Genomic DNA, 144,179 nt, shown 5'->3' with positions numbered 1-144,179 from the left:
GATGCAAGAATCAAATTAAAGGGCAACTGACATCTGTGGGCAGGTATCGACATACCCTATGAATTACTGCATACTGCTGCTCCTCCTTCCGATTCCCTGGCAACTGAAGCATATCTTGGATACCAGGAAGTATAAAAACCCTCTGCACCATGCCTTCAGTGCTAGGTTATTCTGAGCCTTTGTGCAGAAGATACCCCTGTTCATGCTCCCGGTCCATGGATTCCTGAATTCATGTTAGCCTTTTGGACTCATAGCCCAAACCCTAGAACTTCCTTTTAAAGATGGACATTGAACAGTACTAAGAACAACATTCAGAGCGTCCCCAGAGGCATGGATACTTTATATTTTGTACAATAAATAGCACGTTTCTTTGTACAAGTAAAGTTGAATTTGCCTTGTTCATTGGGACACGCAGCTCATAGCTGAAGTACCTTCTGTTGAAGCAATTTAGTACAAAAATTACATTAAAGTAATATTTTATCCTATAAACAACATTGTCAAGGGTATTACCAGTTATAAGGTAATGATTCATATTTTTTATCTGCATTTCATTAGGCAGAAATTACTTTTTTTTCATTTTGTATTTATCCAAAAACAAGTAATCTTTCTCCGTAATGTTGTTTATAATGAAATTTGCTTTGAAATGTCAAAAATATGCTAAACTCATTTTTGGAAAAATAAAAACCACTGATTTGTTCTATGGCTTTTGATCCTGTTTATAGAAACTATCACTCTAAATTGACATTCAATAGAAAATTATAATAAGCACAGATGAAACAATATGAGATTGAACATTTTGTATAGTATCATTCTGTATCCATTTCCAATTATATTGGCTTACCAATTCTTTTTGTAGATACAATTATTCTAAAATATGTGTAATCAAGGCTTTTTTCTGGTTATACTTCAAAATTCAGCATAATGACTTTTGTTTATTTCTCATGGGCTGGATAAATATTGCAATCATCTTTCTGAAAGTCCCTCAGTTTTGTTAATAAGAACACATAAAAGTTAATAATGAAATGCCATGGTTTGCTAAGATCTTTGAAAAACAATGAACAACATCAGGTGCTCAACAATAAATGTTACCACAAAAAAGTATATCACCCAGTGTTTTACACAACAACATGGCTCATCTTATAGTCAAAACATGTTGGGTTGAATAACTAACTATAAACCCATTCTGGATGAGAGCTCCCTTTGTTGGCTCTGGGCTAAAATAAAATATAATTATAATGCTTAATTGATCTGTAATTGTTGTATGTAGTGATTTATCTTAACTTCTCATCTCTGCCCTGGCTTAATTAAACCATTTCCTGAGACTTTATCTAATCTTTGGGTTTTATTCTGACACTTACATCTTAATAGTTTTTCCTCAGTTCTGTGAGCCATCTCTTAAACAACTGTACATTTAATCCTTCACATTCTTCAAACTTAAATATTACTTTCATTATTATTTTCATTACAATTTATTTATAGAAAAACAGATTCTGTAGCATTACAAGCATGGAGAACACAAAATGAAGAATCACATAAGACAAGAGGAAAAGGCAATTCATTGTCCAATGCCCACATTTACTCAATCTCTCACACTCTCTCATTTATATTTGCTCTCTCATGTTCACTGAATGTCTCCCGACCTTCTCTGCCAACCACTTGCACTCTCTTCTTCTGCATTTTCTTGTTCTCTTTTCTTTCTTTATCCACAAACGTAACAACCAGGTGAACTTCCAGCAAAATGGTGGAGATTCTGCTGCCATCCTCTTCCTAGATTCTCCAATCAGGAGACTTTTGGCAGAAGTTCACACAAGGTTATCTTAGGGCAAAATAATGGAGCTTCCAGTTACATCCTCTCCCTCGATTCTCCAATTGGGGGAGAGGATGTCACCAGAAGCTCCGCAATTTTGGCCTAAGATAAGCTCATGTGAACCTCCAATGGAAAAGGTCCAGTGACATCCTGTTCACATGAGGGTTTCTTATGCTAAATTGATGGAGCTTCCGGTTATCTTTTGGCCTAAAATAACCTAAATAAGGTTTTCTTAGGATAAATTGACAGAGCTTCAGGTGACATCCTCTTCCCCAACCCTCCAATCAGTGGAAAGGACATCATCAGAAGCTCTGCCATTTTTTTTCCAAACAGCCATGTATGGAATTGCCTGTTTGAGTAAAGTGATGATCAACTGGGGTGCAATAGTTGTTTTCTTCATGGTGGCTGATAAAATATCTGTGCAGATTCATCATTCTTCTTCAGTTGCTTGCAGGTTTTCACCAGTGTAACCTATTTCACACTTGGTACATTGTCCCATGTATACCATATTTTGTAAAGTGCAGGAATATAATCCTTAAATGTCATGTTGTGAGTGGCTGTATTGTTTGAACAAATGTGTTGGCAGTGTTTACAGTGAGGTTTGTTACTTGTTTGGTTCCATTATGTGTTTGTGTTGCTTCAGTCAGTGACCTATCCACCAGCTTTTGTTTTAAATCAGGTGGCCAAGATGGGAGGTTCAGGGGAACCTCATTCTGTGCAAGTCATCATGCTTTATGGGGAAATGCCAGTGTTGATTTGCAGTATTTTTAATTTCTCGCCTGCTCCATTATAATTTTAAAATAAGAGGAATATTTTTCGACATCTGTTGGTTTTTACTCATGTGCCTTACTTTGGTAGGTGGGATGGTCAAGACTACTAGAGCATGGATGTATGGTGCTGCTGCTGTATGCAGTTTATGGTTCTGACTCCGAGCAAGAAGGCTTTCACCTTACTACCAGCTCTCCCCTAATATCCTTCTCACAGACATTTCCAAATTTTTTATGCTCACTTGTAAAAATAAAAAAACATGTATAACCCTACTCAGGAATAATATTTCACATAGTCCAATGCCTAATTTTGCGACCAATATTTATAAATGATTTATTGTTTTGTGTTGTCTACAAACGGGTAGCGTCAATATGCAACTGTCTTAACCTCTTCACTGATTTCATTTTTTGTACCCTTTGTGACTATGGCTGTTTTAACATTTATGTGGTGCTCGTGGTTAACTGTAATTTTCTTCTTTCGCATTTACGGTACCTACACAAGTAAAAATGTTTTCAGGACAACAAGAGGTCTGTTTAGATACTATTATTTTGAGCTTATCATATAATTAACTGTATAAAAAAATGGACAACTTCTGACTTCTAATATTTGTCTTGAGTTTAGAATTTTTTTTTTCTTTTTTGCATGTTATAGGGCAATAACATGCCTATATTCGAGGTCGTCTTATAATCAGACCTTAAACAGAGGTCTGGCTATAAGCTTAAGATCCAGATCCCCTGCAGCGCTGCAGAGGACCTGAATCATCCTCTCTGGCAGCTGGTGGACGTCTGTGCCATGCGCGCCTACAACCCCGCTGGTACCCGGCACTTCTGCCTGGATTTTATGACGGAGCACCGGCGTGACATGACCTTCCGGTGCTTAGTCACTCAGGCGGAAGTGCTGGGTAGCAGTGGAGGTTGTCTCCACCAGGAGACACCATGGAGTCTGGAGCACAGGGGACAAGTCTAGGGATGCATCGGTAAGTTGAGGGGGCTATAAGGCATATCAGAGGGGCAGGGGGCAAATCTGAGGGGCAGAGTGACCTATAGGATGTATAAGGCATATCTAGGGGGGCAGAGTGGCATATAGGGGGGTATAAGGCATATCTGGGAGGGCACAGTAGCAAGCCATGGGCTAGATGTAGGGGGCAGGTTGGCAAAAAAAGGAAATAATTTTTCTTAAATATGAAAAAATAGTTTACATGTGACTTACTATTTACTACAAAACCTTTTTTTCCTATAGGGAAATTCAGGCTTATGATCAAAGTCATCTTAAAAACTAGCAAATATGGTAATACATGTAAAATAATGCACTTGGACATGAAAACCCTAAGGCAGAATATATAATTGGTAGCACTGTCCTGTCAGTAACAATGGAAGAGAGGGCTTAAGTAATTATTTCTGATGACTTAAAGGTAAGCAGAACTGCTAAGATCAGTTGATGTACATATATGCTGTGCCACTTTAAAGAACCAGTGGGCAAAGAGCAGATTCTTTTTTTTAATTTATTTTTTATTTTCAATTTTTAGAACCTACCAAAAACAGAAGACAGTTCACTAAAAGTCAATACAATTACCATGGTGAAGAATAAAAAAATAACAAAAACAAGAATAACAAAAATAAATAATGTAAAACAAGAGCAGATTGTTTAAGAATAGATGCACTCTATAGTCTCTATATTTCAAATTTTAAAACGTATTATTCTTATATTGTATAATAGATGAATATATAGCCCATCTTCTGATAAAACACAGAGTTTTCTTGTATTGAAGTTTGATTAACGGTATAACTACCTTTTCTGTGTAGGGCACTAAATGGATTCCAAAATCTAACAGAAATGGTTCTGCTCATAACTGGAACCGTCTAGATTTGCAAAGACAATCGCAATCAGTAAAGGAAAGCTATGATTCTGCTCCTCTCTGTAAGCCAAGTTCCACCATGGAAAAAGAGAAGGAAGGAAGGGTAAGCCCTGAACAGGAAGCAGAGGAAATGGAGAACCAGTATGATGAGGTAGGATATACACTACATGGACAAAAGTATTGGGACACCTGACCATTACACCAACAGGGACCTTTATGAGATTGCATTTTGAATACGTAGACATTCATTTGTAGTTGGTCCCCCCTTTGCAGCTATAACTCTTAACTCTTCTGGAGTGTTCTGTGGGAATTTTTGCCCATTCATCCAGTAGATAATTTGTGATGTCAGGCACTGATGTTGGACGAGAAGGCCTGTCTCGCTATCTTTGTTCCAGTTCAACCCAAACGTGTTCAATGGGGTTGAGGCCAGGCCTGTGTGCCAACCATGTCTTTATGGACCTTGTTTTTGTCTTGCTGTAATAGAAAAGGGCCTTCCTCAAACTGTTCCCATTGGAAGCATAGCATTCGTAATGTCTTGGTATGTACCCTTCAGCATACCAAGACATTTTGGACAATGCTATGGCTCCAAATACCCTGCCCAGGTACCACACACACTCATTGACACTTGTACAGCTTTTATAAAGCCACAAAAAAAACAAAGAAAAAAACCCACTGCTTTCTTTATGATATAAATTATTAATTTAAGTCAGGAAAACATGAAGAGAAAGTCCATGTAATTATCACAAATAAAAAGAGACCTGATATCATGGTATGGCAAAGCCCTTTGAATGGCCATGAAGAAAAACACTATTCCAAAAAACACACCAGGGCAAAAAGGGTGACTAGCACCTTCTAATGTCTCATTAACATAGTCATATCTCTTTCCCGCCTCCTATAAGGTGCAAAAGAGGAAGCATCCTTGGGGGCCGGCCCTAGACCCTATACCCAGGGGTATATAAACAAACACACACATTTCGTAATTTATATGTACTTTTAAAATCATACACATTGGCGCTAACAATTATTTCAAAGAAACACAATCCAAACATCAGATCAATAATACTAATTGTCTAAATTATTGTTCAATGTACACTTTGCATGAGGTTTGTGAATGCTTTTTTGTGCTTTTTCTAGTCATCTGTCTACTGTATATGTCATATCGAGTATGGTTTTTTTTCCGGTATCATTGATTCGCAAGAATAACCAAATCAATACATAATCTATAATATAAAATAAAAATAATTTTACCAAACTTTTCTAAGATCTGTTGTCACTACAGTCAAGTTCACGCTACTCCTCAAGAAGTACTAAGTTGGTCCTAAGAATATAAATGCCCTAATGCATAGTTAAATATATGAAATTACTTTAAAAAAGTCTCTGTACATAATTAAGTATGGACAACACAACTCATCTTGCGGGAGAAACTGAAATAACTTAAGCTAGTATAGTACATTTTGTGTCCCTGTCAGTTTTCAGCAGCTTTTTGTCTTTTCTTGTTCTTTTGTCTTCTTTCTTCATCCGCTTCTCCCCAGTATTAGCTCTGTTAACCAGGCCTCCTGGAGCTCTTCGTTCACACCCTTATCCCCAAGTGGAAGAATAGTGGGGAGGCTGTTTCCTTGGCTCCACCCTTTTACAAAAGAACCCTGATAGGCCAGAATAATTTGGGGAGAGGGACCATTGTCGTTTTAGGAGGTTCATACAAATGAACGAAAGCAAATTTCATTAAAATTCATACGAATCTGAAATGCCAATGTTTGCACAGTATTAACAAAATATATACATGTACGGACAATAATATTGCAATATTTGAATTAACAGAGATAATGCTTCTGTTTACTTATTTAAACTAAATCCAAAGGCATTATATGTTCAGCTTGAGCCTACAGCTATAGCTATTTATGCAGATTTCCCTGAAATAAATGAATGTAAAGTAAATTTGTGCTGTAGATTGCACCAGTTTTGGCATACTTCTATGCTTTATATGGTACAGTAATCAAGCTGCATCTGCAACTACAATGATCTCAGGAAATTAAGATGCTTAGAATAGCTTGTGTCTTGCTATTTGTATTTCAAAAAGTTATCAAGTAACTTTTACTATTGTCAGCAAAATGTCTTAAAGCAGAAATCATTAACAAATAACGTAATGTAAGAAGAGAGAAACTGACTTTTAGTCCATAGAAATTCAAGTCCTCAATCGTAGAATCTAAACAATGTGTGCTAAAAATAATGCCAATAATGAAAACCAAAGGGAACATCTGCACATTAAGTGATTCTATGGGCCCCATAGCAAACTAGCACATCAAACTAATACATTTTAGTCACATTTTCTAGCCTAGAATAGGGATCTCTTATATCTAAGAAAATCTTGGAGTCATTTAATCTACTCTTTATTATGTATACCTGGATTATTTTTTCTGTATAAATGAAAACCCTTTAATAAAATATGTTCTAGAAAAAAAGATAAACTTAATAATCAGCACATACAGAGTCTAAATACAATATAAAATGGACATTTTAAGCAAATATGTTATCTTTATTATCTTTGCAGGAACCAATATTGAAATTTGGTGGAATCATTTATGAATCGCAAAAAGATATCAAAGACGAAGGAAGCCCTAATACAGGTTCTAATGAAAACCCAACAGTTGCAAAACTTAAATTATTGTTTAAAACTAATGGTAATCAACAAAGCTCCCTTGTGCCAAACAGCATGGCATTGGAAACTCTGAGACACTCAGAAGAAAAAGGAGGACTCTCACTGCAGATTCCAGGGTGTACGCAAGTTCCCCTTAAGGTATCATGCTATGCTCACAGTAACCATTTCAGGGAATGCTTGTTATCTGTCTCATAAGGGCTTTATTTGGTACCCAGACAAATAATTACTACAGAAATTTGGTAGACATTTTTTGTAAAAAAAAATTCTGAAATATTGGATACTACATTTTACACTCCACAATTAGGCACTGAGTTCATTGATGCATTATATTTAGTTTTTCTTTTTGTTGTCAGTGAGTGGTTTGTATTGTCCCTGTATATATTTGTAGGATATTATATCCCCTCTAAGATTCCCCTCTAAACAAATTCAATTTCTTTAGCCTCACTTCATGACTAAGGTGTTCCAGTCCATCTATTAATTTTGTAGCCTGCCTTTGCACTTTTTCAAGCTCCATAACATAATTTAGAGGAACAAGTGCCCAAACTTGCACTGCATATTCAAGTTTCGGTCTTACCTTTTTGACTTATACTGAGGAAACATTATATCTTTCCTCACGTGAATCAATACACCTTTTTATTTATGACAATATGATCACAAGCAAATCTGCAAGAACAAGTCTGGGCAATACATTGAAGTTTATTATTGGAGTCACGTTTAATGGAGCATGATGAAAGAAATGTCTATTAGGTCAAGGATCAAAGTAAAACATTTTCTTGCTGGATGACAAAAAAGGGCCTTAGTTAAACTGCAGAACTGAGTAGTAGACTTTTGCACATGGACCAAAAATTGTTCAGTCAATATTTTAGTGTGATTTTTGGTCCATTTGTTTTCGGACACCAAATTTGGTTTCCTGTCCTTTTGGTTCGGCCAAGTTCAGAGGGGTTTTCCTATTCAGCTTTCCTCATTCTCATATGCAGTCTGTCACACATGCTCTCTCACTCTTTCACATGTTCTCACTCACATGTTCTTTGTGAACGTCTCCGTACCTTCTGAGTATCTCCACTTCTTCTCCTTTGCTTTGCTTTTGCTTCTTCTCCTCTGTTTTTTATGTCTTCAGTCTTCTCTGGTGGTCCATTGTCCTGGTTTCTACACTTCTCTTTCTTGGTGGATCTGGCTGCAGTATTCTGGCCTGGTGTAGTACTTCCGCAGCAACCCAGAGCCTTGGCGCATACCACAGGGACAGCTTCTCCTCTATTCATCCAATTAGTCTGAACAACAACGAAGGCATTGGTAAGCTCATCCACACCAAAAGGACTGGATGACCACAGAAGACAAGTGCAGTGGATTTTCACAGAATTATTTCCTTGGTGAAGAAAAAGCTCCCATCTAGCCATGCAGGGAACACTTACCAGGAGGTTGGGGTATCATTGTCAAAGTCTACAATCAAAGGAAGACTTCAGAAAGGAAAACACAAGGTACAAACCACTGATAAGCCTCAAGAATAGGAAAAACTGATTAAACTTTGCCAGAAAAAAAATATAGAAAAATGCCTATCCAGTTCTGGAACAATATTCTTTGGAAAGATGAAACTAAGGTCAACCTTCACAAGAATGCAGGCAGGAGAAGAGTATGGAGAAGGGAAAGAATGGCTCATGATCCGAAGCATGCCACATTGAGGCAGTGTTATGGCATGGGCATGTATGGCTGCCAGTAGAACTGTGTTTATTGATGGTATCAGCCAACTGATGCAAAATCTGACCCTAACCCAATTGAACACACATTTCACTCGCTGAAGACAAAACTAAAAGGTAGAAAGACCCATAAACAAGCCACAATTGAACTGCTGAATTAATGTCGTGGCAAAGCATCGCTAGGGAGGAATCCTCGAACTTAGTGATGTCTATGGTTCCAGCCTTCAGGCAGTCATTCACTGCAAATAATTTTCAACCAAGCATTTACAATGATAATTTTGATTATAATTAAGTTAGTTTGTCCATTTACTTTTGAGCCCCTGGAAATGGAAAGGGAGAATTGATTTTGGTACAATTTTTTTGTTATTTTAATACCTCTTGAATATAATATGAACGTTTAAACATCAATCACAGCTTCAGCTAAAATCTATTGTGGCGGTGTACAGAGCCAAAATTCTGAAAACTCTGTCACTGTCCAAACATTTATGGACTTGACTGCATTTTACAGCAAGCACATAGTCCTAGTAGGAAGCGATTTAATATGTATTATGTGAGATCTAGAATGTTTCAGCTAAATATAAGACATTATTACATTTCTGAATCAGAACTTAGACTATAATAAAAAATATGTTAGGCTGGCTATCACCTCTTATTTTACTACACTATTAAATTATTGTAGCTGTGAAAATAAAGTTTCTGGTACTTTAACTTTAGGTAGTCAGACACTGAAAATTATATTGGATGGCATTCTGCTGATGGATGTTTTTTTACGCTTGATCTACCTGTTTAGGATGAGTAAGAGATATATTTCCATTCACCTTGGGTAAATGATAAATCCATCAATGTAACATTTTCTAAGTAATAGATTATGGATAATGGAGTTTAGACAACGGACTATTGCCCAAAATATTGGAATTGATATTTAAAATCTCAAATAATACATAAATGAAATATGATTAAGAAGGCTAAAAACACAATTGATACAGTTCGGTATTTATAGTTAATCTTTTTGGGCTATAGTAATACCTCAAAGTTAGGCAAGCAACGTTTAAAGATGTATGTTCATATACAGGATGTATGTACGGTAAGAAAAGTGAATCAGTTTTAGTCTGTGTTTAAACTCAAATAACTTTCAAATGAGTAACATATGAGTATAGTAAGGTGTTTTCTATTGAATTCCCTTGTGCAGTGAAGTATCCAGACTTTGTGAGATGAATTTGTAATGACAACTTCTATATATGAGCAAAAGTATACGGACTAGACCTGTGCGTTGAGTCGTATAAATGGGAAATATAACCAAAAAAAGAGGCACCCCTCACAAAACCATAAAAATGAAGCAACAAGCTCTGCATTTTTGTTATAACTTACTCCCACTCTCTCACACTCTTATTCACATTCTCTTACATTTTTATTTTCATTCACTCTTTCACGTTCACTATCTCTCTCTACCTTCTCCGCCAACCGCATCTAGCATCATCTTGTTCTTCTCTCCTCTGTCTTCTGTTGTTCTTCCTTTCTCCGCATTGCCGCAGACATGACCTCCATTGAATTTCCACAAAAATGACAAGGCTTCTCGGGCATCCCCTCCCAGATTGGAGGAATGGGGAAGAGGGTGTGCCCGGAAGCCATTTTGCCTGAAGATAACCTCCAATGAATTTCCAAAAAAATGGGGGAGCTTCTGGTGACATCCTCTCCCCCAGTTGGATGATCGGGGAAGGGGGTGTTCCCAGAAGCACCGCCATTTTGCTCAAAGATAACCTCCTGCAAACATCTGCAAAAATAGCAGACCTTCCACTGATATCCTCTCTCTGCTTGGAAGAACAAGAAGATGCAGAGGATGCAAGAGAAGAAACTGTGAGATAGGGAATCGGTCGGTGGAAGTAGGGAGACATTTAGAGAATGTGAGAGAACCAGAGTGAATAAGAAAAAGTGAGTGATAGTGAATGTATTCATTGGACAACTAATTTTATTTCTGAATTTAAAAAGCTCCTGATTTTTGTACAAAACAAATGGGCAGGAAATGGAATTTGTTGTCCGAAAAAAAATAGGACAAAAACAAATTTTTGTATGAAATGTTTTTGGCCCATTTGCAGATGTTTACTCATTGAGTTTAAGTGTTTTAGCTACACCAATTGCTAACAGGTGTATAAAATGGGCATCCTTATCACCATAGACAAACACGGGCAGTAGATTGGGACATACTGAAAAGCTCAGTGACTTTAAACATGGCACTGTCATAGGATGCCACCTTTGCCAGACAATTCATAAAATTTCTGCTCTGCTAGATCTACCTCGGGACATTGTTAGGGCTATATTGAACAGCTCTGCCACAAATCAGTAGACCATGCAAACTCACAGAGTGGGGACACCCAGTATTGCATAAAAATCGTCTATCCTCTGTAGGATAACTCACTATAGAGTTCCAAACTGCTGCTGGAAGCAATAACAGCACAAGCACTGTACAGGCTGAACACCAAAGCTGAAGGTTACTATGTGCAATGCACAAAGCATCGTCTGGAGTGGTGTAAAGCACAACGCCACTGAATCATGCTTTAGTGTGCGGAAGTCTGATGGACGAATCTGGTTTTGGTGGATGCCAGGAGGAATGCATAGTTCAAATAAAGCATAGTTCAAATAAAGGAGACACAGTACTTATACAGAGCACTAGTCTTCTTAAGGGGAGTTAAGAAAGGCAGAATTAATTAGACTTAATGGTAGCTTTAGTCACTACTTTACATATCACTCATTTTTTTTAACAGATGCAACCGATATTCATCGGTTATTACCTTATTACCCAACAACCAAAAAATTCATTTTTTTTTATCATTGTAGGGTTGAGGGACCATACGTTGTTCTATTACTTGGTCAGAAGTCAATTTATTTTTTAGGTTTTATTCACTAAGGCAGGAGGATTTGCAGGTGAGCAGTGGTTCCAGCTCCTTGAAAAATGCCAGATCTGCTCAGTACAAGGGAAGATTGTTGGACTCTCTAAAAGACTATAAAGATGTTGTTGTTTTAGATGATAAATTGGTGGTAACTTCTCTTTTTGACCTATAATTGCACAGTTTTCATGGAACAAATGCATTAATAAAACATCAGATAAGGTGAAATAGGCATCTTCTAGCTCCTTTCAAAATCTACATTTCTATAAATATGATTATTACCAGGATTGTATGTGCTGTACATCAGGAACTGCTATAATGATGCATCAGGTCAATTGGAAAGATTACATACCTCTGTTACATTGCAAAGGTGATACTATACCACAGTATAACATAACATAATATTTTAATGGGTTATATCGTGGTTGGCATATTAAGCATGATAGTGTATGAAATCTAATAATACATAACACAATGGTACTTATTTCACATAAAGTAGTAAAAAGAACCCTAGCAGATTAAACTGTTCTACTAAATATTATTATTATTATTATTATTTATTGTTTTATATAGCGCCATCAAATTCTGTAGCACTGTAAATATGAAAATTAGAACTAAGCAACTTTTGAATTCAAGAAAAACCCTTACTTTTACTCTTACTCGACAGCCTTATTGAGAAGACAATCCACTCACCTAAATTTGGGATTAAGAAAGCAATTGTGAAAAGAAGAGAAAACATTAACAAACTTGATTTATCATCATTAAATCAGCCGGTTAAAATTTTTAGGTTTTGACAGTGTTGGGATTTTCGACCTTGAAATGAAAGGTCTCAATCACATCTCAGGAAGCTATGTAATATTTTCTCATCAAATATCCTATAAGAAAGCGTTTTCCATATATTGATGTAAAGTAATCTTATTAATTTCCTGATATAATGTAAATACACAGCACTTTATAGTTTTAAGTTACACGTGAGGCAAGGGTGTTCAATGTGAACATGGCCTCATTTTAGTAACCCTTCTCTGCACTTTCTCCAACATATCTATATCCTCCTGGAGATACGGTCTCCAGTACTGTACACAATACTCCAAGTGAGGGCTCACCAGTGCTCTGTACAACTGAATGAGCACTTCCCTCTTTCTACTGCTAATACCTCTCCCTATACAACCAAGAATTCTGCTAGCATTGCCTGCTGCTCTACTGGATTGTCTACCTACCTACCTAATCAGAAATAATTACCCCTAAATCCCTTTCCTCACACGTTGAGGTTAGGACAGTATCAAATATTCTATACTCTGCCCTTGGGTTTTATACACTAGATGCATTACTTTGCATTTATCCACACTAAATGCCAGTTGCCACAGCTCTGACCATTTTTCCAGTTTACCCTAAATTGGGTGGTATCTATGCAAGCACACTTTAAGGGCCAATCTATCATTGATTGGTCCACAATTCTCAACCCAAGGCAAGTGGCCATTTAAAAAAATAACAGTGTATAAAATAAGCCTACTGAAAAAGAAAAACCAGAGGCAAAAAAATGTACTGGATTGAAAAAATGGCTGCTGGCAGCGAGAGAGAGAGTTTATGTATATAGTCATTTGCACCAGCGTCCCCTGGTGTCAGGAACCTGCATTGGCGCCTCAATTGATCTCAATCGAGCCCATTGAATGATTCTCAACCCAATTTTTACAAGTTGGATTTAAACTCTAACTCCACTCTAGTAAATCCACCCTTATGGAAATCAATGAAGGTATGTAAAGCAGAGTTGGAATGTGCACAAGGAAACAAGAGAGAGGAGCATAGAATTGTCCAGTTATGCATAACTTGTCAGTTTTGAAAAAATAAACTGCCTATTTTTAAATATAATCCTTTTTTTCAGGCTGCTAGAATTATCTGTGCTAGGACACCATGAATAAAAATGTAACTCTCATTAAAACTATCATTGCTTTAGCGTACATGAATGTTATAAGTGCATTTGTCCAAGGCTCCATCTGAATATTGTTCTCTGAAAGACATAATACCGTTTTACATATGAAATAGGCATTTGTTGTGTTGTTATTTTGGGAGTAGCAGTATGTAATTCTGGTTGCTCCAAAAAGCAATAGACAGTAAATGTACTATTTAGCGATAGCACTACTCCGCTTAGAGATAGCAGAATGAAAAACCAACAAATCCCCAGATATATGTGCCTCCTATGACAATCAGTGCTAATTTCAGAATTTAAAACACTACAATATAAACCATTTTTTAGATTTAAGCATTAACATTACATTAAGATAACTCATTGCGGTGAAAGGTTCACAATGCACATGCCATATGTAAATAAATAATCTTAATGTATTTGTCCAACATATGCTTTATTATTCTTTATTTATACAGCAAATTAAAGGACTATGACCTTCATTAGGTAAGCAAATTTGATAAAGATGACAGCTTTATTGATTAACTTAATTGTCTTGCATTTCAAGACTACTAAAGACTCTTCTTAAACACGCCTGAATCTAATGCAATTAGGATAGCCTACAAAAATAATAGCATTTTAAACTGATAATGTATACCAAACATGTACAAAACAAAATGTACATACATTATGCAAATAAGGCACACAGTCATAAATAATACAGCTATCACATTTATCATTATTGGCATGAATTGCTTTTGATATTTGGATGCGCTGTTGAAATCTTTATTAAATAGAAGCAAATAGATACATCAAATGAGCCATAAGTAGTTGTTCTCATTATCAGGCAATCAGAACCATATGGCAAAAGTAGATCAGTGAACAGAAGTTTCTATGATAATGGTGTGAACGTAGAAATGTCTGTTCCAAAATATTTATTCAAGTACTGTATGCATAACATTGAATCTATTTCAATAAGATTTTTCTGTTGAACAATATATAACTACAGTAATCATAGAGTAACTACATTTTTTAAAATATCAATAATCACATTTAATCAAAATAAAACATTGACTTTTATGCTTCTGCTAACGCATTTCTTTCAATGATGGCTAATCAGCTTGTATTTCATTAAGTTCAGTAAAATAATACAGTGTTTATGGATATGAAATTGTACGCCTATTAAAAAGACATTTATTTACAACATTGTGTGTTTACGATTCAGTTGCAGGGGACGAGTTAAGCACATATTTTCTTATGTTTAGTAGGGTTATACAGTTTTATTTACTGGTGTGCATGTGAGCATGCATGTCAAATAGGCATTTATTTACAAAATCATTAATTTATGTTGAGTATGCATTTTCATGGGCTGACAATGGAGACTTTCTTCTCCAGGACAGGACCAACCTAGCCATATACAACTGATTTTACAGGACCAGCTTGGCTCTTTCTACATGAGAGTCTAATTTGGATTGGCCCTCAACAACATAAAATAATGGGAATATATTGAAATTGCCCATTCTTCCAGTACAGCATTTGTTAGGTTGGGCATTCATTTTGGATGCAAAGTCCTGGCTCTCAATCTCTTTTCCAGTTCATCCCAAAGGTGTTCGAGGTCAGGGCTCTGTGTGAGTCATTGACAAATTCGAGGGGGGGGGCACAGGGCAGGAACGCTCCAAACTCTTGTGAAAAGCCTTCCCAGAAGACTGGAAGAGTTGCAAATGGGGGGGGGGACTACCTATTAATGTCTATGTATTTACAATGCAATGTCATAAAAGTCTCTGTTGGTGTAATGGCAAGGTGTCCCAATATTTTTGTCCTTATAGTGTACTTAGCCTGCAATGTGTATCACTTGAATGATAAAACTTTAATTTCACGAGACTAAATGAACTCCACTCCACATCTTGCACATCTAAGGGCTGGTAAATTGGGTCACTATGCCTCTATTGCTCCACTGGGAGTTTGTAGTCACTAGATCACTTGTACACTCACAGTACCACACTGTACTCCCCCTTAATGCCTACCTTGAATACACTCTGGTCTGGTACCCCATAATTTTTGTGACTGTTTGCCTCAATTATATTAGGTTCTCTTTTGGAGATCTGTTTGCTCAGGGTGACCCCCTGATAAAATTACTATAATATTTTGCATTCTGCTACAGGATGAGCCCCTTTTATTTGTAAAATCAATATATCACAATCAAGTATAAACCCCCAGGATGCATTTCTGGCCTGGCTGGAAACTAAATTCTCTAGCTCCATGGAGTCTTTCCTCACCAAAGTTTCAACAGGTAGCCCCTGACCTCACGGAGCACACGAAGGATCAGTCAGACTCTCGATCATTCTGAGGGTGAGCCCCGACCTGCTAAGCACCCTTAGAAGGGTAATAACGTCTCTGGCGACTCCCAGAGATTCCACTCTTAATTCAGTGGATGGAGGGTTATCAGAAGGGCCACTGAGGCTTTTGCACGAATGGCCCGCAGGAGGCTCAGGTAAATCAGTCTTATCCAACATACCAGGTTCACCCGACGGCCGCATGTCATGCTTCATGCGAAGTGCATGATGGGTGAGCCCCACCACTCAATGACCTCCATGGCCACTGCTAACTCAGCCCAACCATATGCTCTGGTCTTGGATCCCTCAGGGGCAGCCCTCTTTGACCCTATGGCCATACGCCATCCCAGAGCCACGGAATGGGCCCCTCTGGGCCACATCTGTCAATACTTACAGAATTGGCAGCGCAGACCCCTGGAGAGAGAGGTTCACAACAATCTACGGGCTGAGTGTCCCCGGCCCACTTTATTGGATAAGATTGCGGTTACCCCGGAGTTTCACCCAAACATCCTCCAGCTTCTGTCTCATATTAAGGGCAATTCGTGTAAGTATCTGGAGCAAGGCCTCAAGTCGGCACAGGACAAGTTCCTGGATCTAGTGGGGCTGATTATTCAGATTCTCTCCCTGGCGGACCAGACTGTCAGTATACAAGCTTGGATCCTAGCCTTATACGGGACAGGGCTCTGTGCTCAGTCTGTCTTCTTGGCAATGCCAATGTGGCTATTTCCAAGGAGCGCAGAAAAGTAGCCCTCTGCCGTATGGATGCTCGCAGAGCCGAGCTGAGCTCCAAGGAACTGAGCGCTGCCGCTGAGGGCCTTCTCTTTGGGGACACATTCGTCAAAGAACTTAACCGTCATGTCTCCGTCATGATATTGTGGAGCAAGGCCAAATCCTCCATGAGACGAGTGTTCCAAGAGGTGCCACATTTTTTCTCCATGGCTGGACAACCGTGGGGGCCGGGTCTCCAGCTGTTACCAACCGGCAGGCTTCAGGAACTATGGGCAACCTGTCGCCTACAGAGGTTCCTTTAGTCAACGTTGTCCTTCTTGCATCGCAGAGGAATAGGATCTGCACCATTCCAGAGGGCATGATCCCACAATGGTTAGTACTGCATGTTGCTGGCAGGATCTCCAATTTTTTCCACAACTGGGAGTGGATAACAGCAGACCCCTAGATTATTTAAACAGTAAGAGGTTTCCAGATAGACTTTGTTTATTTCCCCTTTCAGACACGCCCTCCGTGCAGGTTTCAGGCACATTTAATCAGCTCCATTTTCAAGGTAAGTAAGAGGTCCAGGGAATTCTGTCCAGTTATAAACCTCAGACAGTTGAACGCATTCATGGCATATCGCCATTTCAAAATGGAGGGCACCCATCTGCTTCGAGACCTGTTGATGGCTGGGGATTGGTTCACCAGGTTGGACCTGAAAGATGCCTACCTAGCGGTACCCATCCAATGATACCATCGGAGGTTCCTCTGGCAAGGCCACATCTGGCAGTTCAAGGCTCTTCCCTTCAGTCTCAGTTCCGCTCCATGGTGCTTTACCAAGATCCTCAAGCCGGTCATGGCCTTTTTCAGGGATTCACAAGGGATTCGTTAGATTATCTACCTCAACACATCCTCCTGTTCGCACAGCAGAGGGCTACACTTCTGGAACAGACAGACTTCGACGTTCAATCCCTCCACCAACTGGGGTTCCTGGTCAACTCCACCAAATTAGAATGAATCCCTTATCAGAAGATCCAAATTCTGGGATTCGAAATCGATTCTGTGGAAAAAAGAGATCCAGTCTTTACTCCGAAAGGAGGTTTGTCCTCTCAGGAGCCTTACTTGAATGGTGGGCCTCCTCTTGTAGTCCAGGCGATCTTCCCAGGTCCGCTTCATTATCACACCCTGCAACGTCTCAAGGCTCAACACCTCAGGAGGGCTCCAACGTACAATCAGCTGGTACGTCTGACAGAAGAAGTTCGCCAGGAGCTTCGATGGTGGCTTCGCCATATGGAGGCGTGGAACGGTCGGGCTATTTTCGGACCTCAGCCAGACCTTATCTTGGAGTCCGATGCTAGCCTCCTAGGTTGGGGCGCAGCCTCAGCTACCCAAGCCTCAGGGGGTCGATGGTCAACGGAGGAAAAGAACTCTACATATAAACTGCCTCAAGCTCATTGCAGGCTCCTTCGTCATTCGGAGCTTGGCAAAGGACAAGACGGACTTTTTTGGGAGTGAGGTACATCAACCATCTAGGGAGAACATGATCCAAGCAGCTTACGGAGTTGACAAAAGAAAATCTACAAATTCTGTTTTGACCACAACATAGTTCTGTGACCGGAATATCTCCCAGGGGCGGGCAATTAGTTGGCAGATTGGTTCTCCAGACACTGGAGGGATTCAAGCAACTGGAAACTCCACAGAGAAGTCTTCTCACAGCTTCAACTCCTTTGAGGTCCTCTATCTCTGGACCTCTTTGCGTCTCGGACCAATGCTCAGCTGAACCATTTCTTCATCTGGCTCCTGGACCCGGAGCCTTACGGAAACTGAAACTTACCTTAATTCTGTGCCTTCTTTCGTTTCATAGAGTGTCCGATGTTAGGGCTTTCGAGGCGGATGCTTTTTCCTTTTCTCAGGAATCGTCACTTTTTGCAGTGCGTAAATGTATGACGGCCGTCTGCTATCCTTATCTTAAGGAGGACCCTTATGTGTGGCCTTCGTTCTTGCGTGGCGCACACATCCTCTGTAAGTTCGTCCCCTTCTTCACAGCTTTTGCTTTCTTACGTCAAGCCGTTTTCGGCCGGTGTCTACTCCCACCTTAGCACGTTGGATTCGTTGGGTGCTGTGGGTATCGAGAGGTCCTTTGGGGCCCTTTCTTCGGGCAGCAGTCTGGTGGATATTTTGTAGGCGGCGGATTGGTCCTAAGTATCCACGTTCCGTAGCATTAAAAATGCAAATATGAGCCTCCTATCTTGCTGTAAAATTAGAAATTATTCTAGCCTTGGTGTCAGAATAATTGGAATTTTAATAAAGACAAACTCACTGAAGAACTCGCTGAGGCAGCAGTCAAACTTGAAAAGAAAAGAGAGACACAGTGACAGCCAACCATAATAGGTAAAACACGTCGAGCAGAACATAAATTACATGAATTAAAAAATCATAAGGCAAGATATAAAGTGCAGGCCGCAGACAGCCCACATGCAGATGAAATCCACATCCAAAACTGGAAACCAGGGGAGGGAAGGGTGGGAAATACTCACCTCCTGTCTTTATTAAAATTCCAATTATTCTGATAATTTCTAATTTTTGTTACACATTCAACAGTTCCAGAGGCTTGTAGCAGATTGTTACAAAACCATGTTCAGCAATGCTGAATTCCTCTCAATTCATATAAACTTCTCAATGCTTATTTTACTATAGGCATTAAAAACAAAATCCACCTACACACATCATAACAGGAAGGCAAGTGACTCAAATGGCTCCCTTCTAGCTCTAGAATAAAGTATTTAATCAGTACAGTCACACTAGGTGCCAGTGTCTATGTAATGCTACAAATTATTTATAACCCCATTCTCTATCTAGAAAATAAATCTGTAGACCAAAACATTAAGTTTTACATTGCAGCACGGAAACAACTGTAACAGTGCCTTGTTAATTAATATATATATATATAATAAAAAATGCAGTGAATGCAGTGAAACCCCCCTGAATATTTTTCTTCTGGATGAGATCTCCATTCACTGCTTCAAAGATGGGCCAGAACTGTACCTAGAAACTGTACCCAGAAAATGCCCTAGGGTGTACCCCCACTTTAAAATGTAAAATCACCCACAAAAAATGAATGTTTGCAAAAATATTTATTGCACAAATTTGTAAACTGCTTTATTCCAGCATTTCTCCTCCCTTTCTGGACCCCAAGACTTAATTGTTGCCTGGTGATCTAGTTGACACTTCCCAGGATCACAATTTGCGATTCACCAAAAAAGATTGGCTTTTCCTGATGAAGTTTTCCTTTGATGAATGCATCCCAAGTCTTTTTTATTTTTTTTTATATTCATAGCCATTTCAGCTTAGTAACTATGATGTTTAAATCGGATTATTGATAGCTTCTAGCTAGAATTAATAAAAATATAAAAATTGACTTTTCCAGAGATGTCCTTCTAGTGTAAATAGGCAAAGGATTTAATTCCATTCAAGGCAACCTGCAGGAAAAAGGTCTAGATTTTGTGACATTTAGGTAGCGCTCTAGTTCCTGTATTTTAATTCAAAACACAGTTCTCATGAAAACACCTTCCAAAAACGGTAAAGCTGTGTGGAAGATCATTCTCCAGTAGCACAACAATCCTAAATACAAACTGTCCCACGTGCATCTAAAGTCCAAAGAAGAACAAGAAATGCAAATCTACATGTTCCACACAGCAATCACCTGAACACCACTGAACATCTTTGGGATTCTTCAGAAACCTGTACAATCAATGCTAGACAGAGGTAAAGCAGTGATTAAAGCTTAACGTGGTCATACCAAATGTTGTGAATTTTTGTTTTAATTTTATTTACTATTATGAGTAACATGTATGCAAATATATTTGCATATGCAAATACATCAGTAACTTGTTCATGTGGTAATTCCAAAAAAGGATATACTATCGCCAAAAAAAACCCAGCATTTCTAAAAAATATCACAAACTAGTACTCTAACAGTGCATAGATGCTTTTTTTTTTTTTTCCGGGTGAAGATCAAACAAATGTCAGTTTAGTAATGAATGTTATTATTGATCAGAGGCAGTAAAAACTAACAGGTGATTTGTTATGTTATGTTCAGTTATAATTTTAATGTATGATCCTAAGTGTAAGTATAATGTGTATTCAATATTTATTTGTAACTGTATGAATATCACACTTTATTTAATGTACATATTTTTTTAGATGGTACACATAAGCTGTTTGGGGGTTAATATGGCACAGAAAAACTATTTAGGGGCTAAAACAACACAGACATGCTGTTAGGGGCTAATATGGCAGAGACAAGCGTTTTTGGGGGCAGAGGTTGTACTCACAAGGTTACACTGTAGGCAATTTTTGTAGGCAATTTTTGCACTGGGGTCATGTGGTTTCTAATTACACCCCTGGCTATGGTGGACTAGTTTAGAATGTGTCTCTATGTTTATATGCATTCAAATGTGAGTTTGCAATAGTGAATATGCTGTTTTTGTCAACTTGCACCCACTGTATATATATATATATATATATATATATATATATATATATATATATACCAACCATTCTTACATTTCATGAATTGCTACTAACAATACTACATGGGACAAGATATGTGAACAATGCAATAATATGTCAGGAGGAGTATACTAAAAACCTCATTACCTGCTAAGGCACTGGCACACATTCATAGTTCTACTAAGGAGGGGCCTGTGTAAGCACAGACCTCCATAGAATAAATGGGCCATTTGAGGCATATCTTCACACATTACTTCAATGCTGAATTGCTAAAGATGAGATGTATGCCCTGTTAGGTCTTATTCCGCTGGTTCAATAGCAAGCATATGGTAACAGTAACTTATCAAGTTTTTAGTTTCCCTTAAGGATATTGCATAGTTTAAAGAACTAGAGACACCTTGGGAGCTTTTAATGTTACATAATAGAGTAAAACATGTTCCTACATTGGGCTTCAGGAATATAAATTACCTACTTTAAAGATTCCTATAAGAACTTAACTACGGCACACTATCAGTTTTAGAGAACTTTTCAACCTGCATTTAGCATTATATAAGTTCATTTAGTAGAACAATCTAGAGGCAGTACTCGGGAACCATCTTTCACCCTCCCTGACATGCTTGCATTTACATATTGAAAAAATATTACTTAAAAAGGACAGATTTAAATATAACAAAATTTAATCCCTATGCAAATCACCACATAAGATTTTCAATGGTTTTCGATGAGGTCACTTTCAAATATGGTACCTTTATCGATCTAGCTTTTGGACATTGCATGCAACACATTCTTCTGTACATTTTACCCTCCATATCAGATGCAGAGGAAATTCTTGTGCAATATATATATATATATATTTTTTTTTTTTTTTTGCGCAATCAACAATTTTTTTTAAGGATTACCAGCAATATATTTATCTTCTGTCTTAGAAAAATAAATGTTATCCTTTCTGCTGAATGCTGAGATATGACATCATACACAGTGGTCTGCCTATTAAGGATGCACAGCACCTGGGACTAGTATGCCATGGAGGTTGTGCTTTTTCACCATAGTCCTCCAGAGTATACTTGAGCCAACTGGGGAGATCGGAGCTCCCATTTGTAACAGCACACCAGGGAGGGCCTGATCAGCCAATTGGGCAACCCACCCCTGACCAAACTAGTCAGCCTTGGCATGGATACACAGCTAAACATATAAAGTCAAATACCCTGATTGTAAATTGAACTATTGATGGTGGGGTTAATTCACTACTTGAACCCATGAAGCTTTAACTCTAGATAGAGCAGTTAAGAGAAGCCTAAAGGTCTATGGTAATTTAACATACTTGCCAAAGGACCCTACTGGTGAGGATCATTCCCAATAGTGCAGACATGTGTTAAAGACAGGTGCTACAGGTGCATGGTTCCCAGGCACCCTGGTACCTGAGATGTCCAGGGGTGTCATGTAACGTGTGGTTATCTGATGCTAGTATTTGTGACCCCAAGGCAATGGTGGTAGCAATGCGGCAGCTTACGCAGAGAGCGTAAGTGTCATGGCTAGAGGACCAGCAATGCAGGAACTTGGTATCAAAGCTGTACTGAAGACGTAGTCGTTACACGGAGCCAAGGTCAGGGATATGAGAGAACGGAATAGTCGAATTTACAAAGAGTCAAACGCAGGAGACAGACAGGAACGTCAATACAAGCTAGGGTCAAAGCCAAATCACAGGAGATATATTAAAGCACAGCCAAAATACACAAGGGACTATCACAGGCACTGATCTAGCATAACAGCCAGGTTTAAATAGTCAGTCTAAATTGAATCTCCCGCCCAGGATGAAAAGGAGGCTTGGAATGTATAAGTGAGCGGTCCCTTTAAGAGGCTGTACGGATCTAGGAGGATACGCGATTCCGTACAGCCGACTTTGGCCAAACGGAGGTGGGCGCGTCTGACAGAGCCAGAGACCATGCGGTCGGCGTTGGAGAACCCTGCCGGCGGCTGATGGCATCGAGGGACTTCGGAGGAACGGCAGTTCGGGCGGACGGGAGGTAAGTACCTCGTAGTTACAGTGAGCTGCACCCTTAGACTGGCTCCCTGCACAGAAAGAGGAAGGGAAGAGGGGGAGCTGTGGAAGTCATTGTATGTATTAGTATATGATAGATTTTGTGATACTGTATGGTGTTAGCAAGTGTGTGAGTGAGTGTATGTTACTATATGGCAATAGAGAGACAACACAACACAATAAGTTGTTTTGGTTGTTTTTATGTTTTTAAATGTGACATGTTATCTTATTTGCCATTTTTTAGGGTAGATTCCTGCTGCTCTTAGGATTAATGCTGCCTTAGCAGTTGCATTCATGTTTAAACCCAGTGGCATAACCACTAGGTCAGTAACAGGTTAAAACAGTCCATCAGGTATACTTCTACCAAAATGGCGTCGCTTCCGGTAACATCATCTTGCCCAATCATCCAATTGGGGTGAAGACGTCACAGAAAGCACCACAATTTGGAGGAAGTTCACCTTAGGGCAAGATGGTGGAACTTTCGGTGAAGTCCTCTTACCTGATTGGAGGATCGGACATAACCTGCCAGGAAATTCCACCAAAATTGTGGTACTTTTGGTGATGTCCTCTGCTCTGAGGACCAGGTGAGAGTACGTCTCTGGAAGTGCCACCATTTTGACGGAATTTCATGCCAGGTTATATTTGCCTAGATGTGGACGAAGATGGAAGAGAGAAAATAAAAGAGAGAAGATGAAGAACAAGAAGATGCGGAAGTGGCTGGCAGAGAAGGTAGGGAAACATTTAGAGAGCATGAGAGTGAACAAGAATGAAAGTGTGAGTGAAAGGGCACATTTTGGACACAAATTCTAAAGAACACAAATTTTTGTCCTTTTTGTCGGCTTCGTGGGGGAGGATATGGCCTCTCTTTTTGAGACTTTGTATGAATTGTCGACTTTGTCAAAATTCTGTAGAAACCAAATGCACAAGTTTATAACACATAAACCGCAAAAAAAACCACACGACCTAACCATGTTACTTGCATTCTAGTCTGCTAGTCTTATATAGTAACAAAGGAGAGTTTTCTGCTGTGTTAAGTGTTTTACATTGAAACAGTCTGCTGGGGACTGGGGGGGGGCAACTTTGATTTTAATTTACAATCAATAACCATGTCAAAAAATGTATATATATTCGTTTAAGAAAAAAAATGTTCGTTCCTTGAGAGAATCACAATCTTATAGAGTCTGTAAAAATTTGAAAGATTACTGACACTGGAGAATGGAAGGGAATGACCATTAACCACTGGTGGGCTAGTATTCCAATCTTATATTCATTAATGCCTGAGGAAGGGACCGAACAACTTGGTCTCGAAAGCTCGCAATTAAACTGTTAGCCAATAAATGGTATCATTTTAACTATACTTTTCTCCTGTTTTCTCAATGGCTAACACGGTACAAAACCTTTTTTTATCAATCTTATATTACAAAGCTTTTCAGCTTTAGTTCAGATTTTGCGTCAGCAGTTCACAGCGGCATATTGAATTACAATATAACATAGCAGTATTCTTTGGCCCTTTTTACAACCTACATTCTATTTGCCAAGCCTGTATTCTGCTAAGTAGCAACACAAGCCTCATAAAAGACAAAAAATGTAGTGCTAAAAATAGTGCTGCACAAAGAGAGGCTGTTATATAATCTGCCAGCAGCCTTATTAAAGACAGATATTGCTATTTCAATTCCATTTTGTCTTGTAAGCTGTATCAACCTTGACTGCCGTTTTGCTGCTTATTATGGTTATTGCCGTTTTGGCTGCCATACCGTATAAAGTATTTTAAAAAGTTAAGTGGTCAATCTTTTATAACACGGACAGGTGTTCGATGTTTATTTCATGCTGGTGCTTTGTACGCTGCTAAGTGAGGTGGCATCCGTTCCTAGAGCTCTTTTAATAGCCTTTAGTAGCCTGTGTAGGATATTGTTGGTAGTCTTGCATAAAAAGACCAACCAATTCTGTATTTGTAAGTGCTATACAAAAGCTTTGTATACCAAATGTGCTTTTAGAGTCTCACTGTCTTCCTCTGCCAAATTCGACTGGGTTTTGTAGAGACAAAGAAACATAGGCCAAAATAAAAGCAAAGGAAAACGAAACACTACTTTTGCTTTTGTTGCTAAAGAACGCCTTTAGCACTTAGAAAATGTAATTTGGTGCACGGATGCACAATATAAAAACCTTTCTCTCCGAGCTGTTTTTTTGTATGTTATGGTCTCGTGGTCTATGGTACCAATGTACAAACTTACATACATAGATGTGCATGGTCACTTAAAAAAGCTTAAACAATGTATAAAAAAAGATTTCAATCTCATTCTACAATGGTTGCGGTAGAGTCTTTCAACCATTTGTTTTGTTGAAGCCCTGATGTCAGTGCCTCTGCTGTGAAGAAGAAACAAAAAGGTGACTTGTGCCATGAGGCTGCAGTGGACACAAGATCCACTTCTTCATTTTCTTTGCAGGTCACATTGCACTAGGGATATGCAACTCCTTCCCTCCCCGGCAAGGGTTGAGACCACAGGGGGGGGGGGGCGCTCAGAAGAGCTACCTAATTCCCCTCCTCACCAGAAAAAATGTGCCTTTTTAGGGGACCCGACTCCACCTTGGCTTGTCAGTGTCTTCATTAAAAAAAATCTGTGTCCGAATACTGTATCATATTTTTATAAAAATATAAAAAAAAAAACCACACGTGATCTGTGCGTTATTTTCTTGATAAAAAACGTCAGGAAAAAACGCCAGGAAAACTGACACTGCATTTTCCTGCGTTTTGGCGTTTTTTCTGGCGTTTTAGCCTTTCTGTGGAAATTGCTTTTTTGACCTTAGGCAGTTTTGCCAGCCTTTACAAGTTAGACTTTTCACCCAGCTAAAAGGGATTAGGATAAATGGCAAGTATCTGCCCCCTCCTGATGTCATTTCCTTGGTAGAGTTCTACTTAAACACACCCCGGCGGACCCTTTTTTCTCTTTTCTGTGGTTTGTAAGGCATGCTTTATTCCGAATGTCTGCTCCTCTAGGAAGATTGCCCCCAAATGATGGTGCAAATTGCAAGGGATACTCACTAGTTGAATAAGCTTGGACACATCAAAGACAATGCTGGGTGCCAGGCTGCTAATAAATTACACAGAGACAGCACACAGTGGACAAGCAGACAAAAGTTTTGCCACATGTGTCAGCTCTTCCTCTTCCTGGGTCCTGCCCCTTTTTTGTAACTGTGGAAAAAACGCCAAGGCAAAACCCACATGGCTTTTTCATGGCGTTTTTCTCTCCCATAGACTTCTATTAGAGAAAAACGCCAAGATTTCCTTGCAAAAAACGCCAGAGTGTCAACATGCTGCGATTTTGAAAAACTGCCACAGAGCCCAAAAAAGCAGAAAAACGCCAAAGAGGACTGAAAAAACGCCAAACAGAAAATCGCCAAGTGGATATGGCATTGTGCAATTTCCTATTGAAGAACAGCTAACATCTGGCCGCAGCATTTTTCAAAAATAAAACGCCGTGTGGCTGAATTGGCGTTATTATTGTCGTTTTTGCAAAAAAACCCAAGTGGAAACCTAGCCTTTACCAGACAAAGACAGAACCTAATAAAGGAATATTTTTTATGAACAAAAAATTGTCACAGTGCATACAAAAAAAGATGATAAACAGATTATTTACACCAAACAGATAAAATAAAAAATAGAAATCACAGAAAACCTAACTACTCACTTGAATGGTAAAGTAACAGTTTTTCTTTTCTTAGGGCTCCGGCATGGAAAGATGGCGACTTACTCAAAAATATCTTGGCCCCTAGTAAGCACACTGACCAATTTCCTATCATTAAATTTATATCTTTTCCAGTTCATCTCGAGTTTCCAAGCCGGCCCAGAGGTGGTATAAGCGGAGGAAAGGTGTACCTATAGGAACTATAAGTGACCTCCCCCTTGTGGAAACATATCAGTCCAAATAACTTATTTTCATTTTATCGTCCCACCAATAATTCATGCATTTATGAATTTCTTGTAAATTATGAAGTCCATAGATATGTCACACTTGCTACTTATGACTGAATATGACAGACTTCACAATTCCTTCCAAACAGTTCAAGCTGAGCTGCCATATTTGTATTTGTTTTGTAGGGTGCGCTTTCCCTGTTCTAGATATGCACAAAAGGAGGTATGATTATGAATCTATGGGTTATTATTGATGTATGTGTTGGATATGACTTGGATATGAAATGGTCTTCCTGACTGCTAGTGGTCAGCATATCAAACAATCCAGTATCTATGAGGGGATACAGGCATATGGTGGATTACTTCGTCTGTTTACATTTGAACCTAGACATAGCGACACCTCCTCTGTAACATTTCACACCTTGCAGAGGGCCCTGGTTGGAGTCCCAGCTTCAAAAGACAAATTTATCTGATAAGACCTTTTGGCACAACATGCCTATACAATCAAATTAACCCCTCTCATGCTGAAATTGGCCATACCATCTCTACCGGGCGATCAGTGATTTCTGCTGCCATGAGAACATACAATGCTAGTTTTTCCAATTACTTTTGGGAACATATCTAACAAAGCTATCTTTGGGTGTGGTAGCACTATTACTGGGAAAAAATTGTTAATCGAATTTAAAACACTAGACCAAAAGGGATGGATTGTAGATGTGGAACATTAACTCTGGTTTAGAATTGCATCTTCAACAATCAGTTGACACATTTGGGAAGAGGCAACCCAATCTCGCAAAGAAGGTTTTTAGTGCTGGATCTAAGGCTATATGAAATTATTAACCTAGCGATTTCAATATGCATATTACCTTCATTGACATATATTTTAGGAGGAAAAACATCAGTAGTTTAAAAAATCTCAAAGTCAAATCTCAATAAAATGATGAAACTGCACTATTTAGTAATATTAATTTATGAAAATATAATTACATTCAGAACCAAGGACAAGAAGTATGGCATGTTATATGATTTTCTATGTGTCATTCATTATGTATTTATTCCGTTACAAATCCTCAGGGGTAAACCAATCCTTTGATGTGAACATCATTTTAACTCCAAACAGAACAGGGTCGGTGATTAATCTGAAAATCTGCTCCTAGATTTAAGAATTAATGTGATGTTTACTCAAAAGACTTCAGTGGTCTTTCTGTTTTAGGAGATGACAAGGCATTTCTAACTATGTTTTTGATGTCTATAATTTACAGTCCACATAAATCAAATGCTTGCAATATGCAGAATTATTTTTCCTTGGGTATTGTCAAGTTGGGAACACAAGATGATGGATGTGTTTGGCTGAACTAGGAAAAGAATGAATAGAAGAGAGGAGGTAGAATGGATGAGAAAGATGCAAGTGCATAATTAATATGAAGAGCCTGTTTCTTCTAGGACTAAGAGAAGTACCTCATTCGGAATTCAAAAAGCTCAAAGGCCACCTGGAGGGCAGTTCCCTTTTGTGTTTCTGTAACCTGACAAATGAGAGCCCTATTTTTATTTACTTATTTTAACAAGAATGGCTCCTAGGCTACACCTAAAATTATATATATATCCATTTGTATGGTGCATTTTTATTGGTTCCTTTTTGTGTTTCCCTTTTTGCAGCATCTGTTAAGACATAATATATGACTACAGTTGTGTTTTGGTCATTTGGTTGGGCTTGCTTCGATGCTGAAAACTGACAGCCTAACCTTAATGAAAATGTGTGAAATATGTATTGTACAACATGTCAGATGCTGCCCAATATACCCTTCCTGTTGTAACTCTAAATTCTGAACCTCTCCACACATATCCGCTGGATTTGTCACATCTGTTATGCCTAATAAGTTATGTCATTATGATGTATGACTGGATTTTTTTTTAAGGTTGAATGCGTAAGAAATACTTGCTATTCAAAGTAATTCCGAGACATTCTGTGTCATCTCTAAAATATGCAGTTGGATTTAGTTGCGCATTTGTTGTATGCTAAACAATAAGCATATACAGTGTGATTTATTTGATGAGACTTTCTATAATTCTTTCATGCTATTAGGATACAGCATGCAAATTTTATTGTATGCTTAAGAAGATTGAAGTCCCTGGGTTTATTGGGTAGTATTGCTTGTAATGAATAAAAAATACACTGTAAAGCTTTTTTTTTTCTATAGATCACAGATCCTTTAGTGGCTTGAACCAAACATTGCTAGACACAATCACATACATCAGCTTAAATAATTTATCCATCCAGATATATCCCAGTTCTGTTCTTCAGCCTATGTCCGAACCAATGCATAGTTCGACTAAATGATTTATGAGTTATGATTTATACACATGTTGTAATAACAGCTTAATCGGATAAAAGCACTGATGCCACTAGGGGCCAGTGTGATATAATTATTAAGCGTAAAAAAAAGCCAGTTATAAAAATGTCCAAGTTGTATTGGGTGAAAGTCTAATTTGGATTTAGGGAAAAAAGCCTCTGGAATATAGATGAAAGGAGTGAAACCGTAGAATAGTAACTATGGCAGAAGATGAATAACCAAGGATTATGCGTCAATGCATATTTATGTAGTTTAGAGGCTATGGCTAATAATGTAGAAAGTGCAAATACTGACCAAGGTTGTAGAGAAAAACGAAAAATGCTGGCAGGTGTTATTGCAGAGTTTACATTTCAATTAGTAGTGTGCGCACATACAGAGGTAGGGGAAGACTAGGAATTGGATGTTTGTTTCCATTGGATGTGTGTTTCCATTCACCAAATCCTAATATAAATGAATTAACAAAACAGACTGGCAAAAACCATTGTTGGACAATAGAAATGCCCTGGAATGTATATCACTAATAGAAATCAATTCTATATCTATATTCATATACAATATATATGTATATATATATATATTTATATATATAATTCTCATCAGTCGGTTGGTCTAAGGTGTAGTAGGTTTTCTTGTTAGTAATTGTATTGTTTAAATATGCTTTATTTATAGAAAAGCAGGGCATGTTTGCATAAATTAGAATATGGTGAAAGGCAATGTTTGCTTTGTTAAAGGATTAATTCATAGAAGGAAGTTGTAGCTTCTTATTCATCGGTATCATCTGCTCATAGCAGTGAAATATCAGCATTTCACAGAGCAGTTTCACTGTATTCAGATGCTCAACGCATACAGTTTAATTTCCCATGCCACTTTATACTTTTCAGTTAAGCTTTGAGTAGTTTACGATCTTTTGATCTGCCATTCAATGCAAATGTGTTTAAATATATCCAATCCATGCCAACTGAACCTTCGGTCCAAATGATTTGACACTTTTTCCTAATTCTTAATTTTCTGTACACAAAACAAACTCAAGAAATTGCTTTTATATTACAGTAATAGTATGTAACGGGAACAATCATTTGTCATACCAATAGTTTCGCCATCTTAACTTTATGTTGTCAAATTATACATGTTTGTTCCTCTTTATTATGCTCCATCTTTATTCCATCCCTCCTAATCCTCCTGTTTTCCAGGGACAGTCTTGGGTTTTGGGCACTGAAGTATTGTACAGAGCTCAGATCTCTCCTGACCGGCAGTGGAAGCTGGAAAATGGATGAATCTCCATCACAGCTCCCACATGGTCACCCTGCAACGTCCTACCCCCTCGCCATCTATAGCCTCAACCCCTTCCTACCTCCAGCCACAGCCCTCAACAAAGATGTACCACTTTGGACCCATGTAATGTTGTGGGGTATGTTATTCTGATAAAGATGCGTAGTGCCTGGCACTGGAAGGGTTTATATGTGTCAGCAGTCCATGCCATTCGTGGATTGTTAGAAACAGCAGGCAGGTGGTGATCAGACGCTGCAACTACTTTGGTGCCAACCCAGCACTGGAGGTGTCAGCAGCCTCTGTCATTCTTAAGAAATGATGCATGTGTCTAATGTTCTTGTGTACTGCTATGTTTGTGATCATGTGTGCTGGTGAGCCTATATTCAGGTGTATTGCCAGGTTTGTGATGAGGTGTATGCAAATTCATTTAACTTACATTAAATGTGTATGTAATGTGCTTGTGACAAAGTGTTCTGTTGTGCTTGTGTTCAGGTATGAATGTGCATATGTACAGGTTATTGCTGTGTTTGTGGTGACGTGTGATGGTGGACTGTTGCTGCGCTTGTGTTTTAATACAATCTGAGTGACTGCTTTCTGAATAATTTTGGTGTTTCAGGTGCACAAGCATGTGGGCGTGGCTGTAGGCAGTCAGCCCGCTGTAATAGAAAAGGGAAGGGCTTTGAAGAAATGGCAGGATTGTTACTAGGCAACTGTAGTAGTTCAATTAATTTTTTTAATGCAGTTTTTAAGTGTCAGGGAACATTAAGGAGAAAGATAAAATAACAGACAGGTTTCTCTTTCTTCTCTCTACATGATGCAGCACCTATCTGGAGATATTTTAAGAGGCCTCCTATGTGGAAGCTTTTTAACCGCACTAACAAAAATAAATAAGTCTTAGCTTTCAACAGCTATCTTACAACCCACATATAAACAAAAATCAGTAAATTATTGCAGTATATTACCGTGAATTTATATTGTGTGTTATTAAGTCACGTATCACATTAGCAACCTTACCTCATTGTTCAAATTTTCTGCTTAAAAAAGAAAATCCTGTACAAAATATGGACTAATTACAATGATCTCTATCAAACACACACCAAAATGCAAAATATTTTTATAAGGCCTGTGACGAAAGACAACAAAGGAAAAATTGGTATGCTCTCATACGCTCCCAGCCAACAAAAACTGTCCTAAAAACTGTCCACCATAAGCAGTTGCATCCCTTGTTGCATCCACAAGCTCAATTGTTGCCCATTTAGACATTTAGTGTATGAAAATATACATAGTGTAATCTCAATCCAGATTGTGCATAGCATTGTGCATAGATCCATAAAAACATGGTTGGATGGGTTTGGTGTTGAAGAACTTGACTGACCCACACAGAGCCCTGATTGTTATACACCTTTGGGATGAACTGGAACGGAGCTTGTGAGCCAGGACTTCTCATCCAGCATCAGTGCCTGACCTCACAAATGCCCCACAGAAACGCTCCAAAATCCCATGGAAAGTCTTCCCAGAAGAGTGAAGCTGTTATAGCTGCGAAGGGGGGTCGCCAACTTAATATTAATGTGTATTTATTTATTATGCAATGTCATCAAAGTCCCCGTTGGCGTAAAGGTCAGGTGCCCCAATCATTTAGTTTTTTGTCCATATAGTGTATATGTGTCACACTCCTTACCCCCGTCCCTGTTACTGGTCCCTCGGCAGAGGGGGATGAAGTCCTGGCAGCATTTCTCATTGAAGCATGTGTGTGCGCGAAGGCCAGCCTGTGTGGTCAAATCTAACAGACGAGCTAACGTAGCTCAAATTGTTAAAGAAGTTGATGGTGATGGTTGATGGTAATGGGCTCCGTAGCTGCAGACCAGTCAGGGTACCCATGCTGCCCCCTGTCCATGGCTGAAAGCGCCTACAATGGGAATGTGATCATAAGCACTGGACCACAGAGCAATGGAGGAAGGTGGCCTGGTTCAAGGAATCACATTTTCTTTTATTTCACGTGGATGGATGGGTGCGTGTGCATCGCTTACCTGGAGAACACATGGCACCAGGATGCAGCCATGGAGGCTCCACCTCGCAATTTACAGGACTTAAAGGATCTGCCGCTAACATCTTGGTGCCAGATACCACTGTACACCTTCAGAGATCTAGTGGAGTCCATGCCTCGATGGGTCAGGGCTGTTTTTGTGGCAAAAGGGGACCTACACAATATTAGGCAGGTGGTCAAAATGTTATGGCTGATCGGCATATGTTATATAATATGCATACATATTACATTGTAACCATTTTTAAATCAGACCTGATTTCACTGCAGAGACCCACACCTATAAGCTTTTGTTTTTAAAATGCATAAGTCATTCTTGCCTAACATTTAATGCATATAACTTGTTGCTAACAATTTTTAAATAATGGCATTGCATGTGGCCTCCGAGCAATTTTTCAAGGAAAAATAAGGTAAAATACCATATGTCCATCTGTGAGAAATACCTTGGCAACCTGGTGTTTAGTGCTAATAATTTGAAGCTATTTGTAGATCTTTTTGTTATTTGATAAAGGACTACAGTGTAGTATGAAATGTGATGTATTATCAGGGACCTACTGTTAAAAAGTAAACTTTTGATTTGCAACAAGCCCTGTGAGTGTTTTTATTAGACTTTTTATATATGTATATATGTTTATGTATGCGTATGTATAAATATATAATATCTTACAGCATTTTCATCTATATAATGAGGTATAATGTTTGTATTACAAGCAGCCCAAGGGAGATTCAATTTCTTCTTCAATTTCAGACCATCTTCTGGCAGAATTACTCATTAAAAAAGAGATGTTCCTGGGAAAATATTGTCCTTAAGAAAAAATATTTTCTGCATAATTTTACTTATTTTTTTTCCACACGCAATGAACATGTTGTTACTGATTGAAGAAATTCAATTTATTTTATAGGATTATAACTGTGTTGACACAGAGATGTTTTGATTTCTTAAATCTCATTCGGAAAAAAAATCAACTCAAATAAGAAAAAAGTGTTTAATATAAGCAACGGTCGCAAACATTTAGAATCAATGTGCCTTCTACTGCTGCTTTGCATGCAGGAAATGAAAGCAATCTTCATGGAAAAATTATGTGCAAAGCTTTCTTAAATGCCACAAAGGGAGAAAACGTATACAATTTAGAATTATAGATATATAATTAAATATTAGTATACAAAGTAAACTGTAAAAAAATGATAAAGATAGAAAATTGAAATTTAAAAGTAAGATTTTATTTTTTCTTGTTCATTTCTTTTCTATATTGTTTAGCATTTATTTTCTAAAATGTGTTGAGTTGTAGTATATACATACACAAAGCATTTATGTATATAAGATTATGAGTAATATAAATTATTGTTATGTATAATGTGTAAAACACGTTTCCATGTGAAGTATAGCAATATTTACAATTTAACATAGGAAATACAGAAAATAAAATCAAAAGCAAATTTTTAGTATCATCCAAATTCATCCCCTTTCCAATTATTGAGGTCTTGCAGAACCTACCCGTTGACATAACGATCTGGCATGTTAGGCAAAGAAACCTAAATTGATGTGTAATTTTGTTCTTTCCTCAAAAAGGCTAAATCCCATAAAACACAGATTTCTTGTATTTATTTTTTGTTGTTACAACAGCCTTTTAATAAAAAAATAAGGAAGCCATGTGGCTTTTTGTGCCTTCCTCTTTTGTAATTGACATTTTGTGGCATGCATTGATGCAAAGTGTGTGTTTTAATCGTGACTTCTTTACTACTGGATACAAATAAACATTCACTGGGAAAATAAAAATATTTATGTGTTTGGCCACTCATAAATAGTAAGGCTAATGTAGATAATCTTATATTTAATTATGTAAGTATTTTATTCTGTAGAGCAGGTGAGTAGAACCTTTATATAGTGCAAATATTTATTTACCCTCTCTTTAATATTCCATAGATTCCCCGGATCATCTTAACTCGTCCCTCAACTTCAGATGAAGATGCTGACCAACTAACCCATGACCAGGAAGAATATGAACTTGAAGAAGTTGATATAGCAGAAGATCATTTATTTTTGGATTGTTTAAACAATGGCCCAGACACTACTTAATTAACTGCTTTGTGTACAGAACATTATATTTTTAGAAATTTATTTTGTATAACATAGTACTTGAGCCATTATGCCTTATTCATTTATACAGTTTGGGAAGTAAATTACATGATTACATCTTGGCTTCTCAATTTGAATTCTAAAATCAAGCACAATAAGATCAATCTTACTGTATGGACACATGAATACATCTAACCAGATCTAGATTACTGAAGGCAAGAGTAGTAGCTGCCCCGAGTGTTGCAAGATGATAGGGATGCTTGATCTGCCCAGTTTCAATTCCCAGCTCCTTGTGCCTCTGGAGCAGTGTGGGACCTCTGACCTGACATGACTCGCTCAGACTGAAGATATATTCTTTCATCTGCTAAGCCGAACAGGTGTGCATTGTGTGAAAAAGGGGTAAAGGTTAGTTAATACTAAACAAGACTATGATATTCAATGTACTATGTACATTTAATTGGAACTACACCTGTTTCATAAGTATGCATGTACTTACTGGTTCCCTAACTTATAGCAGGTAGAGTCATTGGCATTTATGAAGCCAGCACTTTTCTGTTCTTGTTATATGGCTCCCAGAGAATAAATGCATAAACAAATTCATGAGATTACTTTTTGTCTGCCTTTACATACCTCCTAGACGCCAGGTAGCATACCTTAAGGGGGGGTATGGTATGCCCCGGGTGCCACTCATCAGGGGGCGCCGAACACAAACTTGTTCTCAACTGGCTTGATTAGGGAGGAGGGGTTGTGAAAATCTCCAAAGAGTATTGGAAGAGAACACCACCAATACATTAAGGAAGACATTTACAAAATATTTAGAAGATGGTAAAACTAAGGGGATTTTAACAAAATCCAAATTTCATTATTTAATTATTATTATATTATGTTTTATTTCCTGCCAAAAATTCATAAAAATACCATCTGACCGACCAATTTTAACTGGAGCGCATAGTATGGTGGGAAGAAACATTTATATTGGTAACAAGTTATGTCTTTTTATTATACACCATTATTAACCATGAACAGGGATGCAAAGCTGCGAGGAACCTATTCGATGACAGAGAGCTACAGGGGGAATATCTCTGAGATTATGACAACAGTGAGATTGGAAACAGGAAGTGAGTGGTAAAATAATTATTTAAGACGAGGAAGAACATGAATAGAGTACACCAGATGAAGCCTGCAAGAAGTGAAACGCGTTGTAGCATAGCATTAAGGACATTCTATCTCAAGTTGTAGAACTATGTGCTCTATCCAGAGATGACCTGAAGGACTTGGGAGCGGGAATCTTTGTGACCCGTTGTTTTAAATTGTAAGGTATTTTATGAACTTTATGCAATAAATCCTGTATATTTGACTTCTTCTCCGTTGTTCTATTCAAGAATGAAGAACTGGAGCAACGTGATATCTCATATTTGACTGAGATATCTAATTGAAAGAGCTAAATATAGTCATCAGCATTCTGCTCAAGAAAGAGTGAATGCAATATATATCTATCATCTATATGTGCTTTTTCACCCCTTTTCAGGCCTCATCACCCCTTTGCTCTTGCTGCTGCTGATGGCAGCTGTTGTGGGTTTGCTGTTGGCGCCATGCACTTTCCTAATAAAAAAAATCTTAATTCAGAGAAACGATAACTGATTTTCATTATGATTTTTGAAGAATATAACTAAATCCTAACAATACATAAAACAGAATTAAGTGAAGAGTTCAGAGATCACTTGCAGCTAAAATTCATGCATCATATTCCCTAGTATATATATATTAGCTATATTATATTATATCCATTAGTATTTTATGAAATAACCTTTTAATCTATTTACCAAGAACATTATTGAATCACAATTTGATGAAAAAGAAATCATTATATTGAAGATGCAAGTTTACAAGCTTGGGCTACGCCATTAAATAATGTAATTGGAATCTTTTTCGTCACTTGTGATTAAGTGATTCATTAATTGTGATTAATCAGGGATTAAACATAGAAAATGGACAACCACATGTATAATTCTTCTGTAATACAAATTATTATTGAATTTTACCACCATTAAAGTCAAATTGTTTAGTAGCAAACGTAAACAAGAACTTTTTTTTGCCATGAACAGTCACCAGTTAAGCATTCAATATGATACATAAGGCTATGTTTCCACAGCAATAGACACAACAACAACAAACAACCACCACAACAACAACAGGTAACAGCTTAGAACAAGTAAGAGAAGTTAATACCAAGCCATGCACAGTGACAGAAGTCACACTGAATGATAATTGAAGTTAAATAATGAAGATAGTCTGGTATACCTACAGAGAACAGGGTAGGCAATAGAGTTAAAAGCAGAGACAGGGAGAATTAAGAGAAAACATGATAATAGTGTTGGGGACAGAGTGAGGAAATAAAGGGTTAACAAAACGAAAATAGAACACGAAACAAGATAACATTAAGAGAAAGAAACCGAGATGTGCAATGCCCTTTCTGAGAAGTAAAATGTTGTCACACGGAGACAATACTAATATTGTTTATAATTGTGTTATAATTAGTGACACACCTGACAAGCAGCTGTGATCTATTAGGCTTTATGTTATAAACATAGCACAAGTAATATAACTATAATTTGTAACACTATGAATAAACTACTGTTAAGCAATTATTTTAAAACTGCTAATAGACGTGCAATGCAAATTTGCATTTTTCTGAAAAATAACATACTAAAAGGCACACATATCTGCACACGGTAGCTTTTCTTGGTTAGTAAAAGTATATCACAATATTCAACAGTGTTATTAAATGCGTAAATGTTTGTTTACAAGAGGAGAGTTGTTTGAACAAATAAAACCGGCTCACCCAAGAGTTCAAGAAGGAAATTAAAGCTATTCAATCACTACTTTAGCCTTTCTCCCTGCATTGAGTGACCCACGTAAACCTGAGTAGCGGTTTGTGCAATCAATCTTATAGTTTACTGTGCGGCTGTACAGTACAAGTGCAGCTTGAATCTGTATGTATCCAATATGCACACATCTTACTTATAAGCTGCTGGCCTTAAAAGTGCTGTGCTGAGCATTCTGTCCTATGTGTACCGCCTATGCTTTCTTGCTTCCTTTCTCTGTTGAATTGGGTCGATATACTATATATATATATATATATATATATATATATATATATATATATATATATCTATATATATATATATCTATATATATATGACCAAGTATATGTGGACACCCCTCCTAATTATTGATTTTAGATGTTTCAGTCACACTCATTGCAAACATATATAACATGTATAACATCTAGCACATCCATCTCCATAGGCAAACATTGGCAGTATAATGGGTTGTACTGAAGAGCTCAGTGACTTTAAACATGGCACAGAACATGGAATTTTCAGAGATTGAGTTTTTGGGCCCATGTCCCATTTTGGACAGTTATATGTTGTAGTGTGGTCTCATGTCTCCAACATATAAGGACATAAACACTCACATCTCAGTTGGAGTGCACCAGGTTAAGTGTTAGATAGATCCCAGACCCCAGATCTCTCCAGCAGGTAGAGGGTTAAAAGATACTCAAAAAATTACTTCAAACCAAAATTTTAATCACTAATACATATTACTTTCACCATCCATACTTGGAAACTGTCTGGGTTTGACCGCTTCTTCGGGTCAACACCCAAATCCTCTGGGTCATGGAGTCTTGACAGGCCCCACTCCCTGCCCATTTCTCTTTTAATGTCCTCGGGAATGCCTCCTGCTGTCAGTGGGCAGTCCAGGCAGCATTGCACTAGGGCAGGCTCCGGGTAGTCAGAGTCCAGAAGTTCCCAGGTATGCCTACAAGAAAGTAGCTATGTGTATACATAGGGGATGGTTGAGATAAAAAATAGCTTAGATAAAAGACAATAATAAAAAAAAAAAAGTCACAACTTGCTTCACGCAACGTGCTTCGCCATGTAGAATGAGCTTCCTCCAGGCTTATTCAGTAGTTGCCATGTCCTTTATATTGCAGTTTGATCCCAGCCCAAGTTGCTTTCAATTGCCTAAATTACTTCTGCCTTCAAAGGTTCAGGAGATCAATACCGCCACAATATAATGTTAGCAGGGCAAGGGACCGAAGCATGATTATACCTGTTGTTTATTCATCATATATATAAGTAAAATTTAATTGCCTTAATTATATAATACATTAGATATAATTTAAAAACATATTAAATAAAATAACTATATTAAATATAAATTAAATCTAAACATTTCTCAGTCATTAATATAGAAAAACATATTAAAATATATATATATATATATATATATCAATCACATTATCATAAAATATAATAAATGAATACTACATCATATTTAATTGTGATTTGAAAGTCTGCCAGACTTAAAGTGCATTACATGGACTGAGAAGCAGAGACAAAAAAAATATTCTTCACAAAAAGTGTATTGAGTTTAAAAAGCTTTATTTATTTTTTACCTCTATTTTTTATATTGTCCCCCCCTCTCCAATATTTTTATTTTCTCTACGGCATAGAATTTTAAGCCTTTGAGGTTTTTATTTTGAACTTCCAAAGTTTAGATAATGAATGCTGTGTGACTCCTTTTATTTTGTTCCTTACCTGTTCCTTTATTTGGGGTGAGCATGGCAGGAGGGCAAACTTGGTTCTGTTCTATCAAAGTATTATGACAGGAGATCTGGCTGGGGTCTCTACAAATACTGCTAGTCCCTTTCTAGTTAAAGGGATTTAGCCCTGCAAGTGCAAAAAGGACATTATGCAGGCTATACGTCTTAGGTCCTCAAAGATCAGTTTTCTGTGATGTACCCCCTACCGCAGTTCACAAAGGGTTAAGTGGCTGCAGTATGATTCTAGTGACACTAGTGACCTAGAACTTTTTTGGGGCTCCTGTGTAACAAAGTTTTTCTATGACAGTGGTTGCACAGTGAATGATAGAAGCAGCTGCATTGATAATTAAAATCTACAAGTAGAAAATAAAGCTTTCCTCGCTCTGCTGTCAGATAAACAGTGACTATTTTTAGTATACCTCATGGAGTAAAGAACACAAATATATCAAGATCACATTACAGTATTATTGGCAATGGTCTATATCCTCATAGAGTCCTAATCTATTATGTGGTGTAGTGCCTTAGTAGGGCAGTTTAACAGTTATTTATCTTATATGATATCTTGTGTGAGCAACGTCTCTTGTACCGCCCAGGGGAAACAGGAACCCAGTGGAGTCACATCAATTTATGTCAAGTTACATGACCCTGCTTCCCCTGGGCACCATCCTGTTGCCCCCCCCCATACCTTTGAGTCCACTTCCTCCTTAATGCTTAGCCAGTTTTCTCTATTGACTGAAGGGGACGTTTTTGATCATTTCTCTTGCCCAGCCAACAGTCTCATTGATCACTGATTACATCCCCTCTCCTCTTATCCATAGTAAACATCTCCAATTTTCCCTGTGCACTTGATCCTAACTATGTTCCTTCAAGCATGCAACCATAGCGCCCATGTTGAAAAAGTGCAACTGAACCATTCCAGTCTGTCAAACTATGGCCCCATCTACTTTTTCCTTGCTTGTATGGGTTGTACAGCGTTACAGAGTATAAAAGATAATAAAACCAATAGTTAACTTTCTTGCTTCCAACTTGACCTCCTTCGATTTGGCAGGGCAGGTCTCAACATTGTGCATCCCAGGCAGCTGCCTGGGCCACCTAAATTGGGGGAGCCAAGCAGATTTTATTTTTCCTAGGGACATAGGTCTGAAAGGGTGGCAGCCCCTTGGCCAATTTACTAGGGGAACATTGTTTTATGGGGACCCACAAAACCTGTGGAAGTTTCCTTCCATAATATCTCTTATGTCTCCTTAGTAAGAGCTCAGAATGTTTGGTGGGTATGTATGTATGTACCATTTTCTATAGCTTTTAAAGTTACAGTTGCAAATCAGAAAATGTGTTAAGAAATGAAATTTTGTAAATGCAATCATTCTTTAACCCCTTCAGTCCCAAGGGTTTTTGGTACCTCAAGTCCCGGAGGAATTTTGCCATTTTTGCGGTATGTCGGTTCAGCAATTATTCTCTTTTCCTGTGAATAGTGTACCCATCTAAACTATATATTATTTTTTCAAGGAGAGATAGAGCTTTATTTGATACCATAGTTAGTTGATTAGCTGAAAATTTAGGATGAAAAATTTTGTAATAACTAGCGGAAATTGGAAAAAAATACCTAATTTTTTATAATTTTTTCTCTGAATCCTCACAAAATTAGGTAAAGTGATGGAAAATCCCCTCCACGTTTATCAATTCAATTTATATAGATTTTCTATACTTTCCCAGCACTTACAGGGAACATACTATAAGGTGTACATGATTTGTAGAATTTTTACGCTTATGGCTGAGTAGTTCACAAGGGGGTTAGTGGCTGCGCTCTCACGGATGTGAATATATGAAAGAAAGAGAAACACAATAGTGCAATATGTCTCAAAGTTTATTTTTTGCAAAATGAAGGCCGCAAGGGGCTATTCACATTTGGTGGGGGCTTCTTCAGTTAGCCCCAAAGTATGCGCTTGGGCGATATAATCCTCGCCTTAAAGATTTCTTTGGCAGAAATATGTAATATGGGTTTCTTCAGTTAGCCCCAAGATGTGCATTTAGGTGGTATAATCCTTGCTTTGGAATTTCTTTAGCCTCAGCCTTTGGAGCAGTCTGGAGTGTCCACAGTTCCTTTTTGGTGAGCAATGATAGAATTGCTCACTCCTCAGCGCATAGGTGGTAAAATCCCCACCAAGGATATAGTGGTGGCTGACAAGGTATTCTGTCTTATAAATTAAAAAAGGTCCAGGAGCAAGATAAAATAGTTTTTAAAAAAACTTATTTATTTTAAACTTTTGGTAATAAAAACCAATAAAATCCAACAAAAGGTTAATATAAAATAATACACAAACACGTTTCGCCTAGCACAGGCTTCCTCAGAGTGTAACGGGTTTGGGGGTTGTGAAGGGGGCAGGAGGGTTATACTGTCTATTTTATTTTTTGTATTTTTTTTATATATATATGTTTTTTTAAATGGTTAGAGGTACTCTTAAGGACCTCTTGAACATGTTATTAATGCCAGTGATGTCACAATGACATCACTTAGCTCACTCTATTGTTTTTATTCTGTATTATTTTAGTGATTTATTTATTATTATTTTTTATTTATTTTTAATTTTTTTTGTTCGTTTTGCATTTCAGTATTTAACTATGTTTCTCACTCTGCTCCCTGCGACAGCCTGGTCTACCGTGCAGAGGCAGGGAAGTGTCCCTGCTGCTGCAAGAAGGGCAGGACGCACCAGTACATCCATAGGGGATTCTTGGGGTGCGTTTTTTGGACGGTATGTCCATAGGGGCCTGAAGGGGTTAAAAAAACATAATGTTTTCTTAAATGGAAAAAAATGTTTTTGGGGATTACAGCACCAAGTGCCAGAGGAATCATTTGGTTTAAGAGTGGGTCTGCACTTTGAATACCGTCTGTTAGAATTCCATCATCTTTGACATTGCAACCTCTGATGAGACAGTGGTAACACACTTAGTAATAACCTCCCATCATAAACCTTAAAGAAACACGACTGCCAAAGAAAAGGTCAACAAGGAATCTTCTGTCCATTTTTTTAACATTTAGATCATATATTAGAGAAGATACCCTTAAGAAAAAAAAAGGTGAAATCAGAGACCATTCTTATAATATTAAACTTGATACAACATATCAACGAAATAGAATGACCCTCAGGACAAGCCTTGTCCTGAGGAAAGTCCACGAGGTGGACTGAAACGTTGACATCTTGGCATCTTGCAAATAAAAATGAAGCATTATTGAAGAGCGTGAGTTCTGGCTTCACTACTTTTAGATTATTGTTACTTTGCTATCAGCCAAGCACCGGGCACCATGTTTTTTTGAACTAGGAATCTAGTATTTGTCACCTTATTTATGTTTAGGTAGGAGTGCAGGCAGGGCAGGCCTTTGGGGTGTGCGACCTGTGCGACCGCACAGGGCGCCACACTCCAGGGGGCGCCGCCCGCGGTCCGACGCCGCCACCGCGGGGTCCGCCGACGCCACCGTAGCGTACCGCTGCCGCCAGCAGCGTACCTAGTGTGGGGGGGGTGGTCCGCACCGGGTGCTGCTCATCAGGGGGGCACCCGGCACCCCTCCAGAGACGGACAGTAATGTCCGCCGCTGGGGGAGCAGGCTCGCAAGGGAGCGGTATCGGAGGTCTTTAACAGACCTCCGGCTCCCTTGAGTGATTTTAAACAGGTTCAAGGATACTGCTCCCTTGTGATCCGCGCGGCAACAGCTGCTGTGCGCCGGGTTTGTTGTCAGATCCTGGCGCACAACACTGAAGCCGCGCCCACCGATTTCCGTGCCCTCTGACCCGGAAGAAGACAGAAGAACTGAAGAAGAGGAGCGAAGAGAAGGAAAAGGAGCTGTAAGGAGAAAAGAGGAAAGGTAGGAAAGCATTCAGTGAGAGTGAGTGTGGATTGGTGTATGTGTGGATTGGTGTATGTGTGGATTGGTGTATGTGTGGATTAGTGTATATGTGTGGATTGGTATATGTGTGGATTGGTATATGTGTGGATTGGTATATGTGTGGATTGGTGTATGTGTGGATTGGTATATGTGTGGATTGGTATATGTGTGGATTGGTATATGTGTGGATTGGTATATGTGTGGATTAGTATGTGTGGATTGGTATATATGTGTGGATTAGTGTATATGTGTGGATTGGTATACGTGTGGATTGGTATACGTGTGGATTGGTATACGTGTGGATTGGTATACGTGTGGATTGGTATACGTGTGGATTGGTATATGTGTGGATTGGAAGTGTGTGAGAGTGATGGGTGTTATGCTGTACCATTCCCAATGTCTTTTTCATGATCTAATTATGCTCTAAAAGTACATCATAACTCCCATCATTCTATACCGTTCCATACAATGGCAGAGCTGGGAGGCAGAGGCCTTGCACCCCCACCGCAGGACTCCTGAAAGGTAAGTGAACTTCAAAGAGGGAAAGGGTAGATAGTTAGGAGGGGGTAGATAGGGAGAAGGGAGTGAGACGGGAAAGGGGGTTGATAGGGAGAAGGGAGTGAGAAGGGGTAGATAGGGCAGAAAAGAGTGAGAAGGGGTAGATAGGGCAATCATACTCCTATCATGCCAAGTCTGCAAGTACATCCTGGAATCTGGGTATGCCTGGGCATGATAGGAATGTGATTGCTGTTAATCATATATATATATATATATATATAATATTGTTATTTAATTGTTTTGTCCTATTTTGGTGTGTTACTTACTTTAAATAAAAGTGTTAGATTTTGTTTATGGTGTGTGTGGGGGGTCATATTCGGTTTTGGCCAGGTAAATTCTGCACTTTCGGTTTCAGTCCAGAATTCGTTTCGGTGCATCCCTACTACTAAGCCAGACAATGAAGTGGTAGGCCTACACCACATCAATGTTTGGCGTAGTATATAGTAATCGGGGTTTTGTTACAAGTTTTTATTCCTTTCTTTTTTTGGGATGGGGGGGCGCCAGAGGAGTAGTCCGCACAGGGCGCCAGAACACCTAAGGCCGGCTCTGAGTGCAGGGCTATTAGTTATTATATATATATATATATATATATATATATATATATAATAGTTTCAAGATCATTTTGCTCCATGGATATATGCAGTGAACTTGAGTCTGAGGTTATAAATGCTGTTGTGTAATTGCTTTCCTTTCACAAGATGTTAAAAAAAAGGAAGAAATAGAACTGTGTACTCCAAGTTCTGACAAAACACGAAATATTCTGATTTACAGCTGCTCGACAGTTCTTTTATTTATTTTCCACACAAGGTTATGGACATAGCTGCAATAGCAATAGGAGGATCCATTACAGACACCAGTTTTTTTATTAAATAAAGTGAAAGCTATATATCATATAGTGAATTTTTCATATATCATATGGTGAAGTGCATAAATAGTGAAACAGGAGTGTAATTTATAATACACACTCTGTACTATATATATATATATATATATATATATATATATATATATACATACATATACATATATATATATATACACATACATACATACACCGTATTTGCTCGATTATAAGACGACCCCCCAAATCTGAATATTAATTTAGGAAAAAAAAAGAAAAAGCCTGAATATAAGACGACCCTATAGGAAAAAAGTTTTACCAGTAAATGTTAATTCATGTAAACAATTTTTTTAATAAAAGCTATGATTGAGAAAAATATTTTGCTTTTATTTCCTTCTATTTTCCAACCTGCCCCCCCCAGTTATGCACATCTGCCCCAGAAATGCCTTATACCCCCTATATGCCACTGTGCCCCATGATATGCCTTTTAACCCTCTAAATGCCACTGTGCCCCATGATATGCCTTTTAACCCTATATGCCACTGTGCCCCATGATATGCCTTTTGACCCCTATGTGCCTCTCTGCCTCCAGAAATGCCTTATACCCCTATATGCCATTGAGAGGCATATAGGGAGGTGTAAGGCATTTCAGGAGGCAGAGTGGCGTATAGAGAGTTAAAAAGGCATTTCTGGAGTGGCATTAGTGGCATTAAGGGGGTTAAAAGACATTTCATAGAGCACCCTGCCTCCAGAAATGCCTTATACCCCCCATTTAACACCCCCTCAAACTTACCGGTGCTTCTGACTCCCCTGTCATGTAGCCGGGGCAGCGTGTAGATGTCTACGCGATTCACGTAGACAACTTACGCTGCAGCCGGAAGGAGGTGTGGCTAGCAGCGGGGGTTGTCTGCGTCCATCGCGCAGGCCTTCCCCGGCTGTCAGAGATCAAAATTCCCCGCACCGGTGCCGCGAACTCTGATCTCTGACAGCCGGGGAAGGTGTGCGCAATGGACGCAGACAACCCCCGCTGCTAGCCACACCTCCTTCCGGCTACACGCTGCCCCGGCTACACACCGGGGACTCAGACGCACCGGTAAGTGGGGCGGGGGGAGGGGAGACAGGAGGATCCAGGTCCCCTGCAACTGCGGGGGATCTGGATCTTAGTCGTCTCATAGTCAGACCTAATTTGCTCTGAAAAAACCTTGTCTTATAATCGTATAATAATACCGTATAATATACGGTATATACACACACACACTCAAAAAACACTCAAACAGATAGAGTATAATATATATATTAAATTATATATATTAAACTCTATGATATGCGTTTCAGTGTGTGTATATATGTATGTATCTATCTATATATACACACACATATATATATATATATATATACCGTATTGGCTCGGATATAGGCCGCCCCCGTATATAGGCCGCACCCTAAAAGTTTGGTGCTTTTTTAAAGAAAAAGTTTTTTCCTTTAAAAAAAGCATCAAAAAAACATGCTGCCACTGTGTCCCCCCCCGAGTTATGCTGCAACTCTGTCCTCCCCCCCAGAGATACGCTGCCACTCTGTCCTCCCTTCCCCCGAGATACGCTGCCACTCTGTCCTCCCCCCCGAGATACGCTGCCACTCTGTCCTCCCCCCCCGAGATATGCTGCCACTCTGTCCTCCCCCCCCGAGATACGCTGCCACTCTGTCCCCCCCCGAGATACGCTGCCACTCTGTCCCCCCCGAGATACGCTGCCACTCTGTCCTCCCCCCTCCGAGATACGCTGCCACTCTGTCCCCCCCCCGACTTACCAGAGCAGACTCCCGGGTGTCTTGCGGGGCCGGAGGGGGACATCTATGCAAATCGCGTATACAACTCCCGGTGCCGGCACTCAGCGGAAGTGCCGGCACCGGAAGTTGTATACGCGTATTGCGTAGATGTCTTCCGCCAGTCCCGCAGAGTCTTCTCTGGTAAGTCGGGGGGGGGGAGGTGTAAAATGTATCGTGCGGACGCTTAGACAACCTCCCGTGCCGGCACCCCCCCCCGTGAGAAGTGCTGGCAGGGGAGGCTGTCTGCGTGTATCAGACAGTAGGATACAGGTCCCCTGCACCGCTGCGGGGGATCTGTATCCTAACCCCGCTGCCTGCCCGGCGCCCGGGACTGCTTGTCCCGGGTGTCGGGCGCTAGACCCCGAATATAGGCCGCACCCCCACTTTAAAGACTTAAAGTGGGGGGAAAAAGTGCGGCCTATATTCGGGCCAATACGGTATATATATACACACACACGTGAGAAAAGGAAAGTACGCCCTTTTTGAAATCTATGGTTTTCCATAATAGCAATTATCTGTTCCATAACAGGTCTTAAAATTAGGTAAATACAACCTCAAATGAACAACACATGACATATTATTCAACAAAAATAAAGCCAACATGGAGACGCCCTGTGTGAAAAACTAAGTACTGGTTGCATATAAAAAGAAATTGCAAGAGTTCTAAAAATCTTCTTGTCACGAAAGCAACCAATGGAATATTCCTGTTCATTGGACCACTCCGTTCTGGCTTGGACATCATGCAAAGTGGAGGCCTTCCTTGTACCTTTACTGCAATTTGTGCTACAGATCCTGTCCTTTAATGTGCAGCTAGTGCATAGATACATGCTGACACGCACTGCAAATGCGCAAGAGCATATCATCTAGCTGCACATATACAGCAGACCTGTATGTCATTTATAGGTGCAGGTTTTAAAGAGACAGGGTTCATTTTAATACCCATTTAGTCCAAGATTCCATTGGTTGTAGTGGTGAAAAAGGAGTTTTGCACCAGAATGTTTGCAAATAGGCCCTTTGTTGCAGATTAAGAGTATAATTGTCCATGTCTTTATAATTGGTTAGGTTATATATGTTCTGGTCAGAAATAAAGTTGTGGTTCTATTCCTCAATATCTCAATTAGAAATGCATGTTTGAATGCTTGTTTCTTGGCTGATTATATTATTGGCATTAGAAGTATTCATATAAAATTGCTTATCTCTTTTCATTTAAAATAAGACATAAAAATCTAAATAGATCCAAAAATTCATATAATTATGCCATTGCTCTAGTGATTGCTTTAGTGTTATATTTTCAACCCACACTTTTTTCTTATTCAACTACTCAAGTATTCCCACTGTTCCTTCCTCTGGCTCTCCTATAAAGAGCACTTCTAAGACTCTTTCAGCCTATGCTGCAAGACATACTCAGATCTGGTTTGACTTCTAAAAGTAATTAAAATGTTTTTTTTTTGTGGGAGCTGAGAGGCAGCTGAATTTTACTCATAACCTGGCAGCTCTAATATGTGAAAGCACACAAAAGCAGAAGGTGAACCATACTTCCAAAGGGTACAAGTGAATACACTTGTCACAAGCATTTCAATCAGTTTTCCTCCAGAATGAAGACTGTTCTCAAAGTTCCTCTGATAGCTGCAGGTCTTTGTTGAAATAGTGACTACATTGAAATAAGTTCCAGGATCAAAGAAACAGCATGGTAATAAAACATTGAGTAAGTAATGTTGTCTTACAAACAAAGTCCGATCAGTCAAATTTGCTGCATTGTTATAACATATTGTAAAAATGAACAATTCAAATTACTCTGGGAAGAGATTTAAAACTTCAATATTTATTCAGGTCAGAAAAACAGCAAACTTAGCAAGCACGTATGTCACGCATGTCACCTTCCAGGTCTGAAGGGCCCTTTCTAAACGTATTTGCTCGATTATAAAACTAAGTTTTTTCCAGAGCAAGTGCTCTGAAAAATACCCCTCGTCTTATAATCGAGGTCGCCTTCTAATCAGACAAAAAATGTCTGCTGGGGCCATGCTGCTTACCGGGCTTTGGTCGTGAGCAGCGTCTCTGCTACTGGCAGCAGGAGAACAGGAAGCTAGCGCAGTCCTCACATAACTCTACCTCCCCCCTCCTTCCTCTGGGGGCGAGGGCCAGAGAAGTTGCTCGCACAGCCGGGCCCCTGCAGAAGTCTGCGAGTGGGAGATCTGCAGTTCAGGTAAGGGGGTGGGGGGTTTGAGCAAGTATGTGTGATTAATGGAATGAATGAGTATTTAAATGTTTGTGAATGAGTGTGTGTGTGTGATAGCATGGATGTGTAAGGGTGGTGGTGGTGGTGGTAGCATGGCATAGGGAGGCTGTAATCCCACTACTATCATCCCCAGGTTTTAAGGCATATCATGGGGCAGAGGGGCATATAGGGGGTTAAAAGGCATATCGTTGGGCACAGTGGCATATAGGAGGGTATAAGACATTTCTGGAGACAGAGTGGCATATAGAGGGTTAAAAGGCACATCATGGGGCAGAGTGGCAAATAGGGGGGTATAAGGCATTTCTGGGGGCAGAGTGGCAAGCCTGGGGGCAGATGTGCATAACTGGGGGGGGCAGGTTGGCAAATAAAACAAAAAATATGGGGCGTGGTCTGGCAGCCTAACCGCATGGCCGTCTTTCACTAGAGCTCCGACGAAATATCAGCCGTACATAGCCTATTTGCGATTTTTTTCTTTCTTTTTTTTGTTTGGTTTTGTTTATTTTGTTCCTGACATTTCGGGGGTTCGTTTTCATGGCCTCTAAACACCCGAAGAGGTCCACGCAGAAGCTCCCGCAATACTTCTCCAAACGGGCTAGGCCGCCCTTCTCTGAACAAGATGGCGATGGCCTGCCACTTCCAGCTTCCCAGCCGGAGTTGGAGGAAGAGGATGAAGCGGTGGATGCTCCAGTTACCACTCACCTTCTGCAAAATATGCTCGATAGCATGAGGGTGGCGATGACTTCAGAGATTAAGGACATGTTGTCCGACATTAAATCAGACCTGCAGCAATTGGGTTCCAGAACGGATCACTTGGAGGGCAAGTTTGAGGACTTCGCCTCCGCCTTTAATGATCTGGTGGACCGACATAACACTGTAGAAGACCAAGTTCAGGCGATGCACGGCAAGATTGCTGACCTGGAGGACCGTTCGCGTCGGAACAATCTTCGCCTGCGGGGGATCTCGGAAGAGGTGTCTATGGCTGCCTTACCAGAGTATGTCTCTACTTTTTTCTGCTCTTTGCTACCTGATGTTCCCCCCTCGGACTTTCTCCTCGATCGCATACATCGCATCCCCAAACCGAAGTCCCTACCATCGCACATCCCTCGGGATGTTATTGTTCGTCTCCATTACTTCCATGCTAAGGAGGCTCTCCTGAGATGTGCCCGTGCATTCCCTACTTTACCTGAGCCTTATGCTGACCTTCATCTCTACGCTGATCTCTCTGCTGCTACCCTCTCTAAGAGACGCTCCTTCACACCGATCACCTCTGCACTACGCACCAACAACATACCTTACAGATGGGGGTTCCCGGTCAAGCTCCTTGTGTCCAGGAACGGGATCCATTCTACCGTCCAGTCTCCCGCTGATGGTCTCCAGCTTCTGCAACGTTGGGGCATTGTGGTTGATGGCTCGTCTGTTGCTGCTGTGTCCCAGGAACCTGCTCCGGCTCGCGGTCTCTCGACCGAATGGGAATTGGTTTCGCCGGGGTCACGCAAGGATCGACGTCGCTTTACCCGTGGCCCTTCTAGCTCTCAGCCTACCGTGCCCTCTCAGGCCACCTGATTTTTCCATCGCCTGAAGGATATTGTCTGTGTGTTCTGGGACATGCAGGGCTCCTCTGTTCTGGAGTGTATGGTCTGTCTGGGCTCCGTTGTTTTTTTTTTTTTTTTCTAAGGGGCTTTTGGACCTGTCTACCTCTTTGGGGGGGGTCTAGTGTATCTCACTGTTTTTCATGTTTGATTTTATTGCGTTTGTTACACATGTTGGGGGCTATGGCCTGTCCTTGTAGGTACTCCTCTTTTCGCTCTACACACACACGCACACACGGTTGTTTACATGATTCTTTGGTTCCAGGTCTCTGCGTACTCATCTACTTGATTCCACGTACGCTGAGGTGACACTTCTGTACTGTACATGTTTATTTCATACAGGCCAGGTTTCAGTGCCCAAAGGGGGAGGTTACCTAGATACACACACGCACACAGATAGTATTCCGACACTGCAGACCACACTCTCCACACGCGTGCGGGCACAGTAGCAGCACTCCGGCAGCGAATTCCACACACACTTGACTGCTACATTTCAACGTTGCAGGGTTGATTACTCATACAGCTGTAGCATTCTGGCATTGGGGAGGCTGACTGCTTATGGGTTTGCGCTCCGGCGTTGCGGGAGTTACTCCTGCGCATTCTTGGGTGGCACTCCTGCATTGCAGGGGTTACTTACCTGTCTGACAGCTCTGCACCCCATCGTGGTTGCGGTTATTTTACCATGTATACACGCACACCCACATATGTACACATATACCGCTCGGCTTGTCCGTGGTTAGTGTCCCCCATGCTGACTTAGCATTCTGTTTGTGCAGAGGTTACCACATAGTTGATTTTTACTGCCAGCATTGTAGGGGTTAGCTACATGTTTTGTGGCTTTCCGCCCCGACATGGATGGGGTTCCTTTCCCTCACATACACCCACACACGCACACATAGCTGTGCACATGTATCACTCGGCTGGTCCATGGTTAGTGCCCCCATGCTGAATTAGCACTCTGTTAATGCAGAGGCTACCACATTATTGATTTTCACTGCCGGCACTATAAGGGCTAGTTACACCACCATATATCCACGCTTTCTGTTTTATTGTGTAGGCCCATTTCTGGCCCCCTCAATACATACTCGCATACACGTTGCTTGGCTCCCTGTGGCCTTGGTTCCTATTTGATCACTTTTTTTTTTTTTTTTTTTTTTTTTTTTTTTTGTTTGTTTTCTCTCTCATATGGTTCCCATGGGCTGATGTTTCCTCGCCCTCTGTGTTTACTTTTTTCCTCCGAACCCCTCTGGTTCTCGGTAGGAATAAATTGTGGCTTAGTCTCGGTTGTCACGATTCTGGCCTAAAACTCGATTGTATAGTTTTTTTTTTTCTCTTTGTCTCTTTTTGTCCTTCGTCCTGTGTGTTCTCCCCCTTGTGTGTGTTGTTGTGTTTGTCTTCATTTGTTTTCCCTATCCTCCTGCCTTCTGTTGAATATGTCTTCTATTACGCTGCTCTCGATCAACGCTAAGGGCCTTAATACTATCCATAAACGTCATATGCTTCTTCAGGAAGCGAGATCACGCAACGCCTCTGTAGTTATGGTTCAAGAAACTCATCTCCTCAAATCGAAGACTCCTCGTTTGACCTCTAAATACTACCCTGTGGACTTCCACGCTTCTTCTACTTCCAAGAAACTCGGAGTGGCCATTTTATTTCGCAGAGATGTCCAGTTCCAACTCCTTTCGAAAATCTGTGACCCTCACGGTCGTTTTCTCATCCTCCATGGCACCCTCAATGGTTCGGTGTGCACGTTCCTCAATGTATACGCTCCTAATACTCACCAGCTCTCCTTCCTGGATCGTGTCTTCACCAAGTTACGTAGAGTTGCTGCTGGCCGGATTTTTGTTGGAGGTGATTTTAATTTACTACCGATCCCGTCTCTTGACTCCTCTGCTACGATGTCGTCCAAGTATTTGAAGTCTCTGACCATTCAAGGTTCTCGTTTCCAGGACTTATTGCACCAGCATTTGTTGTTTGACTCCTGGAGGGTCACTCATCCCCTCGACAGAGATTATTCGTTCTACTCGGCGGCACACGCCAGTTACTCCAGAATTGACCTGATTCTTGTGGATAAACTTACCTTGCAAACACTCAAACAAGCGGACATAGGCTCTATAACGTGGTCCGACCACGCTCCTATATGGACTTCCTTTGACCTGTTTCCCCGGAGTGCGGCTTCCTCTAGGTGGAGGCTGAATGAAAGTTTGCTACAGCACACCGATGTTTCTACTGCAGTTTCTGATTCCCTTGTGGATTATTTTCGGCTCAACGATACTCCCGACGTTGCTCCTACTACTCTGTGGCTGGCCCATAAGGCTGTTGTTCGTGGCTGTTTCATTAAATTGGCGTCTCGACGTAAACGGGACTATGCACAGTCCATTTCCGATCTGACACAACGTCTTACAGCGCTGGAGCTGTCTAATAAGGTGTCGTGGTCTGAGGATACCTATCGACAACTTATGGCTGTTAAGTCGGATATCCTCCGTCTTCAACTACAACGCACTGAATATATGCTCCGTAGGCTCCAACAAACATATTACGCTAAGGGCAACAAGGCGGACTCTTTGCTTGCTAAGAAGCTTACCCAGCGCTCGACCCAAGTCTCGGCGCAGTTCATTCAGGCTCCTGATGGTCGACGGCTTTATAACCCTAAAGATATTGGAGACAGTTTTGCGGACTATTATGACTCTTTATATAATCTGCACTCCCAGCCGAACACTGCCCAGCCGTCGCAGGCCTCCATCGCCGCCTTTCTACGGTCGCTCCCTATCCCTGCTCTGTCAACTACGCATTGGGACTCTCTTGTCGCTCCTCCGTCGATTGAGGAAATAGAGGCGGTTCTTCAGGGGCTCAAGCCTCACAAGGCACCTGGGCCTGACGGCCTTCCAAATTCGTATTATCAGAAATTTCGTGACGTACTGGCTCCGCGTCTTTGCTCCTTGTTTAGTCACCTTATGTCTGCATCGTCCGTACCCCGTGAAATGACGGAGGCGCAGATTGTTACCATTCCCAAGCCTGGTAAATCTCCCACCAGCTGTGCTAACTACAGGCCGATATCGCTGTTGAACATGGATACTAAGCTCTTTTCCCGGTTCTTAACCCTGCGTTTGAATGGCCTTCTTCCATCGCTGATCTCGAATGACCAGGTGGGATTCGTTCTGGGCCGCCAACCGTCGGATAATACACGCAAGATTATCAATATTGTTCATCTGGCTAATGCTACTAAATCGCCGTGCCTTCTCCTCTCCCTAGATGCGGAGAAGGCGTTTGACCGCCTCCACTGGGGATATATGAGAGCTACCCTAGAGGCCTTTAATTTTCCAGTGGCGTTTATCAACGCGGTCCTCCTTCTCTACTGCAGCCCTTCGGCCAAGGTGTGTTCTGCTGGATTCCTTTCTAAATCCTTTCACATACGTAATGGTACCCGGCAAGGGTGCCCTCTCTCTCCGCTTCTCTTTGCGTTGGCCATGGAACCTTTGGCGATTGCAATACGTGAAGATCCTGAGATCAAGGGTTTCTCTGCCCGTGCTACGGAGTTTAAAATCAGTTTGTACGCGGATGACGTGCTCCTGACAGTCACGGAACCTTTGACTTCACTGCCACGGTTGCATGCTTTGCTGGACTCTTTCAGTGCAGTTTCTTATTATAAAATTAATTGGAGCAAATCCCAGGCCCTTAATATTGGATATCCCTCCTCGTTGGTGTCTGTGCTTTCGTCTTCTTTTCCATACGATTGGCGTTCGGATTTTCTGCCTTACCTGGGGATCCGTATCACTAAGTGCACTTCTACTTTGTTTAAACATAATTTTCTCCCCCTCTGGAATCGGATTCAAGACGACCTTAATCGATGGTCGAAGCTGGAGGTTTCCTGGTTGGGACGTATCACTGCGTTTAAAATGAATGCGTTGCCTAAGCTCCTGTATTTTTTCCGGACGCTCCCTGTCGTCCTCCTGGCTGCCTTCCTGCGTTCCATTCGGTCCCGTCTTATTGCCTTTATTTGGTCTCACAAACGCCCGAGGATATCTACGAAGCTCCTGCAGCGGCCCAAGTTCTCTGGAGGTTTAGGGGTTCCGAATGTTCAGCTCTATTATTTGGCTGCCCATCTAGCTCAGGCTATGCTGCTTTTCTCGGATGCTTCCCGGGTGGCCTGGGTTGATCTGGAGACCCTTTATACTCGACCGTACGGCGTTGGGGATCTTCTGTGGCTCCCTAAGTCGCTCCGGCCACCGTTGACGGACGCCTTGCCTACTACGAAACGTTCCATTGCTCTTTGGGATAAACATAGACTTTCTCTACGTTTTCCGCCACTGCTTTCCCGATATGCTCCGCTCTCTGCCGTGAAGGCCATCCTGCCGCACACGTCCCTGGATGCCTGGATCCGGTGTGGTATCCGGTCGATTTCCCAGCTTTTTACTTCGTCACTCGTCCGCTCATTCCAGGACTTGGGTGCTGAGTTCGGTCTCCCGCGACAGGATTTCTTCAAATACCTTCAGCTCCGCTCTGTTTTGCAGAAATCTGTGTCACATGCTCCGGCCACACCTGTCGTCAAGTTGTGCCTTCGGGCTCCGCTGGTCTCCAAGGCCATCTCGCTATGCTACCTAGCTCTGCTGAACCCCAGTACGGATGACAAGCTCTCTTATATGGTCGCGTGGGAACGAGAATTGGGTCGCACGTTTGATGTCTCTGACTGGTTTCAGGCGCTATCTACAATCCGTGGTGTTTCCAAAAATGTTACGCGCTTTGAGACTAATAGGAAGATCCTGTTTCGCTGGTATTATGTACCTACTACGCTGGCGTCCATATTCCCGGCGGTTTCTCCATTGTGCTGGCGTCAGTGCGGTGCCCGAGGCTCGATGACACATATCTGGTGGGACTGTCCCGTTCTGCGTAGCTATTGGGCTGACGTCTTTGATCTGGGTGCTCACCTTCTCTCCTGCCAGGTCCCTAGGTCGATTGAACTGGCGCTCCTGGACATGTTTCCGGATGACCTCTCTGGCCCTCGTCGGAAACTGCTGGCGCATGTTCTTATTGCTGCGAAAATTAGTATCGCCAGGAAATGGAAGTCTGTATCTCCCCCCTCTATACATGATGTCCTTTATTCTCTTACTACGACTTGTCAATATGAGAGGGCGGCTCATTTTGCTGATAACACCCCGCATATTTTTGAGGAGACTTGGGAAGGCTGGCTTACATTCTATCACAATCAATTTGGTCATACCCCTTCGGGCTTCATATTGGGGTCACTCCGTACGCCTTGGTTTCTCAAGGCTACTGCAGCTTCATAGTTCCGACGTATCAACGGTTGGTTCCGGCCTAGTTCATGATCTCCTATCCTCGTCCCCCCCTCCTTGTCTCTCCCTTGGTGTGTTTTCCCCTTTGTGCACCCTTGTGTTTTCTCTGTTTTCTGTGGTGTCTTTCATGTCTCTGCGCCTGCCATTCTATGATGTTTATTTCTTTATTCTCACGTGTCACGTGTTATTTTACAACTATGTATCGAGAGTGTTTGGGAACCTCGGTTCCGTGTATTTCGGTTCTCATTACCATTGTTATATTTCAGTTTTCTGTACCTTTGCTGATTTTGTCTTGGTGTGGTCTATTGTAAACCCAATAAACTTTAAGTGTTAAAAAAAAAAAAAAAAATATATTTTTCTCAATCATAGCTTTTATTAAATATGAAAATTAGTTTACATGAATTAATATTTACTAGTAAAACTTTTTTCCTATAGGGTAGTCTTATATTCAGGCTTTTTGTTTTTTTTCTAAATTAATATTTTGATTTTGGGGGGTCGTCTTATAATCAGGGTCGTCTTATAATCAAGCAAATACGGTATTTTGAACCAGCAAGGGGAGACAGGAATATATCAGGGTCATGCAACGCCACCTGACCCAGCGGTGAAACCGAGACTGCTCGCACACTGTGCAAGAGCAGCCAGAGGGAAAGCTGCAGCAGTGATGAGAGGTAAGCGGGGGCAGTAGGGGGGATATATATGTATGTATACATGTGTATGTTTACTTGTGTGTGCATGGATGTGTACTTTTGTGTGTGTGTGCATAGATATGTACATTTGTGTGTGTGTGTGCGTGGATGTGTACTTTTGTGTGTGTGCGTGGATGGGTACTTTTGTGTGTGTGCGTGGATGTCTACTTGTGTGTGTGTGTATTGATGTGTACTTTTGTGTGTATTCATGAGTACTTGTGTGTGTGTGTGTGAGTATGGATGTGTACTGTTGTGTGTGTGTATATGAGCATGCATGTGTACTGTTGTGTGTGAGCATGCATGTGTACTGATGTGTGTGTGAGCATACATGTGTACTGTTGTGTGTGTGTGAGTGCGAGTATGCATGTGAGAACTTGCTTAACTTAAATAATGTTCCTTTCTAATTCCAGGGTTATAAACTAACTATAAAACCCAGCAAAATACACATATGTTTCACCAACCTTTAGTGCACTATCTTTCAGCTGTGCTCCCAGCAGGTCAGATTTCATTCTGGCCAACAATCCCAGGAGCCTGGGATTTTAAGCAAGTTGCACCAGCTAATTGGGAGCAGGTGAGAGGCTACGGAGGATTCTGGGTCCTAAATACCTCATCTCCACAACACAACCATAAACAAACATAAACAAAAACAGGCGTACAATTTTATGTTTTTATAGTAAACCCATAAACTCTAGCGAGAAGTAGAAAGTTTAAAAGAAAGAAGGAAAGTATTATAAAATAGACAAACTATGCATATATTTCATATTATAAAGACTGTACTGAAAACAGGAGTGTGGCAGAATGTTTTATCCACGTTACCTGAAGCAACCTTGTGAAGTAGTGCTATAATGGCACTTGGTGATTGATTACGCAGGGCATAGTGCATAGAAACTCAGGGCTGACAAATTGTAATGTACATTTCAAAGTCAAGTGTTGCTGACCAAAAAAATGTTTTCCAGATTTGTATTTCTTGATCATGATCCATTGCTGCACTTTTTATATTGATCAACAATATGCGCATAACAAAAAAAAGGTATATTATATATATATCAGGAAACACTGTTTATATTATTTAATTCAAATTAAAAATAAAGCAATAAGCGTCAGCTTATCAGATGAATTGTTATTTGAAGCCAGCTGCTGTCTTTCTTCACGGAGTGCTATTTGTGAACTCCATAGACCTATAATTGGAAAGTTGAGTTAACAAGAAGATATCTGTAGGGCAGACTAGCAGAGTTGTAGTGCCGCTCCTAAAGAGCTGTCATATACAGCAAGTCACACGATGGTATTATTTTAAAAAGGATTTGTCTATGGGGTATGGATTAAGAAAAAAGTAAGACTGAATCCTTCTCAGATACCACTATAAGAAAGAAGATTACGGTAAGGAAAACACAGAGGCATAATAATGTATAGAGTATTAAACAAAATAGCTATTGCATCCTGTCCTTTTGATTGTTTTTCATGCGATCTTGTAAATGACCTTGCTGTGTTGAGTTTTCAGATGTATATGTATGTGCATTCAAACAGTGAACTTGAACGTGCTTTGAAATTGCGATTTTGAAATGGAATAATACTAGTTTGTTTTGTACAAAATATAATTTTCCTTACCATGGGCACCGTTTGCTCTCCCAGGGATAACTTGTTATGTAGAACATAAGTGTCTCTGTGTTGAGATTTAGATAAGGTCCAGATATATTTGGCATATGTAAATGCATCTGAAATAATGGGCTTGTTTTTCTGAAGAATATTTCCATAAAACCGTAATGGTGTTCACATAGAAAAACTGTGGAATAAAGAAATATTAACCGCCTTCAGTCTCGTGGGTTTTCATAAGCAAAGATTCTTTTTTTAAACCATGACTCCCCTTTTCTATATTTGCTGAACCTGCACGAATTCTAAATTACAAATTGTCCAGATGTAGGGCCTTATTTTAAAATCATAGAAATACATAAAATATAATAATAATCAGTGATAGATAAAAATAACTAGACTAAACTACATTTTTTTTTGCAATTTTGCTTAAATCAGGTGCCACACCCAAACAATTAACCAATTTATATGTTCAGCAACATCTCCTGATTACAGTCGTGCCCCACATACATATTTTGTTATGTTCCTGAGTTCAAGAGGGCCACATCCATGCTTTACATATTACCTCACATAACATTTGTTTAATACTATTGACTTAATAGGGTTTGGGGTAGAATTTTGTTTTACTTATAGTGGTAGGGCTAAAATAAATACGTAAAATATATTATTTTAAATTTATTATATTTTCATATAAAAAATTATATTTTCATTATTTTGTTGGTTTTTGCATTTTTCCCAGTGTAATATGGCTCAAGATCCCCGACAAGTAAGCAGCATCATGTCGAAATTTATTTCAGCTTGTATATTTTGGGGGATAGTCAAACACTCCATCATGTCCATCCAAGGATGCTTTCAATGCCAGGAAGGTGGATAGTGAAAAATCACTGAAAGACTACAAACCTTTGGGGTGAAAGCATTTCCACTTATCTGCTAATGGCACATCTGTTTTTTTTACTACCCACTACCTCAACTCATATGGGTAGGCACCAGGGAGAGTTAAGTGCAGTGTGTGTGTGTGTGTGTGTGTGGGGGGGGTAAATGCGTAAAATCTTCGAAGCTTCCAGCGAGAACACATAACTTGAATGCTTGCGACTGAAACTAGCAGAATCCAAATTGCAGGCTCACATTGAGTTTTTATGAATAAATACATTTGCGTTACTTCTGTCTCAACACAAAGGTTTCCTTGCAGTATAATGAAAACATTTTACCCAGGAAAATGGGCTGGGTTTGCTTTTAAGAGCTAGAAAATTATGAACCTTAAGAAGTTTGTCATACTTTACCATAGGATGGCTAAGTTTCTTATTGGTGCTGCATTTTTTTACATTAGGGTGGACCCTCCATGACATGTTTTTTAAAAACTAGACACTTTTTTTTGGTTTAAAAACATATTGCAAATGGTGTATGAGATCATCTGAACCAGAAAACAGTCAAAAATGTCAGAGTTTTCCCTCTGTCCCTACTTAGGAGATTTTAAAATATTGCTTTACCTGGGTGGTAAAGTGGGAGTCCGTCACTCAGTCCTCAGAATTGTATACATGCGCAGGCCGCGCTGATTTTTCACTGTGAGAAAATATGGCCTTTAATAAAATATGCAGATTAAAATAAAGTAAATGACACAAAACCTTTACTTTTCCTCTCACTGACTTCTGGGCCTAGAAAGTTTTGTGACTACAAATTCAGGATAATTCAAAATGAAATAGTTCTATTTATTCTAGGGATGCACCAAAATGAAAGTTCTGGACCAAAACATTCACGGTTCACTTAGCCAAAACTGAAAATGACCCCCCACCTTTCAAAATAATAATAAAAGTAGGTAACACACCACAAGTGGACAAAAAAAGTAGCAATATAACTTGGCATGATAGGAGTGTGATTGCTAACAGCAATCACACTCCTATCATACCCAGGCAACTAGTAAATGCTGGTACCTAGGCATGATGGGACTGTGCTTGCTGTTAGCAATCACACTCCTATCATGCCAAGTCAGCCAGTACATGTTGGTACAGGGTGGCTGTAAGTGATGTGCAGAGCCCATACTGCTGGCAGCATCAATACACAAGGGGTACAGCTAGCTAGGTTTCAGCATGTACTGGCTGACTTGGCATGATAGGAGTGTGATTGCTAACAGCAATCACAGTCCCATCATGCCTAGGTTTCAGCACTTACACATCCAACCAGTAAATGCTAGAACCTAGGCATGATGGGACTCTGATTGCTGTTAGCAATCACACTCCTATCATGCCAAGTCAGCCAGTACATGCTGGTACAGGGTGGCTGTAAGTGATGTGCAGACCCCATACTGCTGGCAGCATCAATACACAAAGAGGGCAGCTAGCCAGGTTTCAGCATGTACTGGCTGACTTGGCATGATAGGAGTGTGATTGCTAACAGCAATCACAATCCCATCATGCCTAGGTTCCAGCACTTACACATCCATGCTATCACACACACACACTCATTCATTCATATACTCATTCATTCACAGATGAATTCCCTCAATCACGCATACTGATTTAAACACCCTCCCCACCCCCTTACCTGCACTGCAGCTCCTCGATGCCGCTCACAGACTTCAGCAGGGGGCGCGGCCTCCCTCTGCGTTCTCTGGTACTGAACAGAGGAAGCAGGACTGGAGCAGAGTCATGTGATGTCACATGATCTCTGCTGGGTTCCGCTTCCTCTGTGCAGTACAAAAGACCCTCCCACAGGTAAGTAGCAGGGCTCTTGTTGTAGCAGAGCTCGAGGTGTGGCCCACGTAAGATCGGTTGCCGCATGTTGGACGCCCCTGAAACAGACCATGGAAGTGGAGTCAAAAGGGGTGGAAATATATAGCTCCACCCCCTTGCAATCTGAATTTTATCAGCTCCACCAACTTCACTTTTTACGGACAGTGTGACAGAGCAAAATGGACATTAGGAGAGAGGCTTGTCAGACAGGCTGACTTTACAGTAAGTAATACTATATTATCACACTATAATGTAGTGTTGTTAACCATGAGTGAGCTGTACCAAAAATATAGAATAACAATTTAAATGTAACATTTGCAGAAGCATATTGTGCACATTTTCCACAAGAGAAATTTTCTGTGCACACCACCTAAGAAAAAATAGAGGGAACATTGCTCCTCAGGTAGGCAAGCTGGGAGGGTGTCCATAATGTAGATGCGTGTGTTTTTGGAGTGAATTTGTATACAGAGAAGGAACAAATTATTTGATCCCCTGCTGATTTTGTACGTTTGCCCACTGACAAAGACATGATCAGTCTATAATTTTATTTTTACAGTGAGAGACAGAATAATAACAAAAAATCCTGAATAACACATTTCAAATAAGTTATAAATTGATTTGCATTTTACTCAGTGAAATAAGTATTTGACAACTTTGCAAAACATGACTTAGTACTTTGTGGCAAAACCCTTGTTAGCAATCACAAAGGTCAGACGTGGCCACTAGGTCTGCACACATCTCTGGAGGGATTTTGTCTCACTACTCTTTGCAGATCCTCTCCAAGTCATTAAGGTTTCAAGGCTGACATTTGGCAATTCGAACCTTCAGCTGCCTCCACAGATTTTCTATGGTATTAAGGCCTGAAGACTGGCTAGGCCACTCCAGGACCTTAATGTGCTTCTTCTTGAGCCACTCTGTTGTTGCCTTGGCCATGTGTTTTGGGTCAGTGTCATGTTGGAATACCCATCCACGGCCCATTTTCAATGTCCTGGCTGAGGGAAGGAGGCCCCCCCCCAAGGTTTGACGGTATGTGGCCCCATCCATCGTCCCTTTGATGCGGTGAAGTTGTCCTGTCCCCTTAGCAGAAGAATACCCCAAAGCATGTTTCCACCTCTATGTTTGACGGGGATTGTGTTCTTGGGGTCATAGGGAGCATCCCTCCACGTCAAAACACGGCAAGTTAAGTTGATGCCAAATAGCTTGATTTTGGTCTCATCTGACAACATCACTTTCACCCAGTTCTCCTCTGAAGCATTCAGATGTTCACTGGCAAGCTTCAGACAGGGCTGTACATGTAGGGGCTGTACATGTGCTTTCTTAGGGAAAAAGAAAAAGTGTCGGTGCGCTAAGCTAGTCTCAGGCTCAAATAATACAAATGTGTAATACGAGGCCTACCAAACAGGTGTAAGCATGCAGCAAGAAACAGTGTATTGGCTGTACAATGTAAACAAGAAACAAAAACTGTCTGTGCTTCTTACCCTAATAAAGTTGGCAACAAATATATAAACATAATATAAATGAGAGGTTTTGGTTATATGAATTGGCCAAAGCATAATTAAGCTCACCCGCCCCGTCAAGGCACACTCTCAATAGGGTGAGAACCTACTCTCACCTCCTACATAGTGGGCACACAAAGCAGTTTATACTGCTACCAAAACCTTATTAATGTGTTGGGGGAGGTGCAATTAAACCTCCTCCCCATTAACCCCTGGACAGCAAGCTGCAACCAGACTGATGAGGAGCCAACAACCTCAAATATGTGCAAACAGGGAAAAAGAAAAAGTGTCGGTGCGCTAAGCTAGTCTCAGGCTCAAATAATACAAATGTGTAATACGAGGCCTACCTCGTATAAGGCCTCGTATTACACATTTGTATTATTTGTTTCTTGTATACATTGTACAGCCAATACACTGTTTCTTGCTGCATGCTTACACCTGTTTGGTAGGCCTCGTATTACGCGGGTGAGCTTAATTATGCTTTGGCCAATTCATATAACCAAAACCTCTCATTTATATTATGTTTATATATTTGTTGCCAACTTTATTTTAAGAAGCGCAGACAGTTTTTGTTTCTTGTATACATGTGCTTTCTTAAGCAGGAGGACCTTGCGGGTGCTGCAGAATTTCAGTCCTTGACGGCGTAGTGTGTTACCAATTGTTTTCTTGGTGACTATGGTCCCAGCTGCCTTGAGATCATTGACAAGATTCTCCCGTGTAGTTCTGGGCTGATTCCTCACTGTTCTCATGATCATTGAAACTCCACGAGGTCAGATCTTGCATGGAGCCCCTGACCGAGGGAGAGTGACAGTTTTTTTGTGTTTCTTCCATTAGGAAATAATCCTTCCTCTCAAAGTTTTTTTCATTATGCAGAATGTAAAATTGTATTCAGTCAAAACTCAGCGAAGGCTGTGGAAGTGACAATGTTGCGAAGAAAAGGTGGCTCTTCTTCACAACAACCAATGGAACAGTCTAAACAGCATGAATATTTTATGGATTGATATGCTTATAAGACCATACTCTTTGGTTATCATGTTCTATACATAACTCAGAGCATGTGTGGACAGTGACTTGCACATGATGGCATGATCTATATGGTCTGTATGGCATGTACAGTGACATCACTATGATCCAGAGTAAGATTTACTGTTCGATAATCCTTTAATACCTCAAAGGTTCCTTCTTCAGATGTATAAGAAATCATAAGAAATGATCAGAAAATACCGTATTGGCTCGGATATAGGCCGCCCCCGTATATAGGCCGCACCCTAAAAGTTTGGTGCTTTTTTAAAGAAAAAGTTTTTTTCTTTAAAAAAGCACCAAAAAAACCCAAAAAAAAACATTCTGCCACTCTGTCTTCCCCCCCCCGAGATATGCTGCCACTGTCCTCCCCCCCGAGATATACAGCCACTGTCCCCCCCCCGAGATATGCTGCCACTGCCCCCCCCGAGATATGCTGCCACTGCCCCCCCCGAGATATGCTGCCACTGTCCTCCTCCCCCCGATATGCTGCCACTGTCCTCCTCCCCCCGATATGCTGCCACTGTCCTCCTCCCCCCACCCCGAGATATGCCACTCTGCCCCCCACCCCGACTTACCGGAGCAGGCTCCCGGGTGTCTTGCGGGGCCGGCGGGGGGCATCTACGCAATACGCGTATACAACCGGAAGTTGTATACGCGTATCGCGTAGATGTCCCCCGCCGGCGCCCCGCAAGACACCCGGGAGTCTGCTCCGGTAAGTCTTGGGGGCAGAGGTAAAACGCATCGTGTGGACGGTCACCGGCTGCGGCGATGCAGGTAAACAACCCGGAGGCTGTTTACCCGCATCGCCGCAGCCGGTGACCATCCAGACGATGCGCTTAGACAACCTCCCGTGCCGGCACCCCCCCCCCCGTGGAAAGTGCTGGCAGGGGAGGCTGTCTGAGGACATCCGAGAGTAGGATGCAGGTCCCATGCACCGCTGCGGGGGATCTGCATCCCAACCCCGCTGCCTGCCCGGCGCCCGGGACTGCATGTCCCGGGCGTCGGGCGCTAGACCCCGAATATAGGCCGCACCCCCACTTTAAAGTCTTAAAGTGGGGGAAAAAAGTGCGGCCTATATTCGAGCCAATACGGTACATTTTTTCCCCAGACCAATTTAAGAAGTCTATCATGAACCAGTTGCACACTTTGGATTACTGTACACAACTGCTTAGCATACAATTTGAGGTTTGGTCAAGGTAGCAGCGAGTTGTGGGCAGCAAAATTATAGATACTCATTTTGCATGTTGTAAAATAAAGTTAAACTATTTCAAGATGAAAATATGAAAATTGATATGTTTTATGGTCATCTAAAAAAAAGTAATCTAACTAGCTCTCGATTTATGTTTTTATGGTTTATTGATGGTATTTAGTTTGGTTGTTTGGTTTCACCTACATATGTTGTAGGGCTTTGCAATTGAAAATAATAGTCAATATGACAATAATTATAGTTTGCGATGTAAGTAAAATAGGGATAACTCACCAGAATTTGTCCTTCATAGTGCCTTGCTAATGCAATGAGAATAGGTTTTGCCCCACCAATAAGGCTCACTTAAGTGGGGTTGTTTAAAATTAAAGCACTGTAATAAAAGTTAGATTTAGTGCATACATATTTACGTACAAAGGAAGGGTTGCTTGCTTTCAGATGTACAGATAAGTTAAGTGATGTATGTTAATATAGTTAGTATTGACCAACAAATCTACCCAGTAGCTATATCAAGATATATTGTATAACTTACCTATACACTAGGGTGTGTGAAATACACAGACATTTCATTTAAGACTGAATGATTTTACCCCAAAATATGGCGATTATTATTTGTCTATTAAACCTATTAAGCAGTCTGATAGAATTGCTTCTGTTTCTACACTAAAATGCCTTTTGATCATATGGTACCAAAATAGAAAATGTTTTTTCTAGCAGGTAAAGAGAGAGATGATCTTTTGAGATCCTTATGTGTTTTCTCAACTGATGTGAATTACTATTAGTCTTTGCTAAAAATACACATTTGCACTTAATCAGTCCTAACGAACACCCTTACAGTTGTTGTTGAGCTTTTGTTCTTGCTCTTAGCATGTTTGTGGCATACTCAAAGCGTCTGAGATGTAACTCCTGAAATAATCAGTTCAATTATTTTTTGCCCTTCCTGCTGCTTAAGCAAGGAAATTTAGACTTCAAAAATTATAACAAATAATGGGCTGTTCAGCTGTTTATAATTAGTTCTGGCAGAGATAACCATGTTTACTAGAAAAAAGGCACAGATTTTAGAAGCTGAAGTATAAAACAGATATGCCAGCCATATAATCTATAATAAGAATTATTCAAACTCAAAGTGCTCTGTGTTTTTGCAATATTTCATCAAAATATTATGTATTATTCTGCCAACTTCCTACCAGGAGCCATGCATCTGCAATATACATTTATCATGCTTAAAAAAATAGGCTTTCTTTTATGAATTATATTTCCATATACACAACACAATTACAGTGGAGGGCAAAGAAATATGATGATCATCATGTCTCAAGAGGATGTTTAAAATGAATCACCAAATCCTATGTTTATATTTACATTTAAACGCTCACTTGTATAGTATAACACTTCTAGTTGAATTTCAAATTCAAAGCAGCAATTTTTTTTGCTAGTGCAGATGTAATAAGGTATCACTGAGTTTGAGTTTGTAAATTGAACTTTTCAGAGCCATATCAGACCTTTTTACAGACTTCTATTTCTTTGTGGCTACGCTGGCTTTCTAAAACTGAATTAAATGTATTTCTAATTTTATGGCATCTTACTTTTGAGAATAACTCACAAGTTAAATTAAGATGGATTACTACACCCCATTGAGGTCTTATACAGGGCATCTCTTATATTTACTACCGCCATTGCATTTACTATTGCATTTCTACATGATTGGCAGGGAACTCAACTTGCATTAGCTTGGCTGCAACAAAAGAGGAAACCATCTTATCCTTAAATATTAATAAAATGAAATAAAAAAAATGAAAAACACTCACACATAGACCTTTTTTATGTGCTCTGTTGATGTTTCTTAAGGGGCTTTAAGGCACTAATGATTTCCTCTCAAATTGTTATTTATAAAGTAGTGCCTGGCATTTTGTTTACCTGTCTAGCACATTAAGTTTTTCCAAACGTCATACAAGCGTTAAGTTCCTTAATTGATTTTCATTCCGTGTTATTTCCTTTTGATAATTGAGCTTAAAAATCGGAGTGTCCAAATGATGCTTATGAACACTTTGAAACTGAAGTGTTTCACAAGGAGAACAAGAACATTGGTATTTTTTAATATCAGACTCTGAAAGTGTAAAAGAGCAACAATAAAATGTGATTTTAACCTTTTAGACATAAAGACTGAAGCATTTTAAGGCATTTTGCTCTATCTTATACCATGTTTTCCCCTCTCATTTTGCTTGTTTACTTAAATTAAAACATATAGGGCTTTTAAAAAACAAAACAAAAAAATCTATACCAATATATCCACCTATAGTAATAACACATAGCTAGTGCAATGGAAATTTATATTTAAGTATAAATTTGGTAATTACAGGGCAAATATGAAAAGGCTCATGTTTCTGGCTATATTTACAACAATGAACATTATCAACCAAAATTAACATAAGCCAGAATCACCACCACGTGCACAGTAAGAACAGAAAAACCATGTGACCACCAATAACGTGAAAGGAAGGATACAAAGCAACATTGGAGTGCTCCCTTGAAATAATGTGTTCTGTAATTTCTTGTACAGTGTGTTTAGTTTTTGATATACTGAGAGAATAGCCCTAATTAGTGGTTACAAAACCCCAAAACACCCAATAAAGTTATACTATGTTTTAAAGTTAATAATCCAAATTTTACTATAGGCATTTTACTATGCTTTTTCTATTGAATCATGTTGTATTTTTGAAAATGGAAATGCAGTTATTTAGTGATTACAATTTTTAATATGATCAGAAGTGTAACTAGATACCACAGAGCCCCAGTGCAAAAGTTGGCCTGAGGCCTCCCGACTTCATAAGCAACATATCCCAAATAGTTGTGAGTACCAGCTTTGCCCTCCAAATGACTTGTCTGTTTCCATCTTCCAGCTTTCCTTTATCGCGGATCAGGGGCGTACCTAGAGTATTTGGCACCCGGGATGGATCCTGTATGTGGCACTCCCCCACACACAAAAAAATTAATGTTGGCAAGAATATTTATTTCACAAATTTGTAAACTGTATGTCAACTGGAAAAAACAAGAAATCTGAAAAAATAAATTATTAACCTCTGCAACAGAATGTCTGTGCCTCCTCTGCCCCTGAAACAGCCTACCTGTGCCACCTCTGTCCCTGTAACAGCCTGCCTGTGCCACCTCTGCCCCTTTAGCAACCTGCTCGTGCCACCTTTGCCCCTTCAAACAGCCTTCCCGTGCCACCTTTGCCCCCTCAATCAGCCTGCCTGTTCCATTTCTACCCCTAAACACTTACTGGCTCACTCATTAATTCACTCATTCATTTACCCATTTACTCTCCCGCACCCTTTACCTCACTTGTAGGTTTCACTGTCTCCAGGGGCTGGCAGAGCATCAGTGAGGCTGTGCAGGAGTCTATGTGAGAGGAAACTCTTTTCCCGTGGAGGGGAAGCAGGAACTTGGGAGGGAAAAGAGTTTCCCTCACAAAGTGTGCAAGCTCCACAATGGTAAGCTATGGGCCCACATAAGAATCTGACAAGTGGCACCCGGGGCCGACCACCCCCGCCCCCTTTTTGTACACTACCACCACAGATCTGTCGGCATTATTTTGGCCTCCTGGAGCACTTTCGCTTCAGGGGGGAGCCTCAGTGCACACCACAGTGACAATCTCTCCCGATTCCGCCAATGTGTAGTGGTCCAGAAGGCCGGGGTAATGTAGTGGATCACCAGAGAAAAAAGAAGAATTAGGATGTGGGGAACATGAAGAAGGAGAAGAAGTACATAACAAGAAGCTGTGGGAAAGGCTGAGAAGATAGGCAGATTGAGAGAGAGAGTGTGGCAGAGCATGGGACAGTATGACAGAGGGCAGCCACATTTAGCTGGGTTTTGTTGTAGACTCCAAAAAACTCCCCAAAAAACTAAATTCACCAACTGGATAGAGGTTCCAATTGCAAAAAAACATACCACACAACACAAAAGGATGAAGGGGGCTTTCATATTTACAAGCATCCTCTTTCTTGTATATCTGGCAACCACATGGCATGAATAACACATCAAGAATCATACATACAACTGCGGACCTGCAAAGATGCATCCCAGGGAGTTACTGACATAGCACTTTAACTTGATGGACTTGGAAGCTGAGGCAGGAGCATATCGTGGGTTAGATGCATTAGTGATGCCATTTTTCAAGGATCAAGGATTTGCACGGACTTAAGAGCCATGCTTGCACACTTTGTTTCCAGCAGCGCTGGATGTCTATAATCCCACTGACAAAGTCCATATTAATTGAACACTTCAAGGTTTGCCAGAAAGGGTAGGCTGTGGAATTGCATGTAGAAATACTTACACTACAATTGGGCCTGCTTACAAACTCTTAGGGAAATAATTAACATTTTATGCCATACATCCAATATCAACATACTGCAAATTGCCTCTCTTTTATTACATTAGACGGCGCTGTAAACAAATGATTTGCCCCCTTTCATATTTCTATTAGTTTTGCTTTTTTGGTAACATTTAAATGTTTCAGATCATCCAACTAATTATAATATAAGACATAGTGGTGTCCAACCATGCTCTAATCTGCACAGGATGATAAAGAAGCAGGAATTTAAGTATTACAATGATGAAAGGGATTCCTTAATTTCCCAATAGAACAGTAGGAGGCTAAAAAGTGATACTCTCCCTTGCCCCTAAAAAAACTCCAGGATCTGATGGACTGATGGCAAAATTGATGGCTAGTAGACTCTAAACTTTTAGACTTCTTGTCTTGGTTGGGTAGGATTAAAAAAGGATGGTCTTTAAATGCAATTTAAATAATTTGGAGGCACTTCATTTAGGTATTATGGTGAACCAGGGAACCTCTTAATGTTTACAGGTCGGGTACACCTGATCAAAATTATCAGTTTTCCAAAGATTCTATTTCCCATACAAATGCTACCCATCCTGCTAAAAAAAGCAGATGATGCAGTTTTTATGGTGAAAAAAAGAACCCACTGAATTAACTGAAATCATATAATACAGCCTCTCTCATGCAAATAATTGGATTAAAAAAAATAAATTTACCAATACTTTGCTTGATGCCCAAATGTGTTTCACTTTAACTCTCCCATACACACTATATACTTTGTATGCCTTCTTTGCTAGATAAAGTAAAAAAAACCCTTGTTATGCTGTACAATTAAAGCATGAAAAACTCTCCGCTTAAAACACAATATACAGTGGCGTAATTCTATATACTTCCCTCTCAAGAGCTGAATCGCTTCCATGTATTCTGAAACTGGTATAGACAGGTGGTCATGAATTATGGAAATATTATAGATAGGGGGCAAGACAACCTCTCACATTACAAAAAGGCAAAGAAAAACACCCCTCTGTTCACTTCCAGTAGTTCTCCCATTTGCATTTAGGAAGGTATGTTAGATCTGTTTTTACACATCTCAACCCATGGGAGTGGGATAATGACATATATAATTTAATCTTAAAATGCTTGGGACCCTTTTTACATGCAGAGTGCCTACTTTACACCCTCTGCTAAACGGTGATATAACCCGTCAACAGCAATGGCAGGTATAACCTACTGGGCTGACTCTTGTGATTCCTTATGTAACATCCTACTGTGCCATTACACACAAGCCATCTGCATGACTTCTACTGACAGAGAGAAGTCCAGGCTGTCAATAGACAACCTGATCTCCCATGTAGCAGCTGGAAGATGCCCCTGCCACTGCAACAAACCCAGTGGTACTTAATGGATTAATTATTACTCTGATGTTAATAGGAAATATTGGTTTGTTAATTGGATAATAGATTTATGTTGTTCTGTTGTTAACCATTATGATCAGTATCTACAAATGAGAAGTTTTAGAAAATAAAGCATGTCATTTCATGTACACCATTCTCCATTAATAAGCTCTTTTGGCTGTCATTTTATTCATTATGTTTGTAGTATCAATAATGCTAAATAGCACCATTTGTCTACATTACTCTAAATTAAATTCAAGAATAAATTGGTGCACCACTAGAATCAATATTTTGAACAGTTTGGCTTTAAGAGGATTTACATTTTCTATAACACCAAATGTATCTATACACCAGGACTTCTACAATAGAATGGGTGAAATAGAAAAGAATCAAGGTGTAATGGCCCAGTCAAAGACCAGATCTCAACCTAATTGAAATCCTGTGGCAACACCTTAAGAGAGCTGTGCATAAACAGACGCCTGCAAACCTTATTGAACTGAAGAAACGTTGTAAAGAAGAGTGGGCCTAAATTCCTCCACAATGATGTGAGAAACTGATGAAGTCATGCAGAAAATTATTACTTCAAGCTATTGCTACTAAAAGTGATTCTACAAGCTATTGAATCATAAGGTGTACTTAGTTTTTCATACATGGCTTCTCCATTTTGGCTTTATTTTTGTTGAATTCATCATATTACAGTGTAATATGTCATGTGTTGTTGTTCATCTGAGGTTGAATTTGCCTAATTTTTAGACCTGCTAAGGAACAGATGATAGTTATTATATCCTGATATTTAAAACCATACAATTCAAAGGGTGTACTTTCTTTTTCACACGACTGTAGGTGGATTGTAGGATTGTTTTACTGTATCTATTTTGTTTCGTGTATGCTAATATATATCTGTGTTCCATGGGCACAGTACATTTTTCTTTATACTCTACTGAGTTAGAGTAAGGATTGTGTTGCTCATTCTAATGGAATCACTTTTGCTTATGGCAACCAATTACTGTTTTTTTTACCATTAGAAGAAACAGGCCTGACGTAACTAGAAACACAGCCTTCTACCACTGTTTTAACATGCATCACGCAAAACCTCTAAGTTACCTAGCCTCGATTATCAGTTGTCTGGTGCCATGTACCCACCTCACTTGCCTTAGCACACTCCTGGCTGCTCTGGGTTAAAGCTAGGGGAACTAAAAGTAAACGGGTGCCTTATTTGACTTGAGTTAATGACAACAGTCCTAACTAAACAGAAGTTAGTAACATTACCTAAATAAATACTGTAACTTAAAACATTTATGTAGCATACCTTAATTTGATTGGCAGCACATGGTGAAAAGTGTAAGTCTAATACTAATTGATTAACACGGCATTTATGTGACTCTGTAGTGGTTAAAAGTGAAATTGAATAGAAAAATGCATTTTTAAAATGTTCTTGGTCAGCTGTGTTTCTCTCTCTGCTTTTTAGAATAAGGTCATTTGGCAGTGAGAAGTATGATGCTAATATAAGTCTTTCAAGAGTACATTAACTTTGTTGGATTGACATCCAAGAAAATCTGAGGTGATTAAGTTAAGGAGAGGAAGGGCGTGGGGAAGAAAGAAATTAATGAATGAATGGACAACCAATACTCAGATGTTCCAAGTTAATTTTTCTTTGTTTCATTTGGGGATTAGTCCTGGTTTTCGAGATTCAAACAAATGCATACATTATGCAAAATTTGTTAAAAAAAAGTTCATACGAATCCGAACGCACATGTCTATTCAGTTGGTTCATTTCTTTACTGAAATTGCTGCACATTATTTTGAGAAAAACATTTTGACGATGGACTATTAAGACCTATTCTTAGGGAGTTTGCTTTTAATTTTAAATAGCTGTCATACTGTTGGTATTATTTTGGTTTATTTATTTTTTTTGCACTCATATACCGTATTTGCTCGATTATAAGACGACCCTGATTATAAGACGACCCCCCAAAATCTAAATATTAATTTAGGAAAAAAACAAAAAGCCTGAATATAAGACTACCCTATAGGAAAAAAAGTTTTACTAGTAAATATTAATTCATGTAAACAATATTTTCATATTTAATAAAAGCTATGATTGAGAAAAATACATATTTTTTTATTTCCTTTTATTTGCCAACCTGCCCCCCCAGTTATGCACATCTGCCCCCAGGGTTGCCACTCTGCCCCCAGAAATGCCTTATACCCCCTATTTGCCACTCTGCCCCATGATATGCCTTTTAATCCCCTATATGCCAGAGTGGCATATAGGGGGTTAAAAGGCATATCATGGGGCAGAGTGGCATATAGGGGGTTAAAAGGCATTTCTGGAGATATATATATATAACTGCTAACAGCAATCACACCCCTATCAAGCCAAGGCAGCCAGTACATGCTGGAACCTAGGATGATAGGAGTGTGAGTACAGCCTCCCTATGCCATGCTACCACCACCACCCTTACACATCCATACTAACACACACTCATTCACAAACATTTAAATACTCATTCATTCCATTAATCACATATACACACACACGCTCAAACCCCCCAGCCCCCCACCCCCTTACCTGAACTGCTGATCTCTCACTCGAAGACTTCTGCAGGGGCCCGCTGTGCGTGCAACTTCTCTGGCCCCGCCCCCAGAGGAAGGAGGGGGGAGGCAGAGTTTTGTGACACGCTGCTAGCTTCTTGTTCTCCTGCTGCTCGCGACCAAAGCCCGGTAAGTAGCATGGCCCCATTTTGAGGTCTGATTAGAAGACGACCTCGATTATAAGACGAGGGGTATTTTTCAGAGCATTTGCTCTGAAAAAAACCTCGTCTTATAATCGAGCAAATACGGTATTTGGTTGCAATAACTTTGTTACATGCAGGATACATTTTTTAATTTGTTAAAATATTGGAAATTGATAATGATTTTAGAAAGCCATGAGTGATATACACACTAATGTGACTCTTATAATGTAGAAATGAAATGTAAATAAGCAATGGTGCATTAATTAATGCAAGTTCCTCATTGGAACCATTGCTGATACCATATTAGTGATACATTTATATAATAATTAATGTTGCAGGAATTGTATTTGAATGTGCAATTGAAAATATTTTTCTTAGTTTATGATCTTGGTTCTTTATTTTACTCTTACTGCATTTGTTTACAATAAATCAAATAAACATTTCAACATGATTTGGGGTGGCAATACTGTTATTATAAAAGAAGAGACCAGAAAACAAGGATTTCTGGAAAAAAAAATAATTAAGAATGTAATAATTCTACAGTCAGTCACATGCACATAATTATCACGCAATGTAATAGGTTTTAGAGAAAACATTAATATTGTTGGCAGATCTCAATCCATATTATTTGTTCATAGTGCAAACCAATATGAGGTAAATAATGTGTGCAGTTTCAGTGAGAAAGTTACAAGAAAATATCTCCCAAGGCACAGATACATAATCGTCATAATAGTCTCTGCTACTCTAGAGAGGGTATTGTTGACAAAAATGACATTGTACATGAAGAAATTGCAGCTATATAAGTTTTTTACGTAAAAAAGGCCTATATTTCACTGAGACAATGAGACAACTGAGACAACAGTAGGCATGTATAAAAAGTGCGGTTTGAAAAGTGGTCCTTTCAGTATCACCATAGCAGCTAGTACGTATTTAAAACCAGCGGTAGGATGACTCGGGTCAAGCAACAATATTACCACTCATGTAAGGAAGCAAGAACATGAGATGGAATAAAATCTTTAAATCTCGACATATCTTCATCAAGTACTATATCGTATCCTGTATTCAAATACCCATATTAGTGAAAGATAAAGTGCTGTGCAGAAACAAATATTGGACTTTTAACCCCTTAATGACAAAGCCCGTACATGTACGGCCTCAAAATGCATTGATTTCAATGGGTTTAGGGACCGCCCATTGTCCTTAAGGGGTTAAAGTGACAACCATGTGAATCATTTCCACCAAAAATACAAACACAGTGTATATCCCACAAAAAAACAATTATGAAATACTAATATTCACGTTGATTGCATAAGCAAGACGTCCATCCGTTTTATAACAGGAACGTATTGACATGTAAAATAAAAATCAAGAACAAACAAAGATCATAGTGCTTTCCGTTTTGTAATAAATGTGTGTCTAAAAGCCCCCCCCAGGGTAATATCACACTCACATAGGTTTGAGCAAATCAGCTTGCTTGGATTTATTTGGGCACACAACAAGTAGAGGGATTCTGGCAGCAGTATTCCTCAAGAGTATCTCTCCTCCGTTTCTATGCCTCAATCGGTTTTCAATCCGTACAACGGTGTATTAGAGACAAAATACAGGTGGAGAGGCAAGATATAAAGCGCAAAAAAGATTTATTATATAAAACTAAAATGCAATATGCTCACGTTGTAAGTCGGTTTTGCGAGTATCAGAGTCTCTCTTTTTTCTCCAGCCGAAATGGCTTCTGGGTATAGCGTAATGACGTCAACATACAGACGCGTTTCGCCCAATCAGGCTTCCTCAGTAGCATCATTTTTGATAAATACCCATATTAGCCTCCAACACTAAAGGTCTGAAGTTGAAACAGAGTAGTCACACGCACGAATGATAGATAGGGGTGCAGGTCAGAGTAGTTGGGGGGGCAGAGATCCAATGCTGAAGATCAGGATGAAGGATTGCAAAAGGTCAGGATAAACAGTTGTCAAGCCAATATTCAGGATACAAGAGGTCAGGATGTATGGTAGCCAAGCCAATATTCAGGATGCCAGAGGTAAGGTTAAATGACAGAAAAGCCAGGGTACCAGAGGTGAGAATAAATGCAGTGAAACAAGAAATGCCAGAGAGCAACTCGCAACTGAGTCGAAAACACAGAGAATGTGCATGCATGGTACGGATCTGACACAGGTACGGATCTGACACAGTGTAGTCAAAGGCGGTTATTTACAAGTCAACACGAATCAGCTTGAAGTCTCTAGACTCCCTCAATGTCTCCTTACCTTCTCCACCAAGCACTTTTCCTGCAGCTCTGTTTCTTGTCATGCCTTTTCTAGTTCTTCTATCTTCTCTCTCCACAGAGAGGCCAGAATAATACAGATATATTAGCGGAGGAAGAGAGGTGCAGAAATGCTTTTCTTTCTCAGTGAATCTGTCATCACCATTCTGGCCTCCTGGTGAACTTTAGCTTCTAAAGGTTGGAGCCTCTCTCTGTTCCACCAAGAGAGTGTGCCCGGAGGTCTTTTTGTGGAAGTTTTGTCAGTTGTATTGTGTGATCTTGAAGGGTCAATTACTATAATGCTCTTGTTAATTCTTTCATATGATTTAAAACACTGCTACTTGAGCTGTTTGGTGCTGTGATGCACTGTGTGGGGATGTGGTGCAGACTTTTTAAGTGTCACTGGATAACACTTAAAGATCACACAATGCAGTAGACAGAACTTCTACAAAAGTGCGGAGCCTCCAGGCACACCCTCTACCCTGACGGAGATGATGCGCCCGTAAGCGATGCCATTTTGCGGACGTTCACCAAGAGGCCACTTCTAGTTGGTGACTACTTTTGAAGCAGTGGATGAAGAAAAAAAAAGACAACAGAAGACAAAAGAACAAGACACAAGAGAAGAGGTGGAACTGCGCATGGAAGGGGTCAGCGGAGAAGGTAGGGAGTCGTACAGAGAGAGCATGAGAGAAAGTGAATTAGAGTATGTAATCAAAATGTTCAAACTGAAAGGGCAAGAAACCAAATTTGTTGTTGGAAAACCAAAGATGAAAGATAAAATTTATCTGAATCATATCTAGCTTTTTGTAGGAAAAAAAAGTATAAATTAAATTGTCTTTGTAATGTGCTATAATGTTATATTTTATTTTGATAAATAAAACTATTAAAGCCATTTGCTAGCAGTAAAATAATGTATTGATTTTATTTCCAGAAATCTTCACAGGCTAGTATTAAAAAAAACAGAAAGATCTACGATACCTTTTTTTATTATTATCGTTTTTCATTGGTTGTACTTTACTGGGTAGTAATCCAATGCACAAGATCATAAATCATAGATATTGTGCTTTACACATGCATTCCAAGCCTTGGAAATACTAGACATTAATGGGTAGATGTCATGGAAAAAGATTTCCTTTGTGAGATGAAGATGAATTGTCACATTTCTAAATCCTACATCTTGCAATATAAATGAGGGCCAATCGAAAGAGAACACATCTGTTAATACCTGTATATTTCTGTTAGTAATAAATGTACACATATATTTTAAAATTATTTCATATTAAAATCTATTATTCCTATATTTGTAATTTTTATACTTAAATAAATACTTTTTTATAGTAAACACTAACTTAATTTAATAAAAATTGTTACAGGATAATGATGAATCTCTCCAAAGGCTTAAGTAGTAATTTTGCATGCAGTTAATTAAAAACGAATGATACATTTTCTAAATATAGACGGATATCTTCTTTGTTTTTTCCTCGAGGGCTGTCAGAACCTCATTGCACATAAACCAAACATGTTTCCATTCTATATCTTCTACAGAATAGTTTTTTCTGGTAATGCCAAATACTGTTACTTTGTTTCAAGTACCAGTCTTAAATAATCATACTTTACTTATGTTGATGTTTCCACAAACATTTAACAAAAATTGCCCGGATTCGTCCATTCATTGCATCATGTAGACCGCTGCCATTACAAGCCATTTTGGCGCCATTACAAGCTGTTTTGGCACTCGTTGATGAGGTAAAGTGTTTCTAATGATTGATAGGTAGAAAAAAAGAGAGGTGGTCTCATTTATATGGCTGTGATTGATGGGTCCAACAACCTGTGGGAGTTTGTCCTTTTTTTTTCTTCTTTCTGGCCAATCAGCATTTACAAGGGGAAGGGACAAGCATTAGATATATAACTGTGCTGATGCCATTTTAACTTGTCAGTAGCAGCAGTTATAGGCTGATGAGAGTTGGAGTGTGACACAGTGACAGCTGAAATTGCTCATACTGTATCCAATACTGCCAATTAATTAATAACGTAATGATAGTTTATTTTAGTGCAGAAAATTTGTAGTGTGGGGTGGATTGGAGAAGCTGTAGTGTACTACTGTTGTGTATGCATTACATTTAAATACCAGGTTTTTACCAATCTATTTTAGGAAAAACACAACATATTTTGTATTATCTTTCTATCTTATAACATATTATTCTTCATCTTCATTCAAAACCAGGCAGTCTATAGGGCTTGATCACATTATGACTTTCAGTTGTTTAAAATTTAAAACCTGTTCCTGTGCAGTTTAAAAATGTGCCCATTTCCACTACCTACCAAACCTCAAATTTTTTATTATCTTTCGATCATAACAAATATTATTTTCCATTGCTAAATAAATATTGATAACAAAACCAGGCATTATAATATGTATAATATATAATAAAAAAAAAACATCTGTCCTGCTCCAAGGAGACTGTGTGTGCCTTTCATTTGCAGTGCCTTACTGCTGAAGCTGCTGCTGTTACTCTCTCACTGTACTTGTGAACCTTATGGAAAAAGGAGTGCATATTAAACTTGTGCAAATTTGCCAATTTGGTTAACTCGAATGAATGTCCAAAAAACAGGAGGGGCCATTAATGAAACAAACTAAAAGAAAGCAGAGAGCTCCGAATTTTTGTTTGCATTGTGTGACTCTCACACTCTCATGCTTTCACACTCTTACTCTCTCATTTAGACTCCCACAATGTCACTCCTGTGTGTCTCCTTTTCCGCAATAAAGCTTTTTGTCTTGCCTCTTCTTGTTCTTCTGCCTTTGTCTTCGTCTCCCGGTATCAGCTCCGTTAACCAGGCTTCTCGGAGCGATTCTGCAAAAGTGCGAAGCCTTTGTGCAGAGCCTCTCCCTGATTGGAGAAACAGGGGCTAGACTGTCCCCATGGTGGGTGCCGTGGCTCCTATGGAGCACTAGCACAGATCTGGAAGGGGATTCTACATCAACTGCTGTCAGTTACACTCTGAGAGAGCAAGAGGTCGTAAGGTAAAAAAAAATATAAGAAAAATAAAGAAAAATATTATTACATACCTGATTACTGATTAGTGGCATTTTAGGTCACTGATTATTGATTGGATTTACTGATCAATGTTAGTGGCCTAAACTTGTCACTTACAAGTGATCTGATTTATTATTTTACAATATTGATTCATTTCTCCCCAGCTTTTTACCTAATAAATTGTTATCTGATCAATGATTAATGACCCTTTAAGTCAGTAACCAGTCTCATCAATCATCAGCACCAACAAGCTGTGTTTTTCACTGGCATTTTCACTGACTGTCATGCTTGTATCCCAGCAAAGGCAACTTTGCTTGATTCTCTGTGAATGGACTCCTCAGACTTCATAGATGTCAGTGGTTACTTTCGACTGCTCGACTGAGCATAAATGGAACTGGACCATAAATTGGGTGCAGACTGGATTTCAGTCAGCATTGACTGAAACCTAAGAAAGCATAGAAGAAAAACATCAGTTATAAAACATTGTTTAAAAGAGGGTATGGAGTGAAATATATAAAGCAGTAGCACCAGCAAACAGCAAATGGTATTATAATACTTCCAGTGTTCCTGCTTTCATTCACAATTACTCCAATAATTATTTTTCTTATCAGATTATCCACATCTATCTCATTGCAATGTATTTGTTTACCTATTTTTCTTTCTCCATGTTTTCACTAGTATGCCTGTTATGAATTAAAAATGCTAATTTTATATATATATTTAACATATTCCCTAAACATTGCAATCTTTTCTGAAGTCTGTTGATATATATATGTTAGGTGAGTGATCAGTGAATATGATAACTGAAACCATGGAAACCAATTAAATATGATATGTGAATGGGCCAATGAAACCTCCCAGATGGCTTAGAAATAAATATCCTTGCTCATGAAAATTAAATTTGAATTCACCAAGCCAATATGTTAGCAATGCCTTGGACAAAAGTACTTGTCCGTCGTAACCCCTATGGTAAATACAAATGCATAAAGTTAAACAATAATAAAAAAATAAAATAAAAAAATAATAATAAAAAAAATTGGAATATTTGGAATGGTGTGCAATTGACATTTATATAATGTTCCTGGATACAATCTGGGGCTGTTTTCCGCAGAGGTAACCATTTTTTTTTACGAAAATTGGAAACAAAAATGTCCTTAAGGTGTAAGTTCACCTGAGGACAATATGGCGGTGCTTGGAGATGCGGACAAAGAAAGAAGATTAACCCCTTCACGACAAAGCCCGTACCAGTACGGGGTCATGATGCACTGCATTAGTGACAAAGCCTATACATGTACGGGCTGCTGTTTAATAGCCGCAATGCTGCGATCGTCATGTCAGTAACACAACCCCCTGCCCGATCGCCTTGTGATTGCTCCGAAGAGCAACCTATTACACTCACCTGCTCAAACACACATATATACATACACTGCCTCACACACACATATACACTGCCCTTACACACACACATATACACGTACACTGCCCTTACACACACCTGCCTTTACACACGCATATACATGTACACTGCCCTTACACACACCTGCCTTTACACACACACATATACACATACACTGCCCTTATACACACCTGCCTTTACACACACACACACATATACACATACACTGCCCTTACACACACCTGCCCTTACACACACACTATGCGCTGGCTATTGATGCAGACCGCTGGAGTAAGACGTCATTCCCCGTGCTCGGCATCAATCGCCGACGCGTAGTGATTAGGGAGCAGTAAAGCGAGGTCTGAAGTGATGGACCTCGCGCTGCCTTTGCAAAGCGGGACAGAGGTAGAGATAGGCGGGACAGAGTCCCAAAATCGTGACTGTCCCACCCAAATCTGGACAGTCTGGGAGCATGCAATGTAAGCATTTTACTAGCTCTTGATTTAATATTATACAAGAAAGAAAAGCAAGAAAGATGAGAGCTCTGGCAAATAATTCCAGCTAGTCTAGGACACCAAATTGTTAATGCTGTTATGCCTGATGTAGAATGTTAGGGATGCCCTCAGTATCTGATGCCTGCAACTAATAATCAGTTAGCAATGCAATCGTGGCTGCAAGTACTTTACAGGTCATCATTGCTGAAGCCTGCTACGTTTGACTTTTTAAAATGTCAGTTATCTAACACTATGCAATGTTTGTCTTCATACCAATAATTTGAAATGCATGTTTACTGTGTGGTTACTATTATGTTATAAAACAGTCATTTTAAAATCTGGAGGGATGTCAAAGCTAAGTTAATTGAACAACAAAGGAATTATTATTTCTAACATAGATATATGAAGTGGGATGTTAATGCTGTGTGAGAATTCCTCCAAAAAAGCATAATGTTTCCAAGACTGTATTGTGATATTTAGGTCACGTAACTATTAAGGACATCACAATGAAAGTAAAAATATAGGACATGTTATATGTTGTATGTAGAGTCAGTGGGGACCTGCTTTCAGACTCGTCTAATTTTACATTAGGCCAGCTGTACGCTCAAGCAAAATGAAATGCGAGAAAATACTTGTTTACAGAAAGGGTAGTGGAAGCACTGAATAGACTTCCAGTGAAAACAGTACAGACATCCACAATAAAGGAATTTAGGAACACTTTTAATATGCATGAACCTGCTGTATACTAAAGAATAAATACTTGTAAATGACATTGAAAACATTTCACCTATATGGCATTATTTGCTTCAAACACTTATTTTTCATTTCATCTAGAATTTAGGTCACTAAATGGCTGATGGGTCCTTGGCCATTACTGTACACACACACAGTACTGTGCAAACGTTTTAGGCAGGTGTGAAACAGTGCCGTAAAGTAAGAATACTTTCAAAACTAGACATTTGAATTATTTGTTATCATTTAGCAAAATACAAAGTGAGTGAACAGAAGAAAAATCTAAATCCAATCAGTTTTAGGTGTTACCTTGCCACCCTTTGCCTTCAAAACAGCATCAATTCTTCTAGATACACTTGCATACAGTATTTTAAGGAACTCGGCAGGTAGGTTGTTCTAAACATCTTGGAGAACTAACCACAGCTTTTTCTGTGGATTTAGGCACCCTCAGTTGCTTCGATCTCTTCATGTAATCCGAGACAGACTCAATGATGTTGAGATCAGGGCTCTGCGGGAGCCATACCACCTCTTCCAGGACTTCTTGTTTTTCTTTATGCTGAATATAGTTCTAAATGGTTTTGGCTGTATCTTTGGGGTCATGCTACAGAATACATTTGGGACACACCAGATGCCTCTCTTATGCTATTGCATGATGGATAAATATTTGCCAATACTTCTCAGCTCTCATACTTCCCTAACTCCATTTGCAGAAATTCAGCTTCAAACTTGCAAGAAACCTGCACCATACTTAACTGTTGCCTGCAAACACTCACTCTTATACCGCTCTCCAGCCCTTTGGCAAACAAACTTCTGATATAGCCAAATATACAAATAAAATAAAACATTATTTTTATCACATTATTTGTATTAAAATGCCAGAAAACAAAAGTGTTAAAAGGCCATAATAAATGAAATACATTACACATAATGGAATCAAATCATTTGCTACTGCAAACATTTTTAGATTAAAAAGTTCCATTTTATTCAGTGGAACAAAACAGTGATCCCATTATTCTTCACAATATTCTTGTAAGAAACTTTCATTTCTTTATTAATTCATGTAAACTATTTTTTCGTATTTAAGAAAAGCTATGATTGAGAAAAATATTTTTTTCTTTTTATTTCCTTTTATTTGCCATTCTGCCCCCAGAAATGCCTTTTAACCCCCTTTATGCCACTCTGCCACCAGAAATGCCTTTTGACCCCCTATATAGTTAATTTTGTTTTCACATTGTATTTCAGGTATGAACTTAGAGCTCTTGTTATATGCCACTGCCAAACAGCACCCCTGACATATTGTGTTTGGAGGCTAAAAGGCCACATTTTGAGGGTGTGTATTTTTCTATTTGAAATTTGGACATCTGGTCTTCATTTACCCATGTCCTATTTGGAACATCTTTAAAGCCAGCCAATTCAATTTACCCCATCAAACTATATATTTTTGAAAATTAGACACCCCAGGATATTTCAATTAGTGGTATTTTAACACTTTCAATGTCAAGTCTTTTGGGAAGATCCAGCTCCAATTTTAGGACTTTTATTTATTTTTTTTAAACATTTTTTTTTTTTTTTTACATTTTCTTGGAACTGATTCCCTTTACGGTGCTATGCTGATGACATTTTTATTTTAATATTTTATTATTATTTTTTTTTTTACTGTTTTTAATTTTAATTTACCAGAGCTATGTTTTGTAAAGCTGTTTCCTTTTGTCCTAAGAAAATTACTATTATTTTGTTATTATCTACAGGACTCTGCCTGCTCCAGAACCAGTTAAAAGGGGATTACAGAAATGAAGTGTGAGGTATGTAAAGGTCTTAAAAAAATTATGATATTTTTATTATTATATTTTTTGTGTCCCAAGTAACTAAAGTAAATGATTTACAAAAATAATTCAATTATATGAACATTATTAGTATAAATCTTAAGGGCAATAAAATTCCATAAATTTAAATTATCAGTACTTGACATTACATACAATGACCCAATTTAACTCAACTATATATACGTTTTTAGAAATACTTATTCAATGTCAATGTTATTAAAGGTGCAGAAATGTGCTTTAATTTTAGTAGATATCTATTAGTTTTGAAGTGGAATCAGAGGAAAGAAAATACATTCAAAAACAATACAGTGAATAACAGAGGGAGAATTATCTAATGGGACAAAAGTGCTGAAAGAAGATAATACAATGAGCGAATTTAAACATGCATGGGATAAGAAGATTGCTATCCTGAATCTAAGATGAGACCAAGGGCTAATTAGGATGTTTTTGAGGTCTTTACAGCATGAAAAATGGAAAGACTAGATTAGACGAATGGTACTTACCTGTCTTGATTGCTATGTTTCTGTAGTATCCCTCTTCTACTCACCACAGCCATATATAGACTGGCTAAGACAATCAACAAGTATCAGTAAATGTCGAGAAATACTCATTATTGTAGTGAGAACATTCATTAAAATGGCTGGCTCTGTAATATACAATTATTTTTAGTTTTTTTAATTAAAAAAACACAATTACATAATCTTATTTGGTGTATAGAAGGGCAAATTTGAGGATTTGGGAAATGTGATAGATCTGCTGCAATGTATCCTAATAGCTTTTTATAATTAGGAATCGTTAACTACTCAGCATGTATTTTAATATATGAAACTATATTTGACATACAGTGTGGAGTTATTTTTTTTATCAGATTCAGCGACCAGGGGAAAGCCAAGCCATCCTTTATTTTATTTGTACAGTTCCACTGAACAGTAGGGAACGCACATCTTGTCATCTCTTGCTCAATCAGTACAAATGTTTAATGTATTTTATCTACAATGTTCAAAGCTATTCAGCTGCATCTGTGCAACCATTCATTCCAGGGAATAAAAGCAATTTGTGAGTAGCGATCATAGTCAAAATCAGTGTGCCCTAGAGCACCGAAGGAGTACAAAAAAGTATATACATCATCTGTCAAAAGAAAAAATATTTTTTTGCTTTATTTTCTTAAAAAGCATGTCTATTACAGTGTCCATAAAACAGTTTACTTGTAACATAGTTTACTAGATCAACTTGCATCCTTCACCGCAAGTACTAATAAAGAACTTGATTTTAACAGAATTGTGTTTGAATCATTATTATTCATGAGTTTATGTTTCTTGTTGATAAATAAAATACAGGCTCTACCCAATGATATAGATGTGGCATATGCATTAAATGGTTAATGCAATGTTGGCCCAACTCAAGAAATTTACTCTGGACCATGGATCCTGGGAGCGGCAAAATACATCCATATGAAGTACTTAGATTTTGCAAAAAATGCCATGTCAGATTTTTCTGGCCATGCCTAATTATAACAACTAGACCACCTCCTGCACATGACAGCATGGAAGAAGAAAAGGGTCAGAGCCTTGGTACTTTGCTTCATTAAAGGCACACTGACTTGAAATTACCTAAAGCTGCACAAGGGAGGGGATCCAATCTGCAGCCCTATAAATATCCCACAAACCCTCAGATCAATGTTTATTTGTTGCTAAGTTGTGGGGTCTGCTTCCTATCAGACACCATTCCCTACTCCTTATTGTTCGCGCTGTATGCTTTTGTGCATTACTGGCGATGCTTACTGAACTGCACTTACTGATCTGCCTCTGGCTCCTATTATACGTTACCAGCTATGCTTACTGGACTATGCTATCTATCTCTGGCCCCTATTGTGAATTACCGGCTACTGACTTTTGCTTGCTTACTGAACTACTCAATCTGCCTTGGGCCACCATTGTGAATTGCCAGCTGTTTGTTTACTGGACTAAGCTCGACCCCTGCTCCATGGCAACACCACCCAAACCCTGACAACTACATTGACCTGTATCAATCACTGCTTGTTTTAAAGATAATCCCAGTAGGGAGTTCAGAAAATCTGCGAGCTGCGAGCATTTGTAGACATGACCTTTAGCTTGTTGTTTAACACTAATGCTGCAATCACTTTCTGTCCTTGTTTTGGGGGGCAAAATATATGCTCCCTATTATCTATATAGACCAAGCCCCCAGATTCACCCACCTGGTTACTAAGTAAATCGCCTTCCCTTTCTATACTGCCTAGCCCGGTATTTATTCCCTCCCCCCATTTCTAGTTTAAAATCTCCAACCGTCATTCTCTCCCCAAGCACATTGGACCCTCTTGCATTTAGGTGCAATTCATCACGACTATAGAGATTGTACCCCAAAGCAAAATCAGCCCAGTGCTCTAAGAACCCAAAGCCCTCCTTCTTACACCAAGACTTCAGCCATGCATTTAGCTGCTTAATCTCCCACTGCCTTTCTGGTGTAGCGCATGGCACAGGTAGTATCTCTGAGAATACTGAGAATCTCCGGGAGATAGCAAACCATTCAGTTGCTGCGATCAGAGCTACAGATGACCCTGTCTGTTTATGGAATCCTCTACCACCACAACCTGCCTGGGCTTCCCTTCCTTTCAGATCCCCTGGACATTGGATGAGCTGCTTTCCCGGCTGTTTTTCCAGAAAGCCCACCTCTGAGTCTGCCTCCCCAACATGCTCACTAAAATGGGCAAATTTGTTGGGATGGATAAACTCGTTAGGGGCCCCATCTAAACTCTGCTCAGTGAGCAAGAGACGCCTCTCAAGATTGTCAATCACTCTCAGTGTTTCAATGTGCCTCTTCAGAGCACCAACCTCAGCTTCCAGAGAGACCAATTGTTCACACTTGCCACAGCGATATGGACCCAGGAACTGCTGTTTTCCCCTAAAGTGTCATTATATAGTTTCATAAAAAGTGAAATACCTATCAATTCAAGTGTCAGGCAAATTATATCTATGCATTGTGATGGATGACTTATACTGAAGTATATTACAATAGGCAATACATAATGTACAGTGATTCTTCTCACATAAGCAGCAAACATAGATTCATAGAAACAAAAACATGTCTTCACCAAAAACACAAGAAACTATTTGATGAAGGAGATGAATCTACACTGTAGAGTAGGAGAATAAAGACCTACACACAAAACTCACGGTGCATAAATCCAAATGGTATTGTTCAAACAAAAAGGTTCAGTTCCTATAGTTGGAAGAGAAAGTTGATAACAGAGTCCAGCAACTAAATGAAAGTATCAAGGGGGTAAGGTATTTAACCATGAAATTGACTTCATGGTTGTTCTCCACCTTCTAATCTGGCAAACAGATAAATGCAATTAGACAAATTCACTATCCTAGTACTTTCAAGGAATGCTGAAAATGTCAAATTCCTGACAACTTTATAGATTGAGAAGGGCTAACCTCTGTGTGATCCTTTTGCAAGGAAAGCTTTGGTGGACTGGCATGCTGTAGAGTTAAAGGAGTAGGATAATGTCAAGTAAATTCCCCACCTTAACTATTACAAAATCTTGAAATTCATGGCTGCTGAAATTTAAACCCTTCAAATCATACAGCATAGAGGATAAAAGATGAACTTTATATTGTATGTTTACGACAAACCGGATTTATAAGATTTGTGTTACACAAGCTTTCTTTCATGAACAATATTTTCCATGAAAAATATAAATGATTGCTTCCTGAGTAGACATTTAATGTGCTGTTTTTCTTTATACTTTAATTCTGGCTTCCAGTCGTGTTTAATCTAACCCCATAGAGTGGCCTTATTCAGATTCTATAATCTTTTCATGATCTTCTGTACAGGGCTGTCTGAGATGAGAAATTACATTTACTTTACCTCTGATCCCTTATCCCAAATATTACTCTCAATTTTGCTCCTTCTATCTTTCCGTGTACACAGATATGCTATTTATTAAACACTATTCACTTTAGTTCTCGTTTGTGTACCCTTTAAAAGCCTGTGTTTCATCGCTGATTTTCAATATCTATAATACATCACCCATTTTGGGGGCTTTCAGCTCCATTTAGTAATTTATTATTTTCAAATACTTGGCCAGAATTTGATCTAAACAATATCATCACTCTTATTAAAAGGATATGACTTTATTGTATGTTTTAACATTTAAATGAGATACAATTAACAAAATGTCACACAATCTGTGCACATTGAAACCAATGACACATATAGAATCCTTCCAAGTGGATGGTACAGATGCCTCACTTAACCCACTGAAATCAGTCTTAATTGTTTTTAATTTGCTAATATTTCATTTGTAAAACTCTTTACTAATGCTAGAACTTGGAATGGTATTTAAAGGACTGCCTGTTTTTTTCTGGGATTTATTGGAGTATGTGTAAATTGTCAATTCTGCAGAAGGTGTATATGTAATTGCATTTAAGCTGTACGCATTACACAAGAGACACAGCATTCCTGTTTAATCAAATGTAATCATATTCATTATTTTTACTTTCATCTTTCAACACAGTTAGAGCCTCTTGAACATGAGATCAATTCACTTGAACATTGAGGTTACTCAGAAAACTGGAACGTTTTGTAATCTGTGAGTTGACGCAATTTAAAAAACAGCATCAACATAACATCAACATAACATTCCTGAAATATAAATATATCTGTACTCCATCTACTCAAACTCTATCCTCCAAAGCTCTCTTACCCATTCTCTCTCAATAAAAATGCCTTTTCTCTCCTCTAAAGCACCTTCCTACCTCCTATAAACCTCACCCTTACATATTGCATCCTGCCAAAAGGCTTCCTACACCATCTGTCCTCTCTGCTTCATGCTGTGTTGGGCTTCCTACATCATCTGCCCTTCCTGCTGTGTTGGGCTTCCTACATCATCTGTCCTGCCTCCTCCATGACACAACATGGAGGGGAGATATTGAAGGAAGTTTGACACAGAATGGAGCAGTGAGGAGAGAGGATGTAGTAAGTCTGACACAGCAGGGAGGAAAGATGAAGGAGAAGGGAGAACAGACAGTGAAGCCATAATGGAGGGCGTATGGAGCAAGGAGGACAGGGGAGTGTGGATGGAGCACAAGGAGGAGTTTGTGTCCATCTGTTTACATGCCTATATATATTAGGGCTGCAACAACTAATAGATAATATATATATATTTATATATAAATTTATTATACTGATCAAATAGTGATTAGTAAGATTGGCTCCATTGGCTGCAGTACCTGTAGACAATTTGCATGGGGAACTCAGAGTATCCAGGAGTAGCAACACCAGCTGAACAAAGAAATTGATTGCTTGTTTAACCCCATCACATCCCAGGGACGTCCATTGTCACTAACTGCATTATTTTCTCTGACGTGTTTTCTCTGTCGTCAAGGGGTTAAGAAGTGGACCACAGGATTCACAACCAAAAAATAAGATGACCAAAATCCTACTCATGTCTAGGAGATTAACTAAACAATAACTTTTCTCCCTAGCTAATGATGGACTGGCCAGCTAAGCTGTATCCCAATCAAAACAACACAAACATAAATAAAACTGGCAATCTTACAGGTTCTGTTCCTACCTTTTCTATCCAGATGTCCCAGGATGTAATGATACGTGGGGCAGCTGTGTTGATTGGTCTTTTAGTTAATCCATTAGGAATTTATGATACTTAATAAAAGATAATAATAATATTTATATTTATTATATAGGCTAAGCCAAACCAATACATTAGGTGGAGAGAGCCCTGCTCGCAAGCTTAATACTTAATCTTTTAAGGGCTCTACCTAAACCAAAAGTTTGTCTATTTTTACATGTATAAAGGTGCACGTAGTATACTCAAGAATATTAAGTACAAGTTTTTTCAAACCACTTACTCACTACAAAAATACTATAAAGGAATTTAAGCATGCATGGAATAAGACATAAGGTTGCCGTAATTACCGTGGAGAAGGTGTCATTGGAAGCGTCACCATTTTGGTGGAAGTTGCTGCCAGTTATGTCTGCGGAGATCCGGATGAAGAATGAGGATACCAAATTGAAGCTAGAAGATAATGCAAAAGCGGAAATGGTCGGCAGAGAAGCTAGGGAAACATTTAGAGAGCGTGAGAATTTAGTTCTAAAATTAAAAATGCCCCTGAAATTTAATCCGAACTGAATGGGCAGGGAACGAAATTTGTTGCCTGAAAAGAAATAGACCAAAAGGTCTGAAATGTTTTGGCCCATTGGCACATGTCTACAATACAACACATGGTGCTTTAATGCTTAAGGTGTAAAGGGTGGTCCTGTCTCTATTTCTAATCATGCCGCCTGACCCACATCTAGCCATACCAGTAAATAAAGGGTCTCACTTTGAACACCCAATATGTTGAGGAAATGCTGATATTCACAATAAATTCACAATAAAATGTACAAGCACTATTTCTTTTCTTAAAATGAGTGTTTCTTACACTTTTGTGAAGTGCTTCTTGATAATAGTCTTGTCACGTTTCTAGATATACCGTATTTTAAACAATCATTGTTTTCTCCTCACAAACGGCAGATGAAATTCAATGTAGATAAATGTAAAGTTATGCACTTCGGGGTAGGGAATGCACAAGCAACCTACACCCTTAACGGTAGGGAATTAGGGGTAACGACAAATGAGAAAGATTTGGGAATTGTTATAGGCAACAAACTAGCCAACAATGTGCAATGTCAGTCAGCAGTGGCTAAGGCCAGTAAGGTATTGGTGTGTATAAAAAGGAGCATCAATTCGCGGGATAAAAATATAATTTTGCCTCTGTATAAATCAATGGTAAGGCCGCACCTGGAATATGCTGTGCAATTTTGGGCACCTTTTCTAAAGAAGGATATCATAGCACTAGAAAGGGTGCAGAGGCGGGCTAAAAAATTAATAAAAGGAACGGAGCACTGTAGTTATGAAGAAAGGCTAACTAATTTAAACCTATTTAGTTTAGAAAAACGTCGCCTCAGAGGGGATATGATAGCATTATATAAATATATTCGGGGCCAATACAAACCATTGTGTGGAAATCTGTTCATAAACAGGACTATGCATAGGACACGTGGTCATGCGTTCAGACTGGAAGAAAGGAGATTTAGTCTAAAGCAGAGGAAAGGGTTTTTTACAGTAAGGACAATAAGGATGTGGAATTCTCTGCCTGCAGAGGTAGTTTTATCTGAGTCTGTACAGACGTTTAAACAGCAACTGGATGGATACCTGGAAAAACATAATATTCGGGGAAATAATCTTTAATTATGGGGAAACAGCTTATTGATCCAAGGAGAAATCTGACGGCCATTTAACTTCTTGATCAGCAAATAAATTCAGTATTCTAATCTAAATCAACTGGCTAAGTTCCCCAAAATAAAACTTTTTGTGGTGCCCTGCATAATATTATTACAAATATTAAATTATAATGTATTAAAAGTACCTATAAAGGCCAAGTGATATCAAAGACTTCTACTTTACAATTGTACATTTTTAAGCTTGCTAGCTACTAGGTCAATATATTTCATTTACTTGCTTTTTTTGTTTGTTATATATCTAGTTCACTGACAATTTTCATTAAAAAAATCAATGTTTTATTCTCTCCATAGAAGAAATAATATCACGACTCAGTGTTGTTTTTTCCCATATACACAAAAACAAAGCAGTTTTATAAACGTTATATGAATAGCTTACAAGCTATAATGGTGCATTCTAATGCCAACATCATGGATGCCCGTTTAAAGGGACAACCTTTGACACATTCTTAATAGCAACATGACATTCACCATGTCTCTGCTCATAAGGATTGGATTATCATGGTATTATCTATGAATCCATAATAGCTAAATCTATTAAAGTTTAGCCATTTCCCTTAAGATATGACAGCAAATATAGCTAGGAGGACCGCAGGTCAAAGATATTTAGGGGACCCTATTGGTTAACCTGCCGAATGACATTATGGACATAACAGGACAGATATAATGCAGCTCTACCTTGCTAAATCAACTATGTACCACACAGTCTTTTTCCTACCCAAGCAACCTGTTCAATCTGCTTCATTGTTTTTAAATCTAGCTAGGTATAAAGTAAATTACTGTAAAGATCTGTCTAGAGACGCTTAATATACAGTAAAGTACATGAAAAGATTTGCAATCAAAAAGCCTTTGATTGCAAATCTGTTCACATACTTTACAATAATAGCCACCAAAATAGTAGAGCTGAAACAACGAATCGATAAAATCGATAATAATCGATAACGGAAATCATCGATAACGATTTCCGTTATCGATTAATCGAGTGATCAATTCGTTGTTGGAGCACTCGGCTCCTTTTACTTACCTCCGCGAGCGTTCCCCGCTTCTGCTACACGCTCTGCAGTCTCCGCCTTCTTTTAGCTACGTGACGGATGTGACGCGTTCCGGAGGTAAGTATTCTTCATGTCTATGTGCACGGATCGCACAGAGCCACTCGCACAGAGCGAATCGCTCTGTGCGAATGGAGCCACTCGCACAGAGCGGTTCGCTCTGTGCGAGTGGCTCCACTCGCACAGAGCGGTTCGCTCTGTGCGAGTGGCTCCACTCGCACAGAGCGGTTCGCTCTGTGCGAGTGGCTCCACTCGCACAGAGCGGTTCGCTCTGTGCGAGTGGCTCCATTCGCACAGAGCGGTTCGCTCTGTGCGAGTGGCTCCATTCGCACAGAGCGGTTCGCTCTGTGCGAGTGGCTCCATTCGCACAGAGCGGTTCGCTCTGTGCGAGTGGCTCCATTCGCACAGAGCGGTTCGCTCTGTGCGAGTGGCTCCATTCGCACAGAGCGGTTCGCTCTGTGCGAGTGGCTCCATTCGCACAGAGCGGTTCGCTCTGTGCGAGTGGCTCCATTCGCACAGAGCGGTTCGTGAGTGTGGGTGCAGGGCAGAGTGGGGGTGGGGGGTGCAGGGCAGGAGACTGGGTGCAGGGCAGAGTGGGGGTGGGGATGCAGGGTGTGAGTGTGGGTGCAGAGCAGAGTGGGAGACTGGGTGCAGGGCAGAGTGGGGGTGGGGATGCAGGGCAGGGTGTGAGTGTGGGTGCAGGGCAGAGTGGGTGCAGGGCAGAGTGTGAGTGTGGGGGCAGGGCAGAATGTGGGGGCAGGGCTGGGTGCAGGGCAGAGTTAGAGACTGGGTGCAGGGGCACAGTGCAAAGTGCTGGGTGCAAAGTGCCAGTGCTGGGTGCAAAGTGCCAGGGCTGGGTGCAAAGTGCTGGGTGCAAAGTGCCAGGGCTGGGTGCAAAGTGCTGGTGCAAAGTGCTGAATGCTGGGTGCAAAGTGCTGGATGCAAAGTGCCAGGGCTGGGGCAAAGTGCTGGGTGCAAAGTGCTGGGTGCAAAGTGCCAGGGCTGGGTGCAAAGTGCTGGGTGCAAAGTGCTGGGTGCAAAGTGCTGGGTGCAAAGTGCAAAGTGCTGGGGCAAAGTTTCTTGAACAGTAATAGTCCACCTCTTTTCAGAATGTTTGGGGTTATTTTGTTTCATAAATATTGTGTTTGGGTTCTTGTACTTTGAAAATATTGTTTTTTATTACATCATAACAAAATAAGAATGTTAATGTAAATTTTAAGTTGTTTTTTAACATCCAGTTCATTAAATTCTTTTAAATAAACGAAAAATTTGCATATTGTTTTTTTTTATCCGATTAATCGATTAATCGAAAAAATAATCGGCCGATTAATCGATTATTAAAATAATCGTTAGTTGCAGCCCTACAAAATAGTTCCTCACAAATGCAACGGAAAGTACAGTAATTTTACAGTCTCTTACATACATCAACTAGGCTAGTGAATCATAATATTTCTGCACACGTAACAGTATTGGTCATTATAAAGATGAATAGGTACTTTTCCTTTTGTGGTTAAAAAGGACATTTAAGAATCTGGAAGGATTTACTAGTTTTACAGACAAGAATGAACTCTTGTGGAGGAATGCGCTCAGCATTTGTCTCATCCATCCCCTGTCCTATGGAATGGGGAGGGCTAAGTGCTCTACAATGAATCATTAAATGACATACATTATTCTAGCATTCTGCACCTCTATATCCCCTAGAGAAAAGGGATGATGTCTATCTAATGCACCCTTTGTGTGCCAGGAAAGTGGACATTAAAAATTCCAGCAGTCTGGGCTTGGAATGGCTTCATTGCAAAAGTGGGTTAATAAAACCATGTGTTGTTTCTTTAGATTGCATCAATTTGACTAGGCTACTGTCAAGTGAGTTGGCTGTAGTTAATATCATGTTGTAAACTTGCATTTTTTTGAGAAGTTGTATGCACACACATTTTACTGAATAGAGTGTGCCATGTGGAATTTTAAATGAAAAAATATGCCCCATATAAAATACATTTATTGTATAGATAACTGTATAGTTGGCATTTTATATATATGCCCTTTAAATGTAATGGTAACGAATTTGATGATTTGCTCAAATTCTTCTGGGACATTCCGTGCATTCCTATAAACCCACTGCAGCCTACGTTCCATATAAATGTCTGTACATTTTAATTTAGCTTTCATCCTATCACTAATGTCACATTTCCCTTATTTTTTTCAGTCTGACTTTCAAGAGCAAAGAGAAAACAGGTCTACCAGTTCTTACAAAGCTGATTTACCGAGCCTTCAAACAAATCAGGTGAGCTGCATAAGAAGTATTTTTTCATTTGAAATACAAAAAGAAAAAAAATGTTAAATAGAGAAACCTTTTTAGTATAGGTATTTTGCATCCTACCTCTCCCAATTATTATTTTTCCCATGTTTCTATGGTTTCAAATAAAATATTTTTTTTCTGAAAAAAAGGAGGTTTAATTCATGTGGGTACATCAAACATGCAAAAGTGGAATCTTGATTAAACCAAACATGGCAAAAAACTTGCAGTACTAACTGCACAGCAAAGCCTTAGTAAGGAAGGGGTTAACATTTTTACATTTTTTGACATGTATGTGAAAGTTTTATGATAACAAAAATGTGAAATTCGTGTTTTGTCATGTTATTAGAACACATTTTTTAGAGTGTTCATCATTAAAAAGATATATTTAAGGAATTGTAAGAAATCATTTACCATCATGTTCTTTCTACAAAGGTTGATGCTATAAAACCATGTACATACATTTTTTTTTATAAAATTTACCTTTTTTTGTCGTTTTAGTAACAGATAGTTAAGGTAGGTTTGTCTTCCACAAATGTGTAGATGATGCAGTATGTAACTGCAGATACATTTCACATACAGTAGATATGTGTGGTGTACCTCTGACTATGTATATATTTATATATTGTAAATAAAGAAATTATGCTTCTCCCAAACAAAGCTTGCTAAAGCAAAAAAACAAACAAAAAAACCCCTAAGAACTTGGATCTGGATGAGCAGCTGATTATAGTATGTGACCACTTCATAGCCAGGGTTTTTCGCATACTATTGATTAGAGGATTTTTACCACTTCTACGGTATGCTTATTCAATCATTATTTCCCTTTTTCATGTTTAGTGTACACACACAAAGTACACATAGGACTTCTTTATACCATTTGTATATAGTTCTTCTTTAAATGTAATTCATCAATATAGAGAAATTGAAAAAAGTTTAAATTCGTGAGGTTAAGGGCCCCTAGGTACTTGCTTAGTGTGCCTAATGGATAATGTGCTACTGGCAACAACATATTTTCTGGGGGTCATTTCTATAAATGCGCTATAACTTTTATTGTCTCTGACATTATCTTAGAACACACATTTATAGCATCAGAACTTATAATGTAATATGCATGTACATTTTAAAGTTTAGGAGGCGACTAATGACTACAAAAGTCTAAAACATATATTGGGACATTCACTAAACTAGCAGTAAATACAAGTTGTGGCAGTGGCAATGGATGTGTGTGCCCAGCAACAAGTATGTGTTCAACTCTACTACTTACTACTGCTATTCACATTATACAATATTTCACTTGAATTAAATATTAAATAATAATAAAAAAGGATAAACAGTAGTATCTAGGGCCCAATCAATGCCAATAGGTACCCCTCTGCTTCCATATTTGTACTGGTATAGAAGGTTAATAATATACCATTGGGAGTGGTATAACCCCTGTAATACCTCCCTTCATACCCCAACCTTTATCAAATGGGACTTGGAGGATTATAAGAATATACTACCCTATGGGAGGCATTGAGCTCATGTGTGAAATCCCCTAACCCTCTACCTCTCCCCCTGCACCCTATCTTACTTAATACCTAAACAAGATATTATGGAAATTTAGCTGCACAATGATGAATACAATCAGGGCCAGACTGGAGATAAGGTCGGCGGGCACCTAATACACAGAAACAAAGGTTGGAATACAGAACTCAGTAGTGAGATGGTGCACAAGCCAAGGTACCACCAAGTCCCTCAATAAATCCAAAATAAAGAAGCAGAGGCTCAGCACTGAAATGGTAAAGTGAGTTTATTTCACACAGGCAACGTTTCGACGCACAGGTCTTTCTCAAGCTTTAGAAACATAAGGCTCAAATATTTATGCAAAACAAGTGATTAAGGGGTCGGACACACCCGACCCTATATAACAATTTAAAGTGACAGTGCAAAGATAGCCAGTCAATGTGTATATATAAATAAAATATCATTATATTAAAAATCTGCATAAATATGAACGTGAAGTGATAAAGATACTACAAACATATATCTATTATTATACCAAAAAAGTGTACACAAGTTTAAAATCAACTACTACAAATACAAACACTATATAATCTAGAAATATTACTATAACAAAATTGTAGCACAATAATATACGATATTAAAGATCGGTCTGTCAACGCAGCTGCACCAGTCAAATATTTCATAATCTCAAAAAGCTACAAAGAAGCATTAAATAAACCTACAGCACCAGCTACGTCCCGTAATAACCATCAGCCGAGCTGAAATAAACATAATCTAAAAGATATAAAGGATAATGTTTAAGTTAATAAATATATAACAATATAAGGCTTGAATATAATGATCAAACTGTTATTTGCAACAGCCATGTGAAGGATGAAGAATTTTATTTAAGATAGGATGATGTTCTTAGTTTGTGATTAGTATTACTAAATGAATTTGAGAATTTTTTTATGTACAGTAAACTTTTTGGAATATGAATCCAAGGAGGGAAAAATAAATACAGAATGAAAAATATTTCCTGCTAAAATGATATTATTTATTGAGATAAATATATCTAATTGAACAGTGAATGTCTGTCAGTCAGGGAATTTTGCACATTATCATTAAGGATGTAAACTAATTTATAAAGCATTAGCTAGCACTTAATGATTTAATTTCCATAATAAGTAGAGGAACAATTTACTTTCCGAAAAAGTAATTCTACATTTAGTATTCAAATAGTGTGGCAATTTTATAAAGCAAAAACCATGTTGACTTAAGGCAAATAGGATGTTTGCATTTTTTTGTAAATCTGTGCAAATTAAATATTTTGCCATTTTTAAAAATCCTACCAGTTAATGTAAAGCATTTTTTCATCGCAGGATAATTTCTCGAACACTATAGGTTACAGGATATTTTAGGCATCACACGCAATTTAAAGCTAATCTAAGCAAACGATTAGGGATAATCAATTAGCAGTTAAAAAGATCTGCCTTAGTAATTTTATATGGGTAACCTTTGTAATTAATTTTTATCATTATTTTTATTTCCATTAAAAAGGAAAACAATGCTATAGCCTGAATTGAAGTACTGCCGTGTATCAGTCTTTATGCCAAGAGCTATCAATTTAAGTGATGGATTGAGTGCTAAAAAATATAGATAATTGCATTTATAATTGCAGCATTTTAAATTGAAGTGATAGGTAGTTGCAGTAAAGATTGCAGTAATAATGATCATGAGAATAAATAAGTCCTTGACCTTTTAACATTTACCTTTCCAGGAGTATTCTTACCTAAAGTAAATGTTACTGCACAAATTACATTCTAGCATTTATCTAATTAAACATCTACAGTATCTTAATGTCAAAAAGGCATTGATGTTGATTTGCAAATGCCAAATATTAATGTTGCAATAAATTTTACATGACATTTTTATCCAAGTAATATTTAGCTATAAAATCATGACATTGTATGCATCTATTTGAACCCACTTATAATACTGTTTGTTATCCAAAGGTAGATGAAAGATGATAGTATTTTGTGTTTAGATCTCATCAGCTGAACGTGGATGTATTCTCCCTTTTACCTTTGTACCAAAAAGTGGAACACTTCCCACACAGGTGTCAGTGGGAAAGGACGTGAAATTAAGCCCCCAAATTGTTTCCTGCAGAAAACAAGAAATGTCTTCTTACAAGGTAACTGCTAACTTATTTAGTTGTTTAAACCAGATCCTTAAAAAACATTGCTTGAAAAGGGGTAATGATTAGGCATTACTTGTTAATTTCTACCTTACTGTTACTTTATTTGGGTTTTGGTTACATATGTATGCAAAAAGAAAAACAGTACCATATCAATACGAAAGGACATAGTTACTAATTACAGTAGAAGAAAGTATCACTGTTACAAATTACATACCCTACCAATCCAACAACTGAATAAAGAAATGTATATTTTATTATTTATCCATTAAAGGTTGCACGAACACCTTAAAGATAGCTGAAAATAAATGGAATGAGTTCAAAGAAACATTGTGTGACATAGTCATAGTGCATTCCAAACATTTTTTAGATCTCCACTGCACGTTGATATGGACAAAAGGCCCTGTCTAAAAAAATGCAATATATATAAAAACCCCAAATCAATCTGGTTATATAATATGTAATGAATCATCTCAGGTGGGAGACACAAAAAGGTGTAATAAGCTCTTTTTTTATACCCATAGACAATTAGGTTCCCCTGATAGTGCTGGCAAGCTGCTGGGGGAATGCACATCAGGATGTTTTTTTTATGATCTGTAGGTTTAAAAACAGACTTTGGCAGTCACACAATGTTACTTTGAACCTCTCTCTCTGAAATTCTTTATTTAGAGCCATTATTATCGTGCTAGTACAATGTTTTTAAATGATAATGAATTGCCTTGATTGTCTAGCAGATGGACGTTGAAGGGGCAAGTTAGAGCAGAGGGGGCATGCCAGAGCAGAAGCAGCAGGAAGAGGCTCTGAGGAGCAGAGGTCAGTTGGAGGTAGTAAGTGAAAGCAGAGGTGATAGAAAGGGGCTGAAGGGAGCAGAGGGCTAATTACAAATAAGTCAGAGAAGTCAGAGAAAGTGACCAAAACAGAAGAGAGAGGAGCAGGTCAAAGCAATGGGGTGCTGGAGGGGGCGGGGCAAAACAGAAGGGGGTTGATCAGAGCAGAGGGGACAGGAAGCAGAGGGATGTGAGGGAAAGCAGGTAAGAGTAGAAAGGGCAGGAAGAGGTTAGGGGATAAGAGGGAGGCTGGAGAGAGGCTGCAGAAAGCAGCTGGTAGCGGAAAGACATGGAGGGCAACAGAAGACACTTGTCCTTATGGGAATTGAAATACTGGGCTGACAGGGACCAATCAGCGTGCATGTATAATTAGTAAGTGCAGCATAATACCAACATTTTCTAGCAATCATACAAAATGTTACAACCTATGTAATCTCTATCAATGCTACCTTCTGACATTTAGCATGTCGTTTAACTTACCAACTCTTTACAGCCTGAAGGAGATAGCAGGACAGCTGATGGAAGCCCATTGAAATCTTGGCGCCAGTCAAGTATAGAGCATAAGTCATCAGCAGAAGAGGTTTCCTCAAGTGGTTTTAAGAATGCACAACAAAATGACCTTTTCATTGCTGAATTTGTCTTTGTTGTGAACTACGATGAAGAAGAGGAAACAGATGATAAATCTAAGTTTTCTGGAGGTGATTCCAGATGCAAGCAGCTATCTATTACACCAGAACCTAAAATAGATACATTTTACATAAATGAGGTGTTTGCTTCTGAAGCTCAGGAAGATGCATTTTTGCACAATGTGGAATATCAAGATAATGGACTTCAGGTAGAGTATTTGTTACCAATATGGGTTCATCTGTATAAAGAGATGTTACAGCTCTCTCTGAGAGTATTGTTTTGTGTGAAATATTAATTTTTAAACGTCTTGAAAAAATGCAGGTTATTTGTTTTCATAAAAACTGAAACATTGTTTAGTAAAAGCAAAATTTATATATATGTAGTTTAGCATTGGCCCCTACATAACAATACCCAATGTTTGTATGTTTTTTTTTTGCTTTTTTGTGCAAGTTATAGGACAATAAGTACAAGTAGCATATTGTTATTTCAAAACCATTTTTTCTTCCAAATCTGGAAATCTGCCCTCATGTTTTATTTGGGACATCTTTAAAGCCAGCCAATTATATGTACCCAATCAACCCATATATTTTTGAAAACTAGACACCCAAGGGTATTTCAAATGTTAGTATTTTAAGTTTTTCTATGCACTAACACCAGCCTTTTTCAGATTTGGTGATAGTAATTTTTTGGGTGGTTTTTTCACACACTTTGAACTTCAGGTATACATGTAAAGCTCCTGGTAAATGTCACTGTCCAACAACATGCCAATATGTGTTCAGCAACATCTCAGTGATACCACCCATGCATGGATTTGTTGGATTGTTTGGGAGATAATAGGCCATATTTTTGACATGCACAATTCAGCTTTTCAACTTAGAATTTTGACATCTGATCATCTGGTGCACATTAATTATTTGGGACATCTTTGAAGAAGACCAATTCAATGTCTCTGAGAGGGGAACACAATTCTTCCTTGACTTTTCATCATCATTTCTCCAGCAGGGAGAGCCAACCATTATTATTATTATCTTTTATTTATATAGCGCCAACAATTTACACAGCGCTTAATACAATACATATATTCAAGGGATATGACAAGATGAGACAAGACTAAGACGAACACATACATTAGGTGGAAGGAGCCCTGCTCGCAAGCTTACAATCTTAAGGGAATGCGGTGATAAACATAAGCCACAGAGAAAAGGTGGGAGATACTGTGGTGGTTGTATCAATGACAAGGAGGTTCTAGCAGCTAAGATGGTATGGTTCTCTGAAGAAGTGAGTTTTGAGATGTTTCTTGAATGTTGGGAGGGAGGATGAATGCTGAAGGTTCGGTGGAAGTAGATTCCAGAGATAAGGGGCAGCCCGAGTGAAATCTTTTAGCAAAATGTTGCAAGTTTGCCTGGGCTTCAGTTGTTGTTGGGAAGATGGAGGAGTGAATTGCAGGCTTTGAGGGCTTTTAGCAAAATGTTGCAAGTTTGCCTGGGCTTCAGTTGTTGGGAAGATGGAGGAGTGTATTGCAGGCTTTGAGGGCTTTTAGCAACATGTTGTAAGTTTGCCTGGGCTTCAGTTGTTGTCTGTAAGATGAAGGAGTTTATTGCAGGCTTTGAGGGCTTTTAGCAAAATGTTGCAAGTTTACCTGGGCTTCTTGAACAGTGCTTGTGGCTGTTCGTCAAGAGGCACCAAAAATAACTAGCTGGACCTCTTTTCTTTTACGGAGTTCGTCCGCAACAACGTGGTTCAAGAGCCCACTGCAAAGACTCCCAAATCCGAATTTGGCACCTTTTCTCCTCCCTCTCCTCTATAAGCCTTTGGAACTCAGTATACCTTATCCTCTGGTGGGCGTACCTATGCTAGTCATAGTGTATCCTGTCCTAGTGCATTATTACTAATTGTTCCTGTGACTGACCCAGCTTGACCTCTGCTATTCTGTTTTCTGGCTTCCTGGCCTCCTTATATCTCAATTACTCTGAACTCCGTCTTAATTTCCTTGGCTGTAATATATTGATTACCCTGAAGCTCAGTTCTTTTACTACGGCTGCTTTAGTTTGTCTTGGAAGATTATCAAAAAGTATCATGGCTGCTCGAACCCAAAAGGCTCAACCAGAGGGGAAACCGGTTGAAGGGCCAAGAACTCTTCTGAGATTGCCCTACCCTGCACCAGCACCTCCTCTGGTATGCTGGTGCATACACCATGCAATTAAGAAATACACTTTAATTTCAGTATACATGGCTGATTTTCCACTTTATCACCTTCTTAAGGATTGAGAAAGGATGTCACAAACTCCCATGTCACTAAGTGCCAAAAGTAATTACACCAATCAATTTACCTTGTATGGCAGTTGATCTGGGAGCTAGCAGACTGTTACCTTGAAAACTGAATTTGTGCACAGATCTTTACATGTGGACAGGGAAATGTGCATTTGATTAGAAAACACTATACAATAAAGGAAATTATTAGTATTGCACATTTTCCATCACAGTTCTCTTGAGTTGCTTCCCTCCATAAATCCAATTCCGGTTTCCAAAGTCTCTACCTGGAAATAATAAATTATGTTATTAGTAATTAAAATTGAAAGAGAATGGTATTAAACAATGCTACTAACATAGTAGATGTGTTATGTTATGTGTTAATTAATATTAATTTCAATGCAGTTATAAATCTAATGTTAACACTTTCGTAGAAATATGTGAACCAGTGACTTACACTATATGGACAAAAATATTGGGACACCTGACTATTGCACCAACAGGGTCTTTTATGACATTGCATCTTTGATATTTATTAATATATATTTGGTCCCCCCCTTTGCAGCTATAACAGCGTCTAATCTTCTGGGAAGGCTTTCCAAAATATATTGGATATTTGAATTTTTGCTATTTATCTAGTAGAGCATTTGTGAGGTCAGACACTGATGCTGGATGAGAAGACCTAGCTCGCAATCTCTATTCCAGTTCTTCCCAAAGGTGTTCGAGGCTGGAATCATGACAGTGCCCCAGTGCACAAAGCAAGACATAGCTAGATGAGTTTTGTGTGGAAGAACTTGACTGGCCCCCAAAGAGCCCTGACTTCAACACCATCGAACATCTTTTGGATGAACTAGAGAGATAACGAACCAGGCGTTCTTGTCCAACCTCAAAAACACTCTACTGTATGAATGGGACAAATTCCCACAAAAACTCTCCAAAATCTTGTGAAAAGCCTTCCCAGTAGAGTTGAAGATGTTATAGCTGCATGGGGGGGCAGATACACATAAATTCAGAATGCAATATAATAAAAGTCCCTGTTGGTTGTAATGGTCAAGCATTCACATAGTGTAAGTGCTTTATATAGCTCATTGTTTAATTCACAGCCAAAATGCAAGTAAGGGAATTACCTTTTTTCTTGCTGTTTCTTATAAGGTTTTTTTTATGCTACCGAACCTTTCCAGCTACAAATGAGTAGGTCATATAGTGAGTTACACGATCCATAAAATGGCATGGTAACAATATTGTTTAAAATAGGCTGTAGCGTATTCTGCCTAAGGTAAATCTGTCTCTAATTACTTTATTTCTCTTTTTAATTTTTAAATGCCTGTTGTTCTTCTCTCATGCTATTACGATGATCAAGCATGGTAGGGTTTACTTAAAGTCCAATGTGATAGACCAGTTCTCATTTTTTTTTACTTTCCACAAAAGTTTGATGTCCTTGAAAGGAACTGCTAGTTTTAAAAAAAATATTTTGTCTCAGAAGCTGAATAATTTTAGACTATGGTAAAGTGCATTCTTAACATATTATTTTCTCTCTTTTTCCTATAGCTTCATTCTTATGTCTCTGCTGTCAGTTCTATCCCATCCAAGCTTCAACAAGAAAGTGTAATAGACTCAACCAACCAAAGTCTAAATTATAACAGGCAATCTAAATTTAACTTATCTGAAAATCAGAAGCATCCAATAACCAGTAATTCTGTAAACTTGCAGGAAGGATACATTGCTATAAAAAGTGATATAACAGATACTGCTAAGGATTTCAGTATTCTAGATTCAGATTCTTTAAAGGACACCCATTTTACACAGTCACATATTCCACATGGCAAAACAAGATATGCTTATTCTTGTAAAAGTCCAGAAGCCCAAAATCAAGGTGGTCCATCATTGCCTCTGAGTTCATGTCAGAAATCAAATGTATTATCACCTTTACCAATTCACATTATTAAATATCCTATTTGTCGCAGTCCAAGCCCAATTCAATCACCATATTATGGTTCCACTTCCACATTATATAGCAACCCTCCTTCAAGTTATGACCAGGGTTCCCATGTACCTTCTCGCCTTACATTTTTAACCTCTTTACTGAGATCCAAAAAACTAAGTCATAAAAGACCATTCAGTCCTGATTCCACTCAATCTTATTCTGTTTCAAATCCAGACTCATTACATCCATTTATAAAGAAGACTATTAATCAACCTACAATAAGCAGAAAGTCTTTGTCTTGTTTCTCTCTTGATAAGCCAAAAGAGATGAAAACTGTTCAGTTTCAAAAAAATGCCAACATGTTGCCCTCGGCTTCTGAATCAAATATTTTGTATGCTGAATCCTCACTTCATCATAGACCAATCAGGGCCCTTTCTCCAGATTCAATGTATTTTAAACCTTCTAATATTGTTCACAGTCATCAGAAAGCAGGATCCATACCCTTACTACACAAATCTAGTACTTCGCCATTCTCAAGTAAAGAAAATATTTCACCACTTCATGTCAAACCTCCATTAAGTAAAGAGACTTATAAACCCTTAAAAAAATATTCTGTTCTTGGAAAATCTAGAAAGGTTACACTTTCTCCACCAGTTTCTACATATAATCTTTCTAACTCACACTCCGATTTTGACAGTCAAAAACAAACTGGCTCACAAAACAAAAAGAAATATGTTAGTTCTGATGATGATTTTAAAACAAGATACTATAAAGCAAAGGAAGATTCATTTCAGATGCTTGCAGCACGTCATCCCACTGGGAAACCAATATTATCCACTCCATTTTTGCAACCTACTGTCAATATTTTGCAAAAATCCATCAATGATAACAAGAATCCAAAGCTGGATATTTCTTCATCATCACATTCAAATTATAGATCTCATTCTAACTCATTAAGTCTAGAAGAATTACCGAGAACAAACATGCCAAAATGTACTTCTTACAATGACCGTTCACCACCAATGACAGCCTTGTCAAGGTCCATCGACTTGCCATCAGCAAGTTCATTATCTCAATGTTTTGACCACTCTGACAATAAAAAGGTACCCTCTAAGAAAATGCATGTGAATGATTGCCATTTGCATCAATAAAATGCATGTAAAAATGTTTGCCACTAAAATATATTTGTAACTTAACTGGGTTAGAAATGTGTCTTCTGCAGAAAGAGATGGCAAGCATAGAGGAATACAAGACTTATCTTGTTTTATTTTCCTCCATTTTTGCCATCTCCTTTCCTCTTCATGTTTTATATTTCTCCATGCCTGCTATTTCCTTCTTCCTTTTTTATATTCTTCCATGCCTTCCATCTTCAAGCCTGCCATTTCTTTCCCCTTGCCTTAGATTTCTACATGCCTGCCATCTCTTTCCCCCTTTATGTCTTATATTCCTCCATGGAATATAATTTGTGAACTTGTTCATTCTGATTCATACGAGTTGCTAATTTACAAACATTTACAGATTTTGTCAATTTGTACGGAATTCCATAAAAGAGGTCATACCCCTACACAAATTAAGCAAAAAATCTACAAATTGTAGTCCAAAATATGCAGGTTTTTTTTCTCTCACTTTCTGAATGCCTCCCTATCTTCTATGCCGACCATTTCTGCTTCCATGTCTCACAGCTCCACTTCTGTGTCTTGTAGCTCATCTTCTGTGTTTTGCATGTTCTTGTTCTACATCTGTATCTCTTTCTCTCTTCTTTCTTTGTCCGCATCTCCTGGCAAACTTCTGCCAAAATGGCAGAGCTTCCTGCGACGTCCTCTCCCACAATTGGATGGTCAGGGTAGAGGAAGTCACCAGGAGGCTCCACTATTTTGCCATAAAATAACCCTGTGTAAACTTCTGGTAATGTCCTCTCCCTCAAATTGAAGGAGATAGTCAGTAGATTATGTCCATGGAGATGTGGAAGAAGAGCGAAAAGGGAAGATAGAAGAGAGGGAAAACAAGATGATGCAGAGCAACAAGATGCGTGTAAGTGAGAGTAAATGTGTGCACTTGACAACAAATTTTGTACCCGAAATTAAATAAGCCAGGATTTTCATCCAAAAAAGGCAGGAAACAGAATGAATTGTCTGAAAATGAATGGGTAAAAAAATCATTTTTGACCCATTTGCACATGTCTATTAATTTGTTTGTCCATGTTAACACTAAATGCAGATTCTATATGGTTTCTGTTTTTCTATAATTGAGTTGTAGTTCCTTAATCATGTGTGTATGAATAATGTGGATTCAATAGTATTAACGTGATCCTTCTATTAGGCTTTTGTATCAGGTTTCTCAACCCTTTGCATGCCTGCGCATTTATGTGATAATGACTCTGTCGATCCTCTTAATGACATATTCAAAAGGCAGAGCATGATGAAATAAAAATTATGCCCTCCTGAGGATGCCTATGCCCAGTTAAACTATAGAGGTCTATGAAGACCTTGGTGGGTTATGCATGCTTCCGAGAGTGACTCTGCAAAAGCATGGAGCCTCCAAGCATACCCTATCCCCTAACTGGAGGAATAGGGGGAGGCTACCTTCATGGGAGGCGCAGAAAAGCTTCTCTTTCTCCACAGATCTGTGAGACAGTGTGTGAGAAAATTAATGGGGGTTATTGATAATGAATGTTGTTTCCGAATGGAAAAAGCCCTCCAAATTTCATCTGAACGGAAAGACCAGAAAATTAGAGGGGAAGTGGCATGTTGCTTTCTCCAAGCCTGTGTTGTAGATGCCCATGATTTTCTTAAAACTCTAATGTTGGATGCCCAAAACTAATTTTTATGAAGTTATTGCTATGGAAAATGCAAATTACACAACTGCATTAAAAGCAATGCTATTTTCATTCTGTAGCTGCCATCCTTAAAGTGGCCTAATTATAATGTTGACGTTTATTTCTTATATGAAACTGCATGTACAACACTGTGGTTTTTTATTGCTGTGGAAAATCATTAAGATATAACAAGTTCTGTACTTCTAACTTAAATCCTATGTCTTTTTTAAAAAAATATTGAAGCAAGTTCAAAATTTTATGTACGTGGCATTTTAGCATTTTGTATTGCTTTATAAATTAATAAAGATAAAAATATATTATTATTGTATGTTTATTTTGATACATTTAAAATTGTTAAATGTTTGCACATTTTAGAAAGCCCTATGAATTGGATGTTAAACTCATATTTTTAATAATTTTATGTTAATCAAAATTAGCTAAAATGATGGTAGTATCATAAGTGTAAATTCATTGTTTTTTCCTATTCTGCACAAGTTTGCATAATATATCAACATGGATTAATTTATAATGAAAAACTTTCAGCTTAAAGAAGTTTTTGAGCAGTAGATTCATCTTGTTGAACTTGTATGTTAATTTGTAAAAGAAAGAAAAAAAAACCTAAATAAAGAGAACCAAAATTCCCAAATGTGAACCGTTAAACATGTACAATATAAACTACTTCAATTATTATAATTTATTCATTTCATCATTTTATAAAACAATTTCTTAATGATTATTTTCAGTCATACAGGATCAAGTCAAATTACAAGGCTTTTGCTGCAATCCCTACAAACACGTTGCTTCTGGATCAGAAGGTTTGTGATGAATGAAAAAATCTATGCTATAGTTTTTTTCATTTGCTGTGACAGCTATTAACACCCAGAGCTCTATAATAAAGATATCATTGGATTGGTTACACACAATACAGGCAAGAAAGGAATGGATTTATGAATGAATTCACCGTTAATAGTACTGGTGATATGGCCCTTACTTTTAGGGTATTTAATCAATAATTAATCACATCATTATTTAGATTTTTTTTCATTTCTAATTTAGTTAGTAGTTTTCACTAGAATTGTAGCATTGTACCAAACACTATACTTTCATTATAAAGCTCTTTACTTTTAAGAGGGGGTGACATAGTGTAAATAAGAAATCCATATAATTTTGTTTGTTCGTGTAAAATATGTGCTAATTCAGAAACACAGTGTGTTAGATTCCGGATTGTTGTATTCTGTATGTTCTCAGTTTTCTAATGTATTGTATTTTGAAATTATGTGCTGTTATCTATGAAGTGACCCTGCATCTACACATCAATATATAATATTTTTGAATATGTCAATGCTTTTGGTAATGTAGTATACACAACACAGGTACTGGCTGGAATTAGAGATACAATAAACTACATTGAAACAGGGACCATATAGGGAAAAACATACTAGGCAAAATATCAAAGAGATAAAGGGTCTGTGAATGGATACAGCTCAAAATATTACTTAAGGGGGTGTAGAAATTAAAAGAAATTACTCTTGGCTCAGGGGAAAGGTTGAACTGTGAGAAGCACTGAGAAAATGGGTGAAGGATGCATTACATCCATCATCGATTTAAGTGAGGCCCATTGAAGTCAAAGGGAAACATTCAAGTCAAAAGATAATACAATGCATCCTCTAATCACTTAGGTGTGCTTGTGCATGTTTGTAGATGTACAAGATATTAAAATGTAGTTGGTCACCTCTTTACATCTTTAAAGCATGGCATTGTCCAAAATGTCTTGGTATGCTGAAGGGGACATACCAAGACACTTTGAACAATGTTATGTTTCCAACTTTGTCGGAACTGTGTGGAAGGCTATTTTCTATTCCAGCATAACTGTGCCCCAGTGCACAAAGCAAGGTCCATAAAGACATGGTTGGATGAGTTTGGTGCGGAAGAACTTGACTGTCCCTCACAGTGCCCTGACCTCAACCCCATTGAACATGTTTGGGATGAACCAGAGCGAAGATTGTGAACCAGGTGTCGTCAAACCTCAGCGTCTGACCTCACAAATGCTCTACTGGATGAATGGGCAAACATTCCAACACAAAACTCCAAAATCTTTTGGGAAGACTTACCAGAAGAGTGAAAACTGTTATAGCTGCAAAAAGGGTGGACCAACTACATATTAATGTCTATGTATTTAGAATGTGATGTGATAATAAAAAACCCCTGTTGGTGTAATGGCCAGGTGTAAAAAAAAATTGAATAGCTATCCAAAATAGAGTTTTTTCTAAGAAGTTAAATAGCATTCTGGTGGGACATAGCAAATTACATTGTATGAAATTTTTTGTTTGTCAACAGCTAGGTATTTATGATGATTATTTAGCATTGTATATATTCTTATTATGCGTTTAAATCATAAATTAGTGCTTATTTGTTATTTAACCACAATTTATACAGAACCAAATCTAATGAATTTCCCTATCATTTAAAAGAGTACTACAATTGAAAGACTATATTGGATTTCTAATTGTTTAGTTTTTAAATAGATGAGATCACATTTAAGAAAAATGAATTCCACCTACATGCTGATCAGTGGAATGAACATTTAATCGACAAACATACATATATTCATAACCTGTACAATTTCAGATTAATATAGAATGTATTTTTTTCCTCAGGCAATCGATGAACCTGAATTAAATGAAGCAAACGCTGCTGAAGAGAAAATGGAGACACATTCTGAGGTAACATATATTTGACATATAAGTTTTTGGTTCATGATCATCAAAAAAATTACAAATTATTATTCTTTTTTAGATGTGTTCCCCAGCTCAACTGCGTCAACAGACAGAGGAAATATGTGCTGCAATCGATGAAGTTTTACATGACCCACTGCCTTTGGTAATTGCATGATGTGATGCTTAGGCCAGCCAGATAATCTCTTAAATTGAAAATTCTAGAACCGGTCTATTTTAGTGTAAATGCAGTGATATTAACAGTTTTTAGGATCCGCAACCCCTTATAACCTACCCCTTATCATAAATAGAAACAAAGGTTATTTATTTTGTTAGCTATATCTTAGACGAGGTGTGAGCCACCGGTTGTTTCATTTCACCTAACCTATCCAAAGCGTTTACCCTTTTTCATGAGCAGGGATAGCTTTTAAAATAAAAGGCATCATTAAGGTTAATATGTTAGCATTAAGATAGATTAGATCACGTGTTTATTCAGTTACCTCCATCGTGCAAGAGGATGTATTAACAATCATACATCTGGACATGAATTGTGTTTTATTATATTAGCAATGATCAGCCAAATGTTTTCTTCGATCTAACCTAATTCCAATGATATTACCTTTTTTCATGACAGGGATAATTCAAGCTAACAAATATTTGTAAGAAATGGATTTATTAAGTTTACTTTTGTTACATCTAATTTAAAAGATGCGGGATGAAAACACATCTTTTTGGAGGAGGGGTTAATCTATCAGCATTTTATTGAGTACTTTTAGCTCATGAATATCAATTTTTCTTGTTCCTCCTTGTTCCTTGTTGCCTGGTTTCCTTGCCTGATATCCTGGATGCCTTCCACACTCAAAAAAGACTCCTCCAGCTACATGTGAGGTTGTGTGTTTGTGCAGGCCATTTTGTGATACCTTACCTGCTTTCACACCCTGTATTATCAACATTAAAAATATCAGACTCATTCAGTAATTTGGTGCTAGAGCCATACTTTATTCCTCTTTACAATAGGTGATATGTGTAAACAGACATAGATATATTCTTGTGTGTTGATAGTGAAATACAGGCACTATTTTTTTAACTTTCTTAATCTACCAGGCAAAACCATAACCGGAATGCGCGCCGATGATGTCACGCACAGGGGCGGCACGTCCTCTAGCGGCAGGTTTAAAAATCAGCACTCAGTATCACTCAGTGCTCAGTTATTGTGCCTGTTAAGAGCTCTTCTCTGCGTTTAAGATTGATTCCTGTTACAGACCCTTGGCTATTGATTATTGGATTACGCTACCTTTTCTGACCTTTGACTTATGTTTATTGGACTACGCTGTCTTCTGTGATCCTGATCTTGGGTATCGTTTACCGGAACATCTCTATTTCCCGTGACCCTTCCTGTGGCTACATTTCTAGACATGGCTGCATTTAGTGAGTCTGACCCTGCCTTCTCTACCTGAACTTGGAGCATCCTGCATACCAGGCTCCTCATCACCTATCCTTACAGTCAAATACTTATATATCCCAATAACAGCAGCAACACTAATTTAAAAGGTGCCAGCATAACATTCTTTTTAAAATCCTTTTTCATATATATATATATATATATATATATATATATATTTTGTAAGAATGCTTTTAAAACTTAAAAAACCCTCCTCTGTTAAAACCGAAAAAGGCAAATCCTTCTTTGATATATTTCATTAATGTGCTTCTGAAAAAGGTAATTTTAATCTCAAGAATTTAAAGGCAAGCAGATAGAATGCTCTTGTATGTAATTCTTTTTTTTTTTTTTTTTAGCACAGGCAATATGGATCAAGATCTTCAAAAAGACAAATGGCTCCTAAATTAATTGAAGTAAGTAGTAAATTAACATTTTTAAAGCTATTTTGATAACCATCAGACATACCACTTTCATTTTCCAACCCCCACTCAAGACAGGGCCGCTTTAAATATTAATTGGACACTGGACAAGGATTTGCTTAAGCCTACCCATCCCCCTGACCTTCCCTGGCATACAATCACACCTTCCACTCCAACACCAAACCTCCCCAAAATACAAAGGTTTGACTCTACAGATTAGGAGGAGACTCTCAGGGTCAGTGCGGTCTTCCCTCCTTCTGACCCTAATGTGACTCCACGTGAAACATCGTCCTGCCACACGTGCATGGCAAATGAATGGTGCGGGTACAGCGAGCGACCTGAAACAGAGTGATGAAGGCTGGCTTTAGGTGTCCACATAGACCCAGCCTTGCAGGTATAGATCAACTGAAAAACCACAAGCAAATAAGGTATATATCAAATAAATAATGAATGGAAACCCTAAATTGCAGACAAAGATCACAGTTTGCACACCCGAAAGGCCAGCCCAGATTGCACACACAGTACTTGTCACCGGACCTAGATTGCATCCACAGGACCTGCTTAGCACCCATAGGAGTTGCCATGTCTGTTCCCCAAGAGCATATATTTGGTATCCTTGTTCCCAAACAGCCTGCCTGCACCATCTTTGCCCCAGACTACTTGCCTGTGACATCTTTGACCCAAACAGCCTGCCCATGCCATCTTTGCTCCCCCTTACACATCCATGCTATCACACACATAATCATTCATTCACTAATTCACATCTATTCATTCATAAATATTAATTCACACATAGTAGAAATAATTATTAATTAAATCAATAACTCACACATTCACACATACTCATTCATATACCCTTCCCCAACCCCATACCTCATCTGCAGATTTGTCTGTGTGGCTTGCACACCTTCACACGGGCCGAAGCTTACCTCTGCATTGCTCACACAAAGCACAATAACTTCTCTCTTACTGCCCAGGGGAAGCAGGAACACAGCAGGGTCATGCAATGTCATGTAACATGACTCCTGCATCCACCATACAAGAGACGTTTTGTGTGAGCAGAGTTAAGCAGCTGGCTCGTATAGGGTCCCCTAGAGTGGCGGGCCCAGTCGCAGTTGTGACTCAGCGACCACGGTTGTTGCTGGCTCAAAAGGCACCTGCAATGGGCCCCCCGGGAATAACTGGGCTCGAGCAGCTTCCCCTTTTACCTTGGGTTAAAGACAGCCGTAATTCAAGGAATACATACAAAACATAAATTATTAGTTTTCAGTTGCTGTCTGTTGTTTTGTAGGTCGTTCTGCCTTAAGTTTTTTCTTCAGCAAGTAAAATGCATGCTCGATCAGGTGATTGACTTGGGCATTGCAGAATATTCCACTTTTTTGCTTTAAAAAATCCTGGGTTGCTTTTGCAGTTTTTGGGTCATTGTCCATCTGTAATCAAATTTGCTGAATTAGGGTTTTTTGGATGTTTTATGGCAAAGTCTAACCTGGTTTTTCTATTCTTGGGGCTTATGAATGATTTGAACATTGTGGTAAACCCTCTGTATTTGCTCTTGTGAAGCAAGCAGTAGACTTGGATAATAATATGCATACCTTCTGGAGAGTGTTGTGAAGGGGTTTTTCTTTGCCATGGAATGGATCTTATGACCATCCACCACTGTTGTCTTTTGTGGATGTCCAAGCCATTTTGTGTCAGTGTCCAATTATTACCAGACCTAATTGTATTTTATTAAGCGCTAAATATACACACAAGTAAGCAATTCAGAGCACAGAGAACAAATGTAAAACAGTGCTAACTACTCAAAGCCACATACACATATAGCAAGTGTTCCACATGAGAACTTAAAGGTAAGTAGTAGGCAGAGGCGTATATAGGGTATGGCAGCTATGGCACGTGCCATAGCTCATGCTCTCCCTCATTCAGACAACTCATGCTCTCACTCATTCAGACAATACATTCACAGTGAATGTATTGTCTGAATGAGTGAGAGCATGAGTTGTCTGAATGAGAGAGAGCATGAGTTAATATGATATTAACTCTTGCTCTCCCTCATTCAGACAACTCATGCTCTCACTCATTCAGACAATACATTCACAGTTAATGTATTGTCTGAATGAGTGAGAGCATGAGTTGTCTGAATGAGGGAGAGCATGAGTTAATATGGGGATAAGTGGAAGGGCAAAGATGGCACTAGCAACATGTGTGAGCCTTGGGGACCAAGATGGCACAGGCAGGGTCAGGGTGTATATGGGACAAAGATGGCACAGTCCGGAAAGTTGACTTGTGCTGGGCTATTTGGGGACAAAGATTGCAAATCTAATGTGTGTTATCTGGGTGCTGGTCAGGTTCTATGTGGGCAGTGTGGATGCCAGGGCTGGCTTTGGGGTGTGCAACCTGTGATCTATGCCTGTAATTTAGGGGTTTTTAAATATACCTTTAATGCCGTGTTTTTATGTGAATTCCAATTGATCTATACCTGCAAAGCTGGGTTTGTGTTATTCTGTAGATCCATATGTGCTATGCTATGTTTCCATACATTATTTATGTGTACCTGCAAATACAGGGTTAATATGTCTTATTCAGTTGATTAATACCTGCAATGCTGTTTCCATGTATTTATTTGATCTATACCTGCGATGCTACGTTTCATATATTATTATTGTATACCTGCAAATACAGGATTTGTATGTCTGATTCTGTTTATTTGATATATACCTTCAGTGCTGAGATCACAAGTGAATTTCAATTGATCTGGGTTTGTGTGTTGATCTATACCTGCTATCGGCAGCAGGGACTAATATTTATATATATATATATGGGCAGCAGGGGCTAGTAAATGGGTTTTAAATATTTGGACAGGGGCTCAATTTCAGTGCTTGCCATAGGCGCTATTTTCAGTAGATACGCCTCTGGTAGTAGGCAATGCAATAAAGAGTCAGAAAAAGCAAGCAAGGTGCTGGGTTATGTAGCTCACATAACTTAGGTTATTTTCCATTGATCATTGGATGTTTTGTCTTTTTAATGGGTATAGCTTTGGTTTTAAACTTTTTTACTTGGTTTTATATGAGATGCTGAATCAAAACCATGCTTTTTCCTAGCTGTTAATACCAATTAATATGTAGATAGAACCCTTTAATTATAATAAAAGCAATGGAAACCTCGGCATATGCAATGAGCTGAAAATCAAAGTAATTGACTAATTAAGTTATGTTTCGTTAAATAATCCACAAAATCGAGATTGACTCTGAAATGAAGCCCAAATAAATGAATACTCTAATGGGTGAAAACCCACATCAAAAGGCAAAGAACATGAACTTTTGCCAAGACACTTAAAATTGATACACTTGTAGCAAACAGTTCAAACTCAAACTTAGCAAAAGATGAAAAATATATTGATATAAACCCAGTTAACATTGTTTTAACCCCTTAAGGACAATGGGCGGTCCCAAAACCCACTGAAAACAATGCATTTTGAGCCCGTACATGTACGGGCTTTGTCATTAAGGGGTTAAATTGTTTACTGTTTATGACATTGAAAGAGTTGCATTTTTATTTTATAGTGCATTTTAAATCCTCTGTACATGTCGTGTTTTTGTTTTCATTAAGTATCTCAGTAATTAACATTGTGTCTATCTTTGGTACACAGATGACAAAATCACCATCAAGAACACCATCAACTGGACGGGAAACAAAATATGTAAGCTACCACATTCTAAATTTTAAAAACCCTTACAAGGACAACAACAGCAAAAACGATTTACAAAAATATTTCATTTTATTCATATGCCTGTGTATTTCTATTTTGAGATATTCAAGAGCTTAAGAAGCCCCCTTGTAACAGCACAACATTTATACCTTATTTTGAACTCATGGGTAACAGAAAATAATTAGGATGTGTTATTAGTACTTGGCTCCAAACAAAGATACAGCTGAATTCTGTCATAGCCACCCAAGGTATAGGAATGATTTTTGTATTAACAAACACCAAACGCCTCCATAGTAGATATAAAAGAGACTGCATTGAGAAAAAATGTCTCTTACTAATAATTAATATGTGTGGCCCAAGACATTGTGCTGGCTGGGGCGAAGTGTGAAATGACAAACGCCCCATACCCCCCCCCCGTGAGCGATGACGTGACGCCTGCCGACACTGCGTTCTCCGGAAAACTCATGCTGCCTTGCTGACCTCCAATCACGGAGGAGAAGACGCTCTGCGCAGCGTGCATTAGGTCCACAGACAAGCTAATAATAGCTTGCTGCTGGCTGTGGTGTCCTAAAGCATTTCTTGGGTCGGCAAAGTGCCCTGCCTGGGGCAATTGCCCCACTCTGCGCCATAGCAGCGCAGGCCCTGGGCCCTGGTAAGGCTGTGTGTATAGCTCAGAGTGAGCATGTTTTTCTTTAGATCTAGATATATATCAAATGTTCTTGATTTAAATTACATATCAAATTACAACACTTGGTTGAAATTAAAGATACAACATCAACTTCATTTAATGTTGACATCGATGGAATTTGGGTTAGTTTAATATATATATATATAATTGACTAATTAATAAATAATCACTTAACACATAAACCAAGCAGGTATATGATCATGACATTAAGTGATACAAAAATGTATAAGTCTCTTCTGGTAGCCCAGAAGTCAAGATTCTTCACAAATAAATCAAAGGAGATCAATGACCACTGAAAACTAGACTTGTGCATTCGTCTTTGGGCAACCATGGAAACGAATTCGTGATCTTCGTCTTCGTCTACTAATCTCCCCAGTCCCTTCCCCATCTAGCCTACCTTATCTTCGCGGCATCGCGGGAGTTGACGGAAGCGGAAATTTGTAGGTTCGCCGTCAGGGGTTACAGGGCAGTGCGAGTGAGTCTATAGAGTCGCTCGTACAGACTTTTAAAATCCTAATGCAGCAACTTGTCCGGCAGAGACCAGTGGTGTCCCTGCTCTATCAGTTAAATGTCCGTACAAGCGACTTTATTGGTCGTTCGTACGGACATTTAACAGATAGAGCAGGGGGACCAGCGGACTCTCCCGGCAAAGTTTCGGCACCAGGAGTTTAAAAGTCTGTACGAGCGACTCTATTGATCGCCAGCATGGGGCTCGTCTGCCATCAACCAATAGAGCTGGAGACCAATAGAGTTGCTTATACAGACATTTAAACTCCTGGCGCCAGAGCTGCTGCAGTATGCATTAACCCCGTATTAACCCCTTATAAATAACTGAAAAAATGAAGAAAAAAACGAACACGAAGAATGTCCACGAATGTTCGCCTGAGGAGAAGACAGGAACGGGCGAATATTCGCGGAATACAAAGATTTTATTTTTGCTGAAGACGAGCACAAAGACGAACACGAAGAGCCCCCTGGTGCCCAAGTCTACTGAAAACACAGATGCATCAGGGATAAAACACAGAATCATAGAAATGGAACAATCTCAACATATCTATCCATGTTCTCTTTCATCTATGAAGGGACCTAGATACCAATACACAGGAGCTAAAAAAAAGTCTCCTATTTGGGTCAAAAGTTGATAATGCAAGCTAATAAGTTAAATAAATTCAATAGGATTACAAGAAACTACAATCCAAAAATTCACAAGTTGTGTCTAAGATAGAATCTTTGGAAACAAAATTGACAGACTTTGAGGATAGATTCTGTAAGAAAAGTGTTAGAAAAAGAGGAATTCTGAAAGCATCACAAAGGAGAATCTTGAAACATATCTGCTCTCTTAACAATCTTAACTCCACATGCTGTGGCCCTGATCTATATAGAAAGATCGCATAGACTTCAAAACCCAAAGGAACAACTTGGCTTCATGGGATGTTATAGTACGCTTTTGAAATTCAGACATCAAAGCCATGATCATGAAAGAAGTCAGGAAAAACCCCTTAAAAGATAATAGACATCTCTCTCTTTTTGGATACCTCTGTGACCACTAGATTACCTTGAAGGACTAACGGATATTCTACGAGAGAAGAAAATTCATAATATTGAGGATTTCTGGTCAGACTAATTGTTTATATTCAAAGATCCTTTACAAGCTAGGGAAAAATGTTCTGATAAGGTTTATCTGTATACTATGTATATAGATTTTTTTTGCCTTTTCTCCTATATATATTTACCTATTGTGTAATACACCCTAAATCCCTCTAGATTGTAAACTCGTTTGAGCAGGGCCCTCCTCACCTTTTGTCTCTGTAAGTCAATTTGTTATATTACATACTACTTGTTATGTCCTGTCTACCCATTGTACAGTGCTACGGAATTTGATGGCGCTATATAAAACAATAAATAATAATATAAGCTATGAATACTTATATATACTTATACATAAATATGTAGGTGTCAGAATTTTCAATATAAGAAGGTAAAGCAGGACAGAAAACCATTAAAAAATCATATAGATTAACATTAAAAACTCACATAGATATTTATTGCTATGTATTAGCCAATGATACACACACACTGTTCACCGTTCATATCACAGTTTTGGTTAATGAGTCCCAAAAACAAGATTATCGTATTAGGATAGTTTCTGAACAATATTAGTGTACCACAAATTTTATTGATTTCCAATTATCATTAGAATTATTTTTCCTCTCTCACTACTATTATAAGCATTAATATATTTTTTGTAGATTGTCCATATAATAGGATAGGGAGAGGGGTACAGAAGAAAAAGGGCAGGAGAGGAAAGCAGAGGGCAAGAGAAAGAAAAGAGGGGGAAGAAGCCAATAAACCAACAAACAAAAACACTCAACTCTGCCCTAGGCAGAGCTTGTTCCTATCAGCGTTCTAAACCAAATGTGTTGCCCAAATAAATGGATGTGGGGGGATCGCTGTTCCAAGAGAACAATTCCCCAGAGGGATGCCTGTGATTGCACCAGATCAACCCAAACATTTACTTTATGAGATATGTATGCTTACTCATTATCTAAGATGTAAATTCTATATACCCTAGTTGGATGTACATGGAGAGAATAAACTGCACAAACCTCCCTCTTTCTCATTTATTTTGTAATACATTCATAATAAAGGAAATGTGTGTTATAAATCTAATTGTAAGATATATGAGTTACTTTTAGAAAAAAAAAATAAAAGTTCCATATTCCCACTAATATTCATTTTTATTCTCTCCTAGATATTTTAGGATTGTGTTGGAGATGCTGGAGATGTTGGAGTAGTATGTAGTGGGAGTGGTTTGTAGTGTATGTAGTGAGAGGTGGGCAGGTTTATAAAGGCTGGCTTGATCAGATAATAAGGTGCAGCTGGACATGATAATCAGGTCTGAGTGCTTCAGAGCGGCAAGGGTGGCCACTAGTGGTTGGTAACGGAAAATGAGCAGGACAGCGTGAAGAGAATTCCAGACTGCAAAGGGTGGAATGTTACATAATACCAATTACAGTTGACCATGCGATATCTAGTAGGGATGACATTTTATGGACTGACTTACTGCAAAGATGGCATCCTATCACAGTACCACACTTTAATTCACTAAGCTCTTCAGAACAATCCATTTATTTTAAAAATGTTTGTTAATGTAGACTGCATGGCTAGGAGCTTGATTTTATATACACCTATGACAATAGGTCTGATTGATGAGATTAAATTCTCATCAGAAAAAAAAAGATTACATCTGAATTCAGTAATTAAGAGGTGTGTACCAATACTTTTGTCCATGTAGCAAATGCTTTCTTCTTTCTTCTGTTATTTTTCTTAAGCTTTGAGATCCACAGCATTAAAATATTTTATAAGCTTGAATAATCAGGTTTTATATGTATTTATCAATTTTGTAATTGGTTATTTACATTTATAATAAAAAAATAGAAATATAGATTTTGATGGCAGATAAGAACTATTCAACCCATTTAGCCTGCTCTCTTTTCTTGATGTAAAGACTCAAACCCTAATGAGTCCTTGGTCTTGTCTTAGACTCAAGATATTGATGTACCTTTTTCATGCATGTTTACAGTACATTCCCTCACGTATTACCATCAGCTGGAAGGCTGTTCCACTTATCTACCAGTCTCTTCTGATAAAATTTCCTTACATTAAAACTAAGGCTCTGATCATCTGCCATTTCAAGTCAACACTAGTGTTGTGGTCGTGGCCTGTTTTATGCAAAATTATGCTAATATTTAAATACACAATTTAGACAAAACACATCTAACAATACAACAATAAATTTGATTCAGGAATACAGTTAAATTATGTAAAGACGAATACCAACAGATGTTATGATATATAATGATATACTTTATTAATACCTCTAGCGGTAAAAACAATATATCGAAAAAGGTTACCATAACAAAGTTACAGACAGTCAACAATTATATTCTAATAACATTGTAATAACATATGTACTTAACTTCAGAGAGTATCAGCATATCAAATGGCTCCTTTGGTGCTCAGTTTCCAAAATGGCTCTAGATACCAGGATCATATAGAAGACTTTAAAGGATTTTTTCAGTAGTAGTTTTCTAATTCTTAGTTACAATACTAGGCACTAAACTAGTCCTAGCTTCTTGGCGCTTAACTAGCCCAAGATGGAAGAGCAGCTTTCTATTTCATACTTTTCTCTGGCAAAAAACTTTCACAGCTCCCTTAGCTTCTGCCATGCTGCTTCCTTCTTCCTTCCAGTCTCCTCTGCTCCTCCCCCGTCTTCCTGCAGTTCCTGATATCCCATTGTTCCTGGTATAGCCCACATGGCTTTTCATGTAGGTAGCCATTATCTATGGTCTTACATAAACAATAGATGTACACATCACTCACTCTCTAGTGCTACCTGCTGGTAGAGGTAATGCACTTCTTAAACAATAGAAGTATAAACAATAGAACTAATTGATATTGTAATATATGCCACAGTTAGGGGAGTGGTTTATCCAAAGGGAGATACAGATGTTGTGTCTGTGACGTGAATCACTAATAATGGACGACGCAATCCATGTCCACAACATTCCACCTCTTGATTCACATCATATAGCAAGGATACATAAATGTATCTCTCCAGAAAATAATCCCCCCACTATGGCACTCATTTCACAGATATCTTGTACATACAAACATATAAAAACATAACAGTTATAATAACTCTAAATGTTATTCCCAAAAGATTGTCCAACTGAATCTTTCCCTCGTGTGACACTCCTCTTGATCTTGATCCTGTCAAGACAGCAATTCCAATAAAATCCCTGGAAGTGGAACTCCATGCTCCCATCTGCGTGAAGTGTCTTATCCCCAATAGAAAGCCAGGATCTCTTAAAAAGGACACCAATCTGATAAAGAGAAAATAAGACACGGTGAAGCATCACACTTATCATTGCACTACAAATCATGCACAACAGTACATTTGCTGCCTTCCTGACTAAAGCCTAGTCCTCCATTAATATCATCTTCCTAGAACAGCATTATCCCTCGGTCATCCTTATACTACCAGGGCCGATTTGGATATCCAAACGGATTTCTAATCCAACTCAGTTCCTGGGGTTCTGAAAACAATACAACCCCCTTCCACAAAGCAAACATCAATGTTTCATTTCTTTACATCAACCCCTCATGTTTCATACTCTGACATCCTCTTCAACCCAAATTCCCACACTATAATATTTTGTAGTCAGTACTTTACTAAAGAATAATGGTTGCAAACCCTTTCCCACTCTCTATCACTACTTGGGACAGTACTCGAATGAGCTCTCCTAAAAACTCTTTGCACCACTCTACCATCCTAGTAGCTTTAGGTGGTAGGCAAGGGACCACTATATGCTTAGTGGTAATTGGATAATACAAAAGTCCATATATGCAAACGTTCATCTCTTTTGGTTCTTTTTTGAATTCTTTTAACAGTGTCTTCTTGCTGGATCCACAACAAGCCACAACTCTTCTGGCAATTCAATCCACCTCTAGGTCTTCAGTCTCCACAGCTGAACTCCCTAATCTGCCCTTTTTTTTCTTTAGGGCTACTTTGTGCGGCCACCCTCTTCATGAGGAATCAACTACTCATTCTCTTTCTCTGAGTAAATTCACATGTTCTGTGAGCCATTTTTTAACAGGTTTGCAGCTGCAGGAGTACGAAATTACAATGTACTCTGTGACTGGCAACCTTGCTCGAGGTTTCTTCTTTGTATCTTTATAATCTGCCACTGTTAATTGTTCTTGCATTATGCTCAAATATACTCAGTCCATTGTGTCTTGATGCACTACCTGTATGTATACAATTTCTTCTTCCAGGCAGAGCCAACTTGTTTGTTCACTACTGGTGCAATGAGAATTAAAGAGAGAGCATTCGCTTATTCAATCCCAGCCTGCCACGTGTCTGCCTGTTTACATATACATTCATCTGCATTGACTTACTCTGAACTGCAGCACTCACTAATGGTGCTGCTGCATCCACATCCAGATCGTCAGCAGTCAACCCAGAGTCATCCAACTTTTAAAACAGGCAAGACAAACGTGTTAATAGAGCTGTCAGCTGGTCGAATATCTACCTCTTTTCTGTCCTCCAGGCTGTCGGTTCTGCACATGGCAAACCGGCATGGCTGGGGAAGAAACATTTACAGGTTTTACATGTTCCCTTAAATGGTTTTTACTAGGGACGCACGAAAACAAACACTCCTCACTAATAGTTTCCTTACTGTCCCGTTTCATATGATTAACCCCTGACTTCTGACTTGCAAATTTGGAAAGAGTTAAAACACCTGCAGGGACTTCAATTGTCAAAGGGCTGTCCTGCAACACCTCTTTAGTTCCTGCCCCCCTTATCCATACCCCATTCTGTTTCCTTGCCTTATCCCTCCCCCCAGCAACCTGTTGGTACCGATCTCTAGTGGATACTGTTGCCACATGTAGCACTGGAAGCGCACCATCTTGTAATAATGGGGAGGTCATGGCCCTGTTAATCGTCCTGACATCTTTATCAATAGGTAGGGGTGGCTCTTCTAAATGTACATTGGTATGTATGTTTAAATGTGGAGAAGTCTTTGTCAGTGACCCGCTAATACTACAAGGGTTGTAAGCAACTTTGTGTGCCTGCCTAAGCCTTCTCACTACCGATTTCCACTTTTTAAACATCTCTGCGGTAGGAATACCATTTATCTCTTCTCTGGGTATACCATTCTGTAACAAGTCATGCCACATTTGCCTTCTAGTCATCCTACTCGGATTCCCATCCGACTTTTGCGCTGAAAACTTCACTCTAGACTTTTCTGCTATATAAACACTCTCAGTCTCTTTGGTTTCCATGTTTAACTCTTCTATCTCAGCAAATAGGGTGGTTACATGGTGTATTTTTCTATTGTTTCCCATTCCATAAAGCAAAGATAGCAGGGGAACTTTTAGATCTGGCGGTGCAGTCTTTAGAAGCTTTGACCGCATGCTAGCTGTAAAATCCTCCATATCAGGGCCTTCCCAATTACCCTTGTTCAATCCTGCAACACAACCCATAATCCTTACATGATTTATGGCATCTTTAATTGTTACCCATGGGGTCGATGGCTCAATATCTGAGTGTGATGGATAAACTTGTAATAAAGCATGGCGAACCATGTCTACCAATGAAAAGTTCCCCCTAATCTCTCTCACCCTCCGTAATGCCTGCATGAGCTGCAGATTCAGTGTCAGCTGCCCCATTCTTATGGCTTCTCTTGCACTCAACAGCACACTGTCAGCTCCTCCATCCCACATGCGTAGTAACCACTCGCCCACATTTTCACCCACTTGCTGTTTATGTGTCTTAGCCAGCTCCATGAGCTCCATATGTGTGTAACTCTTTACCACTTCCTTCATCTCATCAGGTGCACCATTTCTCCAACCATGCTCCCTGTCTTGATCGCAGTGTATTCTCCTTTTCTGCTGCTGTATAATGATAGGACAGGCTTGTCGCCGGTCCAGTTCATTATCATCTTCAGAAAAGGACACATACGTATCATCGGATGACCGGAGAGTCTCTGCAGCATCCCATGTGGGATCTGCAACCATTGCTCGCACCTTACTTACAGGCTCTAGTTTTCTACATCTCTGCTCTTCTAGAGCAGCCACATGGCACGCATTACTACGCATACATTCTTTGGTCATAACTAAGGAATCTTTGACTTCCTGCAACTCTGTCTTCAATGCCTCATTTCTCTGCACCTCTCGGCTAAGGGCCTGCACAACTATCCAGCCAGTGGTGGCAGCGGCTTTCCGCTCTTTCTTGGAGTAAACTCCTAGGTCTAAACGTAATGCCTGCGCACCAAGTTCAGTACCAGCATCAGGATAGACTGGAGCTGCATATTTTATCAGTTCCTCAGCAATGGCTTTCCAACTACCAAATTCTGCCCATACAGGAATTGTTCCATATTTTGATCTTCCTTGCCCTGCTACAGCTGCTTTCTGTTTGAACATCTTTACACACTATTACAAGCGAGTTCTATGCACTAGACTCTGTACTGTAATATAGGGGTTATGCACTAGAGTTTAAATACAGAAACACATGGCTTTAGAGCACTAGAGCGTAAACATACAAATCTGTAACTTTATGCGATAAATGCACAGTAAATACACAGTATTCTCATTAATAATCTTGACTGTATCCTGCCGACTACGCCAATTGTTGTGGTCGTGGCCTGTTTTATGCAAAATTATGCTAATATTTAAATACACAATTTAGACAAAACACATCTAACAATACAACAATAAATTTGATTCAGGAATACAGTTAAATTATGTAAAGACGAATACCAACAGATGTTATGATATATAATGATATACTTTATTAATACCTCTAGCGGTAAAAACAATATATCGAAAAAGGTTACCATAACAAAGTTACAGACAGTCAACAATTATATTCTAATAACATTGTAATAACATATGTACTTAACTTCAGAGAGTATCAGCATATCAAATGGCTCCTTTGGTGCTCAGTTTCCAAAATGGCTCTAGATACCAGGATCATATAGAAGACTTTAAAGGATTTTTTCAGTAGTAGTTTTCTAATTCTTAGTTACAATACTAGGCACTAAACTAGTCCTAGCTTCTTGGCGCTTAACTAGCCCAAGATGGAAGAGCAGCTTTCTATTTCATACTTTTCTCTGGCAAAAAACTTTCACAGCTCCCTTAGCTTCTGCCATGCTGCTTCCTTCTTCCTTCCAGTCTCCTCTGCTCCTCCCCCGTCTTCCTGCAGTTCCTGATATCCCATTGTTCCTGGTATAGCCCACATGGCTTTTCATGTAGGTAGCCATTATCTATGGTCTTACATAAACAATAGATGTACACATCACTCACTCTCTAGTGCTACCTGCTGGTAGAGGTAATGCACTTCTTAAACAATAGAAGTATAAACAATAGAACTAATTGATATTGTAATATATGCCACAGTTAGGGGAGTGGTTTATCCAAAGGGAGATACAGATGTTGTGTCTGTGACGTGAATCACTAATAATGGACGACGCAATCCATGTCCACAACAACTAGCAAAACTATTTGCATATTCACTAAAACGGAAGTTGGTAAAACATGTGTTTTTTAAGAGTTTTTAATTACTTAAGGATTAGAATCTTGTGAAACGTGTCATACTACTGCCTTTTTTTAGTCGTTTCTAACTTAGCCCTTTTATTCAGTTGGAAGTATTTACTTTGTGAATATAGGGGATTATACTAAATCAAATATTTTTCTATTAGGATTCACAGTGTATTAGGAATTTGCTGAATTCAGTGGCTAGGATATTGGTTTACGATATTACTATAATACATTTATATTTATTTGGCTCTTTAGTCCATTTTGGTACTTTTTGTTTCAATAAATTCTATGGTAAATTATTAAAAGTTACATTGTAGATTACTACTCATCATTACTTACATTTTCATATTCACTGGATTTAATTTCATATAGCAATCTTGTTGTGTCAGGTGAATTATACAGCTATTTAGGACGTTTTGAATGTTATTTGGCAAAGAAAATGAATTTCAAAAGCTTTTTATATTCAATAAATGGTACACTCAAAAAGAATTTCTTAGAACTGCCATTTTTCATATTGTAAGTTATCGTGTATTGGTACATCATGACAATGCAAGAGGTGATAAATGTCAATTAATGAAAAGATGAATTTTTAAAAAAAAGATTAAAAACATCAAGATATTGTAATTATGTCACAAATTGAACTTTGCAGAAATTCTACTATTGTTACTGAAAGTAATCAATTTTAAGCATTTACATTTCAAGGCCAAGTTATTAATGTAGTTTCAAAGGTATATATAAATTACTTTCATAAGAAAGAGAATATACTTATTTGTTACTAATATAAATGAATAAATAATTCTTCCAAGGACATAAAAAAGTGAAAAAGATATTATTAAAAATGTTGTTCTTGGTTTGTCTATTCCTCCAGCCCTCAATAACATGGGCACAATACTGTTTATTTTAATTATTATAATTATTAAATTACTAATGCAGATATCTGCAACAGGAGGGCCATGTTTGTGCTGCATAATGCATTAAGTTTTCATTTAAAACAGTTAGAAATTTGTAGAGGCCTTTGTAGAAAAGTTAGTGTAAACTAGACTTGTGCATTCGGATTTGAACAAATTGCAAATTTATCGAATTTTGGTAAATTTGGCAATCCGTACGAAGCCCTGAAAACAAGGCCAGACCCCCCCAGGAATCGGATGAAAACGTGGAAAAAATTTCTCATTTGAAACTTGTGGGTACACATTCACTCACACTGTCAATAAAGTAATATTTCCGGATGTTACTTTTAAACCTTTGCCCCTCTATATTAAGACTATGTCCTCTTCAGGGCCGGCCCAAGACATAATGCCTTCCTCTCCCTCACTCCCTCCCTATTATCTACCATACCCCCCCCTTTGCACTTACCATTTAGCAGTCCTGTGGCGAGTCTCCCTGCTCTGCCATGGTGCGCGCTGCTTTACTGCTGAGCGCCGGAAATGACGTCATTTTCCGGCGCTCAGCATTACAAGCCGGCACCGAGACCGAGCTAGAGGGGAGAGAGAAAGAGGGGCGCCGAGTGGGTAAGCGAAAACCACTTGGCTCTGCTTAAAAAAAAAAAAAGGCCCTTGGGGCGGCAGAGTGCCGCCTCTTCAAAAGTGCCGCCTGGGGCAATTGCCCCACTCTGCTCCATGGTAGGGCCGGCCCTGGTCCTCTTGTTGTGGTAGTATTTCTCCTTTTAATTAAACTCTCATCCTTTATTGTGTTGATTTGCTTTAAGTATTTAAATGTTTCTATAATATCCCCTGTCACGTCTATCATCCAGGCTATATATGTTAAGATCCTTTAACCTGTCCTAGTAAGTTTTATACTGCAATCCATGAATCATTTTAGTAGGCCTTCTCTGAACTTTCTCCAAAGAATCTATATCCTCCTTGAGATACAATCTCCAGTACTGTACACAATATTCCGATTGAGGTCTCACCAGTGCTTTGTACAACAGCATAAGCACTTTCTACTTTCTACTGCTTATGCCTCAAGCCATTTCCAACCAAGCATTTCCTGCAGCTCTATTGCATCGCCTACCTGCCATTAAGTCCTGGAAAAATTACCCTTACATCCCTTTCCCCATATGTTGGGGTCAGGACTGTATAAAATATTCTATGCTCTGCCCTTGGGTTTTTATACCCTAAGTGCATTATCTTGCACTTATCCACATTAAACATCAGTTGCCACAGCTCAGATGGCATTTCCAGTTTACCTAAATTATTTGCCATTAGACTTTTACCTCCAGAAACATCAACCTTGTTGCAAATCTATGTGTAATCAGCAAAAATGCATCCCTTACCATCAGGACATTCTGCAATATCACTAATAAAAATATTAAATAGATCTCTGAGGTACCCCACTGGTAACAAGACCTTTCTCTGTTGTCTGTACCTTCTCTGCCGACTGTTTCGGTGTCCCTGTTTACGTGCCTAGCAGCTCCACTTCTAATCTTGCATCTTCTTGTTCTCCTGTCTTCTTTCACTGCTGGAGGACCAGAGGAGAAGATGTGCCAGTAGGTTACTTCAGGCAAAAGGGCGGAGGCTCTGGGCACACCCTCTACCCTGATCCTCCAATTAGGGGAGAGGGTGTGTGTCCAAAAGTGCCCCCTGCAGAAGTTTACCAGAAATCATGTCCCTGCCAAGCTGTTTATAGAGAAGCGGACAAAGACAGGAGAGAGAAGATAGAACAATGGACCAAAAACAAAATGAAAAATTGTTCCTGGTCCATTTGTTACCTGTCTAGTTAACCATATATTCCTTATCAATACCGACATCAAACTCTATGCCAAAATTTTGGCACTCTGACTGAGAGCGGTCATACTTAATCTAGTACACTCGGAGCCGGTCAGGAGGACGGTGGACCTGATTGAAGTAGCCAAAAGCACAGATCAACCATTAATAGTGCTAGCACTTAAGGCAGAGAAGGCCTTTGAAAGGGTTGACAGGTCTCACATGTGCTATACACTGTACAGGTTTGGGGTGGGAGGCTAATGCCTAGAAAGAATTCAATCCTTATATCAAGATCCCCATTCCACTATACCACAAATTGAATGTCAATTCAAACATAAGAAAGGGTTGCCCTGTCTCCCTACTATTATTTGTCTTGGCCACTTGCCAAAACAAATAATACCATCAGAAGTTACCCCGAAATATCGGGTATAGAGGTGGGACAATGGCATTATAAATTAGGACTTTTCGCAGGCGATAGCTTGCTGATTTTTGGAAAGTCTAATATCTCACTCCAGTGTCTTTATTGTGTGCTGGTAACTGTGAAGCATTAAATATGAACCTCAAAGATGCCAAGCTGGATCTGCTCATATTTAACTACCCATTTTCGTGTAGAACAAAATACATGCTACCTAGCAGTCAATTTAACGATTTACTCTAAAAGACTACTTTAGTAGACCTACCTGCTGCAACTGGTAACTGACTTATGATGAATGGCTAATGTCGGTTGTTCCATCTCTTTATACATACACAGATACCTAATCAGGGTGATGCCTCCAGGGGTTGAGTTCGCACCCCATACTAGAATAAAACGACAAAGGGGACACAAGTCTCCTACATATTTACCCACTGTTAAGTGTTTTAAGGGGTCTATCCTTAGCTCTACTTATCTAATGCCAAATATATTTTATATTCTTTTCATGTACTTTCTGTATGCCAAAACTGAATAAATTTGAATTAATTAATGTATTTTTTACACAAATGATTTGCATGCATCCCAGCAGATACATTGAGACTGCAGTACAATAGTGGTGGGGATTTAACAGTTATTCCTAAAATACCGTTCATACTATATTCCGCTTCTGTTCCCATGTAACAAACCATTATGATATTTCACTGAATTAGAAATGGAAAAAATTATGCCAAAGTTTAGATACATTTAAAAATCCCATAAGAACATAAACTTGTATATAAGACTTGCTAATGTTAACACTAGCCAAGTAAATGAAGGATTATAGTTTTCATATGTATAGCTTGCTCCTTAGTACCTTATAATATGTTTTTGTTTTATATGGTTATTTGCTATATTCACATTAACTATACTGTTATATTCTTGTGTTAATGCCACATGACTGCAAAGCATTCATATCTATACACTGTGTCTGTTGGAGAAGGGAACACTAAATGTGTGAAATATTCTGTTGGTGAACTGAGAGTCATTATAATATTAGAAAAAACATGTTTTATGTTGTGCCTATGGTGTTAAACTAAAGTAAATTATTTTTTAAATTGTATTTTAAAAATGTTTGTGTAGTTTGTTTTATATATTTTTTTTTATTCTACAGGCTTCCCTTCAACAAAGGACTACAACAAAGAGTTCATCTGCTGTAAGTACTTTACTGATTTTTACCATCGCACATATTTAACAAAAATATGGCTATTAAGCATACATTCACTGACCTTAATGTTAAGCCCTCTATGACACCGACTTATTTGGCTAATTCTTTCTGTAAAGTTATTATTTACCTTAATATTAATATTTTAATGTACATTTCCAATCTTGATTAATTAATATTTGTTAATAAGATGTAAAGGTCTAAACCAGTGGCAGAACTACCGGGGTCGCAGGGGTCGCGACTGCGACCGGGCCCTGGAGTTCTGCCAGTCAGGGGGGCCCAAGGGGTGCCGAGCGGTTGTTGAAAACGACCGCTCGGCAACTCTTGGGCCCCCCTGACTGACAGAAATCCAGGATGCCTCTGCTCGCCGCAGCTGCCGCTGCTGCTGCTGCTGCCGCCGTCGCCGCCGCCGTCGCCGCCGCCGTCGCCGCCTGCCTCAGCACTGCCCAGAGTGCAGTGTTGAGAGCGTGAGGCGTTTGTCTTGAGTGCCGGCGCTTTACGCTGAGCGCCGGCATATGACGTCAAATGCCGGCGTCTAGCAGTGAAGCGCCGGCACCCGAGACAAACGCCTCACGCTACCAACACAGGAGTTGACGGTAAGTGACCTACAAAGGGGGGGTAGGGAGGGAGAGGGTAGATCGTGAGAAGGGGGGGTAGGGAGGGAGAGGGTAGATTGTGAGAAGGGGGGGTAGGGAGGGAGAGGGTAGATTGTGAATAGGGGGGTAGGGAGGGAGAGGGTAGATTGTGAGAAGGGGGGTAGGGAGGGAGAGGGTAGATTGTGAGAAGGGGGGTAGGGAGGGAGAGGGTAGATTGTGAGAAGGGGGTAGGGAGGGAGAGGGTAGATTGTGAGAAGGGGGGTAGGGAGGGAGAGGGTAGATTGTGAGAAGGGGGGTAGGGAGGGAGAGGGTAGATTGTGAGAAGGGGGGTAGGGAGGGAGAGGGTAGATTGTGAGAAGGGGGTTAGGGAGGGAGAGGGTAGATTGTGAGAAGGGGGTTAGGGAGGGAGAGGGTAGATTGTGAGAAGGGGGTTAGGGAGGGAGAGGGTAGATTGTGAGAAGGGGGGTTAGGGAGGGAGAGGGGAGATCGTGAAAAGGGGGGTAGGGAGCGAGAGGGTAGATAGTGAGAAAGGGATAAATGGGTTGGGGGTGGGGGGGCCCTTAACAGATTCTTGCACCGGGGCCCTGAGGTTTCTAGTTACGCCCCTGGTCTAAACATTGTTGGTCACATGGGTCAATATCATGTGTATCACTGGATTGTTACTGAAACTAAAAAATGAAATACAATACTAGAGAAAAAATGTAAAACATGCAAAATTTTAAATGGATTGTGTGAGGCATATAAAGATGGCAAAAAATAAGACAAACACAAAACTTGAAGACTGCTTGTCCCACTACAAGTAATTCAATTAAATATCATTCAGTCTTAATTATAGTGTGAAGATTTAAAAGATGATAAAAATGCACCCTGGGGTGTCAATTGCTTGTGACCTTTAAAGAACTTCCATTACAGCACACGCATACATTTTTAAACTTAAAGGATTTATTTTCAATAGCTACAGACAGATCTAGTCAAAGGAATGAATAATGGGAAAACGGAGCCTGCAGTGAGGAACTGGATTGAACTGCTCCCTATTTATTAAATTCAAACAAAGCTAATAGGAAAAAAATGAATTAGAAGAACAAAGTCCAATAAAGCTCCCTGGAATAAAACGTGCCATTTCATTTTAAAAGCATATGCATTAAACACAGACTCATAATAATAACAACCTATTTTTAAGAAGGAATAGTCCCTCAAGCCTCTCAAACATGCAATAAAGCACAAATATATGCAATTAACAGTGTTGGGCAGCAGGATTCAATAGGTTTTAAAGTGTTTCCACTCCAATAAAACCTGTTATATGGATGGTGTGATTCATTAATAAAAGCAAACGAAGCTGAGCTGTCATTTTATCTATTTTTCACATATATTAATCGGATATAATAAAAAAAAAACTATAATGCTGGTCAGACAGCTTGATCTAGATTGCAAGGTTATTTAGGCAGGGCTATTCTCTATTTTCTTCCCATAAGTCTAAGTGATGCACAACTTGTTATCCTACTGTATAACTTTTTAGAATACGGTTGCACTATATAAATCAATGAATATTTAATCCACAACGTTCTTGTTGAATCTTTATTTCCATTATATTTTTATCCTTTTCACTGTGACGATTAGAATGATCATTTAAATGCATTTGATATGGGTTGAGATACAGAAAGTGTCAATGGGCTGCTGTAGCTACACTCCACTACCTAAAGAAGGTATTGACCTAGAAGTCAAAGGCACATCTAATAAACCTGTAGGCTCTATAACAAAACCCAACACGTGTATAGACACAGCAGAAGGGAAAGGACAATGAAGGAAAATTAGCAGTCTAAATTGACATTTTGTAATCGATAAATTTAATACTAAGTTTACAGATAAAAGGCTTTAAAGATGAGATTCAGATAGGGACACGAGCCAAGATGTATAGAACATGCTAAAAATGAGTGAACTATTTTCAAATCAATGATGTTGTCAGCGTGCTGAACTGTAACCCAGTCCACCCCTAAAAATGTAGGAACATTTCAATCTGCTCCCCTTGAGCTCAATTCCTTTAACTAAATAATGGTGTTCCAGTTTTGCTGGACATTGCCCATTAAAAAGCTACAATGTATCTGTCTCCAAAGTGTTACTTTTTAATTATTATTTCTTGAATCTGTGTCAAATCCAAACCATGATCACATAATATCTAACTAAACATCTATCAGATCCCTGCATACACCTGTACTAGAGATGTTCAAAAGGGCCAGAAATGATTCGGTTTGTTTTTGGTCCATTTCTTTTCGGGCAAAGAATTATGCCCTGCCCATTCTGTTGGGATGGAAATAGGGGGGCATTTTTAATTTGGGAACAAAATGTGTTGCCCAGTGCCCACATTCACTCACATTTGCTCTCACTCTCTCTCACATTTATGAAATGTTTCCTACCTTCTTTGCTATTGCCGAATATTTCTGCTTCCACTGATCACTTATGCTTCTGCATCTTCTTGTCCTTCCTCTTCTAACTTCTTTCTTTAATCTTCTTTTGTTTTCCTCTCTCTTCTAAATTCGACCACATCTCTGCAGACATAACATGGCGCAACCTTCCACCAAATTTTGTTGGACGTTTACCTTATGAATTCGAATGCACAAGTCTAATCTGTACTTCCAGCCTGCTGTTTTAAATGAATATGCAATTAATACTAGTGACAGCATTGTGACCTTTGCTTTAAATGATCTTTTACACTGTGGTTGGTCAAATTTTTTACAAAAGATGATTATTTAAAAAAATGTAAATGAAAGTGCTACTTTACAACAATTGCTACCCCTCACAGTGTGTTATATTTGTTAAATTAACAAAATATAGAGGTTAATATTAAACTTGTGCATTCCTGTTTGGGAGAACAACAAAACAAACACAATTGTTGTGTTTTGATTGTTCAAACAGAATACTGAATAAGCAAATATGGTGGTGGATAAAAGTAGAGGAAGACGCACAACGTGAAGAACCTTTGTTTTCTCGTGTTCAACTTTGTTTTTGTGTCCCACCTGCCATTTCTTGAAAGAGAACAAGGGACATTGATTGAGTAAGATGATCTTCGTTTGTCCAATCAGCTCACTCTTGTAACATCATGCTGAGGGCTCACCCAATGTCTGTGCTGCATTGTTTTGAAAATGAACCCTATAACCCTATAACATTACCCCTACAACATTAACTCTATAACTCAAAGTCTTAACTTATTTTGAGTTTTGAAACCAATTTCTTCCATCCGCTTACCTACCATCAGTCCTGAATTTCCCATTACAGTCTTGTTTTTTTCAGTCCTGTCCTGTCAAATTCAGTTAAAGTAGGAATGCAAATGTAGGAAGAATAAATACATATAATAAATTAAATGACTTCAATAATATATATAAGAATATATATAAGAAATGAATCCCTTATTTTTAATAATACCTACTCAATTTTCAATTAGTTGATAAATTAATGATCTTTAACCAAACCGTGCACTATTACTATCCTTAACATTACATTAACCCTATAACTTTCTTAGTCTTAGCTTATATTGAGTTTTTGACCTACTGTCTTCCATCCGCTTACCTGCCAACAGTACCGTATTTCCCAGGACAGTCTTGTTTTTTTCAGTCCTGTTAAATTCAGTTTGGTTAGTATGCCATTGTAGGTAAGTTGCAAATGTTAGGCAAGTATATAAAATTGGCCTCAAAACAAACCCTATTCAAACCCTATATCACCGTTTCATGGCAGTTCCTTGGCAAACAGCAGAAAACAAAGAAAAAAACAAATATATTGGCAGAATACGAAGATTTTCTTCCTGAAAATGAACACGGGAATGAACATGAAGACTTTGCCAGCGCCAAAGTATAGTTAATATGCAGATTTGTGTAACATAAAAAAATTCAATATTGTACATCTCACAATCTTGTTCTCTACCGTCATCAACACTGATGAAACAATAATTGCAGCATGATTATTCTGATATAATTAACTGCACTGTGATGCAGCCACGTGTTTAACAAAACCCTTAGAGTTTGAAGTCAGCCCTTATCTGAATAAATTGGACATTTGTTTGAGAAAAAAATATGTAATTTAACAATGTATATTCATAAGAAGGGAGATGAACAAACATTTCTTTAGCAATATATGTTTGGCTGAACAAATGCCACTGATTCTAAAATGCCATCTTTTGTCACTGTGAATTATTGTTATTATGATTTTTAGAAAACTTTTTAGAAGTTTGTGTATATACTGTATGTAGGTATGTAGATATATATATATATATATATATATATATCTCTTCTAGATTTAAGATTAAGGATAGTGAATATCTCAAGACTGAGACAACTTCTGTAGCTATGTCAAAGACACTGAAAACGCAACAGAAAGAACTATCGTAGAGATGTGGTGATTTGAGAAATGAAAGTTGTCAAAAAAAAGAAAACTTGCTTCTAGGAGCACAATAGTCCTAACTGCATTCATAACCAAATTTAAAAGAAAATGGTCTAATATATATATCTTTTTTTAATCTAAGACGAAGCCAGGAGTGATCCGTCCCATAACATTAAAAGTGTGCCTAGATGAACAGAATGAAGAGATGTATCATCCATATCCCTCTGATCATTTCACTGTGACTTCACTGCACACATCTGGGACATAAATGTCTGAACACGTAAGTTGATAAGCTTATTTACTAAAATATTTTTTGTATGTAAATACTGCATTGCAATATCTAAAATAACTGTCCCACTACACAGTCTGCACACCACTTTAGAATAGCAATCAAAGTTGTTCTGACTCACATGTTAAAAGGCACACCTATACAATGCCTTCTGTTAGATGGCGTTTTTTAGACATACAAATTATATAGGTTTGCATACGCATTTGCTCACACATTTTATCTTCTAATGCATCTTTTAAAGCATTGCTTTTCTTGAAGCCGTTAGATAGGAAAACCTCTAAGAAAAATGCGGCCGTATCGTTTTTGGCCCATTTCCACAAGTATATATATATATACCGTATTTGCTCGATTATAAGACGAGGGTTTTTCCAGAGCAAATGCTCTGAAAAATGCCCCTCGTCTTATAATCGGGGTCGTCTTATAATCAGACCTTAACTAGGTCTGACTATGAGACTAAGATCCAGATCCCCCGCAGCGATGCAGGGGACCTGGATACTCCTGTCTCTCCCCAGTCCCGGGGGCTTAGTCCGGGCAGCGTGTAGAGCTCTACTCAATTTGCGTAGAGCTCTACACGCTGCCCAGACTAAGCACCGAGTTCCCCGTGATCTCTGACAGCCGGGGAAGGTCTGCGCGATGGACGCAGACAACCCCCGCTGCTGACCGCACCTCCTCCCGGCTGCAGCGGAAGTTGTCTGCGCGAATCGCGTAGAGCTCTACACGCTGCCCGGGACTCAGAAGCACCGGTAAGTTTGGAGGAGGGAGGGGGAGGGAGTGTTAAATGGGGGGGTAAGGCATTTCTGGAGGCAGAGTGCTCTGTGAAATGCCTTTTAACCCCCTTAATGCCACTCTGCCTCCAGAAAAGCCTTTTAACCCTCTATATGCCACTCTGCCTCCTGAAATGCCTTATACCTCCCTATATGCCACTCTGCCCCATAATATGCCTTTTAACCCCCTAAATGCCATAGAGTGGCACATAGGGGTATAAGGCAATTCTGGAGGCAGAGTGGCACATAGGGGGTCAAAAGGCATATCATGGGGCACAGTGGCATATAGGGGGTATAAGGCATTTCTGGGGCAGAGTGGCAAGCCAGGGGGCAGGTGTGCATAACTGGGGAGGGCAGGTTGAAAAAAAAGGAAATAAAAAGGAAATAAAAACTTTTATTAAAAAAATAGTTTACATGAATTAACATTTACTGGTAAAACTTTTTTCCTATAGGGTCGTCTTATATTCAGGCTTTTTCTTTTTTTCATAAATTAATATTCAGATATTGGGGGGTCGTCTTATAATACGGGTCGTCTTATAATCGAGCAAATACGGTATATATATATATATATATATATATCTATCTATATATTTGCTTTGGTGAAAAGTATTTGAAAGGCTATTATAATGAACTGTTAGTATCATGTTTCTGGTTTCTTTTTTTCTTTCAATTTAGATCAGCATACATTTCTTGTTGCAACACTTGCTTTTTAGGATTTGAGTTAAATTCTACTGAATACATAAGGCAATTATACAGCAGACAAAGCTGGAAACTCACTAAATAGCACACTGTTTCTTATGATTGAATTGTAATCTAGGTTAATAGGATTGAATCTCCCTCTGGGTAAAGCATGTAAAAACTGTTTAGTTAAAATTAAGTAAGATATAGACATATATATCTTCCTGGTATGACCACAAAACAAATTCTTTATACCTTGTCTTTCTTTTAATTTCTCTTCGCTCACAAACATCTTGGGTTGATTTACTAAGAAGTACAGTAAGGTTATATGCGTTCACATGCCGTACTTACTAGCACGCAAATTCTCTCTGACACCCACTCACTCTAACACCATACACCTACACATGCATACTACTACTCGTGGCTTGATTGACTACTATCCTGCCTGTTCCTGATTTTCCCTGCCTGTGTGCTATACCTGGCTGGTCTGACTACCTGCTTGGTGAACCGACCCTGGCTTGCATGACTACCTGTTTAGTGAACCGAACATGGATGTGTCTGTCAATCCACCCTACATTAACCCCTGGTATCCTGTGTTACATGTCTAGGAATTCCACCTGCAGTTCACCTTTACAAGTGTACGGTTATTCTACTAGGCTTTGCTATCTACATTAAGAGCCTATACTGGAGCCTCCACACTGTTGGGATAAACCAAGTTACTGTTCACTTATCTTCAGGGGTGATTCAGGGCAAATTTCTGCAGTGTGTGCTGAATACTGAAATTTATGAGGTGGGAAAGCTAAACTTAAGAGTGTTATAATTAGCATTGTTTCATCGGTTAAATGTGTTTTTGACAGAGCATAAAATACATAGAAAGTTAAATTCAATGAAAGTTGTGTTCCAACTAGATGACACATTTCATTATGTTTCATGTCTGCACAATTAAAATAACATCTATGTTTCCAGTGCACTTTAAAAATTCTAGTTTCAATTTCTGAAAACATTGTCATGTTTTTCAAATATGGGAAATGCTCCAATAAACATGAAATTAAAAAAAGAACTGTATGTCATATTCCATGCTTGCAAGCTTGAGGGAAAGGGGTGAGGACAAACATAAGGAACAAAGAAAAGTGAGAGGTAGTGTGGTGGGTTTTAAGATTTTTCTTGAATGTTGGCAGGGAAAGTTTGGTGGAAGTAGGTTACAGATGTATGGGGCAGCACAAGTGAAATCTTGAAGATGGGAAAAGGAAGAGGTAATAAGTGAGGAAGAGAGCCTTAGCCCATTGGAAGAACTTAAGATCGAGTAGGGGAGTATTTGTTTTTGAGGGCAGAAATGTATGGAGGAGCAGTGGTATGGAGGGCCTTAAATGTTAGTACAAGGATGTTCAATATAATTCTAAAGTTAATAGGGAGCCAGTGGAGGATTTTACAGAGTGGGGAAGCAGAAGAAGAGCGGCGTGCAAGGAAGATAAGCCTAACAGCAGCATTTAGGACAGACTGTAGAGGAATGCCAACCAGAAGAGTGTTGCAGTAGTCAAGACAGGAAATGGTAAATGAATGAACCAGAGCGTTTAGGGACTCTTGGAAGAGGAATGGGCAGATGTGAGAGATTTTTTTTAGGTGCAAGCAGCAGGATCTGGCGAGGGACTGAATGTGAGGGATGAAGGAGAGGTTTGCGTTAAAGATGACCCCAAGGCATCCGGCCTGGTTAGTAGGAGAGATAGTCATGTTGTTAATGGTGATACAGAATTTAGGTACCGGGTGGAGATGAAAGGAGGGAAGATAATGAGTTCAGTTCTTCAGCTCTCTCATCTTCTCTTTTATTCTTCTCTTCTAAGTTTGTCCACATCTATGCGGAAATAACCTGGCATGAACTTCCACCAAAATGGCGGTGCTTCCAGTGATATCTTCTTGCCTGATCCCCGAATCAGATGCATGGACAGGAGCCTTAGTGGCATCTTGTGTTAGGAAGGGATGGATGCAGATATTTTTTTAAGATGAAGGCAGTAGTTTTTTGAGACAGACTGAATGTGGGGAGTGAATAATAGGTCAGAGTCAAGGATGACACCAAGTCAGCAAGCTTGAGGGGATGAGAGATGATTGCACCATTGACATTAAGGGAAACTGATGAGGGAATGTTAGCATTGGAGGAAGGGAATATGAGGAGTTCTGTTTGTAAGAAATTACGTTTTAGGAAACATACAGACATCCAGTTGGAGACAGAGGCAAAGCAGTTAGTTACACGGTCTAAGACAGAAGGAGAGAGATAAGGAGATGATAGGTACTATAGATCTGGGTGTCATCAGCATGCCGGTGGTATTGAAAGTCAGAGGTTGTGATTAGTTTGGTAAGTGTAAAGAGAAAACAGAAGAGGTCCTAGAACTAAGCCTTGGAGTACCTCAACTAAGAGGCGAAGGGGAGGGGAATGATCAGAAAGGGAAGAGTTGAAGCAGGATAGAGTTGAAGATTTTGAAGGAGAAGAGGGAAGTCCATAGCAGCAGAAAGATCAAGTATGATTAACAAAGAGTAGTGACCCTTGGATTTAGCAGTGAGTAGGTCAATAGTAACTTTAGTAAGGGCAGTCTCTGTAAAATTTCAAAATCAGAATCCAGATTGAAGAAGGTCGAGTAAGGAGTTGGAGTAAAGAAACTTAGTTGGGTATAGACAATTCCTTTAAGGAAGCTTGGAAGCAAGAGGAGGTAGAGAGATGGGATGGTAGTTGGACAGATCAGTCGGGTCAAAGGAGGACTTTTTTAAGATATGAGTTATGGTAGCATGCTTGAACAGAGGCGTATCTACTGAAAATAGCACCTATGGCAAGCACTGAAATTGCGCCCCTGTCCAAATATCTAAAACCAATTTACTAGCCCCTGCTGCCCATATATATAAATATATAAATATTAGACCCTCCTGCCGATAGCAGGTATAGATCAACACACAAACCCAGATCAATTGAAATTCACTTGTGATCTCAGCACTGAAGGTATATATCAAATAAACAGAATCAGACATACAAATCCTGTATTTGCAGGTATACAATAACAATATATGAAACGTAGCATCGTAGGTATAGATCAAATACATGGAAACAGCATTGCAGGTATTAATCAACTGAATAAGACATATTAACCCTGTATTTGCAGGTATACATAAATAATGTATGGAAACATAGCATAGCAAATATGGATCTACAGAATAACACAAAAACCCAGCTTTGCAGGTATAGATCAATTGACATTCACATTAAAACACGGCATTAAAGGTATATTTAAAGCCCCCTAAATTACAGGCATAGATCACAGGTTGCACACCCCAAAGCCAGCCCTGGCGTCCAAACTGCCAACATAGAACCTGACCAGCACCCAGATCACACACATAAGATTTGCCATCTTTGTCCCCAAATAGCCCAGCACAAGTCAACTTTGTCCCCAAACAGTCCGGCCTGTGCCATCTTGGTCCCATATACACCCTGCCTGTGCCATCTTGGTCCCCAAGGCTCAAACCTCCTGCTAGTGCCATCTTTGCCCTTCCACAATTATACATCTATGATGCACACAAACACTTTTACAGTCACTAATTCACACTTTAATTCAGACAACTCATCCACACATTAACTCATGCTCTCTCTCATTCAGACAACTCATCCACACATCAACTCATGTTCTCCCTCATTCAGACAACTCATGCTGTCCCTCATTCAGACAACTCATCCACATATTAACTCATATTAAAAGCCGCTCGCTGGTGCCTGCTGCTTCACTGTTGAGCGCCGTAATATGACGTATTACGGCGCTCAGCAGTGAAGCAGCGGGCACCAGCGAGCAGCTCTTAAACGCTGTCTTTTTTTTGATGCGGGGGAGAGCGAGGGGCGCCGTACTCAGTATTGAGTAAAGAGAGCTCCCAAGTTCCTTTTTGTCCTTCCTCCTTGGTGAACTCCCTTAGTAAACGTCTTAAATTGGCACTTAGTAAACTGGCACCCAAATGGAAAAGGGGTTGTACCGCCAAAGTCAGTTCTTATATAGGGAAGCCTTCTTTTTAGTTATTTGCCAATTATTTAATTACCCCGCAGTAAAAGCACAGACACATGGGGGAGAGGAGATAATTGCTAAGAGAGTACTAATTATTTGTGTTCACATTTGTTTTTAGCCTCGGTCATTGACTTGGTATATATAACTGTTCTGTATTCTCACTTAAATTAACCTTACGGTATAAGAACTTTGATTTGCGGTTTAGTTTCATGTAAAAATATTGGGTTATTTAGCATATTTTAAGTAAACCTGGGAAGGAAACATAAAATCAACCTAGTGTTAATTTTTGCATACAATATTTGACATGCAATATTGTAGGCATGCAGTAGTAAAAATCACCCTATATGGTTATAGAGAAATAAACTTCACTCCTTTATCAACATACAGCTGATATCAATTAGGACTTTGAACAGTTCATCTTCAAAAGCAAATTATTAGTTATGTTGTTAACACTAAGGTGAACTCAGGTTAAATGTGCTTTGTAGGTTGAGCTGTACATAAAAAATGTTATATTCATAAATATAAAACCTCTAATGGTGCATTGTTTTAAACAGCATTGTTACACAATATTGCCAAAATGAGGGTAGAATATAAGCTTAAAATTGAACAATTTTCTTATGCAAAAGTAAGAATAATATGAACAAACACTGGCACAAAAGGAGAAAAAAGCCTTGTTTTGTGAGCTTACAATCAATATATATTCATATAACATTAACTGAGATGCTAAATGATAGTTATAAAGTGTGCCTCATTGCTCACTGTGATGTACCTTTCATACGGTCATATATTTCTTGAAGACTCAAGGACTTTGTCCAAAGAGTTCCAGTGGTGGTCCAAATGAAAGACTTGCTGACTGCCACTAGGGGGATACCAATTACACCTCACTGGCCAGACTTGTGATGGCTGAAAAATTTCTCTTTGGCTGATCCCCCTGTGCAGTTTAAATGTTGATTCTTGACTGCTCATGTGGGTGGAATGGATGTGATTTTTCCAACTTCCCAAGTGATCTAAGATTTGAGAATCTCCTCAGTGGTTTTGACCATAGGGAAAGCTTTTTATTGCTACCTGTCCTCAGCTGAGCTAGTCTTGCATGATCTGTTTTTTTGTTTGTTTGTGGTATATATGCATCTGGGTACATATTTTACAGTGGTAGATATCTATGGTGTGGTCTATCATTGTTCTATTGCATTTGTGATCGTTAAACCCAGGTACCTATATATGGCTATGGTTTTTAAAGTGCTGTAGTAAGATCCTTACCAGACTCCTTCTTGTATTACGCAACTGGAAGATTTTTTTTATATAGTTAACACTTTTAACCTTTGGTACTGGCAGTTGGTTGCCAGATGCTCCTAAATTAATGTCAACGGGAGCCTAGTGAGTTATTTTGCCACCAATTTTGTTGCTGTAGTGCTATGGTATGCTAGGCGGTCATTTTTGTCTAATTTTCCATTATTACTGTTTTGTCTTGTATAATTACGTATACCAATGATGATATTTCACCAAAGCTGCATGTAAAGTTGTTACATATGTTTTAATTAACATTCAATGTTAATTTCTTCACTATTATAATTACATTGTACAATGCCTTTTAGGCAGAAGTCAATTATGTCCAATTAAGGTCAAAACCCCATGATTATATACAAAAAAAGAATGTAAATGTATATGACAAGCTAATAACATGAAAAAGTATATTCATATCTCTAATATATTCTTTTATGTTAATATTTAATGAATACAAATAATTTGCTTTTTTTTTTTTTTGCTATAAAATAGCAATACATTTTTGTGGTGCAGATATTCTTATGTTTTCTAATATTCTTTTATGATGAGTGCTCAAGCTAACTGGGCTTTGTGCATCAAAAGAAATTATCCATTATCCATTTCTAATTTTCTTCTCACATAATGTGATCTATTATATGCTAAAAAAAGTGCTAAAAATAAAGTATTACATTTAAGTATAGATTTGAGATTTGATATTGAGATTAGGAAATAAGTGAACATTGGTTATGCATCTTTATTTAAAGGGTCTTTTACTTCAACTAGAAATGATAGCTTAATAAACTAATGCAAATGAAAACTCTCTTATATAAAGGGGAAAATATAGCTCATAATAATCTAACTTTATTTTTAACAGTGCATTAAGAACAGTATAAAAAAATAATCTGAAATCTCCACATGTGATGCTTAGTGATGATGTCCAGCTTTCCTCCATCCTTTATTTTTAAAAGACGAAACACTTACTTAGGTATCATAGAAAACATGAAGTGTGACATAAGCTTTCAGGGTCTTAGCTGTCTCTTCTTTAGATGTAATCAAATTCATCAAATGTAGAATTTCCGCATAGACATGTATTCATGTGACTATATGCTGCAGACAGATACAGAGAGACAGGTAAATGCACAGGAGCACTCAAGCATAGACAGCTCCAAACACTGAGCAGCAGGTTACAATACAATCTGTTATTGAAAGCTTAGGTAGCCCTGATAAATCCTAGGCTAATCCTCTTTAACTTGGCTCTGCCCATGGCTTCTATTTGAAAGAGGAGGGTGAAGCAGCAAAGTTAGGAGGTCCCTAGGAATGACAATCAATGCTTGCTACATCATTGCATAAACCATTCCCAAGAAAAAAGAAACTACAAAACATGATTGCAAAAGACCTATATGTAAAAACAGATTTTTTTTACAATGAAGTACAAGACATTTGTGCTCTAAAATGCCAACAAAATTTGATCACCAACATAATTTGAAATCTACCAAGTATAATAGTACATCTAGATTACACACAATTGTCTCTATTTTTACATTTCATTTATGCCTTAATTTCTATTTCTCTCTTCTTTTTTTCCAGGTAAGAGGAAGAAGAGACCTGAGTTTTCTCCTAGAAGAAATAAAAAAATCTGTTAAGGACTGTGGTGACTGTAAAATAGTTTTAAAGCCATATTTATATAACTGTAGTTTAAAATATATCACACTAAAGCATATTTCAATGGAAAGGGAAACTACGAAGAAAAATATTTTATATGTACAAAGTTCTATTTTATTGTAGCAAAAATCTATATCACTTATAGTCTACTCAATCTTTATTTTGATTTGCCATTAAACTGTGTGAATCTGATTATTTTTGTTTTGATATAAACTAACACTGGATCATTTTATTGATCTGTTTTGCTTACATTCACGCTATACTGATTTATTGTCTGGATATTCCTTTTAAGTTCTGAATGGCAATCTTGGCCATAATTGTGGTGGACGACTTGTCACATATAAAGATCAAACCTCTGTAAGCTTCATCACAATCTGGTCAAAATTTCACACGTTGCCCAATGAGTACTCCCGGATGAGTACCTAGTGAAATAAAAGAGGAGTAAACTCCAGTTACTAGAATTCCTTTGTGAGAACAATCATACTCCCTGCTGCACCTTTGAGTAGGCATAGGTTTGGTGTGAGTGAATCAGCCTCCCCAGCCTGCTGTGCAGTTCTTTGTAGGTTGAGAAAGGTATATTAATTAATTAATTAAGCCAAGCTGAGATAATAGTAATAATAATGTTTAAAAAGAAAAATGCTAAACTGTAGTTGATTTTCCCAAATCCGCTTGCTAACAGCATTGAATGAGTTGTTACAGTTTTATTTTTATGAGCTTAAGCTATACCTAATTGTTTTTCCTGATAATCCTCCTTTAAGCGATGTACGAGTACACTGAATCCAGAGCAGAAAATCATCAGCTCAAAATGTATCATTGCAATTTCAAAAATATACAAGCAGAGTATTATAGAAAGCAATTCAGTTATTTGCAGTGGTTTGAAATAATTTAAAAATGTTACAATGAAGTAGTTTCCTCTTGCATTTCTGGTAAGCCTGGCAAAATGTAATATGGGTTGTAACGCGATCTGCAAGATCATCTTTTTTATTTAAAATTACCAGTTCTAAATAATTCTAATTGTAAAACTGCATCAACAAATGACTGATTGAGGTTAGCACTCTTGACTATCACAAGCTGTACAAGCAATAATATATAAGAAATTAGGGTTGTTTTACTTATTGTTTTGGTGTAATACATTGTATTAAAATATTAAAATCAGATTGATGTTAATTATTTGAAGCAAAGTATTTTTGATTCTCGAAGTCAAAAAATAAATCTATGATGGTCATTTAATATTATGGACTTGCAAATGACATTGCTAACCAAAGAATAAAGTTATGTAATATTTGGATGCTAATATTTCACAATTGTTTTTGAAGTTCTTGTTGTTCAGACAAACAAATGCCCTCGATTAATTGATCATCAGCAAGTGTGACCACCTCTATAATAGCCAAAATTTTAGCAGTTTGCTGGCATGGAGAATTGGCACAATGCCAAGGAGGAAATATATCAGCAATGATCTTAGAGATGCAATGGTTGCTGCCCATCAATCTGGGAAGGGTTATAGGGCCATTCAAAACAATTTAGTCCAAAGTTCAAAATTATTCAAAAGTGGAAAACTTGTCAATCCTCCCAGGAGTGGATATCCCAGCAAATTCACCACAAACACCTCACACCAACTGCCAAGCACAGTGGTGGAGGGGTGATGATTTGGGCTTGTTGGCAGGGTCCTCACCCTTCTCCCTGCTCCATTACTTGCTTTTCTGTTCAGAAACAGAAAAACCTCAGCTGATACTAACTAGCAGCCTTTCATTCCTTTGTTTCCAGGGTTACTTGCTAATCAGCCAGACCCCTTTCCTGCTGTGCTCTGGCTATTTAGCTGCAATGGCCCAGTATCTCTCTGACCTTGTGTGGTCTCTGACTTTCAAGCGCATTTACCATTCTTTCTGCTGTTTATCCGTGTTGACCCTGGCCTGGCTGACTTACCACTCTGATTCCTGGTTCCTGATCCCTGGCTCTGTTCCTGACTACATTAGCATCCAGTATCCTGACTTCAGCTCGTCTGAGTACCGATTTTGGCTCCTGCCTTCTGGCTGTGTATTTTGATTACGTCTCTGAATTTTGTTATTTATATTCAATAAAGGTGTGATTAAACTGCACTATAGTCTCTATCTGGTTTTGTGGTTGCTAACACTTGTTTTACAGCCAGAGAACCTGGGAACCTTGCAGTCATTGAGTCGACCATGAACTTCTTTATATATCAAAATATTCTAGAGTCAAATGTTAGGCCATTTGCCCAACAGCTAAAGCTTGGCCAAGATTGGGTCATGCAACAGGAGAATGATCTGTAGGCAAATCAAGTTATTGCAATAGCCCAGTCAAAGTCCAGACCTCAACACGATTAAAATGCTGTGGCAGGACCTTAAGAGATCTGGTCATAATGTAAAACTTACATTAACAATATTTTAACTATGAACCAGATTTGATAATGATATAATTTGTTTTATATTTTGAAGGACATGCAGATGATTTCCTTCTTCTCATGGGGCTTAACAACCCCTCTGGAACCGGACTTTTCAAAAAGAATGGGAACTGAGCATTTAAAAAGTCTCAAACAATTCACATTTGAGCACTTAGGTAATCATAATTTTCGGTTGGCATTGGTTCTTAGTCAGTGAGATACCTGTTACACAGCCTTCTAGCCTTGTGTCTATGACAATAACTACCTCAGAAATATTTAACATCTTTACATGGAAAAAAATCTTTATGGAGGTACTTTGTCAAATTTGTTTTTTAATACTATTTGTTGACCACTTAATACAAGGGCTGTTGGATGTTTGAGAGAATACAATTCAAAGAGGACCTC

At 38.8% G+C, this 144,179-nt stretch overlaps 1 protein-coding gene across 1 annotated transcript; it reads left to right on the top strand.

Moving 5' to 3' along the window:
* Positions 1-57,388: 57,388 nt before the first annotated feature.
* Positions 57,389-141,410, top strand: MLIP (muscular LMNA interacting protein). Its single transcript, XM_053458959.1, has 14 exons — positions 57,389-57,689; positions 82,479-82,532; positions 93,129-93,206; positions 96,751-96,897; positions 98,221-98,562; positions 102,153-103,631; positions 106,087-106,158; positions 108,001-108,066; positions 108,140-108,223; positions 109,855-109,911; positions 113,564-113,614; positions 127,681-127,722; positions 132,838-132,979; positions 141,302-141,410. The coding sequence occupies exons 2-13, from the start codon at positions 82,521-82,523 to the stop codon at positions 132,961-132,963; spliced, it is 2,556 nt and encodes an 851-aa protein (XP_053314934.1). The 5' UTR covers positions 57,389-57,689; positions 82,479-82,520; the 3' UTR covers positions 132,964-132,979; positions 141,302-141,410.
* Positions 141,411-144,179: the final 2,769 nt, after the last annotated feature.

The sequence above is a fragment of the Spea bombifrons genome, chromosome 3, assembly GCF_027358695.1.
Source record: "Spea bombifrons isolate aSpeBom1 chromosome 3, aSpeBom1.2.pri, whole genome shotgun sequence".
NCBI classification, from domain to species: Eukaryota; Metazoa; Chordata; class Amphibia; order Anura; family Pelobatidae; genus Spea; species Spea bombifrons.
This window is presented reverse-complemented; position numbering and strand designations above follow the sequence as displayed.

Excerpts from the sequence above, each read along its gene's own strand:
- MLIP (XM_053458959.1), top strand. Across the intron at positions 113,615-127,680 it reads CTGGACGGGAAACAAAATAT|GCTTCCCTTCAACAAAGGAC; the intron begins GTAAGCTACCAC and ends TTTATTCTACAG. Across the intron at positions 127,723-132,837 it reads CAACAAAGAGTTCATCTGCT|ACGAAGCCAGGAGTGATCCG; the intron begins GTAAGTACTTTA and ends TTTTAATCTAAG.